The sequence below is a fragment of the Platalea leucorodia genome (assembly GCF_965183815.1).
Source record: "Platalea leucorodia genome assembly, chromosome: 30".
NCBI classification, from domain to species: Eukaryota; Metazoa; Chordata; class Aves; order Pelecaniformes; family Threskiornithidae; genus Platalea; species Platalea leucorodia.
Genome location: NC_138852.1, coordinates 682,717 through 822,750, shown reverse-complemented (window position 1 = coordinate 822,750; position 140,034 = coordinate 682,717). Strand labels below are relative to the sequence as shown.

The 140,034-nt window shown below is 54.3% G+C and overlaps 3 protein-coding genes and 4 pseudogenes across 7 annotated transcripts; 4 read left to right on the top strand and 3 right to left on the bottom strand.

Annotated features, from left to right (window-relative positions):
* The first annotated feature begins 47,938 nt into the window (after window positions 1-47,938).
* Window positions 47,939-48,873, top strand: LOC309601294 (olfactory receptor 14A16-like; annotated as a pseudogene). The gene has a single exon. The product of its transcript is annotated as an olfactory receptor 14A16-like (transcript).
* A 15,472-nt stretch (window positions 48,874-64,345) lies between these two features.
* LOC309601293 (olfactory receptor 14A16-like) lies at window positions 64,346-67,873 on the bottom strand (annotated as a pseudogene). The gene is made up of 2 exons: window positions 67,864-67,873; window positions 64,346-65,282 (listed from the first exon to the last, which is right to left on the bottom strand). The product of its transcript is annotated as an olfactory receptor 14A16-like (transcript).
* A 15,981-nt stretch (window positions 67,874-83,854) lies between these two features.
* On the bottom strand, window positions 83,855-84,820 carry LOC309601292 (olfactory receptor 14A16-like; the record flags this gene model as incomplete). The annotated part of the gene is made up of 1 exon (XM_082334247.1): window positions 83,855-84,820. The coding sequence occupies one exon, from the start codon at window positions 84,818-84,820 to the stop codon at window positions 83,855-83,857; it is 966 nt and encodes a 321-aa protein (XP_082190373.1).
* Window positions 84,821-94,490: 9,670 nt separating this feature from the next.
* On the top strand, window positions 94,491-100,781 carry LOC309601291 (olfactory receptor 14J1-like; annotated as a pseudogene). The gene is made up of 3 exons: window positions 94,491-94,500; window positions 97,154-98,022; window positions 100,777-100,781. The product of its transcript is annotated as an olfactory receptor 14J1-like (transcript).
* Window positions 100,782-101,399: 618 nt separating this feature from the next.
* Window positions 101,400-102,326, top strand: LOC309601259 (olfactory receptor 14J1-like; the record flags this gene model as incomplete). Its single annotated transcript, XM_082334223.1, has 1 exon — window positions 101,400-102,326. Exon 1 carries the CDS (start codon window positions 101,559-101,561, stop codon window positions 102,324-102,326), a length of 768 nt encoding a protein of 255 aa, XP_082190349.1. The 5' UTR covers window positions 101,400-101,558.
* A 372-nt stretch (window positions 102,327-102,698) lies between these two features.
* LOC309601289 (olfactory receptor 14A16-like) lies at window positions 102,699-122,905 on the top strand (annotated as a pseudogene). Its single transcript has 2 exons — window positions 102,699-102,777; window positions 121,897-122,905. The product of its transcript is annotated as an olfactory receptor 14A16-like (transcript).
* Window positions 122,906-127,082: 4,177 nt separating this feature from the next.
* Window positions 127,083-128,009, bottom strand: LOC309601261 (olfactory receptor 14J1-like; the record flags this gene model as incomplete). The annotated part of the gene is made up of 1 exon (XM_082334225.1): window positions 127,083-128,009. The coding sequence occupies exon 1, from the start codon at window positions 127,848-127,850 to the stop codon at window positions 127,083-127,085; it is 768 nt and encodes a 255-aa protein (XP_082190351.1). The 5' UTR covers window positions 127,851-128,009.
* Window positions 128,010-140,034: the final 12,025 nt, after the last annotated feature.

Sequence of the window (140,034 nt, the reverse complement as noted above, 5' to 3'; positions counted from 1 at the left end):
GCCAAGGGAAGAGCAGAGCTCGCTCCTGCTCCAAACCTGCAATGGGCAAAAGAGCCAGGGAGCGCCAGGGCACGAGTGGCGCCTCGCAGGTGCAAGAGCAGCGGGCAAGAACTGAGCCCAAAGGGCCCAGAGGAGCCCTGACAAGGGGCTGCGCTCAGTGCTACGGAGGAGAAGAAGCAACCCCCGGGGGCCACCCTGGGCGTCCGCCCTGGGAGTCTAGAAAGCGTCCTCCCCCCGCATGCGGGGCACGAGGGCCACCTTGGTGGAGCAGGAGCAGCAGGCACCTAGCCAAAAGGGCCCAAAGGAGCCCTGGCAAGGGGCCGTGCTCAATGCTGCAGAGGAAGGCAAAAAACCCCCGGGGACACTTGCTAGCCCACCGCGGGGGGAAACAAGCCTTCCTCCCCGCAGCTGCAGGGCACGAGAGGCCACCTTCGTGGTGCATGAGCAGCAGGCAGTAACCCAGCCAAAATGGCCCAGAGGAGCCCTGACAAGTGCTCATGCTCAATGCTGCAGAGGAAGGCAAAACACCCCCGGGCACCAGAGCCAATCTGCCCCGGGGGAAAATTCCTTCCTGACCGCAGCGTCGCCGGCCATGGGCTATTCCCTGAGCACGTGAGCAAGACCTGCCTCCTCGGCCCGCAGGCTGCTCACGCCTCCCAGGAGATGCCCAACCCCGATTCTCCCTCCACCTGCTGCCACCTCAGGGCCTTCCCAGAGGGGCAAAACGCCCCCGGCCTGATCCATCTGGGGGACAACGATCCTTCCGGCGCCTGGCAAGGCACCAGTGGCTGCTCCAAAGCACCCGCACCCCCGCCAACATCTCTGCATCCCATTCCTCACGGCTGCTGCCACTGGCTCCGCAGGGCATGAGGATGGCGAGCTCTGCAGTGCTCCTCAAGAAGGCATTCCCTTGCTCTTGCCACTGCTAGCCAGCTGAAAAGGCCAGCCAGCCTCACCAACCTCCAGCTGTTGGGGGTTCTTCTCGTCTCCAGCAGCCTCGTCGAGCCCCCTCCGGCCTTCCTCCCTCAGCCCTCGCCAAGTAATTCCACCGCCTCCTCAAGGACTTCCTCTCGCACGTCTTGGGGCTGCCCCCAGGCCAGCTATGGCAGCGCGATGCGGGAGCGTGCTCCCTTTTATGCTGCCCCGGGGCATGGCGACTGCTGCGTTGCCGGGTGCTGTCACTGTGACACGGGGGTGACGGGGCCCCCCCTGCGCGGCCCCGCCCGCCGGCCCTCCGCCCAGCATCCTTCCCAGGAAGGCCTTTGGGCTGCTGGCCCCGAGGCAGCCCCTGGGCCCAGGAGGCTCAGGGGGCTGTCCCTGCCCTTGCTGGCCATGCCCTGGGCACAGCAGCTGGGCGTCCCGCTAAATACATCTGGACATTCAGATTACGTCGTGAAGGCTGTTTGTCCCATCTACATGCATTTGGTTGTGGGGATGCCAGAGGTGAAAGCAAGGCTTTTGGTTCCCTCGGCGTGACCTGGGCAGAGACGGAGAGCACGTGCAGGATGGCCTCGCCGTTCCTGACCCATGCGCCAAGGGACATTTGCTACTCCCCTGCTTATGCTGAGGTCTTCTTCTGGGAAAGAAGTCCCAAATCGTTTTCTCTTCTTGACCATCTTTGTCCTGGCACGCAAGAGCTTTTCTCCTCCCTTGGCCTTCACCCTCAATCCCTTTCCTGAAAGTGACGGCAGCCCTCTCAGCCTTTGCCTTGCTCCTGCTAGTCGTCTCCACCTCAGCTAGAGAGTCCGGAAGGATGGCTGCAGGTCCCTTCCAACTCAAGCCTTCTCTTCTCTTCACTTGTGTTCTATTCCCTGCACTCACGATGAGGCGAATAACAAGGAGACCACTAGTTGCCTGAAATGCCAGGGGGTTTGCAGCTCCAGAAACACTTTCGAGGACACAAATCAAAAAGGATACAAGGAGAAGGAGGATTTGATTTCATTTGATTTGACTTTATTTTACTGTATTTTATTTTCTGTCTTGTTCTGTTGGTTTCTGTTAGCTTACTTTCGTTTCTTTCATGTGATGTTATTGTATTTGATTTGATTATATTTTCTTTGGGGTTATTTCTTATTATTTTATTTTATGTTGGTTCATCTTGTTTTATTTTACCTTGCTTTGGGCGTTTTTATTTTGTTGTGTTATTTTCTTATTTTATCATTTTATTTGATCTTATTTTGGTTTAGGCTCTTTTAGGCTATTTGGCTGAATCTCTTTCAGAGCCGATGCTCACAAGCATTAACACAATGCGCATGTGCAGCCAGGAGCAGGCTGATGTGTTCTTTGGTTTAGTTTGAAACAGCATCCCTTGCAGTCTGGCAAAGGAAAGCTGCAGAAAGGAGCAGCAGGAAGACAGGCCAAGCAGTCCCTCGTTTCTCAACAGTGCAGAAGAACTTGAAGAAGGAGGATGGGTACCGAGCACACACCGAAAAGTAGGAGAAGAGGAGGGGTGTGGTGCCCTGGGCTATTTTCACAAGTAGGACACGTGTCGATGACAAGCACCCCTTTTGCCTTCCCAAAACTTGCTCCGCTGTGCTTCTTGGCCAGGGAGGCATGAAAAGCACTCTCCTGCCTGCCCTGCGCTTGGATGGCATGCAGGGAGAGCTGAAAAGCGGCAGCTCCGCATGGTGCAGCACGCCTGCAGCCCTTCCAAGCACGGGCTGTTTTGCACAAGCAAGGACACCTCGGGAAACGGAGCCAAGGGAAGAGCAGAGCTCGCTCCTGCTCCAAACCTGCAATGGGCAAAAGAGCCAGGGAGTGCCAGGGCACGAGGGGCGCCTCGCAGGTGCAAGAGCAGCGGGCAAGAACTGAGCCCAAAGGGCCCAGAGGAGCCCTGACAAGGGGCTGCGCTCAGTGCTACGGAGGAGAAGAAGCAACCCCCGGGGGCCACCCTGGGCGTCCGCCCTGGGAGTCTAGAAAGCATCCTCCCCCCGCATGCGGGGCACGAGGGCCACCTTGGTGGAGCAGGAGCAGCAGGCACCTAGCCAAAAGGGCCCAAAGGAGCCCTGGCAAGGGGCCGTGCTCAATGCTGCAGAGGAAGGCAAAAAACCCCCGGGGACACTTGCTAGCCCACCGCGGGGGGAAACAAGCCTTCCTCCCCGCAGCTGCAGGGCACGAGAGGCCACCTTCGTGGTGCATGAGCAGCAGGCAGTAACCCAGCCAAAATGGCCCAGAGGAGCCCTGACAAGTGCTCATGCTCAATGCTGCAGAGGAAGGCAAAACACCCCCGGGCACCAGAGCCAATCTGCCCCGGGGGAAAATTCCTTCCTGACCGCAGCGTCGCCGGCCATGGGCTATTCCCTGAGCACGTGAGCAAGACCTGCCTCCTCGGCCCGCAGGCTGCTCACGCCTCCCAGGAGATGCCCAACCCCGATTCTCCCTCCACCTGCTGCCACCTCAGGGCCTTCCCAGAGGGGCAAAACGCCCCCGGCCTGATCCATCTGGGGGACAACGATCCTTCCGGCGCCTGGCAAGGCACCAGTGGCTGCTCCAAAGCACCCGCACCCCCGCCAACATCTCTGCATCCCATTCCTCACGGCTGCTGCCACTGGCTCCGCAGGGCATGAGGATGGCGAGCTCTGCAGTGCTCCTCAAGAAGGCATTCCCTTGCTCTTGCCACTGCTAGCCAGCTGAAAAGGCCAGCCAGCCTCACCAACCTCCAGCTGTTGGGGGTTCTTCTCGTCTCCAGCAGCCTCGTCGAGCCCCCTCCGGCCTTCCTCCCTCAGCCCTCGCCAAGTAATTCCACCGCCTCCTCAAGGACTTCCTCTCGCACGTCTTGGGGCTGCCCCCAGGCCAGCTATGGCAGCGCGATGCGGGAGCGTGCTCCCTTTTATGCTGCCCCGGGGCATGGCGACTGCTGCGTTGCCGGGTGCTGTCACTGTGACACGGGGGTGATGGGGCCCCCCCTGCGCGGCCCCGCCCGCCGGCCCTCCGCCCAGCATCCTTCCCAGGAAGGCCTTTGGGCTGCTGGCCCCGAGGCAGCCCCTGGGCCCAGGAGGCTCAGGGGGCTGTCCCTGCCCTTGCTGGCCATGCCCTGGGCACAGCAGCTGGGCGTCCCGCTAAATACATCTGGACATTCAGATTACGTCGTGAAGGCTGTTTGTCCCATCTACATGCATTTGGTTGTGGGGATGCCAGAGGTGAAAGCAAGGCTTTTGGTTCCCTCGGCGTGACCTGGGCAGAGACGGAGAGCACGTGCAGGATGGCCTCGCCGTTCCTGACCCATGCGCCAAGGGACATTTGCTACTCCCCTGCTTATGGTGAGGTCTTCTTCTGGGAAAGAAGTCCCAAATCGTTTTCTCTTCTTGACCATCTTTGTCCTGGCACGCAAGAGCTTTTCTCCTCCCTTGGCCTTCACCCTCAATCCCTTTCCTGAAAGTGACGGCAGCCCTCTCAGCCTTTGCCTTGCTCCTGCTAGTCGTCTCCACCTCAGCTAGAGAGTCCGGAAGGATGGCTGCAGGTCCCTTCCAACTCAAGCCTTCTCTTCTCTTCACTTGTGTTCTATTCCCTGCACTCACGATGAGGCGAATAACAAGGAGACCACTAGTTGCCTGAAATGCCAGGGGGTTTGCAGCTCCAGAAACACTTTCGAGGACACAAATCAAAAAGGATACAAGGAGAAGGAGGATTTGATTTCATTTGATTTGACTTTATTTTACTGTATTTTATTTTCTGTCTTGTTCTGTTGGTTTCTGTTAGCTTAGTTTCGTTTCTTTCATGTGATGTTATTGTATTTGATTTGATTATATTTTCTTTGGGGTTATTTCTTATTATTTTATTTTATGTTGGTTCATCTTGTTTTATTTTACCTTGCTTTGGGCGTTTTTATTTTGTTGTGTTATTTTCTTATTTTATCATTTTATTTGATCTTATTTTGGTTTAGGCTCTTTTAGGCTATTTGGCTGAATCTCTTTCAGAGCCGATGCTCACAAGCATTAACACAATGCGCATGTGCAGCCAGGAGCAGGCTGATGTGTTCTTTGGTTTAGTTTGAAACAGCATCCCTTGCAGTCTGGCAAAGAAAAGCTGCAGAAAGGAGCAGCAGGAAGACAGGCCAAGCAGTCCCTCGTTTCTCAACAGTGCAGAAGAACTTGAAGAAGGAGGATGGGTACCGAGCACACACCGAAAAGTAGGAGAAGAGGAGGGGTGTGGTGCCCTGGGCTATTTTCACAAGTAGGACACGTGTCGATGACAAGCACCCCTTTTGCCTTCCCAAACTTGCTCCGCTGTGCTTCTTGGCCAGGGAGGCATGAAAAGCGCTCTCCTGCCTGCCCTGCGCTTGGATGGCATGCAGGGAGAGCTGAAAAGCGGCAGCTCCGCAGGGTGCAGCACGCCTGCAGCCCTTCCAAGCACGGGCTGTTTTGCACAAGCAAGGACACCTCGGGAAACGGAGCCAAGGGAAGAGCAGAGCTCGCTCCTGCTCCAAACCTGCAATGGGCAAAAGAGCCAGGGAGCGCCAGGGCACGAGGGGCGCCTCGCAGGTGCAAGAGCAGCGGGCAAGAACTGAGCCCAAAGGGCCCAGAGGAGCCCTGACAAGGGGCTGCGCTCAGTGCTACGGAGGAGAAGCAGCAACCCCCGGGGGCCACCCTGGGCGTCCGCCCTGGGAGTCTAGAAAGCGTCCTCCCCCCGCATGCGGGGCACGAGGGCCACCTTGGTGGAGCAGGAGCAGCAGGCACCTAGCCAAAAGGGCCCAAAGGAGCCCTGGCAAGGGGCCGTGCTCAATGCTGCAGAGGAAGGCAAAAAACCCCCGGGGACACTTGCTAGCCCACCGCGGGGGGAAACAAGCCTTCCTCCCCGCAGCTGCAGGGCACGAGAGGCCACCTTCGTGGTGCATGAGCAGCAGGCAGTAACCCAGCCAAAATGGCCCAGAGGAGCCCTGACAAGTGCTCATGCTCAATGCTGCAGAGGAAGGCAAAAAACCCCCGGGCACCAGAGCCAATCTGCCCCGGGGGAAAATTCCTTCCTGACCGCAGCGTCGCCGGCCATGGGCTATTCCCTGAGCACGTGAGCAAGACCTGCCTCCTCGGCCCGCAGGCTGCTCACGCCTCCCAGGAGATGCCCAACCCCGATTCTCCCTCCACCTGCTGCCACCTCAGGGCCTTCCCAGAGGGGCAAAACGCCCCCGGCCTGATCCATCTGGGGGACAACGATCCTTCCGGCACCTGGCAAGGCACCAGTGGCTGCTCCAAAGCACCCGCACGCCCGCCAACATCTCTGCATCCCATTCCTCACGGCTGCTGCCACTGGCTCCGCAGGGGATGAGGATGGCGAGCTCTGCAGTGCTCCTCAAGAAGGCATTCCCTTGCTCTTGCCACTGCTAGCCAGCTGAAAAGGCCAGCCAGCCTCACCAACCTCCAGCTGTTGGGGGTTCTTCTCGTCTCCAGCAGCCTCGTCGAGCCCCCTCCGGCCTTCCTCCCTCAGCCCTCGCCAAGTAATTCCACCGCCTCCTCAAGGACTTCCTCTCGCACGTCTTGGGGCTGCCCCCAGGCCAGCTATGGCAGCGCGACGCGGGAGCGTGCTCCCTTTTATGCTGCCCCGGGGCATGGCGACTGCTGCGTTGCCGGGTGCTGTCACTGTGACACGGGGGTGACGGGGCCCCCCCTGCGCGGCCCCGCCCGCCGGCCCTCCGCCCAGCATCCTTCCCAGGAAGGCCTTTGGGCTGCTGGCCCCGAGGCAGCCCCTGGGCCCAGGAGGCTCAGGGGGCTGTCCCTGCCCTTGCTGGCCATGCCCTGGGCACAGCAGCTGGGCGTCCCGCTAAATACATCTGGACATTCAGATTACGTCGTGAAGGCTGTTTGTCCCATCTACATGCATTTGGTTGTGGGGATGCCAGAGGTGAAAGCAAGGCTTTTGGTTCCCTCGGCGTGAACTGGGCAGAGACGGAGAGCACGTGCAGGATGGCCTCGCCGTTCCTGACCCATGCGCCAAGGGACATTTGCTACTCCCCTGCTTATGGTGAGGTCTTCTTCTGGGAAAGAAGTCCCAAATCGTTTTCTCTTCTTGACCATCTTTGTCCTGGCACGCAAGAGCTTTTCTCCTCCCTTGGCCTTCACCCTCAATCCCTTTCCTGAAAGTGACGGCAGCCCTCTCAGCCTTTGCCTTGCTCCTGCTAGTCGTCTCCACCTCAGCTAGAGAGTCCTGAAGGATGGCTGCAGGTCCCTTCCAACTCAACCCTTCTCTTCTCTTCACTTGTGTTCTATTCCCTGCACTCACGATGAGGCGAATAACAAGGAGACCACTAGTTGCCTGAAATGCCAGGGGGTTTGCAGCTCCAGAAACACTTTCGAGGACACAAATCAAAAAGGATACAAGGAGAAAGAGGATTTGATTTCATTTGATTTGACTTTATTTTACTGTATTTTATTTTCTGTCTTGTTCTGTTGGTTTCTGTTAGCTTAGTTTCGTTTCTTTCATGTGATGTTATTGGATTTGATTTGATTATATTTTCTTTGGGGTTATTTCTTATTATTTTATTTTATGTTGGTTCATCTTGTTTTATTTTACCTTGCTTTGGGCGTTTTTATTTTGTTGTGTTATTTTCTTATTTTATCATTTTATTTGATCTTATTTTGGTTTAGGCTCTTTTAGGCTATTTGGCTGAATCTCTTTCAGAGCCGATGCTCACAAGCATTAACACAATGCGCATGTGCAGCCAGGAGCAGGCTGATGTGTTCTTTGGTTTAGTTTGAAACAGCATCCCTTGCAGTCTGGCAAAGGAAAGCCGCAGAAAGGAGCAGCAGGAAGACAGGCCAAGCAGTCCCTCGTTTCTCAACAGTGCAGAAGAACTTGAAGAAGGAGGATGGGTACCGAGCACACACCGAAAAGTAGGAGAAGAGGAGGGGTGTGGTGCCCTGGGCTATTTTCACAAGTAGGACACGTGTCGATGACAAGCACCCCTTTTGCCTTCCCAAACTTGCTCCGCTGTGCTTCTTGGCCAGGGAGGCATGAAAAGCGCTCTCCTGCCTGCCCTGCGCTTGGATCGCGTGCAGGGAGAGCTGAAAAGCTGCAGCTCCGGATGGTGCAGCACGCCTGCAGCCCTTCCAAGCACGGGCTGTTCTGCACAAGCAAGGACACCTCGGGAATCGGAGCCAAGGGAAGAGCAGAGCTCGCTCCTGCTCCAAACCTGCAATGGGCAAAAGAGCCAGGGAGCGCCAGGGCACGAGGGGCGCCTCGCAGGTGCAAGAGCAGCGGGCAAGAACTGAGCCCAAAGGGCCCAGAGGAGCCCTGACAAGGGGCTGCGCTCAGTGCTACGGAGGAGAAGCAGCAACCCCCGGGGGCCACCCTGGGCGTCCGCCCTGGGAGTCTAGAAAGCGTCCTCCCCCCGCATGCGGGGCACGAGGGCCACCTTGGTGGAGCAGGAGCAGCAGGCACCTAGCCAAAAGGGCCCAAAGGAGCCCTGGCAAGGGGCCGTGCTCAATGCTGCAGAGGAAGGCAAAAAACCCCCGGGGACACTTGCTAGCCCACCGCGGGGGGAAACAAGCCTTCCTCCCCGCAGCTGCAGGGCACGAGAGGCCACCTTCGTGGTGCATGAGCAGCAGGCAGTAACCCAGCCAAAATGGCCCAGAGGAGCCCTGACAAGTGCTCATGCTCAATGCTGCAGAGGAAGGCAAAAAACCCCCGGGCACCAGAGCCAATCTGCCCCGGGGGAAAATTCCTTCCTGACCGCAGCGTCGCCGGCCATGGGCTATTCCCTGAGCACGTGAGCAAGACCTGCCTCCTCGGCCCGCAGGCTGCTCACGCCTCCCAGGAGATGCCCAACCCCGATTCTCCCTCCACCTGCTGCCACCTCAGGGCCTTCCCAGAGGGGCAAAACGCCCCCGGCCTGATCCATCTGGGGGACAACGATCCTTCCGGCACCTGGCAAGGCACCAGTGGCTGCTCCAAAGCACCCGCACGCCCGCCAACATCTCTGCATCCCATTCCTCACGGCTGCTGCCACTGGCTCCGCAGGGGATGAGGATGGCGAGCTCTGCAGTGCTCCTCAAGAAGGCATTCCCTTGCTCTTGCCACTGCTAGCCAGCTGAAAAGGCCAGCCAGCCTCACCAACCTCCAGCTGTTGGGGGTTCTTCTCGTCTCCAGCAGCCTCGTCGAGCCCCCTCCGGCCTTCCTCCCTCAGCCCTCGCCAAGTAATTCCACCGCCTCCTCAAGGACTTCCTCTCGCACGTCTTGGGGCTGCCCCCAGGCCAGCTATGGCAGCGCGACGCGGGAGCGTGCTCCCTTTTATGCTGCCCCGGGGCATGGCGACTGCTGCGTTGCCGGGTGCTGTCACTGTGACACGGGGGTGACGGGGCCCCCCCTGCGCGGCCCCGCCCGCCGGCCCTCCGCCCAGCATCCTTCCCAGGAAGGCCTTTGGGCTGCTGGCCCCGAGGCAGCCCCTGGGCCCAGGAGGCTCAGGGGGCTGTCCCTGCCCTTGCTGGCCATGCCCTGGGCACAGCAGCTGGGCGTCCCGCTAAATACATCTGGACATTCAGATTACGTCGTGAAGGCTGTTTGTCCCATCTACATGCATTTGGTTGTGGGGATGCCAGAGGTGAAAGCAAGGCTTTTGGTTCCCTCGGCGTGACCTGGGCAGAGACGGAGAGCACGTGCAGGATGGCCTCGCCGTTCCTGACCCATGCGCCAAGGGACATTTGCTACTCCCCTGCTTATGGTGAGGTCTTCTTCTGGGAAAGAAGTCCCAAATCGTTTTCTCTTCTTGACCATCTTTGTCCTGGCACGCAAGAGCTTTTCTCCTCCCTTGGCCTTCACCCTCAATCCCTTTCCTGAAAGTGACGGCAGCCCTCTCAGCCTTTGCCTTGCTCCTGCTAGTCGTCTCCACCTCAGCTAGAGAGTCCTGAAGGATGGCTGCAGGTCCCTTCCAACTCAACCCTTCTCTTCTCTTCACTTGTGTTCTATTCCCTGCACTCACGATGAGGCGAATAACAAGGAGACCACTAGTTGCCTGAAATGCCAGGGGGTTTGCAGCTCCAGAAACACTTTCGAGGACACAAATCAAAAAGGATACAAGGAGAAAGAGGATTTGATTTCATTTGATTTGACTTTATTTTACTGTATTTTATTTTCTGTCTTGTTCTGTTGGTTTCTGTTAGCTTAGTTTCGTTTCTTTCATGTGATGTTATTGTATTTGATTTGATTATATTTTCTTTGGGGTTATTTCTTATTATTTTATTTTATGTTGGTTCATCTTGTTTTATTTTACCTTGCTTTGGGCGTTTTTATTTTGTTGTGTTATTTTCTTATTTTATCATTTTATTTGATCTTATTTTGGTTTAGGCTCTTTTAGGCTATTTGGCTGAATCTCTTTCAGAGCCGATGCTCACAAGCATTAACACAATGCGCATGTGCAGCCAGGAGCAGGCTGATGTGTTCTTTGGTTTAGTTTGAAACAGCATCCCTTGCAGTCTGGCAAAGGAAAGCTGCAGAAAGGAGCAGCAGGAAGACAGGCCAAGCAGTCCCTCGTTTCTCAACAGTGCAGAAGAACTTGAAGAAGGAGGATGGGTACCGAGCACACACCGAAAAGTAGGAGAAGAGGAGGGGTGTGGTGCCCTGGGCTATTTTCACAAGTAGGACACGTGTCGATGACAAGCACCCCTTTTGCCTTCCCAAAACTTGCTCCGCTGTGCTTCTTGGCCAGGGAGGCATGAAAAGCACTCTCCTGCCTGCCCTGCGCTTGGATGGCATGCAGGGAGAGCTGAAAAGCGGCAGCTCCGCAGGGTGCAGCACGCCTGCAGCCCTTCCAAGCACGGGCTGTTTTGCACAAGCAAGGACACCTCGGGAAACGGAGCCAAGGGAAGAGCAGAGCTCGCTCCTGCTCCAAACCTGCAATGGGCAAAAGAGCCAGGGAGCGCCAGGGCACGAGGGGCGCCTCGCAGGTGCAAGAGCAGCGGGCAAGAACTGAGCCCAAAGGGCCCAGAGGAGCCCTGACAAGGGGCTGCGCTCAGTGCTACGGAGGAGAAGAAGCAACCCCCGGGGGCCACCCTGGGCGTCCGCCCTGGGAGTCTAGAAAGCGTCCTCCCCCCGCATGCGGGGCACGAGGGCCACCTTGGTGGAGCAGGAGCAGCAGGCACCTAGCCAAAAGGGCCCAAAGGAGCCCTGGCAAGGGGCCGTGCTCAATGCTGCAGAGGAAGGCAAAAAACCCCCGGGGACACTTGCTAGCCCACCGCGGGGGGAAACAAGCCTTCCTCCCCGCAGCTGCAGGGCACGAGAGGCCACCTTCGTGGTGCATGAGCAGCAGGCAGTAACCCAGCCAAAATGGCCCAGAGGAGCCCTGACAAGTGCTCATGCTCAATGCTGCAGAGGAAGGCAAAACACCCCCGGGCACCAGAGCCAATCTGCCCCGGGGGAAAATTCCTTCCTGACCGCAGCGTCGCCGGCCATGGGCTATTCCCTGAGCACGTGAGCAAGACCTGCCTCCTCGGCCCGCAGGCTGCTCACGCCTCCCAGGAGATGCCCAACCCCGATTCTCCCTCCACCTGCTGCCACCTCAGGGCCTTCCCAGAGGGGCAAAACGCCCCCGGCCTGATCCATCTGGGGGACAACGATCCTTCCGGCGCCTGGCAAGGCACCAGTGGCTGCTCCAAAGCACCCGCACCCCCGCCAACATCTCTGCATCCCATTCCTCACGGCTGCTGCCACTGGCTCCGCAGGGCATGAGGATGGCGAGCTCTGCAGTGCTCCTCAAGAAGGCATTCCCTTGCTCTTGCCACTGCTAGCCAGCTGAAAAGGCCAGCCAGCCTCACCAACCTCCAGCTGTTGGGGGTTCTTCTCGTCTCCAGCAGCCTCGTCGAGCCCCCTCCGGCCTTCCTCCCTCAGCCCTCGCCAAGTAATTCCACCGCCTCCTCAAGGACTTCCTCTCGCACGTCTTGGGGCTGCCCCCAGGCCAGCTATGGCAGCGCGATGCGGGAGCGTGCTCCCTTTTATGCTGCCCCGGGGCATGGCGACTGCTGCGTTGCCGGGTGCTGTCACTGTGACACGGGGGTGACGGGGCCCCCCCTGCGCGGCCCCGCCCGCCGGCCCTCCGCCCAGCATCCTTCCCAGGAAGGCCTTTGGGCTGCTGGCCCCGAGGCAGCCCCTGGGCCCAGGAGGCTCAGGGGGCTGTCCCTGCCCTTGCTGGCCATGCCCTGGGCACAGCAGCTGGGCGTCCCGCTAAATACATCTGGACATTCAGATTACGTCGTGAAGGCTGTTTGTCCCATCTACATGCATTTGGTTGTGGGGATGCCAGAGGTGAAAGCAAGGCTTTTGGTTCCCTCGGCGTGACCTGGGCAGAGACGGAGAGCACGTGCAGGATGGCCTCGCCCTTCCTGACCCATGCGCCAAGGGACATTTGCTACTCCCCTGCTTATGGTGAGGTCTTCTTCTGGGAAAGAAGTCCCAAATCGTTTTCTCTTCTTGACCATCTTTGTCCTGGCACGCAAGAGCTTTTCTCCTCCCTTGGCCTTCACCCTCAATCCCTTTCCTGAAAGTGACGGCAGCCCTCTCAGCCTTTGCCTTGCTCCTGCTAGTCGTCTCCACCTCAGCTAGAGAGTCCGGAAGGATGGCTGCAGGTCCCTTCCAACTCAAGCCTTCTCTTCTCTTCACTTGTGTTCTATTCCCTGCACTCACGATGAGGCGAATAACAAGGAGACCACTAGTTGCCTGAAATGCCAGGGGGTTTGCAGCTCCAGAAACACTTTCGAGGACACAAATCAAAAAGGATACAAGGAGAAGGAGGATTTGATTTCATTTGATTTGACTTTATTTTACTGTATTTTATTTTCTGTCTTGTTCTGTTGGTTTCTGTTAGCTTACTTTCGTTTCTTTCATGTGATGTTATTGTATTTGATTTGATTATATTTTCTTTGGGGTTATTTCTTATTATTTTATTTTATGTTGGTTCATCTTGTTTTATTTTACCTTGCTTTGGGCGTTTTTATTTTGTTGTGTTATTTTCTTATTTTATCATTTTATTTGATCTTATTTTGGTTTAGGCTCTTTTAGGCTATTTGGCTGAATCTCTTTCAGAGCCGATGCTCACAAGCATTAACACAATGCGCATGTGCAGCCAGGAGCAGGCTGATGTGTTCTTTGGTTTAGTTTGAAACAGCATCCCTTGCAGTCTGGCAAAGGAAAGCTGCAGAAAGGAGCAGCAGGAAGACAGGCCAAGCAGTCCCTCGTTTCTCAACAGTGCAGAAGAACTTGAAGAAGGAGGATGGGTACCGAGCACACACCGAAAAGTAGGAGAAGAGGAGGGGTGTGGTGCCCTGGGCTATTTTCACAAGTAGGACACGTGTCGATGACAAGCACCCCTTTTGCCTTCCCAAAACTTGCTCCGCTGTGCTTCTTGGCCAGGGAGGCATGAAAAGCGCTCTCCTGCCTGCCCTGCGCTTGGATGGCATGCAGGGAGAGCTGAAAAGCGGCAGCTCCGCATGGTGCAGCACGCCTGCAGCCCTTCCAAGCACGGGCTGTTTTGCACAAGCAAGGACACCTCGGGAAACGGAGCCAAGGGAAGAGCAGAGCTCGCTCCTGCTCCAAACCTGCAATGGGCAAAAGAGCCAGGGAGCGCCAGGGCACGAGGGGCGCCTCGCAGGTGCAAGAGCAGCGGGCAAGAACTGAGCCCAAAGGGCCCAGAGGAGCCCTGACAAGGGGCTGCGCTCAGTGCTACGGAGGAGAAGCAGCAACCCCCGGGGGCCACCCTGGGCGTCCGCCCTGGGAGTCTAGAAAGCGTCCTCCCCCCGCATGCGGGGCACGAGGGCCACCTTGGTGGAGCAGGAGCAGCAGGCACCTAGCCAAAAGGGCCCAAAGGAGCCCTGGCAAGGGGCCGTGCTCAATGCTGCAGAGGAAGGCAAAAAACCCCCGGGGACACTTGCTAGCCCACCGCGGGGGGAAACAAGCCTTCCTCCCCGCAGCTGCAGGGCACGAGAGGCCACCTTCGTGGTGCATGAGCAGCAGGCAGTAACCCAGCCAAAATGGCCCAGAGGAGCCCTGACAAGTGCTCATGCTCAATGCTGCAGAGGAAGGCAAAACACCCCCGGGCACCAGAGCCAATCTGCCCCGGGGGAAAATTCCTTCCTGACCGCAGCGTCGCCGGCCATGGGCTATTCCCTGAGCACGTGAGCAAGACCTGCCTCCTCGGCCCGCAGGCTGCTCACGCCTCCCAGGAGATGCCCAACCCCGATTCTCCCTCCACCTGCTGCCACCTCAGGGCCTTCCCAGAGGGGCAAAACGCCCCCGGCCTGATCCATCTGGGGGACAACGATCCTTCCGGCGCCTGGCAAGGCACCAGTGGCTGCTCCAAAGCACCCGCACCCCCGCCAACATCTCTGCATCCCATTCCTCACGGCTGCTGCCACTGGCTCCGCAGGGCATGAGGATGGCGAGCTCTGCAGTGCTCCTCAAGAAGGCATTCCCTTGCTCTTGCCACTGCTAGCCAGCTGAAAAGGCCAGCCAGCCTCACCAACCTCCAGCTGTTGGGGGTTCTTCTCGTCTCCAGCAGCCTCGTCGAGCCCCCTCCGGCCTTCCTCCCTCAGCCCTCGCCAAGTAATTCCACCGCCTCCTCAAGGACTTCCTCTCGCACGTCTTGGGGCTGCCCCCAGGCCAGCTATGGCAGCGCGATGCGGGAGCGTGCTCCCTTTTATGCTGCCCCGGGGCATGGCGACTGCTGCGTTGCCGGGTGCTGTCACTGTGACACGGGGGTGACGGGGCCCCCCCTGCGCGGCCCCGCCTGCCGGCCCTCCGCCCAGCATCCTTCCCAGGAAGGCCTTTGGGCTGCTGGCCCCGAGGCAGCCCCTGGGCCCAGGAGGCTCAGGGGGCTGTCCCTGCCCTTGCTGGCCATGCCCTGGGCACAGCAGCTGGGCGTCCCGCTAAATACATCTGGACATTCAGATTACGTCGTGAAGGCTGTTTGTCCCATCTACATGCATTTGGTTGTGGGGATGCCAGAGGTGAAAGCAAGGCTTTTGGTTCCCTCGGCGTGACCTGGGCAGAGACGGAGAGCACGTGCAGGATGGCCTCGCCCTTCCTGACCCATGCGCCAAGGGACATTTGCTACTCCCCTGCTTATGGTGAGGTCTTCTTCTGGGAAAGAAGTCCCAAATCGTTTTCTCTTCTTGACCATCTTTGTCCTGGCACGCAAGAGCTTTTCTCCTCCCTTGGCCTTCACCCTCAATCCCTTTCCTGAAAGTGACGGCAGCCCTCTCAGCCTTTGCCTTGCTCCTGCTAGTCGTCTCCACCTCAGCTAGAGAGTCCGGAAGGATGGCTGCAGGTCCCTTCCAACTCAAGCCTTCTCTTCTCTTCACTTGTGTTCTATTCCCTGCACTCACGATGAGGCGAATAACAAGGAGACCACTAGTTGCCTGAAATGCCAGGGGGTTTGCAGCTCCAGAAACACTTTCGAGGACACAAATCAAAAAGGATACAAGGAGAAAGAGGATTTGATTTCATTTGATTTGACTTTATTTTACTGTATTTTATTTTCTGTCTTGTTCTGTTGGTTTCTGTTAGCTTAGTTTCGTTTCTTTCATGTGATGTTATTGTATTTGATTTGATTATATTTTCTTTGGGGTTATTTCTTATTATTTTATTTTATGTTGGTTCATCTTGTTTTATTTTACCTTGCTTTGGGCGTTTTTATTTTGTTGTGTTATTTTCTTATTTTATCATTTTATTTGATCTTATTTTGGTTTAGGCTCTTTTAGGCTATTTGGCTGAATCTCTTTCAGAGCCGATGCTCACAAGCATTAACACAATGCGCATGTGCAGCCAGGAGCAGGCTGATGTGTTCTTTGGTTTAGTTTGAAACAGCATCCCTTGCAGTCTGGCAAAGGAAAGCCGCAGAAAGGAGCAGCAGGAAGACAGGCCAAGCAGTCCCTCGTTTCTCAACAGTGCAGAAGAACTTGAAGAAGGAGGATGGGTACCGAGCACACACCGAAAAGTAGGAGAAGAGGAGGGGTGTGGTGCCCTGGGCTATTTTCACAAGTAGGACACGTGTCGATGACAAGCACCCCTTTTGCCTTCCCAAACTTGCTCCGCTGTGCTTCTTGGCCAGGGAGGCATGAAAAGCGCTCTCCTGCCTGCCCTGCGCTTGGATCGCGTGCAGGGAGAGCTGAAAAGCTGCAGCTCCGCATGGTGCAGCACGCCTGCAGCCCTTCCAAGCACGGGCTGTTTTGCACAAGCAAGGACACCTCGGGAATCGGAGCCAAGGGAAGAGCAGAGCTCGCTCCTGCTCCAAACCTGCAATGGGCAAAAGAGCCAGGGAGCGCCAGGGCACGAGTGGCGCCTCGCAGGTGCAAGAGCAGCGGGCAAGAACTGAGCCCAAAGGGCCCAGAGGAGCCCTGACAAGGGGCTGCGCTCAGTGCTACGGAGGAGAAGCAGCAACCCCCGGGGGCCACCCTGGGCGTCCGCCCTGGGAGTCTAGAAAGCGTCCTCCCCCCGCATGCGGGGCACGAGGGCCACCTTGGTGGAGCAGGAGCAGCAGGCACCTAGCCAAAAGGGCCCAAAGGAGCCCTGGCAAGGGGCCGTGCTCAATGCTGCAGAGGAAGGCAAAAAACCCCCGGGGACACTTGCTAGCCCACCGCGGGGGGAAACAAGCCTTCCTCCCCGCAGCTGCAGGGCACGAGAGGCCACCTTCGTGGTGCATGAGCAGCAGGCAGTAACCCAGCCAAAATGGCCCAGAGGAGCCCTGACAAGTGCTCATGCTCAATGCTGCAGAGGAAGGCAAAAAACCCCCGGGCACCAGAGCCAATCTGCCCCGGGGGAAAATTCCTTCCTGACCGCAGCGTCGCCGGCCATGGGCTATTCCCTGAGCACGTGAGCAAGACCTGCCTCCTCGGCCCGCAGGCTGCTCACGCCTCCCAGGAGATGCCCAACCCCGATTCTCCCTCCACCTGCTGCCACCTCAGGGCCTTCCCAGAGGGGCAAAACGCCCCCGGCCTGATCCATCTGGGGGACAACGATCCTTCCGGCACCTGGCAAGGCACCAGTGGCTGCTCCAAAGCACCCGCACGCCCGCCAACATCTCTGCATCCCATTCCTCACGGCTGCTGCCACTGGCTCCGCAGGGGATGAGGATGGCGAGCTCTGCAGTGCTCCTCAAGAAGGCATTCCCTTGCTCTTGCCACTGCTAGCCAGCTGAAAAGGCCAGCCAGCCTCACCAACCTCCAGCTGTTGGGGGTTCTTCTCGTCTCCAGCAGCCTCGTCGAGCCCCCTCCGGCCTTCCTCCCTCAGCCCTCGCCAAGTAATTCCACCGCTTCCCCAAGGACTTCCTCTCGCACGTCTTGGGGCTGCCCCCAGGCCAGCTATGGCAGCGCGACGCGGGAGCGTGCTCCCTTTTATGCTGCCCCGGGGCATGGCGACTGCTGCGTTGCCGGGTGCTGTCACTGTGACACGGGGGTGACGGGGCCCCCCCTGCGCGGCCCCGCCCGCCGGCCCTCCGCCCAGCATCCTTCCCAGGAAGGCCTTTGGGCTGCTGGCCCCGAGGCAGCCCCTGGGCCCAGGAGGCTCAGGGGGCTGTCCCTGCCCTTGCTGGCCATGCCCTGGGCACAGCAGCTGGGCGTCCCGCTAAATACATCTGGACATTCAGATTACGTCGTGAAGGCTGTTTGTCCCATCTACATGCATTTGGTTGTGGGGATGCCAGAGGTGAAAGCAAGGCTTTTGGTTCCCTCGGCGTGACCTGGGCAGAGACGGAGAGCACGTGCAGGATGGCCTCGCCGTTCCTGACCCATGCGCCAAGGGACATTTGCTACTCCCCTGCTTATGGTGAGGTCTTCTTCTGGGAAAGAAGTCCCAAATCGTTTTCTCTTCTTGACCATCTTTGTCCTGGCACGCAAGAGCTTTTCTCCTCCCTTGGCCTTCACCCTCAATCCCTTTCCTGAAAGTGACGGCAGCCCTCTCAGCCTTTGCCTTGCTCCTGCTAGTCGTCTCCACCTCAGCTAGAGAGTCCGGAAGGATGGCTGCAGGTCCCTTCCAACTCAACCCTTCTCTTCTCTTCACTTGTGTTCTATTCCCTGCACTCACGATGAGGCGAATAACAAGGAGACCACTAGTTGCCTGAAATGCCAGGGGGTTTGCAGCTCCAGAAACACTTTCGAGGACACAAATCAAAAAGGATACAAGGAGAAAGAGGATTTGATTTCATTTGATTTGACTTTATTTTACTGTATTTTATTTTCTGTCTTGTTCTGTTGGTTTCTGTTAGCTTAGTTTCGTTTCTTTCATGTGATGTTATTGGATTTGATTTGATTATATTTTCTTTGGGGTTATTTCTTATTATTTTATTTTATGTTGGTTCATCTTGTTTTATTTTACCTTGCTTTGGGCGTTTTTATTTTGTTGTGTTATTTTCTTATTTTATCATTTTATTTGATCTTATTTTGGTTTAGGCTCTTTTAGGCTATTTGGCTGAATCTCTTTCAGAGCCGATGCTCACAAGCATTAACACAATGCGCATGTGCAGCCAGGAGCAGGCTGATGTGTTCTTTGGTTTAGTTTGAAACAGCATCCCTTGCAGTCTGGCAAAGGAAAGCTGCAGAAAGGAGCAGCAGGAAGACAGGCCAAGCAGTCCCTCGTTTCTCAACAGTGCAGAAGAACTTGAAGAAGGAGGATGGGTACCGAGCACACACCGAAAAGTAGGAGAAGAGGAGGGGTGTGGTGCCCTGGGCTATTTTCACAAGTAGGACACGTGTCGATGACAAGCACCCCTTTTGCCTTCCCAAAACTTGCTCCGCTGTGCTTCTTGGCCAGGGAGGCATGAAAAGCACTCTCCTGCCTGCCCTGCGCTTGGATGGCATGCAGGGAGAGCTGAAAAGCGGCAGCTCCGCATGGTGCAGCACGCCTGCAGCCCTTCCAAGCACGGGCTGTTTTGCACAAGCAAGGACACCTCGGGAAACGGAGCCAAGGGAAGAGCAGAGCTCGCTCCTGCTCCAAACCTGCAATGGGCAAAAGAGCCAGGGAGCGCCAGGGCACGAGGGGCGCCTCGCAGGTGCAAGAGCAGCGGGCAAGAACTGAGCCCAAAGGGCCCAGAGGAGCCCTGACAAGGGGCTGCGCTCAGTGCTACGGAGGAGAAGAAGCAACCCCCGGGGGCCACCCTGGGCGTCCGCCCTGGGAGTCTAGAAAGCGTCCTCCCCCCGCATGCGGGGCACGAGGGCCACCTTGGTGGAGCAGGAGCAGCAGGCACCTAGCCAAAAGGGCCCAAAGGAGCCCTGGCAAGGGGCCGTGCTCAATGCTGCAGAGGAAGGCAAAAAACCCCCGGGGACACTTGCTAGCCCACCGCGGGGGGAAACAAGCCTTCCTCCCCGCAGCTGCAGGGCACGAGAGGCCACCTTCGTGGTGCATGAGCAGCAGGCAGTAACCCAGCCAAAATGGCCCAGAGGAGCCCTGACAAGTGCTCATGCTCAATGCTGCAGAGGAAGGCAAAACACCCCCGGGCACCAGAGCCAATCTGCCCCGGGGGAAAATTCCTTCCTGACCGCAGCGTCGCCGGCCATGGGCTATTCCCTGAGCACGTGAGCAAGACCTGCCTCCTCGGCCCGCAGGCTGCTCACGCCTCCCAGGAGATGCCCAACCCCGATTCTCCCTCCACCTGCTGCCACCTCAGGGCCTTCCCAGAGGGGCAAAACGCCCCCGGCCTGATCCATCTGGGGGACAACGATCCTTCCGGCGCCTGGCAAGGCACCAGTGGCTGCTCCAAAGCACCCGCACCCCCGCCAACATCTCTGCATCCCATTCCTCACGGCTGCTGCCACTGGCTCCGCAGGGGATGAGGATGGCGAGCTCTGCAGTGCTCCTCAAGAAGGCATTCCCTTGCTCTTGCCACTGCTAGCCAGCTGAAAAGGCCAGCCAGCCTCACCAACCTCCAGCTGTTGGGGGTTCTTCTCGTCTCCAGCAGCCTCGTCGAGCCCCCTCCGGCCTTCCTCCCTCAGCCCTCGCCAAGTAATTCCACCGCCTCCTCAAGGACTTCCTCTCGCACGTCTTGGGGCTGCCCCCAGGCCAGCTATGGCAGCGCGATGCGGGAGCGTGCTCCCTTTTATGCTGCCCCGGGGCATGGCGACTGCTGCGTTGCCGGGTGCTGTCACTGTGACACGGGGGTGACGGGGCCCCCCCTGCGCGGCCCCGCCCGCCGGCCCTCCGCCCAGCATCCTTCCCAGGAAGGCCTTTGGGCTGCTGGCCCCGAGGCAGCCCCTGGGCCCAGGAGGCTCAGGGGGCTGTCCCTGCCCTTGCTGGCCATGCCCTGGGCACAGCAGCTGGGCGTCCCGCTAAATACATCTGGACATTCAGATTACGTCGTGAAGGCTGTTTGTCCCATCTACATGCATTTGGTTGTGGGGATGCCAGAGGTGAAAGCAAGGCTTTTGGTTCCCTCGGCGTGACCTGGGCAGAGACGGAGAGCACGTGCAGGATGGCCTCGCCGTTCCTGACCCATGCGCCAAGGGACATTTGCTACTCCCCTGCTTATGGTGAGGTCTTCTTCTGGGAAAGAAGTCCCAAATCGTTTTCTCTTCTTGACCATCTTTGTCCTGGCACGCAAGAGCTTTTCTCCTCCCTTGGCCTTCACCCTCCATACCTTTCCTGAAAGTGACGGCAGCCCTCTCAGCCTTTGCCTTGCTCCTGCTAGTCGTCTCCACCTCAGCTAGAGAGTCCGGAAGGATGGCTGCAGGTCCCTTCCAACTCAAGCCTTCTCTTCTCTTCACTTGTGTTCTATTCCCTGCACTCACGATGAGGCGAATAACAAGGAGACCACTAGTTGCCTGAAATGCCAGGGGGTTTGCAGCTCCAGAAACACTTTCGAGGACACAAATCAAAAAGGATACAAGGAGAAGGAGGATTTGATTTCATTTGATTTGACTTTATTTTACTGTATTTTATTTTCTGTCTTGTTCTGTTGGTTTCTGTTATCTTACTTTCGTTTCTTTCATGTGATGTTATTGTATTTGATTTGATTATATTTTCTTTGGGGTTATTTCTTATTATTTTATTTTATGTTGGTTCATCTTGTTTTATTTTACCTTGCTTTGGGCGTTTTTATTTTGTTGTGTTATTTTCTTATTTTATCATTTTATTTGATCTTATTTTGGTTTAGGCTCTTTTAGGCTATTTGGCTGAATCTCTTTCAGAGCCGATGCTCACAAGCATTAACACAATGCGCATGTGCAGCCAGGAGCAGGCTGATGTGTTCTTTGGTTTAGTTTGAAACAGCATCCCTTGCAGTCTGGCAAAGGAAAGCTGCAGAAAGGAGCAGCAGGAAGACAGGCCAAGCAGTCCCTCGTTTCTCAACAGTGCAGAAGAACTTGAAGAAGGAGGATGGGTACCGAGCACACACCGAAAAGTAGGAGAAGAGGAGGGGTGTGGTGCCCTGGGCTATTTTCACAAGTAGGACACGTGTCGATGACAAGCACCCCTTTTGCCTTCCCAAAACTTGCTCCGCTGTGCTTCTTGGCCAGGGAGGCATGAAAAGCGCTCTCCTGCCTGCCCTGCGCTTGGATGGCATGCAGGGAGAGCTGAAAAGCGGCAGCTCCGCATGGTGCAGCACGCCTGCAGCCCTTCCAAGCACGGGCTGTTTTGCACAAGCAAGGACACCTCGGGAAACGGAGCCAAGGGAAGAGCAGAGCTCGCTCCTGCTCCAAACCTGCAATGGGCAAAAGAGCCAGGGAGCGCCAGGGCACGAGGGGCGCCTCGCAGGTGCAAGAGCAGCGGGCAAGAACTGAGCCCAAAGGGCCCAGAGGAGCCCTGACAAGGGGCTGCGCTCAGTGCTACGGAGGAGAAGCAGCAACCCCCGGGGGCCACCCTGGGCGTCCGCCCTGGGAGTCTAGAAAGCGTCCTCCCCCCGCATGCGGGGCACGAGGGCCACCTTGGTGGAGCAGGAGCAGCAGGCACCTAGCCAAAAGGGCCCAAAGGAGCCCTGGCAAGGGGCCGTGCTCAATGCTGCAGAGGAAGGCAAAAAACCCCCGGGGACACTTGCTAGCCCACCGCGGGGGGAAACAAGCCTTCCTCCCCGCAGCTGCAGGGCACGAGAGGCCACCTTCGTGGTGCATGAGCAGCAGGCAGTAACCCAGCCAAAATGGCCCAGAGGAGCCCTGACAAGTGCTCATGCTCAATGCTGCAGAGGAAGGCAAAAAACCCCCGGGCACCAGAGCCAATCTGCCCCGGGGGAAAATTCCTTCCTGACCGCAGCGTCGCCGGCCATGGGCTATTCCCTGAGCACGTGAGCAAGACCTGCCTCCTCGGCCCGCAGGCTGCTCACGCCTCCCAGGAGATGCCCAACCCCGATTCTCCCTCCACCTGCTGCCACCTCAGGGCCTTCCCAGAGGGGCAAAATGCCCCCGGCCTGATCCATCTGGGGGACAACGATCCTTCCGGCACCTGGCAAGGCACCAGTGGCTGCTCCAAAGCACCCGCACGCCCGCCAACATCTCTGCATCCCATTCCTCACGGCTGCTGCCACTGGCTCCGCAGGGGATGAGGATGGCGAGCTCTGCAGTGCTCCTCAAGAAGGCATTCCCTTGCTCTTGCCACTGCTAGCCAGCTGAAAAGGCCAGCCAGCCTCACCAACCTCCAGCTGTTGGGGGTTCTTCTCGTCTCCAGCAGCCTCGTCGAGCCCCCTCCGGCCTTCCTCCCTCAGCCCTCGCCAAGTAATTCCACCGCTTCCCCAAGGACTTCCTCTCGCACGTCTTGGGGCTGCCCCCAGGCCAGCTATGGCAGCGCGACGCGGGAGCGTGCTCCCTTTTATGCTGCCCCGGGGCATGGCGACTGCTGCGTTGCCGGGTGCTGTCACTGTGACACGGGGGTGACGGGGCCCCCCCTGCGCGGCCCCGCCCGCCGGCCCTCCGCCCAGCATCCTTCCCAGGAAGGCCTTTGGGCTGCTGGCCCCGAGGCAGCCCCTGGGCCCAGGAGGCTCAGGGGGCTGTCCCTGCCCTTGCTGGCCATGCCCTGGGCACAGCAGCTGGGCGTCCCGCTAAATACATCTGGACATTCAGATTACGTCGTGAAGGCTGTTTGTCCCATCTACATGCATTTGGTTGTGGGGATGCCAGAGGTGAAAGCAAGGCTTTTGGTTCCCTCGGCGTGACCTGGGCAGAGACGGAGAGCACGTGCAGGATGGCCTCGCCGTTCCTGACCCATGCGCCAAGGGACATTTGCTACTCCCCTGCTTATGGTGAGGTCTTCTTCTGGGAAAGAAGTCCCAAATCGTTTTCTCTTCTTGACCATCTTTGTCCTGGCACGCAAGAGCTTTTCTCCTCCCTTGGCCTTCACCCTCAATCCCTTTCCTGAAAGTGACGGCAGCCCTCTCAGCCTTTGCCTTGCTCCTGCTAGTCGTCTCCACCTCAGCTAGAGAGTCCTGAAGGATGGCTGCAGGTCCCTTCCAACTCAACCCTTCTCTTCTCTTCACTTGTGTTCTATTCCCTGCACTCACGATGAGGCGAATAACAAGGAGACCACTAGTTGCCTGAAATGCCAGGGGGTTTGCAGCTCCAGAAACACTTTCGAGGACACAAATCAAAAAGGATACAAGGAGAAAGAGGATTTGATTTCATTTGATTTGACTTTATTTTACTGTATTTTATTTTCTGTCTTGTTCTGTTGGTTTCTGTTAGCTTAGTTTCGTTTCTTTCATGTGATGTTATTGTATTTGATTTGATTATATTTTCTTTGGGGTTATTTCTTATTATTTTATTTTATGTTGGTTCATCTTGTTTTATTTTACCTTGCTTTGGGCGTTTTTATTTTGTTGTGTTATTTTCTTATTTTATCATTTTATTTGATCTTATTTTGGTTTAGGCTCTTTTAGGCTATTTGGCTGAATCTCTTTCAGAGCCGATGCTCACAAGCATTAACACAATGCGCATGTGCAGCCAGGAGCAGGCTGATGTGTTCTTTGGTTTAGTTTGAAACAGCATCCCTTGCAGTCTGGCAAAGGAAAGCTGCAGAAAGGAGCAGCAGGAAGACAGGCCAAGCAGTCCCTCGTTTCTCAACAGTGCAGAAGAACTTGAAGAAGGAGGATGGGTACCGAGCACACACCGAAAAGTAGGAGAAGAGGAGGGGTGTGGTGCCCTGGGCTATTTTCACAAGTAGGACACGTGTCGATGACAAGCACCCCTTTTGCCTTCCCAAAACTTGCTCCGCTGTGCTTCTTGGCCAGGGAGGCATGAAAAGCACTCTCCTGCCTGCCCTGCGCTTGGATGGCATGCAGGGAGAGCTGAAAAGCGGCAGCTCCGCATGGTGCAGCACGCCTGCAGCCCTTCCAAGCACGGGCTGTTTTGCACAAGCAAGGACACCTCGGGAAACGGAGCCAAGGGAAGAGCAGAGCTCGCTCCTGCTCCAAACCTGCAATGGGCAAAAGAGCCAGGGAGCGCCAGGGCACGAGGGGCGCCTCGCAGGTGCAAGAGCAGCGGGCAAGAACTGAGCCCAAAGGGCCCAGAGGAGCCCTGACAAGGGGCTGCGCTCAGTGCTACGGAGGAGAAGAAGCAACCCCCGGGGGCCACCCTGGGCGTCCGCCCTGGGAGTCTAGAAAGCGTCCTCCCCCCGCATGCGGGGCACGAGGGCCACCTTGGTGGAGCAGGAGCAGCAGGCACCTAGCCAAAAGGGCCCAAAGGAGCCCTGGCAAGGGGCCGTGCTCAATGCTGCAGAGGAAGGCAAAAAACCCCCGGGGACACTTGCTAGCCCACCGCGGGGGGAAACAAGCCTTCCTCCCCGCAGCTGCAGGGCACGAGAGGCCACCTTCGTGGTGCATGAGCAGCAGGCAGTAACCCAGCCAAAATGGCCCAGAGGAGCCCTGACAAGTGCTCATGCTCAATGCTGCAGAGGAAGGCAAAACACCCCCGGGCACCAGAGCCAATCTGCCCCGGGGGAAAATTCCTTCCTGACCGCAGCGTCGCCGGCCATGGGCTATTCCCTGAGCACGTGAGCAAGACCTGCCTCCTCGGCCCGCAGGCTGCTCACGCCTCCCAGGAGATGCCCAACCCCGATTCTCCCTCCACCTGCTGCCACCTCAGGGCCTTCCCAGAGGGGCAAAACGCCCCCGGCCTGATCCATCTGGGGGACAACGATCCTTCCGGCGCCTGGCAAGGCACCAGTGGCTGCTCCAAAGCACCCGCACCCCCGCCAACATCTCTGCATCCCATTCCTCACGGCTGCTGCCACTGGCTCCGCAGGGGATGAGGATGGCGAGCTCTGCAGTGCTCCTCAAGAAGGCATTCCCTTGCTCTTGCCACTGCTAGCCAGCTGAAAAGGCCAGCCAGCCTCACCAACCTCCAGCTGTTGGGGGTTCTTCTCGTCTCCAGCAGCCTCGTCGAGCCCCCTCCGGCCTTCCTCCCTCAGCCCTCGCCAAGTAATTCCACCGCCTCCTCAAGGACTTCCTCTCGCACGTCTTGGGGCTGCCCCCAGGCCAGCTATGGCAGCGCGACGCGGGAGCGTGCTCCCTTTTATGCTGCCCCGGGGCATGGCGACTGCTGCGTTGCCGGGTGCTGTCACTGTGACACGGGGGTGACGGGGCCCCCCCTGCGCGGCCCCGCCCGCCGGCCCTCCGCCCAGCATCCTTCCCACGAAGGCCTTTGGGCTGCTGGCCCCGAGGCAGCCCCTGGGCCCAGGAGGCTCAGGGGGCTGTCCCTGCCCTTGCTGGCCATGCCCTGGGCACAGCAGCTGGGCGTCCCGCTAAATACATCTGGACATTCAGATTACGTCGTGAAGGCTGTTTGTCCCATCTACATGCATTTGGTTGTGGGGATGCCAGAGGTGAAAGCAAGGCTTTTGGTTCCCTCGGCGTGACCTGGGCAGAGACGGAGAGCACGTGCAGGATGGCCTCGCCGTTCCTGACCCATGCGCCAAGGGACATTTGCTACTCCCCTGCTTATGGTGAGGTCTTCTTCTGGGAAAGAAGTCCCAAATCGTTTTCTCTTCTTGACCATCTTTGTCCTGGCACGCAAGAGCTTTTCTCCTCCCTTGGCCTTCACCCTCCATACCTTTCCTGAAAGTGACGGCAGCCCTCTCAGCCTTTGCCTTGCTCCTGCTAGTCGTCTCCACCTCAGCTAGAGAGTCCGGAAGGATGGCTGCAGGTCCCTTCCAACTCAAGCCTTCTCTTCTCTTCACTTGTGTTCTATTCCCTGCACTCACGATGAGGCGAATAACAAGGAGACCACTAGTTGCCTGAAATGCCAGGGGGTTTGCAGCTCCAGAAACACTTTCGAGGACACAAATCAAAAAGGATACAAGGAGAAAGAGGATTTGATTTCATTTGATTTGACTTTATTTTACTGTATTTTATTTTCTGTCTTGTTCTGTTGGTTTCTGTTAGCTTACTTTCGTTTCTTTCATGTGATGTTATTGTATTTGATTTGATTATATTTTCTTTGGGGTTATTTCTTATTATTTTATTTTATGTTGGTTCATCTTGTTTTATTTTACCTTGCTTTGGGCGTTTTTATTTTGTTGTGTTATTTTCTTATTTTATCATTTTATTTGATCTTATTTTGGTTTAGGCTCTTTTAGGCTATTTGGCTGAATCTCTTTCAGAGCCGATGCTCACAAGCATTAACACAATGCGCATGTGCAGCCAGGAGCAGGCTGATGTGTTCTTTGGTTTAGTTTGAAACAGCATCCCTTGCAGTCTGGCAAAGGAAAGCTGCAGAAAGGAGCAGCAGGAAGACAGGCCAAGCAGTCCCTCGTTTCTCAACAGTGCAGAAGAACTTGAAGAAGGAGGATGGGTACCGAGCACACACCGAAAAGTAGGAGAAGAGGAGGGGTGTGGTGCCCTGGGCTATTTTCACAAGTAGGACACGTGTCGATGACAAGCACCCCTTTTGCCTTCCCAAAACTTGCTCCGCTGTGCTTCTTGGCCAGGGAGGCATGAAAAGCACTCTCCTGCCTGCCCTGCGCTTGGATGGCATGCAGGGAGAGCTGAAAAGCGGCAGCTCCGCATGGTGCAGCACGCCTGCAGCCCTTCCAAGCACGGGCTGTTTTGCACAAGCAAGGACACCTCGGGAAACGCAGCCAAGGGAAGAGCAGAGCTCGCTCCTGCTCCAAACCTGCAATGGGCAAAAGAGCCAGGGAGCGCCAGGGCACGAGGGGCGCCTCGCAGGTGCAAGAGCAGCGGGCAAGAACTGAGCCCAAAGGGCCCAGAGGAGCCCTGACAAGGGGCTGCGCTCAGTGCTACGGAGGAGAAGAAGCAACCCCCGGGGGCCACCCTGGGCGTCCGCCCTGGGAGTCTAGAAAGCGTCCTCCCCCCGCATGCGGGGCACGAGGGCCACCTTGGTGGAGCAGGAGCAGCAGGCACCTAGCCAAAAGGGCCCAAAGGAGCCCTGGCAAGGGGCCGTGCTCAATGCTGCAGAGGAAGGCAAAAAACCCCCGGGGACACTTGCTAGCCCACCGCGGGGGGAAACAAGCCTTCCTCCCCGCAGCTGCAGGGCACGAGAGGCCACCTTCGTGGTGCATGAGCAGCAGGCAGTAACCCAGCCAAAATGGCCCAGAGGAGCCCTGACAAGTGCTCATGCTCAATGCTGCAGAGGAAGGCAAAACACCCCCGGGCACCAGAGCCAATCTGCCCCGGGGGAAAATTCCTTCCTGACCGCAGCGTCGCCGGCCATGGGCTATTCCCTGAGCACGTGAGCAAGACCTGCCTCCTCGGCCCGCAGGCTGCTCACGCCTCCCAGGAGATGCCCAACCCCGATTCTCCCTCCACCTGCTGCCACCTCAGGGCCTTCCCAGAGGGGCAAAACGCCCCCGGCCTGATCCATCTGGGGGACAACGATCCTTCCGGCGCCTGGCAAGGCACCAGTGGCTGCTCCAAAGCACCCGCACCCCCGCCAACATCTCTGCATCCCATTCCTCACGGCTGCTGCCACTGGCTCCGCAGGGCATGAGGATGGCGAGCTCTGCAGTGCTCCTCAAGAAGGCATTCCCTTGCTCTTGCCACTGCTAGCCAGCTGAAAAGGCCAGCCAGCCTCACCAACCTCCAGCTGTTGGGGGTTCTTCTCGTCTCCAGCAGCCTCGTCGAGCCCCCTCCGGCCTTCCTCCCTCAGCCCTCGCCAAGTAATTCCACCGCCTCCTCAAGGACTTCCTCTCGCACGTCTTGGGGCTGCCCCCAGGCCAGCTATGGCAGCGCGACGCGGGAGCGTGCTCCCTTTTATGCTGCCCCGGGGCATGGCGACTGCTGCGTTGCCGGGTGCTGTCACTGTGACACGGGGGTGACGGGGCCCCCCCTGCGCGGCCCCGCCCGCCGGCCCTCCGCCCAGCATCCTTCCCACGAAGGCCTTTGGGCTGCTGGCCCCGAGGCAGCCCCTGGGCCCAGGAGGCTCAGGGGGCTGTCCCTGCCCTTGCTGGCCATGCCCTGGGCACAGCAGCTGGGCGTCCCGCTAAATACATCTGGACATTCAGATTACGTCGTGAAGGCTGTTTGTCCCATCTACATGCATTTGGTTGTGGGGATGCCAGAGGTGAAAGCAAGGCTTTTGGTTCCCTCGGCGTGACCTGGGCAGAGACGGAGAGCACGTGCAGGATGGCCTCGCCGTTCCTGACCCATGCGCCAAGGGACATTTGCTACTCCCCTGCTTATGGTGAGGTCTTCTTCTGGGAAAGAAGTCCCAAATCGTTTTCTCTTCTTGACCATCTTTGTCCTGGCACGCAAGAGCTTTTCTCCTCCCTTGGCCTTCACCCTCCATACCTTTCCTGAAAGTGACGGCAGCCCTCTCAGCCTTTGCCTTGCTCCTGCTAGTCGTCTCCACCTCAGCTAGAGAGTCCGGAAGGATGGCTGCAGGTCCCTTCCAACTCAAGCCTTCTCTTCTCTTCACTTGTGTTCTATTCCCTGCACTCACGATGAGGCGAATAACAAGGAGACCACTAGTTGCCTGAAATGCCAGGGGGTTTGCAGCTCCAGAAACACTTTCGAGGACACAAATCAAAAAGGATACAAGGAGAAGGAGGATTTGATTTCATTTGATTTGACTTTATTTTACTGTATTTTATTTTCTGTCTTGTTCTGTTGGTTTCTGTTAGCTTACTTTCGTTTCTTTCATGTGATGTTATTGTATTTGATTTGATTATATTTTCTTTGGGGTTATTTCTTATTATTTTATTTTATGTTGGTTCATCTTGTTTTATTTTACCTTGCTTTGGGCGTTTTTATTTTGTTGTGTTATTTTCTTATTTTATCATTTTATTTGATCTTATTTTGGTTTAGGCTCTTTTAGGCTATTTGGCTGAATCTCTTTCAGAGCCGATGCTCACAAGCATTAACACAATGCGCATGTGCAGCCAGGAGCAGGCTGATGTGTTCTTTGGTTTAGTTTGAAACAGCATCCCTTGCAGTCTGGCAAAGGAAAGCTGCAGAAAGGAGCAGCAGGAAGACAGGCCAAGCAGTCCCTCGTTTCTCAACAGTGCAGAAGAACTTGAAGAAGGAGGATGGGTACCGAGCACACACCGAAAAGTAGGAGAAGAGGAGGGGTGTGGTGCCCTGGGCTATTTTCACAAGTAGGACACGTGTCGATGACAAGCGCCCCTTTTGCCTTCCCAAAACTTGCTCCGCTGTGCTTCTTGGCCAGGGAGGCATGAAAAGCGCTCTCCTGCCTGCCCTGCGCTTGGATGGCATGCAGGGAGAGCTGAAAAGCGGCAGCTCCGCATGGTGCAGCACGCCTGCAGCCCTTCCAAGCACGGGCTGTTTTGCACAAGCAAGGACACCTCGGGAAACGGAGCCAAGGGAAGAGCAGAGCTCGCTCCTGCTCCAAACCTGCAATGGGCAAAAGAGCCAGGGAGCGCCAGGGCACGAGGGGCGCCTCGCAGGTGCAAGAGCAGCGGGCAAGAACTGAGCCCAAAGGGCCCAGAGGAGCCCTGACAAGGGGCTGCGCTCAGTGCTACGGAGGAGAAGAAGCAACCCCCGGGGGCCACCCTGGGCGTCCGCCCTGGGAGTCTAGAAAGCGTCCTCCCCCCGCATGCGGGGCACGAGGGCCACCTTGGTGGAGCAGGAGCAGCAGGCACCTAGCCAAAAGGGCCCAAAGGAGCCCTGGCAAGGGGCCGTGCTCAATGCTGCAGAGGAAGGCAAAAAACCCCCGGGGACACTTGCTAGCCCACCGCGGGGGGAAACAAGCCTTCCTCCCCGCAGCTGCAGGGCACGAGAGGCCACCTTCGTGGTGCATGAGCAGCAGGCAGTAACCCAGCCAAAATGGCCCAGAGGAGCCCTGACAAGTGCTCATGCTCAATGCTGCAGAGGAAGGCAAAACACCCCCGGGCACCAGAGCCAATCTGCCCCGGGGGAAAATTCCTTCCTGACCGCAGCGTCGCCGGCCATGGGCTATTCCCTGAGCACGTGAGCAAGACCTGCCTCCTCGGCCCGCAGGCTGCTCACGCCTCCCAGGAGATGCCCAACCCCGATTCTCCCTCCACCTGCTGCCACCTCAGGGCCTTCCCAGAGGGGCAAAACGCCCCCGGCCTGATCCATCTGGGGGACAACGATCCTTCCGGCGCCTGGCAAGGCACCAGTGGCTGCTCCAAAGCACCCGCACCCCCGCCAACATCTCTGCATCCCATTCCTCACGGCTGCTGCCACTGGCTCCGCAGGGGATGAGGATGGCGAGCTCTGCAGTGCTCCTCAAGAAGGCATTCCCTTGCTCTTGCCACTGCTAGCCAGCTGAAAAGGCCAGCCAGCCTCACCAACCTCCAGCTGTTGGGGGTTCTTCTCGTCTCCAGCAGCCTCGTCGAGCCCCCTCCGGCCTTCCTCCCTCAGCCCTCGCCAAGTAATTCCACCGCCTCCTCAAGGACTTCCTCTCGCACGTCTTGGGGCTGCCCCCAGGCCAGCTATGGCAGCGCGATGCGGGAGCGTGCTCCCTTTTATGCTGCCCCGGGGCATGGCGACTGCTGCGTTGCCGGGTGCTGTCACTGTGACACGGGGGTGACGGGGCCCCCCCTGCGCGGCCCCGCCCGCCGGCCCTCCGCCCAGCATCCTTCCCAGGAAGGCCTTTGGGCTGCTGGCCCCGAGGCAGCCCCTGGGCCCAGGAGGCTCAGGGGGCTGTCCCTGCCCTTGCTGGCCATGCCCTGGGCACAGCAGCTGGGCGTCCCGCTAAATACATCTGGACATTCAGATTACGTCGTGAAGGCTGTTTGTCCCATCTACATGCATTTGGTTGTGGGGATGCCAGAGGTGAAAGCAAGGCTTTTGGTTCCCTCGGCGTGACCTGGGCAGAGACGGAGAGCACGTGCAGGATGGCCTCGCCCTTCCTGACCCATGCGCCAAGGGACATTTGCTACTCCCCTGCTTATGGTGAGGTCTTCTTCTGGGAAAGAAGTCCCAAATCGTTTTCTCTTCTTGACCATCTTTGTCCTGGCACGCAAGAGCTTTTCTCCTCCCTTGGCCTTCACCCTCCATACCTTTCCTGAAAGTGACGGCAGCCCTCTCAGCCTTTGCCTTGCTCCTGCTAGTCGTCTCCACCTCAGCTAGAGAGTCCGGAAGGATGGCTGCAGGTCCCTTCCAACTCAAGCCTTCTCTTCTCTTCACTTGTGTTCTATTCCCTGCACTCACGATGAGGCGAATAACAAGGAGACCACTAGTTGCCTGAAATGCCAGGGGGTTTGCAGCTCCAGAAACACTTTCGAGGACACAAATCAAAAAGGATACAAGGAGAAGGAGGATTTGATTTCATTTGATTTGACTTTATTTTACTGTATTTTATTTTCTGTCTTGTTCTGTTGGTTTCTGTTAGCTTACTTTCGTTTCTTTCATGTGATGTTATTGTATTTGATTTGATTATATTTTCTTTGGGGTTATTTCTTATTATTTTATTTTATGTTGGTTCATCTTGTTTTATTTTACCTTGCTTTGGGCGTTTTTATTTTGTTGTGTTATTTTCTTATTTTATCATTTTATTTGATCTTATTTTGGTTTAGGCTCTTTTAGGCTATTTGGCTGAATCTCTTTCAGAGCCGATGCTCACAAGCATTAACACAATGCGCATGTGCAGCCAGGAGCAGGCTGATGTGTTCTTTGGTTTAGTTTGAAACAGCATCCCTTGCAGTCTGGCAAAGAAAAGCTGCAGAAAGGAGCAGCAGGAAGACAGGCCAAGCAGTCCCTCGTTTCTCAACAGTGCAGAAGAACTTGAAGAAGGAGGATGGGTACCGAGCACACACCGAAAAGTAGGAGAAGAGGAGGGGTGTGGTGCCCTGGGCTATTTTCACAAGTAGGACACGTGTCGATGACAAGCACCCCTTTTGCCTTCCCAAACTTGCTCCGCTGTGCTTCTTGGCCAGGGAGGCATGAAAAGCGCTCTCCTGCCTGCCCTGCGCTTGGATCGCGTGCAGGGAGAGCTGAAAAGCGGCAGCTCCGCATGGTGCAGCACGCCTGCAGCCCTTCCAAGCACGGGCTGTTTTGCACAAGCAAGGACACCTCGGGAAACGGAGCCAAGGGAAGAGCAGAGCTCGCTCCTGCTCCAAACCTGCAATGGGCAAAAGAGCCAGGGAGCGCCAGGGCACGAGGGGCGCCTCGCAGGTGCAAGAGCAGCGGGCAAGAACTGAGCCCAAAGGGCCCAGAGGAGCCCTGACAAGGGGCTGCGCTCAGTGCTACGGAGGAGAAGAAGCAACCCCCGGGGGCCACCCTGGGCGTCCGCCCTGGGAGTCTAGAAAGCGTCCTCCCCCCGCATGCGGGGCACGAGGGCCACCTTGGTGGAGCAGGAGCAGCAGGCACCTAGCCAAAAGGGCCCAAAGGAGCCCTGGCAAGGGGCCGTGCTCAATGCTGCAGAGGAAGGCAAAAAACCCCCGGGGACACTTGCTAGCCCACCGCGGGGGGAAACAAGCCTTCCTCCCCGCAGCTGCAGGGCACGAGAGGCCACCTTCGTGGTGCATGAGCAGCAGGCAGTAACCCAGCCAAAATGGCCCAGAGGAGCCCTGACAAGTGCTCATGCTCAATGCTGCAGAGGAAGGCAAAACACCCCCGGGCACCAGAGCCAATCTGCCCCGGGGGAAAATTCCTTCCTGACCGCAGCGTCGCCGGCCATGGGCTATTCCCTGAGCACGTGAGCAAGACCTGCCTCCTCGGCCCGCAGGCTGCTCACGCCTCCCAGGAGATGCCCAACCCCGATTCTCCCTCCACCTGCTGCCACCTCAGGGCCTTCCCAGAGGGGCAAAACGCCCCCGGCCTGATCCATCTGGGGGACAACGATCCTTCCGGCGCCTGGCAAGGCACCAGTGGCTGCTCCAAAGCACCCGCACCCCCGCCAACATCTCTGCATCCCATTCCTCACGGCTGCTGCCACTGGCTCCGCAGGGGATGAGGATGGCGAGCTCTGCAGTGCTCCTCAAGAAGGCATTCCCTTGCTCTTGCCACTGCTAGCCAGCTGAAAAGGCCAGCCAGCCTCACCAACCTCCAGCTGTTGGGGGTTCTTCTCGTCTCCAGCAGCCTCGTCGAGCCCCCTCCGGCCTTCCTCCCTCAGCCCTCGCCAAGTAATTCCACCGCCTCCTCAAGGACTTCCTCTCGCACGTCTTGGGGCTGCCCCCAGGCCAGCTATGGCAGCGCGACGCGGGAGCGTGCTCCCTTTTATGCTGCCCCGGGGCATGGCGACTGCTGCGTTGCCGGGTGCTGTCACTGTGACACGGGGGTGACGGGGCCCCCCCTGCGCGGCCCCGCCCGCCGGCCCTCCGCCCAGCATCCTTCCCAGGAAGGCCTTTGGGCTGCTGGCCCCGAGGCAGCCCCTGGGCCCAGGAGGCTCAGGGGGCTGTCCCTGCCCTTGCTGGCCATGCCCTGGGCACAGCAGCTGGGCGTCCCGCTAAATACATCTGGACATTCAGATTACGTCGTGAAGGCTGTTTGTCCCATCTACATGCATTTGGTTGTGGGGATGCCAGAGGTGAAAGCAAGGCTTTTGGTTCCCTCGGCGTGACCTGGGCAGAGACGGAGAGCACGTGCAGGATGGCCTCGCCGTTCCTGACCCATGCGCCAAGGGACATTTGCTACTCCCCTGCTTATGGTGAGGTCTTCTTCTGGGAAAGAAGTCCCAAATCGTTTTCTCTTCTTGACCATCTTTGTCCTGGCACGCAAGAGCTTTTCTCCTCCCTTGGCCTTCACCCTCAATCCCTTTCCTGAAAGTGACGGCAGCCCTCTCAGCCTTTGCCTTGCTCCTGCTAGTCGTCTCCACCTCAGCTAGAGAGTCCGGAAGGATGGCTGCAGGTCCCTTCCAACTCAAGCCTTCTCTTCTCTTCACTTGTGTTCTATTCCCTGCACTCACGATGAGGCGAATAACAAGGAGACCACTAGTTGCCTGAAATGCCAGGGGGTTTGCAGCTCCAGAAACACTTTCGAGGACACAAATCAAAAAGGATACAAGGAGAAGGAGGATTTGATTTCATTTGATTTGACTTTATTTTACTGTATTTTATTTTCTGTCTTGTTCTGTTGGTTTCTGTTAGCTTACTTTCGTTTCTTTCATGTGATGTTATTGTATTTGATTTGATTATATTTTCTTTGGGGTTATTTCTTATTATTTTATTTTATGTTGGTTCATCTTGTTTTATTTTACCTTGCTTTGGGCGTTTTTATTTTGTTGTGTTATTTTCTTATTTTATCATTTTATTTGATCTTATTTTGGTTTAGGCTCTTTTAGGCTATTTGGCTGAATCTCTTTCAGAGCCGATGCTCACAAGCATTAACACAATGCGCATGTGCAGCCAGGAGCAGGCTGATGTGTTCTTTGGTTTAGTTTGAAACAGCATCCCTTGCAGTCTGGCAAAGGAAAGCTGCAGAAAGGAGCAGCAGGAAGACAGGCCAAGCAGTCCCTCGTTTCTCAACAGTGCAGAAGAACTTGAAGAAGGAGGATGGGTACCGAGCACACACCGAAAAGTAGGAGAAGAGGAGGGGTGTGGTGCCCTGGGCTATTTTCACAAGTAGGACACGTGTCGATGACAAGCACCCCTTTTGCCTTCCCAAAACTTGCTCCGCTGTGCTTCTTGGCCAGGGAGGCATGAAAAGCGCTCTCCTGCCTGCCCTGCGCTTGGATCGCGTGCAGGGAGAGCTGAAAAGCTGCAGCTCCGGATGGTGCAGCACGCCTGCAGCCCTTCCAAGCACGGGCTGTTTTGCACAAGCAAGGACACCTCGGGAATCGGAGCCAAGGGAAGAGCAGAGCTCGCTCCTGCTCCAAACCTGCAATGGGCAAAAGAGCCAGGGAGCGCCAGGGCACGAGTGGCGCCTCGCAGGTGCAAGAGCAGCGGGCAAGAACTGAGCCCAAAGGGCCCAGAGGAGCCCTGACAAGGGGCTGCGCTCAGTGCTACGGAGGAGAAGCAGCAACCCCCGGGGGCCACCCTGGGCGTCCGCCCTGGGAGTCTAGAAAGCGTCCTCCCCCCGCATGCGGGGCACGAGGGCCACCTTGGTGGAGCAGGAGCAGCAGGCACCTAGCCAAAAGGGCCCAAAGGAGCCCTGGCAAGGGGCCGTGCTCAATGCTGCAGAGGAAGGCAAAAAACCCCCGGGGACACTTGCTAGCCCACCGCGGGGGGAAACAAGCCTTCCTCCCCGCAGCTGCAGGGCACGAGAGGCCACCTTCGTGGTGCATGAGCAGCAGGCAGTAACCCAGCCAAAATGGCCCAGAGGAGCCCTGACAAGTGCTCATGCTCAATGCTGCAGAGGAAGGCAAAACACCCCCGGGCACCAGAGCCAATCTGCCCCGGGGGAAAATTCCTTCCTGACCGCAGCGTCGCCGGCCATGGGCTATTCCCTGAGCACGTGAGCAAGACCTGCCTCCTCGGCCCGCAGGCTGCTCACGCCTCCCAGGAGATGCCCAACCCCGATTCTCCCTCCACCTGCTGCCACCTCAGGGCCTTCCCAGAGGGGCAAAACGCCCCCGGCCTGATCCATCTGGGGGACAACGATCCTTCCGGCGCCTGGCAAGGCACCAGTGGCTGCTCCAAAGCACCCGCACCCCCGCCAACATCTCTGCATCCCATTCCTCACGGCTGCTGCCACTGGCTCCGCAGGGCATGAGGATGGCGAGCTCTGCAGTGCTCCTCAAGAAGGCATTCCCTTGCTCTTGCCACTGCTAGCCAGCTGAAAAGGCCAGCCAGCCTCACCAACCTCCAGCTGTTGGGGGTTCTTCTCGTCTCCAGCAGCCTCGTCGAGCCCCCTCCGGCCTTCCTCCCTCAGCCCTCGCCAAGTAATTCCACCGCCTCCTCAAGGACTTCCTCTCGCACGTCTTGGGGCTGCCCCCAGGCCAGCTATGGCAGCGCGATGCGGGAGCGTGCTCCCTTTTATGCTGCCCCGGGGCATGGCGACTGCTGCGTTGCCGGGTGCTGTCACTGTGACACGGGGGTGACGGGGCCCCCCCTGCGCGGCCCCGCCCGCCGGCCCTCCGCCCAGCATCCTTCCCAGGAAGGCCTTTGGGCTGCTGGCCCCGAGGCAGCCCCTGGGCCCAGGAGGCTCAGGGGGCTGTCCCTGCCCTTGCTGGCCATGCCCTGGGCACAGCAGCTGGGCGTCCCGCTAAATACATCTGGACATTCAGATTACGTCGTGAAGGCTGTTTGTCCCATCTACATGCATTTGGTTGTGGGGATGCCAGAGGTGAAAGCAAGGCTTTTGGTTCCCTCGGCGTGACCTGGGCAGAGACGGAGAGCACGTGCAGGATGGCCTCGCCGTTCCTGACCCATGCGCCAAGGGACATTTGCTACTCCCCTGCTTATGGTGAGGTCTTCTTCTGGGAAAGAAGTCCCAAATCGTTTTCTCTTCTTGACCATCTTTGTCCTGGCACGCAAGAGCTTTTCTCCTCCCTTGGCCTTCACCCTCAATCCCTTTCCTGAAAGTGACGGCAGCCCTCTCAGCCTTTGCCTTGCTCCTGCTAGTCGTCTCCACCTCAGCTAGAGAGTCCGGAAGGATGGCTGCAGGTCCCTTCCAACTCAAGCCTTCTCTTCTCTTCACTTGTGTTCTATTCCCTGCACTCACGATGAGGCGAATAACAAGGAGACCACTAGTTGCCTGAAATGCCAGGGGGTTTGCAGCTCCAGAAACACTTTCGAGGACACAAATCAAAAAGGATACAAGGAGAAGGAGGATTTGATTTCATTTGATTTGACTTTATTTTACTGTATTTTATTTTCTGTCTTGTTCTGTTGGTTTCTGTTAGCTTACTTTCGTTTCTTTCATGTGATGTTATTGTATTTGATTTGATTATATTTTCTTTGGGGTTATTTCTTATTATTTTATTTTATGTTGGTTCATCTTGTTTTATTTTACCTTGCTTTGGGCGTTTTTATTTTGTTGTGTTATTTTCTTATTTTATCATTTTATTTGATCTTATTTTGGTTTAGGCTCTTTTAGGCTATTTGGCTGAATCTCTTTCAGAGCCGATGCTCACAAGCATTAACACAATGCGCATGTGCAGCCAGGAGCAGGCTGATGTGTTCTTTGGTTTAGTTTGAAACAGCATCCCTTGCAGTCTGGCAAAGGAAAGCTGCAGAAAGGAGCAGCAGGAAGACAGGCCAAGCAGTCCCTCGTTTCTCAACAGTGCAGAAGAACTTGAAGAAGGAGGATGGGTACCGAGCACACACCGAAAAGTAGGAGAAGAGGAGGGGTGTGGTGCCCTGGGCTATTTTCACAAGTAGGACACGTGTCGATGACAAGCACCCCTTTTGCCTTCCCAAAACTTGCTCCGCTGTGCTTCTTGGCCAGGGAGGCATGAAAAGCACTCTCCTGCCTGCCCTGCGCTTGGATGGCATGCAGGGAGAGCTGAAAAGCGGCAGCTCCGCATGGTGCAGCACGCCTGCAGCCCTTCCAAGCACGGGCTGTTTTGCACAAGCAAGGACACCTCGGGAAACGGAGCCAAGGGAAGAGCAGAGCTCGCTCCTGCTCCAAACCTGCAATGGGCAAAAGAGCCAGGGAGCGCCAGGGCACGAGGGGCGCCTCGCAGGTGCAAGAGCAGCGGGCAAGAACTGAGCCCAAAGGGCCCAGAGGAGCCCTGACAAGGGGCTGCGCTCAGTGCTACGGAGGAGAAGAAGCAACCCCCGGGGGCCACCCTGGGCGTCCGCCCTGGGAGTCTAGAAAGCGTCCTCCCCCCGCATGCGGGGCACGAGGGCCACCTTGGTGGAGCAGGAGCAGCAGGCACCTAGCCAAAAGGGCCCAAAGGAGCCCTGGCAAGGGGCCGTGCTCAATGCTGCAGAGGAAGGCAAAAAACCCCCGGGGACACTTGCTAGCCCACCGCGGGGGGAAACAAGCCTTCCTCCCCGCAGCTGCAGGGCACGAGAGGCCACCTTCGTGGTGCATGAGCAGCAGGCAGTAACCCAGCCAAAATGGCCCAGAGGAGCCCTGACAAGTGCTCATGCTCAATGCTGCAGAGGAAGGCAAAACACCCCCGGGCACCAGAGCCAATCTGCCCCGGGGGAAAATTCCTTCCTGACCGCAGCGTCGCCGGCCATGGGCTATTCCCTGAGCACGTGAGCAAGACCTGCCTCCTCGGCCCGCAGGCTGCTCACGCCTCCCAGGAGATGCCCAACCCCGATTCTCCCTCCACCTGCTGCCACCTCAGGGCCTTCCCAGAGGGGCAAAACGCCCCCGGCCTGATCCATCTGGGGGACAACGATCCTTCCGGCGCCTGGCAAGGCACCAGTGGCTGCTCCAAAGCACCCGCACCCCCGCCAACATCTCTGCATCCCATTCCTCACGGCTGCTGCCACTGGCTCCGCAGGGCATGAGGATGGCGAGCTCTGCAGTGCTCCTCAAGAAGGCATTCCCTTGCTCTTGCCACTGCTAGCCAGCTGAAAAGGCCAGCCAGCCTCACCAACCTCCAGCTGTTGGGGGTTCTTCTCGTCTCCAGCAGCCTCGTCGAGCCCCCTCCGGCCTTCCTCCCTCAGCCCTCGCCAAGTAATTCCACCGCCTCCTCAAGGACTTCCTCTCGCACGTCTTGGGGCTGCCCCCAGGCCAGCTATGGCAGCGCGATGCGGGAGCGTGCTCCCTTTTATGCTGCCCCGGGGCATGGCGACTGCTGCGTTGCCGGGTGCTGTCACTGTGACACGGGGGTGATGGGGCCCCCCCTGCGCGGCCCCGCCCGCCGGCCCTCCGCCCAGCATCCTTCCCAGGAAGGCCTTTGGGCTGCTGGCCCCGAGGCAGCCCCTGGGCCCAGGAGGCTCAGGGGGCTGTCCCTGCCCTTGCTGGCCATGCCCTGGGCACAGCAGCTGGGCGTCCCGCTAAATACATCTGGACATTCAGATTACGTCGTGAAGGCTGTTTGTCCCATCTACATGCATTTGGTTGTGGGGATGCCAGAGGTGAAAGCAAGGCTTTTGGTTCCCTCGGCGTGACCTGGGCAGAGACGGAGAGCACGTGCAGGATGGCCTCGCCGTTCCTGACCCATGCGCCAAGGGACATTTGCTACTCCCCTGCTTATGGTGAGGTCTTCTTCTGGGAAAGAAGTCCCAAATCGTTTTCTCTTCTTGACCATCTTTGTCCTGGCACGCAAGAGCTTTTCTCCTCCCTTGGCCTTCACCCTCAATCCCTTTCCTGAAAGTGACGGCAGCCCTCTCAGCCTTTGCCTTGCTCCTGCTAGTCGTCTCCACCTCAGCTAGAGAGTCCGGAAGGATGGCTGCAGGTCCCTTCCAACTCAAGCCTTCTCTTCTCTTCACTTGTGTTCTATTCCCTGCACTCACGATGAGGCGAATAACAAGGAGACCACTAGTTGCCTGAAATGCCAGGGGGTTTGCAGCTCCAGAAACACTTTCGAGGACACAAATCAAAAAGGATACAAGGAGAAGGAGGATTTGATTTCATTTGATTTGACTTTATTTTACTGTATTTTATTTTCTGTCTTGTTCTGTTGGTTTCTGTTAGCTTAGTTTCGTTTCTTTCATGTGATGTTATTGTATTTGATTTGATTATATTTTCTTTGGGGTTATTTGTTATTATTTTATTTTATGTTGGTTCATCTTGTTTTATTTTACCTTGCTTTGGGCGTTTTTATTTTGTTGTGTTATTTTCTTATTTTATCATTTTATTTGATCTTATTTTGGTTTAGGCTCTTTTAGGCTATTTGGCTGAATCTCTTTCAGAGCCGATGCTCACAAGCATTAACACAATGCGCATGTGCAGCCAGGAGCAGGCTGATGTGTTCTTTGGTTTAGTTTGAAACAGCATCCCTTGCAGTCTGGCAAAGAAAAGCTGCAGAAAGGAGCAGCAGGAAGACAGGCCAAGCAGTCCCTCGTTTCTCAACAGTGCAGAAGAACTTGAAGAAGGAGGATGGGTACCGAGCACACACCGAAAAGTAGGAGAAGAGGAGGGGTGTGGTGCCCTGGGCTATTTTCACAAGTAGGACACGTGTCGATGACAAGCACCCCTTTTGCCTTCCAAAACTTGCTCCGCTGTGCTTCTTGGCCAGGGAGGCATGAAAAGCGCTCTCCTGCCTGCCCTGCGCTTGGATGGCATGCAGGGAGAGCTGAAAAGCGGCAGCTCCGCAGGGTGCAGCACGCCTGCAGCCCTTCCAAGCACGGGCTGTTTTGCACAAGCAAGGACACCTCGGGAAACGGAGCCAAGGGAAGAGCAGAGCTCGCTCCTGCTCCAAACCTGCAATGGGCAAAAGAGCCAGGGAGCGCCAGGGCACGAGGGGCGCCTCGCAGGTGCAAGAGCAGCGGGCAAGAACTGAGCCCAAAGGGCCCAGAGGAGCCCTGACAAGGGGCTGCGCTCAGTGCTACGGAGGAGAAGCAGCAACCCCCGGGGGCCACCCTGGGCGTCCGCCCTGGGAGTCTAGAAAGCGTCCTCCCCCCGCATGCGGGGCACGAGGGCCACCTTGGTGGAGCAGGAGCAGCAGGCACCTAGCCAAAAGGGCCCAAAGGAGCCCTGGCAAGGGGCCGTGCTCAATGCTGCAGAGGAAGGCAAAAAACCCCCGGGGACACTTGCTAGCCCACCGCGGGGGGAAACAAGCCTTCCTCCCCGCAGCTGCAGGGCACGAGAGGCCACCTTCGTGGTGCATGAGCAGCAGGCAGTAACCCAGCCAAAATGGCCCAGAGGAGCCCTGACAAGTGCTCATGCTCAATGCTGCAGAGGAAGGCAAAACACCCCCGGGCACCAGAGCCAATCTGCCCCGGGGGAAAATTCCTTCCTGACTGCAGCGTCGCCGGCCATGGGCTATTCCCTCAGCACGTGAGCAAGACCTGCCTCCTCGGCCCGCAGGCTGCTCACGCCTCCCAGGAGATGCCCAACCCTGATTCTCCCTCCACCTGCTGCCACCTCAGGGCCTTCCCAGAGGGGCAAAACGCCCCCGGCCTGATCCATCTGGGGGACAACGATCCTTCCGGCGCCTGGCAAGGCACCAGTCGCTGCTCCAAAGCACCCGCACGCCCGCCAACATCTCTACATCCCATTCCTCACGGCTGCTGCCACTGGCTCCGCAGGGCATGAGGATGGCGAGCTCTGCAGTGCTCCTCAAGAAGGCATTCCCTTGCTCTTGCCACTGCTAGCCAGCTGAAAAGGCCAGCCAGCCTCACCAACCTCCAGCTGTTGGGGGTTCTTCTCGTCTCCAGCAGCCTCGTCGAGCCCCCTCCGGCCTTCCTCCCTCAGCCCTCGCCAAGTAATTCCACCGCCTCCTCAAGGACTTCCTCTCGCACGTCTTGGGGCTGCCCCCAGGCCAGCTATGGCAGCGCGACGCGGGAGCGTGCTCCCTTTTATGCTGCCCCGGGGCATGGCGACTGCTGCGTTGCCGGGTGCTGTCACTGTGACACGGGGGTGACGGGGCCCCCCCTGCGCGGCCCCGCCCGCCGGCCCTCCGCCCAGCATCCTTCCCAGGAAGGCCTTTGGGCTGCTGGCCCCGAGGCAGCCCCTGGGCCCAGGAGGCTCAGGGGGCTGTCCCTGCCCTTGCTGGCCATGCCCTGGGCACAGCTGCTGGGCGTCCCGCTAAATACATCTGGACATTCAGATTACGTCGTGAAGGCTGTTTGTCCCATCTACATTCCTTTGGTTGTGGGGATGCCAGAGGTGAAAGCAAGGCTTTTGGTTCCCTCGGCGTGAACTGGGCAGAGACGGAGAGCACGTGCAGGATGGCCTCGCCGTTCCTGACCCATGCGCCAAGGGACATTTGCTACTCCCCTGCTTATGGTGAGGTCTTCTTCTGGGAAAGAAGTCCCAAATCGTTTTCTCTTCTTGACCATCTTTGTCCTGGCATGCAAGAGCTTTTCTCCTCCCTTGGCCTTCACCCTCAATCCCTTTCCTGAAAGTGACGGCAGCCCTCTCAGCCTTTGCCTTGCTCCTGCTAGTCGTCTCCACCTCAGCTAGAGAGTCCGGAAGGATGGCTGCAGGTCCCTTCCAACTCAAGCCTTCTCTTCTCTTCACTTGTGTTCTATTCCCTGCACTCACGATGAGGCGAATAACAAGGAGACCACTAGTTGCCTGAAATGCCAGGGGGTTTGCAGCTCCAGAAACACTTTCGAGGACACAAATCAAAAAGGATACAAGGAGAAAGAGGATTTGATTTCATTTGATTTGACTTTACTTTACTGTATTTTATTTTCTGTCTTGTTCTGTTGGTTTATGTTAGTTTAGTTTTGTTTCTTTCATGTGATGTTATTGTATTTGATTTGATTATATTTTCTTTGGGGTTATTTCTTATTACTTTATATTGGTTTATCTTATTTTATTTTGCCTTGCTTTATGCTTTTTTATTTTATTTTGTTATTATATTTTTTTAGTTGATCTTATTTTCTTTTAGGCTATTTTAGGCTATTTTGCTGAATCTTTTTCAGAGACTGTAAGAGACTGAAGTGTTAAGAACAATTGTCTCAAATCTTGCTTGTGTGTTTATCTGATAAGACCGGGCAGTGGACCACTCTTTTGTGTTATAAGACCCGAGGGCGGAGCACTCTTTTGCTTATCAGGTAGCACCATCTGGCAAGGAAACCTGTGCAAAGTTGCTGCTTATCAGGTAGCACCATCTGGCAAGGAAACCTGTGCAAACTTGCTGAAGCATCAGGCCATTCTTTGGCTTATCGGGCACCACCAAGATTAGGACACCAACTGGTATCTGGTCAGGCCGCTTGCCCCACCAGTAGATGTGCATGTGTTGGGTACGTGATGTTGCCCTGGGTAACCAAACGGAAACGAGAGGGCAAACTCCCTCTCCAACACCAGATAAAAGACGGCACAACGAAACCTGAGTGTGGCCATCCACCACCAAAAAACTGAAGACAGGACCAATGGGACGCCGCTGGATCCATGGTGGTGACTATCCTTTACTTCTCTCTCTGAATGCTTGCTTAATTTCCTCCTAATATTTCCTGCCTTTCCTATTGCTTTACTCTTTTATATTTACCCAATAAAACGTCTGATTGGCGGCATATGACCTCGTTTGTGTCTTAATTTCGCCCTTGGGATCATTACCAACCTTCCCTGACCCTGACAATCAGACCGGGACTTAACATGTCCTTAAAGGCCTCTCACCTTTCATAGATTTTTCCCTTTCAGGGCTTCGTCTCCATGGGATCTCCTACTACCAGAGTCCTGAGCAGGGCAATGTCTGCTTCTCTCAGAGAGAGATCCCAAATCTGAGATCTGATGGTCTCCTGCCTTACATTCCTTGGGAACTGGGACGCAACATTTCCATGGTCATCACAGCCAAGGCTGACACTTCAACATCCCTGACCGGCCCTGACTCACCCTCTTGGCCAGCTTGGCAGCTGGGAAAAGAAGTTGACCCCAAGACTCTCCCGGACCCCATGGGACTGTTTGCACCCAAGCACTTTGCCCATCCAGTGAGTGCAAGGGTTGCTGATCTGGAGACTTCCTTGGGCTGCCTACAGAAGACTTTGTCCACTTCCTCACCCTGACTGATGGTTCTAACTCCCACTTTCATGTCACCTTCACTGGTTTCTCCTCTGTTCCTCACCCACAAACACTCACACAACGTGTCTTCTGCCCCACCATACATTCGATCTGCCCCATCCTTCATAGCGGGCATGCCCCGGTCTCGTTTTCCCACCTTCACCAACCACCTCCAGTGTCTCCTAAAGAGCCTGTGTCTATCCATCACAGTACCCAAAGCTGTGCAACCTCTCCCACCACGTCACCGCCGTGGTTCCCTCAGAAGCTCTGTGATGGAATAAGGGGCTCCAGATGCTCCTGCCTGTGTCCCAGGCTGAGGGCATTGGTGCACACTCCGGTTGCAGCAGCTCAGCAAAGGCTTCTCATGGAGAAAACTGGAACCAAGCACCCAGGACCCCGCGTATGCAAAGGCTTTGCTTCAGAGCAAAGATGTGCTGGAAAGGATGGCAGGTGGCAATGTAATGATGAAATGAGATGCTCATGAAGACAACAAACCCTGCAGTCCCCAAGGGAGAGAAATGCAGGCCTGGACCATGATGGCCTTGCAAGAGAGAAGTTTGCTGCCTGAGCTGACTCGGCAGCACCTTGTGCCAATCATCAGGAACACAAGGTACCCCTGAGAAAGTCCCTAGGTGAGGTAAGCCTGCACTCCAGCCTTTATGATGCCATTTAAAACAGAGCCTTGAAATAACGTAGGTGCCTTCACTGCAGGGATGTGCACGTGCCTGAATTTTGCAGTGAGCTGAGCTCTAGGGAGTGCAGTGGATGGTGCTGCAAGACAGGTCTGACCCTCCTTCTCATGCACTCCTCCTCTTGGTCAGCTGAAAGTCCAGCAGCTGCCATGGAAATGTGGGTCTGACATGTTCAGATGCCCTAAACATTGGGTGTAATGTGAGGTGGCCAAGGCACCCTCCCCACCAGCCCCACAGCTGATGCTCAGGCAGGTGTGGGTGTCCCAGGTATGCTCCATTGCAGCTTACAGACACATCCACAAGTCTTGGACCACCCCTGGCACCTCAAATGCCACCAGGAGTTTGTGTGAGAGCAGCTGACTGCCGCCCCCCATCCCCACGCATCCCAGCAGGTGCTCAGGGCAGGGGCTGGTCTGCAGGCACCTATTTTGTGCACCCTGAGCTGAAGCAAGAGGAATCCCAGGTGCTGTGGGTCTGTGGGGTGCATGGGGGAGAGCTGAACCCCACTGCAGTCTCTGGTGAGGAGAAACCTTATGGGCTCTGCTGAATCCCTGTCCTGCACTGGGGGGGAAATGATCTGTTCCTGTCACTGCCGAGGTGTCCCGCCTGGCAATGGGATGGGGAGAGGGGTAAAGGGACGGGAACATTTACACCTCTCGTAGACCACCACGCCATGTTTGGGAAAATGCCACTTCTAAAATGCATCTCTCCAGCATTCAGAGAGGGACAGTCAGTGATGACATCAGTCTGTGTCAGCCCTCGCTCCCCAGGAGAGACCCTGCTGCTTCTCAGGAGCTGTCAGCCCTTAGAGCCCCAGGGACACCTGGAGGGAGCCCAGAGGGGCAGAGAAAGTGGTGCCTTGGGCTGGGCCTCTGCTGCTGAGCTGGGCTGGGCTCCTGGGATGCAGGGAGCTGCTGGCAAGTGGGCAGCACTGCAGAGAGACAGCTCTGCCCAGGAGCAGCTCCTCTGCAAAGGGCAGCAGGGCTGAGGGCACTGCCTGCAGGCACTGAGGGGAGAGGAGCAAGGCAGAGAGAGGTTGAAGGCAGCTTGGGGTGGGAGGATGCTGAGAGCTCACAGTGGGACAAATCTTCACAGCCCTTAACACGGTAAGTCCCTGGTAGCAGGGTAGTGAAGATCATTGTGGGATCTCCAAAAGCTGCTACATCCCACAGCCTGTGGGATCTTTAAGGTGGATTCTCACAGCTTCTCTAGTGCAGAGGACGAAGGCATATTCCAGAGCAGGCTTTCCCTGCTGCACCATCAGAGGAACAGGACATGATGGCTGCCTTCCTCCGGGGATGACTGCAAGGCTGTTAAGCCGAGTGCACAGGCAGGGATGCCCAGGGCTGGCCTTCAGAGCAGGGTCCCTGTGCCCCAGCGGTCTGTATGCCAGGGTCAGTGCTCAGCCTGCCCGGGGAGCTCCCAACAGCGCTGTGGGGAGAATCTGTGGGTGGAAGAAGGGACCCCTGGGAGGGCAGGGTCCTTCTGCTGTCGAGAGGGTGCTGCATGGGTCAGGGCTGCTCACAGCTCCAGTTCAGCCCCAGAATATTTCCTCAGGGATGTTTCAAGGAGAAGGTCCTGGCAGGGATTGCCATAAAGATAATGAAGATTTCCTGAATTTGTGTTTGCAGTTTCCTACTTGGAGTGGGGGGGTAGTGGAAAATGGATGAATGGAAAAGGATCTGTCAACTTTGAAGAAGTCACGGAGACTGCTGAGCGAATGATCACTAAGTCTGATAGGAACCTCCTAAAGTGCCCTCAGCCACCGCTCTGCCTATGGACAGCACCAGCATCACCTCTGCTGGACCCATCAGGGTTCTTCTGACCTGCCCTTTTCCACCTGCAAACAGGAACATGCACCCAGCCAGTGCCCTGCAAACAGGCAGGTTTCTGTGGGGCCAAGGTGAGTGCACAGAGGGTGGGAGGGGGACTGTGAGCACTGACAGGGAAAAGACAGGGGGCAGGGAAACACTTCCCAGCAGGAAAATCTCCAGGCAGCAGGAATATGCTCTGGGAATGAGAGGAAAATAAACCCAGAAATGTTGTGGGAGGGAGAATTCAGAAAACTCTGTGTGATCCCCTCCAGTGCAGACCCCTTCCTCTGAGCAAGCCCCCTTGCCTCCTCTCCCACCCACCAAAGCCTCTGCCCTCAGGGCTGGGGGCTCCAAGGCGTGAACCACCTCCTCTGCAGCCAGAGCTCCAGCAGAGCCGTGGTGCAGCTCTGCAGCCACGGGCCCAGTTCCCTCTGCAGAGCGCAGGGGCTGAGAGCAGCTGCGCGGCAATGGTGGTGTCTGGGAGGTGGCGTGCACAGCTGGGGAAGGGGAACGCTGTCTGAGTGCCCCAATGCCTCTGCCCTGGCCTCTCTCGGCCAGATCCTCACTGTATTTTGCCTTGTTACTCCACTTGTTTGTGTTATTGCTGTTGTTATTCCATTCTTGCTGCCAGGCTCTCTGGGGATGGGCGTTTCAGCTGCAAAGTCACACACTGATTTTGTGGGTCCTTTCATGCAGGTGTGTCCCAGCTTTCATCTCACCTGTGGAGCTGTGGGCGATGAGGTCTATGGGGCTGGAGAACAAGCTGGTTTTCCCTGAATCAGATGCTATCGTTAGGACACTTGGCTGTGTCCTTGGGATTTCCTTCCGGGCTGTGAGTTGCCGTCCAGAATGTGAACCTGTTCCCTAGCACCCTTTTGTTATCTGAAAGCCCCATGCAGAAGCGTAGAGATGCTACAATGGAGGAAATGCTGTTGGGCTGGTGAAATGAGCCATGTGTGTCCTTGGCTAAAAGTGGGGTGCTGAGACCTTGAGAAAGGGTGAGACATTTAGTGGTCTGCACTGGATCCCTCTGCTCTCAGTAGTGTCTGGTTGTTTTTCAGGGTAGCAAAACAGTGTGATCACCCTCCATCTCATGAAGAACAAAGCCATGGCAGCTCAGAACAAGTTGGAGGGACAGACCAGCTCCCCTCACTCTGCACTAAGCCACAGGCACTCCTCTTGCCTCGCAGGACTCGCGCTGATCTTCCTGAGTGCAGCAGAAATGCGGAGGCTTTCTGAAATCCAAGAAAACTTGCCAGGTGAGATGGGGGGAGCTCTAAAACCCCCAAACCTTTCAAACTGCCTTCTGCTCTCCCCATTCCTTAGCACTGAGAGTGCAGATGTTGACAAAGCCTTCTGCACTAGGAGCAGTTTCATCTTACAAAGTCGAACACCAGAACTGACACTTACCAACACTCTTCCCATGAACCCACTGCTGCAGTGCAGGGGTGACTCCTCAGCAGCCAGTGGGCAGAGGCCCTGCTCCTCATGGCATGCTCAGCCAGCGTGAGGCAGAGGCCCTGCTCCCCACACTATGCTCAGCCAGGGCTGCAGCCACTGAGCTGAAGGAAGGTCTCCTGGAAAAGGAGTAGGCGGGGGGGACAGACTGAAGGTGATGAATTAGGAAAAAGGCTTTGATTTTGCTCAGAGAAGTCTCCACTAGGTCTTCATTGACTCTTCCTCTAAGAAAAGGACCCCATGAACAGAGGCAGCAGATGTCCAACATCAGCTCCACCACCGAGTTCCTCCTGCTGGCCTTCACGGACACACGGGAGCTGCAGCTCTTGCACTTCTGGCTCTTCCTGGGCATCTACCTGGCTGCCCTCCTGGGCAACGGCCTCATCATCACTGCCATCGCCTGTGACCACCACCTCCACACCCCCATGTACTTCTTCCTCCTCAACCTCTCCCTCCTTGACCTGGGCTGCATCTCCACCACTGTCCCCAAAGCCATGGCCAATTCCCTCTGGGACACCAGGGACATCTCCTATGCAGGATGTGCTGCCCAGCTCTTTCTGTTTGTCTTCTTGGTAGTAGCAGAGTATTATATTCTCACCATCATGGCCTATGACCGCTATGTTGCCATTTGCAAACCCCTGCACTACGGGACCCTCCTGGGCAGCAGAGCTTGTGTCCACATGGCAGCAGCTGCCTGGGGCAGTGCTTTTCACAATTCCCTCCTGCACACGGCCAATACATTTTCACTCCCCCTCTGCCAAGGCAATGCTGTGGACCAATTCTTCTGTGAAATCCCCCACATCCTCAAGCTCTCCTGCTCAGATGCCTACCTCAGGGAGGCTGGACTTCTTGTGGTTAGTGTGTTTGTGGCCTTTGTGGCCTTTGTTGTCATCGTGCTGTCCAAGTGCAGATTTTCAGGGCCGCACTGAGGATCCCCTCTGAGCAGGGACGCCACAAAGCCTTTTCTACATGCCTCCCTCATTTGGCTGTGGTCTGCCCGTTTATCAGCACTGGCATGTTTGCCTACCTGAGACCCCTCTCCATCTCCTCCCCATCCCTGGATCTGGTGGTGGCAGTGCTGTACTCAGTGGTGCCTCCAGCAGTGAACCCCCTCATCTACAACATGAGGAACCAGGAGCTCAAAGACGCACTGAAGAAGCTCATTCAGTCCGTAGTCTTTCAGCAGCAATAAGCTGCCCGTGTCTCTTCACAAGTGATTTCCGATGTATCTGGGGAATCTCCTGTGCTTAGGGCATTTTATCTGTGATAATTCTGCTTCTCTAGGAATGTCTGCATGCAGTCCGCTTCTCCAGAGGCACGAACCCAGTCTGTCTTTGCGCGCATGTCTGTCCTGATGGTACAGTGGCCTCCCATGTCACATCTCTGTTATAAAAGGGGATTTCCTCAGTGCTGGTGTCTGGAGGTTGGGCTCTTCTTCCAAAGCTGAGCTCAGGAACAGGCTGAGGAAGTTGTCCCCCACAAGGCCGTGCTGCTGTGCTGGTGTTCTCCATGGGCTGAGGGGAGGAGGGCATGGGGCGATGTCGTAGGAATGGGACTGGAGGGAGCTTTCACTTGTGCCCTCCCTATTCGGCCACTTGCAGCACTCTCCACTCTCCACAGGTTTATGGGTGAATTTGGCTGCATGGCCATTTTTGCCTCCTCCTGCTGGGCTCAGGGCCTGCACTGGGGGAATGACCAGCCCTGCTCGACCTCTCTCCTTGTCCAGACCCTGGCAGACCCCACAGCAGGGTTGTCTGCAAAGTCTTACATGGGATGCGCATACGGCTGGGTAGGTTCCAGGACCTGGGGGAGGCTGTCTCAAGTAGGAGGAACAGAAGGGGGACAGGGCACAAAGGGATGTCATGGAGATCATGCAAGAGAAACTGTTCCTCGCACCAAATACACCCTTTGCCCCCCAGTGCCAACAGGGCACTGACAGGGGCCACGAAGCAGCTGCCAGGGGGTGACCACCTGGAGTTGGGGGCTGCAAGAGAAGTCAAGAGCAAAGAGAAGAGCATCAATTGCTGTGTTAGAGACCAAGGCTGAACAAGGCAAATGCAGGGCTGCTGCTGAACAACAACAGTGATCTAATAATCAGGAGACAGCAATGGGGCTGAGGGACTCAAGGCCTTCTTTGCCTGAGTCGTTAGTGAAAAGGTCTCCCAGGCCTCTGTGCTCAATGAAGAGGTTCAAGGAGGAGAGCGCGTATTGGCAGGAACCTCATGAAATCCCAGAAGGACAAATGCCAGTTTCTGCCCCTGCAGGGGACTCACCCTGGCAATGGCACAGTCTGGGGGCTGCCTGGCTGGGAGCAGCCCTGTGGGAAAGGTCTTGGTGGTCAGCGAGCTGGACAGGAGGCGGTCATGAGCCCTGGCAGCAAGGGAGGCAGCCAGCATCCTGGGCTGTGTGATCAGGAACATGGCCAGGAGATGGAGGGAAGGGATTCTCTGGAATATTCCGTCCAGAGTTCAGATCCTCAATTCTGGGATGATATTGGCAAGCTGTAGTGGGTTTAACAAAGGGCCTGCACGACAGGCAGGGATTGAAGCACTTTGCCAGTGAGGAGAGGCTGAGGGAGCTGGGCTTGTCCAGCCTTGAGAAGGGAAGGCTGAGGGGCACCTCATTCCAGCCTGCTAGTGTCTACAAGGAGGTCATGGAGAATACAGAGCCAGGGTGTTAATGATGGTGCATATTGGGAGGAAAATACCACTGAGCATTCAGCCTGGAGATAAGGAAAATGTTTTTCACCATGAAGCTAAGCTCCTCACTCCTGGGCTCTTCTTCCCAAGTGAAACCCCTCCAAGGTGATGTGCCAAGTGTGGATCTGAGGCTAATTTGGCCTGAGGTATCCTCCTGATAGTAAGGGACACAAATCAAAACAAGATTCAATTACTTGGACCTCCAGTGCTGTCCAAAAAGGCCTTGCACAGGCATGGAAGAGGCTGAGGATCTCATTGCCTCATTTCCCCACCCCTTGCCTGGTAAGATCTGCCCCCAAGTCTCCCTGGTCCTTGAGTCCCCCAGCAGCCTCTGGGGTAGCAAAGCTTCAGCCATGTGAGAGCAAGCTGCAGCTGGGGAGCACTAGTGCCAGCTGGACACAGGCAAGTGCCTGGGAGCAGAGGGGATGCACCCAAGGGGGCTGGGGGAAATGGCTGCTGTCATTGCAAGGCTGCTGCCCTTTGGCTTTGAAATGTCATGGCAGCTGGGGGGAACATAAGGATCCTTGTTAGAAAGTCCAACTGATGGCCAGTTTCTAGAGGCGTCCCTCCCAGAGAAGTGCTGGGGCCAATGCTGTCTGACATCTTTAGTGGTGGCCTGGTCTCCTGGTTTCAGCTGGGATAGAGTTAGTTTTGTTCTTAGTAGCTGGTAGAGCGCTGTGTTTTGGATTTAGGATGAGAATAATGTTGATAACGCACTGATGTTTTGGTTCTTGCTGAGCAGAGTTTACAGTAGTCAAGGACTTTTCAGCTTCCCATGCTCTGCCAGGTGCACAAGAAGCTGGGAGGGGGCACAGCCAGGACAGCTGACCCAGACTGGCCAAAGGGCTATTCCATACCATATGACATCATGCTCAGTATACAAGCTGGGGGAAGAAGAAGGAAGGTGGGGACGTTCGGAGTGATGGCGTTTGTCTTCCCAAGTAACCGTTATGCGTGATGGAGCCCTGCTTTCCTGAGGATGGCTGAACACCTGCCTGCCGCTGGGAAGTAGTGAATGAATTCCTTGCTTTGCTTTGCTTGTGCGGGTGGCTTTTGCTTTACCTATTAAACTGTCTTCATCTCAACCCGTGAGTTTTCTCACTTTTACTCTTCTGATTCTCTCCCCCATCCGACCGGGGGGGAGTGAGCGAGCGGCTGTGTGGTGCTTAGTTGCTGGTTGGGGTTAAACCATGACACCTGGACAATGGGACAGAGTTCACCCTCGAGGTGTTTGTGGACGACATATAACTGGGGGGAGCCCTCCATTGAGTCGGGGGCAGGGAGGGGAACTGGATGGTGCCCAGAAATATCTCCCACATTGAATTACTCAGTCAATCTTCACCTGGAGTTCTCTGTAAAGACAAACTAGGTAGAGGAAGGAGAAAGGGCAGAGGGGCTGAAGAAGAGATGGGAAATCAGTCGCTATAGATAGAGTAGTTTTTCAGAAGAAAATTTCACCACTGAGAGCACTGGTAGGAAATGTATTTTGATGAACAGCTGCATATAAATATGCTGGCAGAGGGGAAGTAATGCACTGTGCTCATGTGGTCCTCCCAAATACAAAAATAGAAAGAGGAAAACAGTATTAGCACTCAGCCAAAATACCTGACATTCTGCAAATGAAGATTGTTTTGAGTTGTTGCCTAGAATAAGTTTTAAGTAGGTTTCAACTCAAGACTAAGACCTACGTTCAGGTCTGGATTCATTTGCCCACATGCAGAGGCTGTTGCTGTCTGAGCTGCCCCGGGGTTACAGATGTACCCATAAGGTGCTTGGAAATGTGACCCAGGGCTCCCTTCTGCAGCATTGGTTGGTCACCAGGAAATCCCCAGGCATCTCGGTTGAGACATCTTCTGTTTCTCCATTTACTGCAAAGGGAAGCCTAGGCAACTCGATTAGAGGTAGACATCTGCGTTGAGGTGTTTGGTGTTGGGTAAGGACAATCTTGTCCCTTTCTGCACTTAAAATAGAGTGACAATTCACGCACCACGGAGGGAATGTGAAGGGAGTGTGTCTTGCTGATTTAGGGACTCCTTCCAGAAGTGCTGGTAACACAAATATGTTGGCCATGCAGAAACAGAGCGTTTCCCTGAAGACGGTCACCCTTCTTCTCTGGAACGGTTGAGAGAGCTCAGCCCCTCAGAGTGTGACCGGCTGTGTGAAAGGGCGAGCAGTGGCAAGGCCAGTCCTGGGCAGGGAGTGTTTGAGGGCACTGAACTCCATGTGAGACACAAGCATACTCTCTTTAATGTTATAGGCCTGATTACGACAGAACAATTCAGAAAATGTCAAAAAAAAAAAATGAAGCCACTAAGAAATTAAGGAAACAATTTAAAGGGAAGGCAATGTTCTACTTCTGTGGTGGGTTGACGCTGGTTGGATGCCAGGTGCCCACCAAGCCACTCTATCACTCCCCCTCCTCAGCTGGACAGGGGGAGAAAAATATGACAAAAGGCTCGTGGGTCGAGATAAGGACAGGGAGATCACTCAGGAATTACCATCATGAGCAAAACAGACCCAACTCGAGGAAATTAATTTCATTTATTGCCAATCAAAAGTCAGAGTAAGATAATGAGACATAAGAACAATCTTAAAACGCTTTCCCTCCCCACCCCTTCCTTCTTCCTGGGCTCAGCTTCCCTCCCGATTTTCTCTACCTCCTCCCCTGCGAGCAGTGCAGGGGGACAGGGAATGGGGGTTGTGGTCAGTTCACCACACGTTGTCTCTGCTGCTCCTTCATCCTCAGGGGGAGGACTCCTCACACTCTTCCCCTGCTCCAGCGTGGGGTCCCTCCCATGGGAGACAGTTCTCCACGAACTGGTCACACAGCTCAGCTAACATTGGTGGTGTCCTCTCCTGGGCACTTTCCAGACCAGACCAGCCCAGACCTTTCCTGGCTCTTCCCATCTCCCCTGCCCTCTCCCCAGCCCAGCCCCACAGAGCAGCCCAGCCTGGGCCGGCCCCACGGCAGTGCCCCCCACAGCCCACAGCCCCAGCCCCTCTGAAGGGAGCAGAGAAGGGTCAGCCTCCCCATCAGCCCCAGGGCTGGAGGCTCACCCTGGCATGAGGAAATGGAGGTTAGGGAAACTGCAGGAAGCATGGTCTCTGGTCCAGGAGATTCCACAGACTGACCATGGCCCATCATTGCCAGTCCCCCTCCCCAAGCCAGCACAAGAGTCCTGGCCAGGGCACAGAGCAGCGTGCCCCAAGCGGATGCCTGCAGAAAGAGGTTTCTCTTTCTCATGGATTCCTCCCTGCAGGCACAGAAATGCTCCCTTGCTCTTTTCCCTGGCCATCCCTTTCCCCTGGCCAACTTGCCTTGGTTCCCACCCCGTGCTCTCCACAGGCCCCTGAGCTGGCAGTGCTGCTCTGAAGAGACCAGGTCCTGCTGTTGTCCACAGCCATGGCTCCAGGGAAGCAGCAGCCCCAACGTGAAGGTGGAAGAAAGGCTCTGCCCACTGAGGCAGTGCGGGGCAGCCCCGAGGTCCACAAGTGCCTGCTCCTCCATGTGGCAGCTGGGCTCGTGGCTCCTTGACCCCTCCTGTATGCTGGGGCTGCACCCCCAGCGCCAGAGGAGTTGTACGAGATGGGAGCAGAGTCAAAGAATTTTCTGCTGGATTCTTTATTGTGTTTCCCTAGACAGGGAGCCTGGCTCCATATCTATGTGAAGTTTTTCGGGTCAGGAAACACTGGTAGGGCCGAAAGAATCATATTATTTAAGCGGAAATAATATACGAAGTACATTAAACAAAGAGAAAACCAAGACAAATATGATCCAAAGAGCATGCGAGCTTTTCCTGAGGATGCTGGCCACCTTACTGATGCTGCAGTAGTCCGTGTTCAAAGAGTTTCCTCAGGGCCTCTTTGATGTCTGTGTTCCTCATGCTGTAGATGAGGGCGTTCACTGCTGGAGGCACCACTGAGTACAGAACTGCCACCACCAGATCCAGGGATGGGGAGGAGATAGAAAGGGGGTTCAGGGAGGGAAATGTGGCAGTGCTGACAAACAGGGAGACCACGGCCAGGTGAGGGAGGCACGTGGAAAAGGCTTTGTGGCGTCCCTGCTCGGAGGGGATCCTCAGCACAGCCCTGAAGATCTGCACTTGGACAGCACAATGAAAACAAAACAAGCAAAAAAGAAGAAGGTGCTAAATATGACAAGCCCACCTTCCCTGAGGTAGTCATTGGAGCAAGAAAGCTTGAGGATGTGGGGGATTTCACTGAGGAACTGGTCAACAGCATTGCCTTGGCAGAGGGGGAGTGAAAATGTATTGGCCGTGTGCAGGAGAGCATTGAGAAATGCACTGCCCCAGGGAGCTGCTGCCATGTGGACACAAGCTCTGCTGCCCAGGAGGGTCCCATAGTGCAGGGGTTTGCAAACAGCAACATAACGGTTATAGGCCATGATGGTGAGAAGGCAATACTCTGCACCAAACAAAAAGAATACAAAGAAGACCTGGGCAGCACATCCTATGTAGGAGATGTCCCTGGTGTCCCAGAGCAAACTGGCCATGGATTTGGGGAGAGTGGTGGAGATGGACCCCAAGTCAACAACAGAAATGTTGAGAAGGAAGAAGTACATGGGGGTGTGGAGGCGGTGGTCACAGGCGATGGCAGTGATGATGAGGCCGTTGCCCAGGAGGGCAGCCAGGTAGATGCCCAGGAAGAGCCAGAAGTGCAAGAGCTGCAGCTCCCATGTGTCTGTGAATGCCAGGAGAAGGAACTCGTTCATGGAGCTGCCATTGGACACCTGCTACTTCTGGGCATGGAAACTGCCAAAGGAGATAAAACCAGAATAATTCAGAGAAGCTTCTCTGAGCAAAATTTGAGTCCTTCATTGTGAAATACCTAAGGGAGCTTTTCTCTCCTGGGGGACTGTTATGCAGCTCCGAGGCTTCAGCTCTGCTTTGTGCTGGCTGAGTGTGCTGTGCAGAGCCGTGCCCTCTCCCCAGGGGCTCCTGGAGGGTCAGCCCTGCTTTACAGCAATGACCTATGGAGGCAGCAAGAGCCCAGTGTGTTTGGAGGGAGGGTTCTTGGGGAGGAGTTCCCTGTGCTGCACTAGAGAGGAGGGTGAAGGCTCCGAAGGATGCTTTCTTCCACAGACAAGGTGGGAGATGAGGTGCAGCAAATGCGTCTCATTACACTGTGGTTTAGTATTCAGACACCCCCATCCCACTTGGGAAATGTTCTTGGAAAACGTGAAATTCCCGCGTTGCCCTGTTGCTCTCAGTGTAAACCTGTGTCAGTGCTCCCATCCAGGAGGGCTGCTCTGTCCATCAGCCTGGTGCCCAGCTGCTCTGTGCTTGCACTGCTCCCAGCTGGAGGAGGGCTGCACCCAGAGGTTGCTCCAGAAAAGCCACTGGACTGTCCTGGGAGCAGAGGGGTCCTGTTCAAGGTGCAGATTTCAAAACACCTCTCCTTTCCAGCACAGTTCTGCATAGTATGATGAGAGGACAGGACAAGGATGCTGCTTTGTTTGAGTAGATCAGTCACTCTCAGACATCACCAAGGTCCTACAGGAGAGCTGTGCCCTTCTGGAGTGATGCTCACAGCCCCGCAGGACTCCCTCTCCAGCATGATCAGGTGTCTGAAGGTGATGTCTGCTAAGGGAAGCAGTGTCTCAAGCCTGGAAAATGAAGAGAGGGCTTGGGCACCTTGGTCCCATGGAAACACCTCCAGGGCAGCGCCCTCCAGGTCAGGGCCAGAGCAGGCACTCAGCACCCCCACCCCTTGCCCCACACCACCACTGTTACTGCCAGGGACCCCAAGAGCAGGAAGAAGAGCAGCACAAGCACATCGAGAAACAAAGAAGAACTCTGTGACTCTCCTCCTAAGGGAAGCAAGGAGAGGAGAGGCAGCCGGGCACTCAGGAAAGCCTTCTCCTCACCCAGCAGAGCACAGCACCTCCCGGTTAGCAAAAGCCCCGGGCAGTCGCTCTCAGCCCCTTTGCCCTGCAGAGGGAAGCGGCCCCGTGTCAGGGGAGATGCCCCTCTGCTGTGCCAGAGCTCTGGCTGCAGAGGAGGCACCTCCTGCCCTGGACCACACAGCCTTGAGGGCAGCGGCTCTGCTGGGTGGGAGACGAGAGCAGGGGTCTTGCTCAGAGGAAGGTGTCTGCATTGGAGGGGATGACAGGGAGCTTCCCAAAGTCTCCCTCCCATGACATTGCTGGTTGGAGTTTCCTACAACACTCTGCCCATGTGTTTGCAGCCTGGAGCTATCCCTGGTGGGAACTGTTTTCTCCCTCCACGTTTTCCCTGTCAGGGATCACAGACCCCGTCACCAACTCCCGTCTGCTCAGCTCTGACCTGAAGAAACCTCCCCGTTCCAGGCACTCTCTAGAGGTACTCCCCGTTTGCAGGCAGTGAGGAGCAGGTCAGACAAACCCTGCTGAGGACAACAAAGGTGATGCTGGTGCTCTCTGGAGGTAGAGGAGGGGATGGAAGCAGTTGACTTGCCTCCCACCAGACCTACTGATCTCTCAGTGTAGCAGCTCAGGACTCTCAGTCTCCCTCTTCAAAGGTAGCAGAACCTTTTCCCTTTTTCCTGAAACAGCAGGAAATGGAAAGCATAGACTCAGGAAAGCTCTTTACCTTCAAGGGATCCCCTGCCTTGCTCTTCCTCTGGAAAAGCCCCCTCTGAAATGCCCTGGGCAGCTCTGGCTGCACACCCTGCCCTCACCCCTTCCCCCTTGTCTAACATGAGCCCCTGGGCTGGGAGGCCTTCTGACAGATCCTGTAGGCTGGAGGCTATGAACGCTTTAGGAGATCCTTCCAGGAACGGCAGCTGCATTGCCCTGCACCAAGAGACTTACCGTGACAAGGGCTGGAAAGATTTCTTCCCTTGCAGCTCTCCTCTCTCCTCCCAGTCCAGGCTGCCTTTAATCTCTCTCTGCCCTACTCCTTTTCCCAGAGCCCTGCAGCGCTTGGCAGAGGAGTTGCTCCTTGGCAGAGCTGTCTCACTGCACTGCTGCCTGCTTCCCATGAGCTCCCTCCACCCCAGGAGCCCGTCTCAGCCCAGGAGGAGAGGACCTGCCCAAGACGTCACTTGCTCTGCCCCCCACCCCACTCGGCGCTCCCTCCAGGTGTCCCCGGGGCTCTCCAGGAACCTCCTTGGGAAGAGACTGAAGGAATCACCGATGCTGCCTGTCTCACCTCCGCAGAGACGTTTCTTTGCAGCAGTGGCCTTTCTCCTCTCCGAGACACAGTTAGGTCTGAGAATGCCCCTTCCTTGGCCCATCATGAGACAGGACACCTGGACACTGGCAGGGATGCATCTCCTTTACCCATGCTGAGAGAAGGCAATCAGCTGAGGCAATGGAGGCATCTCCTCCTGGATTTGTAGTCCTGGGGCAGGAAGGGACCTCAGCTCCCTCCCATGCCTGCCACAAACCCCCAGGAGGTGGGATTCCTCTTGCTTCAGTCATGGTGTCTGCTAAAAATCGGCACCTGCACTCCTTTTCTGTGGTCCCATGGTCACTGATGGCATCATCCTGCAGCCTGGTGAGGATGCCAGCTGAAATGACGGCAGATGCCCACATTTAGGACATCACCCCCTGTCCCTAATCACGCTGTTCAGGGCCGCCTAGAGAGGTGTCCAGCTGACCAAATGGAGTTCTGTGCCCGAGGGAGAGGGGAGTCTTTCTCTTTCTCCAGTCCTTTACCTGTACTGACTAGCTGTCCGTTGCCTGCAACAAGAGTTGTCTCACACAGCCCCACATAGCCTAACCTAATTCAGGGCAGCTGCTCATTGAATGGCCAAACACAGGCTTGTAGGGCTCTGTGAGATGCCAAGGCTCTCCACCAAAACTGCGTGTGGCTGGCAGGGACAGCACAGGACCTGCAGGAAAGCCATGTCCCCTCCGAGCGGGTGCGTGACAGACACCCCAGGCACCATCTCAGATTCATTCGGTGCTTGTGTGCAAGTGACCGAAGAGGAATACTTTCTGTGTGAAGGAGTTGCTTGGATGTCGGGAGCTCCTTGCTGGGAAAGTCAACAGGTTGGGTGAGTCCTTGTGGGTGAGGATTGGAGGAGAGGCCAGTTAGGGTGACATCGTGATGGGAGATAAGGAACTGGTGATCAAGGGGAGGAGGTGGACAAGCTCTTACTTAAGCAACTCAAGGAAGCCTCCACATCAGTGACATGGGGCTCTTTGAGGGGACTTTAATGACCCTGACATTCATTGGAGGGGGAACACAGCACTGTGAAAACAGACCAATAGGTTTCTGGAGGGTGTTGGAGCAATTTCTTTGCAAAGCCACCAGCTGGACCAACATAGGTGATGGTCACCTGGATCAGGTCCTTGCAAACCATGAAGAGTGGTCAGGGACCTGAAAACCAGGGTCATCCTTGACTGTAGAGGCCATGAAATAGAGGGGTCCCAGCTCTTGAGCAGCCTGAGGAGGGAGAGGAGCAGAGTGCAGGTGTCAGACCTGAGAGGGGAAGACTTTGGCCTGTTCAGGGGGCTTTTAGTGGGGATCCCATGGGCAGCAGTGAAGGGCAGCACGACTCAGTACAGCTGGTCTTTAACGAGAGAATCACCCACAAAGAGCAGCAGTGAGTACACAGCTGACAAGACCAGCTTGGGTGAAGAGGGAACTCATGAGGAAGCTCCATAGGTAATGGAAGCAGAGAGGAGGTGGGTGCAGAGACTCACTTCAGATGGAAGCATTTAGAAATAGGAGTGACTTTTTTTTTTTTTTTTTTAAAAACAATTTTGGAAGCCAGGGTGGGTTGAGTTGCAGGAGCACAGATGCCTGGTGTCACCCTCCATCTGCAGTTTCCACTGGAGGGTCCAGGTCTCCTACGGCCCCTTGTCGTCACTCCCAGTCCCAGGTGAGTGTATCAGGCACACCAGGACCTCCTGAAGTGGCACTAGAGGCTTGTGGTCAGGAACTGAGATCGGTCTGCAAAGATGAGGCAACTTTCTCAACATTTATGTAGTATGGGAACATTTTCATCAGCTGAAATGTTTGAATACTTTTCAGAGAGAGAGAATGTTTTCCTGTGCTGCCATCATGAAACTCTCCAGGATGTGTACTGCTCTCGGGAGAAGAAACCTTGATCTTCCCAGCACTTGCTTGACCACTGCTCTGTACAGTATGGAGTGTACAGAATCTCACTAATCTTCTAGGTATTCCCACATGTCCTGATTCAACTGACCCTTTCTCAAGTCATCTTCTCCAGCAGACTGTCTGCACAGATGCCTTTTTGAGTGTCCCTCTGGTTTTCCTCCTCCCATTAGTCTCCATTCCCTCAGACCCCTCCCAAGTACCCAGGTGCTGCTTGGAGCTACAGGCAGTTGAAAGCTTGCTGCTCCTGTCTCCTGACTGTCTCTGTAGCCAGCTCCTTCATTGCCTTTCTCTCTTTCCTTTCCTACTAATCTCACTGAAGATTTTCCCCTCAAAAGTACAAGTGGGATTTACTGGAGGCAACTTGGACTTCATGGACAGCTGAGGAATGTTTTCTATTCTTTACTGAACAACTCTTCCTTTTTTTGTTTTTGTTCTTAACTAAGAGAAATGCTGTGTCTCTGTGCAGCCACTTCTCCAAGGAAAGCAGAAGGAAATTAATGCTGAGACATTCAGCTCCAGCCTGAGTGGGAACAGCTTTGAATTTTAATGTGAGTGATGTGAGTTTCAGGTGCCCGGTGAGAGAAATGGCAAGTTGGGTAGGGGTGGGCGGGATGAAGAATGTCTCTAGGGTGTCTGACAGAAAGGGTCTCGCTTTTCCCGCATGTTCATACTTCATCATGAGACCCTCTGGATCAATATGACTTGGAGAATGTCTATACCGTTTATTCTGTAAGCAGGAAAATAATGAAAATGCATAAATCTTTTTAAAATGTTATTTGGTTTTGACATCTTCTCATTTAGACTATACTCCTGAACTCTCTCTAATGAACCACACAAGAAGGGAGGCATTAAAGAAAACTGCAGAGGGCCATGGCATGTTAGGGTATCTGCATTTCCGTGAGCCCTCTGCTGCCAAGTTCTCGAACTGCAGCTACCGAAAGGAGATTGAACAAGCCACGGAAGAAGCCTTTAAAATGTGATTCAAATCTCCAGGACTCTGAGGGTGTCAGTGGGCCCCCTGAGGGCCATCACAGGTGAAGCCATGAAGGAAAGCATGGCTGGAGGTACCCCTCCCTGGGGGCTGCCTTAAACTGGCAAGAGGTCAGCACTGGTTCCAGGTGACCAAGGCAATGTGCAGGTGGCTCTGCTGCCACGTCAGCCCTTGATGGGTTTCATCCAGAAGGATGGGCAAGCTCTGATCCCTGGCACCTGGGAAGGGAGATCCTTTTCCTCATGCGTTGCTCAGGGCTCTTCATGGAGCAGTGTGATGTGGGGGTGTGTGATGATGAGTGCAGGACAACTCTAGGACTGCCTGGACTCTAGGGGGGGGATGAGGAGGCACCAAGGCCATGGGACTGTAAGGAAATGGTGTCCCCTCGTGGCTCTTGGTGGCAGTGACAATATTGATAGCTGAGAGGAGAGAGACCTTGGTTGTGTTGGGCAAGTCCCAGCCCCACCAAGGCCCTCAGTCATCTCCACCACAGGCTCTCCCATGCTGTCCCATGCCTGCAGCAGTTCTCCTGCAGACTTTGGCCACCCCCCAGATTCCCCACCTCGCTGTGTACCTAGGCCTTTTTGTGCTCCCTGCCTTTTGCTTCTAACACAAAGCTGTGATTTTCTGGGGATTTGCCAAAGCTGTGAATCCCCAAGCAACACATCCAGCTGCTTTCAAAGCTAATGCTCCTCAATCGCCTAAGATATCCCAGCACCGTACTTACCTATCATAAAATCACAGAAAGAATCATGGAATCATAGAATGGTTTGGGTTGGAAGAGACCTTTAATGTTCGTTTAGTCCAACCCCCTTGCAGTGAGGAGGGCCATCTTCAACTAGATCAGGTTGCTCAGAGCCCCCTCCAACCTGACCTTGAATGGTTCCAGGGATGGGGCATCTACCACCTCTCTGGGCAAACTGTGCCAGTGTTTCACCACCCTCATCATAAAAAAGCTCTTCCTTATATCTAGTCTCAATCTCCCCTCCTTTAGTTTGAAACCATTTCCCCTTGTCCTATCACTACAGGCCCTGCTAAAAAGTCTGTCCCCATCTTGCTTCTAAGCCCCCTTTAATTACTGAAAGGCACCAATAAGGCCTTCCCAGAGCCTTTGCTTCTCCAGGCTGAACAACCCCAACTCTCTCAGCCTTTCCTGACAGCAGAGGTGTTCCATCCCTCTGATCATTTTCGTGGCCCTCCCTAGACCCACTCCAACAGGTCCATGTCTATCCTATATGGAGCGCTCCAGAGAAAAATTAGGAAAAAAAAAAAAGTTTCACTAATTTTCCAGGAGAAAGCATTGCTTGGGGGGTATTATGAATGTGCATAAATATCTGATGGGAAGGAATGAAGACAAGGGAGCCAAAATCTTCTCAGTAGTTCCCACTGACAAGACAAGGGGTGATGGACACAGATAAAAACACATGACATTCCCTCTGAACCCAAGAAAACATTTTTCCACTGTGAGGTGGTCAAACACTGGAACAGGTTGCCCAGAGAGGCTGAGGAGTCTCCATCCATGGAGGTTATCCAGACCCACCTAGACAAGGTCCTGAGCAACCTGCTCTAGCTGACCGTGTCTCAGCTGGGGAGTTGCACTTGATGAACTCCAGAGGTGCCTTCCAATCTCAACATCTCTGTCATTCTGTGAGTGTGAAGGGGAAAAGTAAGACGGAAAGAAATGAACAACACATAGCCTTGACGGCAAACACAGTGGGATCCTGTGGAGAGGACCCACGCTGGAGCAGGGGAGAAGTGTGAGGAGGAAGGAGTGGCAGAGATGTTCTGTGCTGACCATAAGCCCCATTCACCATGCCCCCTGCTCCTCTTGGGGTTGGGGTGGGTAGAAGAATTGGGAGCAATGGAGTAATTTGAGCCTGGGAAGAAGGAGTGGGGTGGGGAAATGGTCTTGAATATGTTTCCAATGCTTTCTCTCTATCCGAATGTCTTCTAATTGGCAATAAATTCAATTGATCTTCCCCAAGTCAACTCTTCTTTGCCCATGACAGTAATGAGTAAGTGATCTCCCTGTCTTTATCTTGACGCATGAGCTAGTCCACCTTATCTTCTGCCTTTGTCCTTTTGAGCCGGGTGTGTGAGTGAGCAGCTGGGTGGGTGTCTGGCTGCTGGCCAAGGCTAACGCACTACAGGACCAGCACAGCAGGACTGCTGTGTCCAGCCTGGGGCTCGGCAGCACAAGGAAGATCCTGACAGACTGAAGCAAGTCCTGCAGAGGCCGGAAGGATGGCTGGGGCCTGGAGCACATAATGGAGAAGGAGAGGCTGAGAGAGCTGTGTTTATCAGAAATCCCTCAGAGCCAAACACCAGAGCAAGGACCCAGGCCAGCTGGGGAGATCTCAGTCAATGGAGATTTTCAAAATTCGTTGAGACAAGCACCTGACTGAGCTGGAGCTGTCTTAGAAGAGGCTTGGCTGAGAGTCCAGCTGTGGCAAGAGCTGTGGGACTTGGTGTGTAATGGCTGTCAGTAGGAAACGAGTTTCCTTTTGATTAATAATGGCAGTGGAGTTGGGTATCACTAAGCCCCAGAGGAGGATGGGGGTGACCATGCAGCAAAGGTCCTTCCTCAGAGCTGGGGTGTATGGCCAGAGATGGAAATGGCCAGTGGGTGGGACTGGTCTGGGACAAATTCCTGCAGCAGCTTCCCCAGGGTGTCCTGGAAACATGGCACAGACCAGGCCCCTCTCTTCTGCACCATTGGTGCCTTGCTTCCTTCACCATGACACCTGGCTCTGCACTGGGAGTGCTGGCTGCCCCTACCCTGCACACTCACACACCTTAGCTCTATGCTGTTTTTTTTCTCTCCCGGGCTGTTTCCAGCCCAGCCCAGACCCTCCCCACCTCTCCCCGCCTCCCCTGCCCTCTCCCCAGCCCAGCCCAGACCAGCAGAGCAGCCCAGCCTGGGCTGGCTGCATGGCACTGCCCAGCACAGGCTGCTGCAGAGCTCTGGGCACTCACCCCACAGCCCCAGCCCCTCTGAAGGCCACAGCAGCTGCGGGGGAGCAGGCAGCGGGGTTCAGGCTCCCCATCAGCCCCACGGCTGGTGCTGGCCCCGAGAGCATGAGGAAGCAGAGGCTAGGCTCTCCCTGGCTCTCCTGAATTCATCTTGTAGGTGATCCCCAACCCCGACTGAATTTGCCCCCTCCTCTGCTGCCACCAGCCCCACTCCCCAGGACAGCACCAGAGTCCTGGCCCTGGGGGTCCTCAGGCAGCTCCTGCAGCTCTCCACTCTCCCTTCCCTGTGCCTGCTGGGTTTCTATTCACTCCCATGGCACTGCAGAGTCCTTTTTCGTGGATACCTCCATTTAGTGCTTTACTTTTGGGGAACTTCACATTTGAGGGTGTTTCAGCTTCTGAGTCTCCATTCATTCCAACCCCAGGGCACGTGGGAAGTCCCCATCCTCTCCTGACCCATCCAAATTCATTTCCAGAGTGTCTGGTACATGCCATGAGTCCTGTCATACATGAAGCAACCTGAGGAGATAATGGGGAGCTCATGGACCATCTCCCCTGCCATTGGACACCAAGAAGAGAGCCTTTAAAAGCAGAACTTTTGATCCAATGGAACTCAACATTATCATGAGCTTAGCCCCAAAACCACTGAGAACATAACGAGAACAGAAACGAATTCCTTGGACATTTTCTTGGCACTGCACCCAAGAGATCTCCTTTAATCGAAGAGCTGCTATCTGACAGGCCACATGTGACACAGTGTTGTGCAAGGGTCAGGCACAACAGGATCAAACCTCCATAGAAGCAGCAGAAACCCAGAAAATTATCTCTAAGTAGAATTATCACAGGAGAAAAAAGCAGAATTGTGGCCTAAGATAAACTCTGGGAAACATGCAGAGGAGGGGAGGCAGGTTATTGTCAGGGAAACATGATTTATTGGGACCGTTTCCATAGGACATTTTTTATTTCCTTGTTCCTCATGCTGTAGATGAGGGGGTTCACTGCTGGAGGCACCACTGAGTACAGCACTGCCACCACCAGGTCCAGGGAGGGGAGGAGATGGAGGGGGGCTTCAAGTAGGCAAAAATGACAGTGATCAAAAACAGGGAGACGACAGCCATGTGAGGGATGCACGTGAAAAAGGCTTTGTGTCATCCCTGCTGTGAGGGAATCCTCACCACAGCCCTGAAGATCTGCACATAGGACAGCACAATGAAAACAAAACACCCAAAGTCCACAAAAAGACTAAACATAATAAGCCCAACCTCCCTGAGGTAGGAGTGTGAGCAGGAGAGCTTGAGGATGTGGGGGATTTCACAGAAGAACTGGTCCACAGCATTGTTGTGGCAGATGGGTATGGAAAATGTATTGGCCGTGTGCAGGAGAGCATTGAGAAAAGCACTGCCCCAGGCAGCTGCTGCCATGTAGACACAAGCTCTGCTGCCCAGGAGGGTCCCGTAGTGCAGGGGTTTGCAAACGGCAACATAGCGGTCGTAGGCCATGATGGTGAGAATATAATACTCTGCACCAAACAAAAAGAATACAAAGAAGACCTGGGCAGCACATCCTATGTAGGAGATGTCCCTGGTGTCCCAGAGCAAACTGGCCATGGATTTGGGGAGAGTGGTGGAGATGGACCCCAAGTCAACAACAGAAATGTTGAGAAGGAAGAAGTACATGGGGGTGTGGAGGCGGTGGTCGCAGGCGATGGCAGTGATGATGAGGCCGTTGCCCAGGAGGGCAGCCAGGTAGATGCCCAGGAAGAGCCAGAAGTGCAAGAGCTGCAGCTCCCGTGTGTCTGTGAATGCCAGGAGGAGGAACCGGGTGATGGAGCTGCTGTTGGACATTTTATCCCTCTGGGCATGGAGATCTGTTCGAGGAGGTAAAAGAAGTGAAAAGTTGGGGCAGACTGCTTTCAGAAAAATCTATTCAGTTTCTTATAGGATCCCCCCAAAGAGCCTTTCACTTTTCAGGAAGAGCTTTGGTGAGCTCTGGTTGGTGCTGGCTGAGGGTGCCCCAGGGAGCAGGAGGCTCTGCTGGGGGCTCTGCAGGATTCAGTCCTGCCCTACAGCAACAGGTAAACAGGAACTCAGGGTGATCTCAGATTAAATCCACTTGTGATGTCAAAGAGCTTTTCATCATTGTCACTCCCAATTCACCTGACTGCAGAGCAGAGCAAAAGCAAATTTTGTATTGTGCCTTCTGTTGTACTTGCCCCAGCACAGCTGAGGAGTGGTCTGAATGCAGCAATGCCTGGCATTTCTGCTGCACTGCCAGGGAAACCTTGTGGGTCCTGAGACTGGGCACAGGGACTGTCCCTTAGTGCAGAGTGAGGACAGCCGCTCTGTCCATCAGCCCTGCTCTCAGCTGCCCTGTGCTGGCAGCTCTTCCACCTGGAAGACTATCGCACTCGGGTGTTCCCCCCAAAAGAAAGAGGCCACTGCTGGGAGCAGGGGAATCCAGTTTCCAAGTGCAGATCTCCAAACCCCTCACCCCATCTCATCGTACCTGAGGAGGATCTCAGCTCTGCCCTCCCAACCAGGGACACAGAGGGCTCATTACAGGTGCCCACATGCAGCCACCCAGCAGCATTTCAATGGCCTTAGCACCGAGGTGTCTTCTCCATGGGGCTCCTGCAAAACACAGAGATGCCCTGGGAGAGCTGTGCCCTACGGGAGGGCAGCCTGCAGCCCAGCAGGACCTCCCAAGGACAGAGTCAACTCTCCTGAATTTGTTATGTCCTGAAGGGAGGGTGAGATCCCTGCCAGCCACACACACTGCAGTACCCAGAGCCCCACAGGTGAACAGGGTGCGAGCTGGATGCTTTTCCCCCATGGCCATATGTGCATGACAGCACACGCAGTGTTGGTGTCTGAGCTGTACTTGAATCCTCACCTCCCCACAGCAGTGAGTGTACCAGTAAGAAGAAGGGCGGCAGGGAGAAGAGGAGAACATGCCAAAGGAGCCCTGTCAAGGGAGGCAGGAGAGGGAGACAGAGAGAGACCCTTGAGCTTTAACTCTCTTTGGTGGTCAGGCTGCTTGGGAAGGCAACCCATGTCCAAGTCTCCATGACATTAAGGGCAGAGGCTCTGCTGTGTGAGTGAGAAGACCAGGGGGTTGCTCCAGGAAAGCACCTGCACTGCGGGGGATGGCAGGGAGATGTCTGATTCTCCACTCCCACAGCATTTCTGGCAGCAGGTCTCTCTTCCTTCCTGCCCATGTCTCTGCTGCCTGCAGATCTTCTTGGCCATGACTTCTTTCTGTGTCCCCACATCTCCTCCCTCTTCATGCTCACAGACCCCATCCCACCTGCTGTGTGCTCAGCTCTGCCCTGCAGGCACCTCCTGGCAGCAGGGCACTGCCCAGGGGCATCTCTGTGTGTGCAGGGGCTAAGGAGCAGCTCAGAGAGGTCCTAAAGAGAACTGGGGTGTCACTGCCTACTCCAGAGCAGCGAAATAAATGCCCATCTCTCACTGCCCACCCAGCCAACCAGGAATGGAAAAGCCCAAAGCAGGGGTTTCTTCCCTTTCAGGCAATCCCCTTCCTTGACATCCCTCTTTAGAATGACCCTCTGCAAATATCCTCCTGGTGATGTAGAAGTCTGAGCAGCCCTGACCCACGCTGCACCCTCTGAACAGTGGAGGGATCCTGCCCTGCTTCCACCCACAGGTTCTCCCCGCAGCTTTGAAGGGTGCTCCCTGGGTGGGCTGAGTGCTGACCCGGTCAGACGGCAGAGTCCCTGCCCTGGTGCACAGCCCCCTGCGGCGTGGTGACCCTGCTCTGATGGACAGCCCTGGGCACCCACAGGTGCACACCGACCTTCAAAACCCCAGAAGGCAACAGCTGTATTGCCTTTTCCTTCTGACGGTGCAGCAGGGAAGTCCTCCTCTGCAGTATGTCCTCCTCCTCTACATTGTGAACTGTGAGAGTCCTCCTGAAAATCCCATAGGCTGTGCGATGTAGCAGCCTTTGGATATCCCTCCAGGAACACCAGTTACATTGGCCTGCAACCAGGGACTTACCATGTAGAGGGCTGTGAAGATCTCTCCCATGCGGTGAGCTCTCACCATCCTCCCACTCCACACTGCCTTACAGTCTCTCTGCCTCACTCCTCTCCTCTCAGCACTTGCAGGCAGTGCCCTCAGCCCTGCTGCCCTTTGCAGAGGAGCTGCTCCTGGGCAGAGCTGTCTCTCTGCAGTGCTGCCCACTTGCCAGCAGCTCCCTCCATGCCAGGAGCCCAGCCCAGCTCAGCAGCAGAGGCCCAGCCCAAGGCACCACTTTCTCTGCCCCTCTGGGCTCCCTCCAGGGGTCCCTGGGGCTCCAGGGGAACCTGCTGTGAAACAGGCTGTAGAAAACACTTCTTTTCCATCCCTCAGCTGGGGAGACACAATTATTCCTAGCACTGTCATTTCTCCTATCAGGAAAAGATTTGGGCAGGAGAGACAGCTTACCTTGTCCCATCATGAGAGAGGACAAGCAGACAGTGAGAAGGAGGAATCTCCATTACCCCTGCTGAGGGAAGGGATGGAGATGAGTCAATAGACACATCTCATCTGTGGGTTTGCAGTCCTGGGGCTAGAAGGGGACTTAGCTCCCTCCCACGCACAACACAAACCAACAGGAGGTGGGATTCCTCTCTCATCAGGTGTTCAGGTGGGCACAGAATAGGCACCTGCATGGGAGCTCCTTGTCTCAGTTCCCATGCCTGTTAATGGGGATGGAGGGCAGGATTGGGCTGTTCAGACACAACGCCTGGTGACATTGAAGGTGTCAGGGGTGGTCGAAGATCTGTGCAGGCAACTGCAAGCTCTAATGGAGCCATTCGTAGAGACAGGCCAACACCTGGGGGAATCCTCTTAGAGGCTGCTGGGAATTTTCTTTGGCCAACTGAAATGACAGCTGATGCCCAAATGAGGTCAAGTGAACCTGCCCCCACTCATTATGTTCAGGGCAGCCTTGAGAGTTATTCGTCTGAACGACTGGAGCCATGTGCCACAGGGAGAGCTCAGGCTCTCCCTCTTCTCCATCAGCCGTATTTACTAGGTCACCACTCACTCTACTGGCAGTTGTCTCATGTTCATCCCCACATTGCCTTACAGAGATCCAGGTGTCTACTCAATGTAATGTTTAAATCCAGGCCCAGAGAGCTCCATGAGATGCCAAGGCTTGCAGAGACAGCACAGGACCAGTGACGAGTGGTGCTCTTCAGGGGTCAGTCTTGGGACTGGCGCTGCTCAGCATCTTTGTCGGTGACTTGGACAGAGGGATTGGGTGCACCCTCAGCAAGTTTGCTGATGACACCAAGCTGTGTGGTGCGGTCGACACGCTGGTGGGAAGGGATGCCATCCAGAGGGACCTTGACAGGCTGGAGAGGTGGGCCCATGCGAACCTCATGAAGTTCAACAAGGCCAAGTGCAAGGTCCTGCACGTGGGTCAGGGCAATCCCAAGCACAAATACAGGTTGTGCCGAGAATGGATTGAGAGCAGCCCTGAGGAGAAGGACTTGGGGGTGTTGGTTAATCAGAAACTCAACGTGACCCGGCAAATGCAGCCCAGAAGGCCAACCATATCTTGGGCTGCATCAAAAGAAGCATGACCAGCAGGGCGAGGGAGGTGATTCTGCCCCTATACTCCACTCTCGTCAGGCCTCGCCTCAAGTACTGCATTCTGGTCTGGGGTCCCCAACAGGTGATTCTCCCCCTCTACTTCACTCTCATGAGGCCCCACCCAGAGTGCTGTGTTCAGGTCTGGGGCTCCCAATAGAAGACGGATATGGAGCTGTTGGAGTGAGTCCAGAGGAGGGCCATGAAGGTGATCAGAGGGCTGGAGCAGCTCTCCTATGAAGACAGGCTGAGAGAGTTGGGGTTGTTCAGCCTGGAGAAGAGAAGGCTCTGGGGGTAGCTTCTAGCAGCCTTCCAGTACCTGAAGGGGGCCTGTAAGAAAGCTGGAGAGGGACTTTTTATAAGGGCATTGTAGTGCTAGGACAAGGGGTAATGGTTTTAAAGTGAAAGAAGGTAGGTTTAGATTAGATACAAGGAAGAAATTCTTCTCTATGAGGGTGATGAGGCACTGGAAGAGATTGCCCAGGGAAGCTGTGGATGTCTCCTCCCTGGAAGTGTTCAAGGACAGCTTGGATGGGGCTTTGAGCAACCTGGTCTAGTGGAAGGTGTCCCTGCCCATGGCAGGGGGGTTGGAACCAAATGTTCTTTAAGGTCCCTTCCAACCCAAACAATTCTGTGATTCTGTGATGATTCTATGACCAACAGGAAAGCAATTCCCATTCAGCGTGAGTGTGTGACAGACACCCCAGAAGACATTGCAAGCAGTGCGATTTGGTGCCTGTGTGCCATTGACTGATACCATCAGTCAGAGGCATCAGTCATCAGATGCCATCAGAGAGGCAAGGTCTTTCCCTTCTCTTCCCAAGAGCTCCAGGCATTGCCTGAACACAAAGCACATCACACTGGGGTCTTTACTCACACCCTGGATGGTACAGCCAAGGAAGAGATGAACCATTTTCACCATGTGCCTGGATACGTCTTGTCTTCAAAGAAAGTATCCCCCAAGCACAGCAATGGGTCCTACCAAAACTCAACTGAAACTGAAAAGGGCATGCAAGGGCACCAAGATGAGCTGTTTCTACTTCAGGAACAGAAGCTACAGAAGAATCAGAAATACTGTGGGACCACTGCTAAATGTAGTAAGAGTAGGTGCAGGTAGGCTGAGATACTCTACGCACTCTTTGCCTCATTTGCCACCAGCAAGATCTCCCAGACCTTTCCGCTTTGAGGCAGAACTCTGGAGGAGAGCAACCAGCAGTGGATGAGGATCAAGGCAGGGGTTACTTGAGCAAACTACACCCTTACCAGTCCATGGGACCAGAGGGGCTGCACCCAAGGGTGCTGAGAGAGTGTTTTTCACCAGGAGGCACTGGTCCATTCTAATTCCAGTAAGAAAGGCACTCAGACACTGTGAGTGATCTTTTAAAATACTGCTCATTAGCACTAACCCTGTAAGGAGAGAATCATGCAGATCATCTTAGGTGTCTTTAGATGGTGGGACCCCCAAGTGGGGGGTTGATTCAAGAGGTATTGAACAGGCCTCTGACCCCCACACAGCATGCCGTGCAGACCCACCCATAGAAGACAGTCTCCTGGATTGGTCATTCAAGCTGCTCTTAGCTTTGCTTACAAGAAAACAACTCTGTTTCTCATTTCAACAGTGAAAGATCAAGGATGTTCTCATTACAACTCCTTGCTGCACTGTTAGGTACAGGCAAGGCCACGCAGAAGGCGTAAGGGCTGGTACTGAGTGGGAACTGCCTGCAGGCGCCTTGGGACAATGAGCTGCTGAGGTTGTCCTGCGGCCAAGGGATCTGTGCAGCACAGCACAGGCGTGAAGGCCAGGCTGTACGTGCAGTGCAACCCAGCTGGCTGTACCGTGGTCTTCTGGTCAGGATCACTGCTCACATTTCCCTGTGAGAAGTCTGCGCTCCACCCAGGTGCCACAGCTGAGCTGCTGCGGCCAAACCGTGCACAGCCAGGAGGAGGTGGATCGCAGGCAGGAGGAGCTGGACCCCCGTGGCTTGTCACACAACTGTGACGGTTTGGGATGAAATGAGATGTGGTGGGACAGCTTGCTCGTGTGGGGTTCTGCAATGGAGGAAAACAGGCTCTGCTGGAGAGACTGGCAGAGAGGATGAGTATGGGGGATGCTCGCTGTGTTGAGCAGATGCCCCCTGTGTTCTCCTCCTGTGGAGGAGGACAGCCAGCGGTGGATGGGGATCGACTCAAGGGTTCCTTGAGCAAACTCAAGCACCATTACAGACATGGAGATGGGTCAGTTGACCAGATCCTTGAACACAAGTTTTGGCATGCCATGACCCCTGAAATTCCACTTTTTGGTCCAGAGGAATATGATGGCCCTTGAGAAGTCCTGGAATATCTCCTGACTCATGTGGTGGTTTAGACTGTGAGGGAAATCCAAACAGCACCTCTGACTGGAGCAATTTCACCTTCAGTGCTGACGTACAGGGCAGATGGAGGCACTCCCGACCTTCCAGGCACTCTGTGCAAGGGTTAGGTCTTCAGAGATGCAAAATGAAGATAATGGTGTTGTGTCAGTGTCCATCACAGAAAAATTTGGTCTGCTTTGTGCTTTTGCCCCGTTTGGGATCTGCCCCTTGCCATTTTTTGGTAAAACAATGAACTCCTCTCACACACACACACTTGAAAGAAGGATGAAAGACAGACAGCAGAAATGAATTTGAGGCAACATTGTCTGACAGGTATTACCATGAAATGGTAAGAAAGGGTTAGCAATGAGAGAAAAAGCACTGTTCTAAACACTTAATGCCAGAATCTAAATACTCTTAAGTTATAGCTATCTTGTGAATTCAGAATGAATGACAAAAATGAAATTAACGAAATTAAATTTATCATCATGAAGAAGAAGAGGAAATTTTAGAGCATTGTACTGTTACTGCTTTTAATGAAAACAGAAATAAGTCCGTAATGTGGCCGCTAAGCCCCCATCCAGCCACTCACTCACTCTCCTCTTCTGAGGGGTTGGGAGAGAATCGGAATGGCAAAGTGAGGAAGAACTCATGGGTCAAGATTATGAGACTTGAATAGGTAAAGCAAAAGCCGTGCCCACAAGCAAAGCAAAATCACAAATACATTCGCTCCTTCCCATCGGCAGGCAGGTGTTTAGTCATTTCCAGGAAAGCAGGGCTCCATCGTGAGTAACAATTACCTGGGAAGAGAAATGCCAAAACTCCAAATGTCTTCCTCCTTCTTTCCCCAGCTTTTATTGCTGAGCATGATGCCATACGGTGTGGGACATCCCTTTGGTCAGTTGGGGTCAGCTGTCCTGGTTGTTTCCCCTCCTAACTTCTAGCCAAAACCCCAGCCCACTCATTGGAAGGGCAGCGTGAGAAACAGAGAAGGCCTTCCTGTTGTTTAAGCACTGTTCAGCAATAGCTAAAAGAGTTTTGGTCAGAAATCTGAAACATGGAACCCTACGGGCTTCTATGAAGACAATGCACTCCATCCCAGCCAGCCAGGGCAGGCTGGCCTTTTTGGAAGGTGTGAGAATGAGAACAGTGAAGAATTTGAGAGGAGGGAAAAGGGAAGCAGTAAATTAAAAATGAGGCCAGGGATGGCAACGGGACTGTTTGGGGTGCCTGTGCTGCTGCCTTGTACCTGATGTGAATTATTTCCACAGTCAGAGGGAACCTGAGTGTTTTCCGTAGTGTTGAGGATGTGAAGGGTGAGGAATGAGAGTGTCATTCAGTTTGGAAGGGACCGTGCTAGATATCTGTAGAAAACATCCTGGTCAAAGCAGGGTCACACCAGGTTGCTCATGGTTTTATCCAGATGAGTCTGACAAACTTCCAGGGATGGAGGCAGCGCACACGCTCTGGGAAACAGCTTCCCATTTCTGGCTGTCCTCACGTTGAAAAAGTTTCTCCCTGTATGGAGCCTGACCCCCTTGTGTTTCAGCTCATTGCCTCCTGTGCTTCTGCCTTGCACCACAATGTCTTCTTGGGAACCTCACCGTAGGCAATGCAAGTCTCTTCCATCCTCCCCACAAAGCCCTCCATTCTCCAGGGTGAACAAGCCCAGCTCCCTCAGCCTCTCCTAACAGGACAAGTGCTCCAACCTTGACCATCTCTGTGGCCCTCCACTGAAATTTGTGGATCCTCCAGCTTGCCAATGTCTCTCTGGCATTGTGGGCAACCAAAACCTGGGCAAGTATTCTGGATGTGGTGCCACAAGTGCTGAGCAGAGGGAGAGAATCACTTGCCCTGGCTGTGCTCCTGCTCACACAGCCCAGGATGGTGTTGGCCATCTTTGCTGATGGCTCATCTTTTGCCTAATGGAACCCAAAGACCAGCAGACCCTTTCCTGTGGAGCTGCCACCTGCCTAGCCAGTCCCTGTCCTAGGACATTTCACAGCCTACATCCACTTCAGGAGCGGGACTTTGGTTGAATCTTTACTGGATATCATGAGGTTTCTATGTCCTTTGGGATGGCAGCCCTGCCCTCCAGCCCTGCCCTGCTCTTCTCACTGTGATGTCTTCTACAAATGTTATCAAAAAGTACTCCCTCCTGTCCTCCAGGTCACTCAAAAGATGTGAAACAGGGCAGGTGGCAAGCTAGACCCCTGCAGGACCCTACTAGCTAGATGCTTCCAGGCAGAGCACCACGCATGTACCACACTCCTCCAAGCCCAACTACTCTCCAGCTGGTTTTTCCTCAACGACTTATCCACCCAGGCAGCCCATACTGTCCTAACTTGGACACAAGAAATTTCTGGAGGGATGATGCTGAAAGCCTTGATGACCTCCAGGTAAAAGACCATCTCTGCTCTCCCCGCATCCAGCAATCCTGTCCTTTCATCACAGAAAGCAAAGAGGATGGTGAGAGACAAGCTCCCCTGGGTAAACCCAGTCCCCTTCTCTTTCAGACACCCAGAAATGGGATTCGAGTGGACATGAGCTGGGGCACAGCCTTTCATTCCCTTGCTCACCATTTGGGAGTTTTTGAAAGGTGCATGCAATATGTGGGTGCTGCCTGTCATCAGGAGTCCCCAGCGTCTCCTTTCAAAGATGATGGAGAGTGGCCTGGCTGTGCCATTGGCCAGCTCACTCAGCTCCCTGAGATGCCACTGCTCCAGTCCCATGCACTGGTAAAAGATGGTTTGCTCAATTGATCCCTCACTTGATCCCCATCCACCCCTGGCTGTTCTCCTCCGGAGTCCTGCCTCAAGGCACAAAGGCCTGGGAGACCTTGCTGGGGAAGACTGAGGCAAAGAGGACACTGAGAATCTCACATCTATCTACACCTGCTCTTATTAAATTCAGCACTGGCCACACAGGATCTTTGTTTTTCCTTTAATTGTTCCTGAAGCAGAAAACACTCCTTATGGTGCCCTTCAATTGCCTTTCAAGTTTAGACTGAGTTTTGATCTGGACCCTTGCTGTGCTTGGAGGATGCTGTCCTTGAAGATCACCTGTCCTGAGCTCTTCCACCACACCTTGTCGGTTTATTCCATCAGTATCACAGCTCTGTCTCTGACATTAACGGCTCCCACTCATCCTGTCTGTGCCCCTGGCTGAGGGCACTGGCACACATTTGGACTGAAGCAACACTACTGTGGAACCAGGCAAGCTCATATTTGCTATAAAGAAACATGGTACCAAGTGTCCAAGACCCCGTGTGTGCAAAAGCAGAGATACGGCATGGGCAAAAGAGAGCTGCATGTCTTACTAGCCCCAGGTCTAAGGACCCAGGATGAAACGCATAAATTCACTCAACAGAACACATCCTCCCAGCTTGGAGAAATTAGATCCTTCCCTGGCACCTTCCTGGGTGTCCTGTCTAATGATGGGACAAAAAAGTGATTCTTACGCCCAACTATTTTTCTAATAGGAGTAATGACTCTGCTGGAGATTAAGTCTCCCTCCCCCCAGCTGTGGAAGGGAACATGAGTGATGCCTTCAGCCTGTTTCACAGCAGGTTCCCCGGGAGCCCCAGGGACACCTGGAGGGAGCCCAGAGGGGCAGAGAAAGTGGTGCCTTGGGCTGGGCCTCTGCTGCTGAGCTGGGCTTGGCTCCTGGGATGGAGGGAGCTGTTGGCAAGTGGGCAGCGCTGCAGAGAGACAGCTCTGCCCAGGAGCAGCTCCTCTGCAAAGGGCAGCAGGGCTGAGGGCACTGCCTGCAGGCACTGAGGGGAGAGGAGTGAGAGAGAGAGTGGTTAAAGGCCGTCTGCGGTGAGAGGATGCTGAGAGTTCACTGCATGGGAGGGATCTTCACATCCCTCTACATGGTAAGTCCCTGGTTTCAGGATAATGTAGCTGGTGTTCCTGGAGGGATATCCAAAAGCTGGTACATCCGACAGCACACAGGATCTTTCAGGAGGACTCTCACACTGTCTCTAATGTAGGGGAGGAGGATGTATGCAGAGCAGGTTTTCCCTGCTGCACCATCAGGACAGGGCAGAATGCCTGCCTTCTTCTGGGTACCACTCCAGGGTTTTGAAGATAGGGGTGCAGCCAAGGGTGCCCAGGGCTGTCCTTCAGAGGAGTTGGGAGAAGTTGTGTGTGGAAGCAGTGACCCCTGGCAGGGCAGGGTCATTCTGCTGTCCAGAGGGTGCAGCGTGTGTCAGGGCAGCTCAGAATTCTACATCACCCAGAGGACATTTGCAGAGGGTCATTTTAAAGATGGATGTCATGGGAGGGGATTGCCTGAAAGGGAGGTGTTTGTGCATGAGTTTGTGCATGAGGTGTTTGAGTTTTCTCCTGTTGGTTGGCTGGGTGGGCAGTGGGAGATGGGAATTTATTTCTCTGCCCTGGAGTAGGCAATGAGACCCCAGTTCTCTTTAGGACCTCTCTGAGCTGCTCCTTGGCCCCTGCACACACAGAGATGCCCCTGGGCAGTGCCCCTGCTGCCAGGAGGTGTCCGCAGATCAGAGCTGAGCACGCAGCAGGTGGGATGGGCTCTGTGAGCATGTAGAGGGAGGACCCGAGGAGCCGTGAGGACAGAGAAAGAGGTCATGGCCAAGAAGAGCTCCAGGCAGCAGAGACATGGGCAGGAAGGGAGACAGATGTGAGGGGTGAGGATTCAAGTGCAGCTCAGACACCAACGCTGTGTGTGCTGTCATGCACATATAGCCATGGAGGAAAAGCATCCAGCTTGCACCCTGTTCACCTGTGGGGCTCTGGGTACTGCAGTGTGTGCGGCTGGCAGGGATCTCAGCCTCCCTTCAGGACATAACAAATTCAGGAGAGTTGACTCTGTCCTCGGGAGGTCCTGCTGGGCTGCAGGCTGCCTTCCCATAGGGCACATCTCTCCCAGGGCATCTCTGTGTTTTGCAGGAGCCCCATGGAGAAGACACCTCGGTGCTAAGGCCATTGAAATGCTGCTGGGTGGCTGCATGTGGGCACCTGTAATGAGCCCTCTGTGTCCCTGGTTGGGAGGGCAGAGCTGAGATCCTTCCTCAGGTACGATGAGATGAGGTGAGGGGTTTGGAGATCTGCACTGGGAAACGGGATTCCTCTGCTCCCAGCAGTGGCCTCTTTCTTTTGGGGGAACACCCGAGTGCAATAGTCCTCCAGGTGGAAGAGCTGCCAGCACAGGGCAGCTGAGAGCAGGGCTGATGGACAGAGTGGCTGTCCTCACTAAGGGACAGTCCCTGTGCCCAATCTCAGCACCCACAAGGTTTCCCTGGCAGTGCAGCAGAAATGCCGGGCATTGCTGCATTCAGACCACTCCTCAGCTGTGCTGGGGCAAGTACAACAGAAGGCACAACCCAAACTCCCCACAGCTCTGCTCTGCAGTCAGGTGAATTGCGAACCACAATGCTGAAAATCTCTTTGATATCACGATATCTGAGATCACCCCAAGTTCCTATTTCCTTATGGCTGTAGGGCAGGACTGACCCTGCAGAGCCCCCAGCAGAGCCTCCTGCTCCCTGGGGCACCCTCAGCCAGCACCATCCAGAGCTCACCAAAGCTCTTCCTGAAAAGTGAAAGGCAGGTTGGGGGCTTTCTATGAGAAATGGAAAAGATTTTTCACAAAGCAGTCAGCCCTAACATCTCCGTTCCTTTACCTCCTTGAACAGATCCCCATGCCCAGAGCGACAAAATGTCGAACGGCAGCTCCATCACATGGTTCCTCCTCCTGGCATTCACAGACACACGGGAGCTGCAGCTCTTGCACTTCTGGCTCTTCCTGGCCATCTACCTGGCTGCCCTCCTGGGCAACGGCCTCATCATCACTGCTGTAACCTGCGACCACCACCTCCACACCCCCATGTACTTTTTCCTCCTCAACCTTTCTGTTCTCGACCTGGGCTCCATCTCCACCACTGTCCCCAAAACCATGGCCAATTCCCTCTGGGGCACCAGAGACATCTCCTACACGGGATGTGCCGCCCAGCTCTTTCTGTTTATCTTTTTCATTTCAGCAGAGTATTGCCTTCTCACTGTCATGGCCTATGACCGCCTCGTTGCCATCTGCAAACCCCTGCACTACGGGACCCTCCTGGGCAGCAGAGCTTGTGTCCACATGGCAGCAGCTGCCTGGGGCACTGGTTTCTCAGTGCTGTGCTGCATTCTTCCAATACTTTTTCACTACCCCTCTGCCGAGGCAATGCTGTGGACCAGTTCTTCTGTGAAATCCCCCAGATCCTCAAGCTCTCCTGCGCGCACTCCTACCTCAGGGAAGTGTGGCTTATTGCTGACCAGGGTAGGAATTCCCATGGCGACAAGCTCAGAAACACCAAATGAGGGTACAAAGGAAGGCAAACTAGGGCCAAGGAGGAAAGGGAAAACAGACATGGGCTGTTTGCATGGGAGGGTACAAGGACGGTCAAGGGGAAGAAATTGTGAGTGGGAAGAGGGAAAAAGGAAAGAAAAGGTGAAGCAAAGGAACCAACCAGGGCTGTCTGGGGATACCTGCCAAGCAGCCCTACATGGGAGCAACAATGCCTGGAGCGAGACAAGAACACCACAGATCATCCGACCCAACTTCTTTCTGGCTGACTTCAGTGGTCACTGGGAACCTGAGTGCTTTGCCACCCATCAGGAAGGCGTGATGTGTGGTGGAAGGAAACGCCGACTCATTTCTGCTGGAAGGGATCTCATGAGGTGTCTAAGCCCACCTCCTGCTCAGAGCAGGGTCAGCTCTGGGCTCAGACCCGGTTGCTTAGGTCTTGAAAAGCTAAAAACCCGGTTGCTTTGGGGCTTGAAAAGCTCCAAGGATGGAGATGACACAAGCTCTCTGGGAAATCTGCTTCAGTGCTTGACTGTCTTGATGGGAAGGAAGTTTCTCCTCCCTTGTTTCAGCTGATGCCCATTGGCCCTCATCCTCCCATCATGCACAACAGTGAAGAACCCGGCTCCATTTCCTTACTGACATCCAAGATGGTATGGGGAGGCTGTTAGGAGGTCTCCCCAAAGCCTTCTCTTCTCCAGGCTTTGCACCTTTGCAGCAAAGGCAGACAACGGCACCCTGGGCTGCATGAGGAAGAGCACTGCCAGCAGGTGGGGGAGGGTCATCCTTCCTCTCTCCTCAGCACCGCTACAATTTGTCTTGCTCACTTCCCACAGGGTTTTCTACTCTACCACCTCACTCGCGCTGCAGCCAAAGCTGCCCTCCTTACCTTCCACCAGTCCTGCCTTGTCTTCTTGTGAAAAGCATATCCAGGAGAACATTCCCACCATGTTGGGTCAGGGATCACCTTCCATCTTCCTTTCAGCCGTGGTTTTCTAGCAGAGGTCCATGGCCTTCCAAGTTCTCAGGGACTACCAGGTCCTAAAATTGTGTCCGTATCTCCAGCTGCCTTAGAGGACAACTCATCCTCTTCCCAACCTTCCTCAGGCAGTTCAGGCATCCTGACCACAAGACCATTGTACATCAAGACGTTAATGATCCATACAACAGGAAACCTGAGTACGCCCAGGCCTGTGCTGTGCTCCACGTACAGCTGAGCCTTCAGGCTGTGTTGTGCTGAGCATATTCCTGGGTTGCAGACTAAATTTGATTGTAATGAGAAGTATGCAGGCAGCTCCCACCTGGTACCAGTGATTAGGTCACCTTCATGTCCTTCCCTATATCTAAGACTGCAACAATGAAATCACAGGTGAACAGCCTCTTTTGGGGGCAGTAGAAATAATGACTTGGATTTTTTTCCTTCTAAGAAAACACTGAAAGTGATCCCAGCAGCAAAATGGGATAACCCTTCTACAGACGGGATCTGCAAGACTCACTGCACCAGCTGACCAGACAGAAATAACCTCACCATGATCTTCCAAGCCACGTGCCTGCTGCCGGCCTTTCAGCTTCTCGGATAAACACAACCAAACCTCGTGCCTGCTTCTGTCCCAGCACGTACTCGGGCAGAAAGGACATGACAGCCATATCCAAGCCCTCTTCCTGGATGGGCCTACCAGTTACTTAGGGAAAGGGAGTCCCACAATCAACTTGCCAACCATGTGCCTTCTGCTGGCCTATCAGAGACACTGGCAGGTGGGAGCCTAACAGCATATACCCCAACCATGATTCAATGGCTGACCTGTCAGCTGTTTCAGGAAGAAGGGACCTGACAGTCCCTTTCCCAGACACATTGCTGCTGCTGGCCTATCAACTCCAGAGAGAGACATGAAATCACAGCCCCCTTCACAGCCTTGTGCCTGCTGCTGGCCCATGAGATCCTGTGGCACAGCTGACTTCATCATAGCATTCCCACCCATCTCTTCCTGGTGGCCTGTGAGCTGATCAGATGCAAGTAACCTCACATTCTTCTTCCAATGCCATGCGACTGCTCTTGGAACTCACAATCCCCTTCCTGTCCCAAGGGGCCAAAAAGTTTAAGTTAGGGTTAGGAATGGGGCTGAAGGTAAGGGGGTGTAGAGCATGGGAAAAAGGCCCTTGAGGGTGAGGTGTTCAGGTTAGGGTTTAGGGACTAGATCTTGCCTTCAATGGTTGGGGATTAGGCAAAGTTTGATAAGGTAGGTTTGGTGTTGTGCTGAGGGTGGCTGGTTAGTGTTAGGGCATGGGCTAGCTTTGTGGATTAGGGTTTTGATTAGGGCTGGAGTGAAGGCTAGGGTTAAGGCCAACATTTCAATGTCAGGGATATGGGCAAGGGATTAGGGTGATCAATAAGGTAAGCGTAAGGGCAAGGAGTTACGTGTTTCAACTTTGGTTTAGAGGTAAACTTTGAGATGAGGGATTAGAGTAGTGGATTGCCTTCAGGGTGAGGGGTAGCATTTAGGGGTAGGGCTAGGACTTAAGGTTACTGGTTAGAAATAGGGTAAAGGTTTAACGTGAGTGTTTTCACAGTCAGTGTCACAGTGGCATCAACATTACCTGAACGGATCTTACCTCTTCCAAATCTTTCATTTCTTTTGGCCAAGCCCTTCTTTCCTCCCCCAAAGCTCCCATCTGCCTTGTCCCAGCTTCCCCTGACCTCCCCAAATCTTTCAGCTTGTTGGGGGCTGTATTGTAATGGCTTTGAAGACCTCCAAGCACCTGTGTCCCCACTGCTGGCCAGTCAGAAGGGACCTCACAGCCAACATACAAGCACACTGGTTCTTCAGCTGCCCCAGGGCAGTTGCACCCTCTGCGTGCATAACTGAATCCAACTGTGAATGCAGATTTTAGGAAAAAACTTGAAACTTCTGCAGAAAAGAACCCAGTGTAATAGCTGGAAAAGTCTTCCTCTCCAGCATTGCTAGGATTTTTATGAATTTTCATTCATTTTTTCATAATTATTTTATTAAGAGAACCAAGGGTACATACTGGCAAGCTAATTATGCTCTCTCATGCTATGGGAAGAGTTTTATGAAGCCACTATTTTCTTACCATTGGTTCAAATGGAGAAACATTGCTCAGAAGATCTACTGTATTTATATTGGAATATTTTCTCTCTCGACTTCTGCCTCTGTCTTTTCTCCTTCCTCTGCCTATCCTGTCTAAAAAGAGCTCTCTAAGGAGAAGATTCACTGAATCATCAAATAACTCAGGTTAGAAGAGACCTGAATGTCGTCTTGTCCGACTCTCCTGCTCAAGGCAGGGTGAACGTAGTGCTGGTCACTGAGAGACGCTGCAAGGAGGACTCTGTACCACTGATGGCATCTGAGCCCGATCGTCCAGCCAATCTCCCGCCCACCTCATCGTCTGCTTCTTCAGTCCAGATATCACCAATCTGGCTCTAAGGGAGACCATGTTAAGGCCTTGCTAAAGTCCACGTACGCAATCTCTCTGAGGGCTCTGGCCTTTACAAGGTGTTTGAGAGAGGTCTCACAAGGAAACCAGCCAGCCCTGCCAGCACCTCACTGCCCGTTCCCACACCAAACCCCTCCATCTCTCACAGTTCCAGGAGAGGGCCCAGGACACGGCACGCCTCTGTCCAGGTTTTCTGGGCCTGTTTAGAAGAGAACCAGAAGCTGTTTCTTCCAGCAGGCCAACAACTCTGATGGGCTCTCTGGGCAGCTCACAGCTTTCCTGAGTGTTTTTCTCAGTGTCTCCCTCCCCTCAACCTTTCTGCTCCTCAGGCTGTAGATGAGGGAATTGAGCAGGGGCCTGAGGATGGTGTGGAAAAGGGGCTTTGTCAAACTATCTCAGGACTGCAGTTCTGGGCATCACACAGACGAGGATGAGGATGCTGTCAAAAACAGTGGCATGAGTGAGGTGAGAGGAGCAGGTGGAGAAGGCTTTTGGCCTGCCCACGCTGGGCAGGACAGCTGCCCCAGGGTGGCAGCTCTGAGGCACACACAGGATGACCGTGTGAAGAGGAAGGGGAGGACTGGATCTCAAAAGCAGGTTATGAAAGCAAAGGACAAGAGTGTCATGGTATCACTGCAGGAGAGCTCCAGTGAAATCCCAGAAGTAGTGCAGTACCTTGGGACCACAGGTCTGTTTCTGGGACAAGAATGAAGTGATTACTGTAGATGACAGAAATCTCCCCAGCCAAGGTGCAGCTGCCTCCTCAAAACAGACCTTGCACTCCATGAGTCTTGCAGAGAGAAGCAGGTGGCACACAGCCCAGCACTGAGCATAGGATGTGGCCACCTGTCATGGTTTAACCCCAGCAGGCAACTCAGCAGCACACAGCCACTCCCTCACTGCCCCCGGCGGGACGGGGGAGAGAACCGGAGTGCATCGCAGCAGTGGTAGTGTCTCTCTGGCCTCCTGTTGCCACCCCCAGAGCTGGACGCAGGGCTCCAGGTGGGGTCTCACAAGAGCGGAATAGAGGGGAGAATCACTTCCCTCGACCTGCTGGATGTCAGGTTTTTTGGCAGCCCAGGATATGGTTGGCTTTCTGGGCTGCAAGCACACATTGCCAGCCCATGTCCAAGTTTTTACCCACCACTATCCCCAAGCATTTCTCTGCAGGGCTTCTCTCAATCCATTCATCTCCCAGTCTTTACTGAGAGGGGGGATTGCCCTGACCCAGGTGCAGGACCTTGCACTTGGCTTTGTTGAACTTCACGAGGTTTGCATGGACCTACTGCTCAAGCCTGTCACAGTCCCTCAGGATGTCATCCCTCCCCTCAAGCGAATCAACCGCCCCACTCAGCTTGATGTCATCTGCAAGCTTGCTGAGGGTGCACTCAATCCCACTATGTCATTGATGAAGATGTTAAACAGTACTGGTCCCAGTACGGACCCTTGAGGGACACCACTCGGTACTGGTTTCCACTCAGACATGGATCCATTGCCTGTAACTCTTTGGATGCACCCATCCAGCCAGTTCCTTATCCATCTAAGAATTCATTTGTCACATCTGTATCTCTCCAACTTAGCACCAGCAAGAACGTTGTGGGGGACCATATCAGAGGACTTACAGAAGGCTAGACAGGTGACATCTGTAGCTCTTCCGTTGTACATTAATGCAGTTACTCCATGTAAGGCCACTAGAGTAGTCAGGCACAAGTTGGCCTTTGTGAAGCCATATTGGCTTTCTCTAATCACCTCCCTCTCTTCAATATGTTTTGACATGTCTTCCAGGAATATCTCCTCCGTGATCTTACCTCTGTACAACACAAACATGGACTTCTGACCTAGTCATTTGGTGAGCCAGTGTGGAGGGATAAACAGCCTGTATGAGGTGGGGTGACAGTCCAGTACTGGAAACAGTGATTGTTATTGGGTGCTCTGTGAGAGTTGCCTTGGGGCAGCTTCCCTGGGGTGTCCAGCGACCATGGCCTCAGCCCAGAGCCTGCTCTGCTGGTCCTTCCTATCTCCCCCAGGAGGCCTGGCTGTGCGAGGACACTGCCACGTGCTCCCACACCGAATACTCAAACACTTTGGCTGTGTTTTCCTCTTGAGGGCACTTTCCTGGGCTTGCTCTTGAGAGAAAAGTTAGAAGACCTTAGCTTTCAGGCACTGCCATCAGGAGATCCCCTTGTATGATGGAAACTCTGTTCTGGAGGTCAGCTCTGTCACAGAAGTGCCCATTGCCTGTCCCTGCCTGCAGTCACAGGACTGCCACACAAAAGGCCTGTGACCAAGATGCCAGAGCAATCCTTCCTTACACCAAGAGAGGGGCTCAGAAAGAGAGTGCGGAATTTAAAAGAGAGCAGCTCGGGAAAGACCAAGCGCTGGTGCTGCCTGGCCGTGCTGCTGTGCCGAGACTCTTTTCCCCTCCACCTCCGCACACAGGCAGTGCCGTGCAGCTCCACAGAAAGTCTCAGGAAAAGGAAAGTCTCAGATACAAAGTCGCTGCAAGGTCCTTCATTTTTTTAAATGCACAGAGAACATGGCTCTCCTTTCAAGCCTCTGAGTAACACTGGAAAGGTAGATAGTGAATTAGACATGGTATGAATAATGACAGTTCTTTGTGCACAACATTATCACAAGTAAAACCAAGCAAAAAGACAGCCACCACGACCACCGAACCTCCAGAAGACAGGCTGACCCTGTAATGAGATACATTATAAGTGATATGCATAAGAAAATGGACAGTTTATTGCTTCAGAAAAACATCCAATCATCATTTTGCACACTGCATCTTTGAGCTCCTTGTTCCTCAGGCTGTAGATGAGGGGGTTCACTGCTGAAGGCACCACTGAGTACAGAACTGAAATCAAAATGTCCAGCAATGGGGAGGAGATGGAAGGAGGCTTCAATTGAGCAAACATGCCAGTGCCGAGAAACAGGGAGACCACGGCCAGGTGAGGGAGGCACGTGGAAAAGGCTTTGTGGCGTCCCTGCTTGGAGGGGATCTTCAGCACGGACCTGAAGATCTGCACATAGGACAGCACAATGAAAACAAAACACACAAAAGCTAACAAAGAAATTAAAATAAGAAGCCCAACTTCCCTGAGGTAGGTGTCTGAGCAGGAGAGCTTGAGGATGTGGGGGATTTCACAGAAGAACTGGTCCACAGCATTGCCTCGGCAGAGGGGGAGTGAAAACGTATTGGCAGTGTGCAGGAGAGAATAGAGGAAAGCACTGCCCCAGGGAGCTGCTGCCATGTGGACACAAGCTCTGCTGCCCAGGAGGGTCCTGTAGTGCAAGGGTTTGCAGATGGCAATGTAGCGGTCATAGGCCATGATGGTGAGAAGCCAATACTCTGCTGACACCAAAAATACAAACAGAAAGACTTGGACAGCACATTCTGCGTAAGAGATAGCCCTGGTGTCCCAGAGGGAACTGGCCATGGTTTTGGGGACAGTGGTGGAGATGGAGCCCAGGTCGACAACAGAAAGGTTGAGGAGGAAGAAGTACATGGGGGTGTGGAGGTGGTGGTCGCAGGCTACGGTGGTGATGATGAGGCCGTTGCCCAGGAGGGCAGCCAGGTAGATGGCCAGAAAGAGCCAGAAGTGCAAGAGCTGCAGCTCCCGCCTGTCTGTGAATGCCAGGAGGAGGAACTCTGTGATGGAGTTGCTGTTGCACATGTCCTTCCTCTGGGCATGGGACACTGTCCAAGGAAGAAAATGGAGTGGGAAGTTAGGATAGACTTCTCTGAGCAAAATCAAGTCCATTTTCCCTGGACCCTCTCCCTGACACACGCACCCACCCTCTTCCTTTTTGAAGAACTTCCTTCAGCTCTGTGCGTGGAGCTCTGATTGACGCTGCCTGAGTGTGCCATGAGGAGCAGGGGCTCTTCCCGCTGGCTGCCAAGGAGTCAGCCCTGCTCTGCAGGAAACAGTTCATGAGAACGGTGGGTCCAGGGTCCAGTGCTGGTGTTGGACTTTGTCAGATGAAACTGCTCCCACCCCAGAAGGGCCTGTCAGCTTCTGCACTCCTGCTAAGGAACGGGGATGGCAGAAGGCAGTTGGAGAGGTTAGTTTTACAGCTTCCCTCCATCTCCCCTGGGGAGTGTGTTTGGATGTCAGAAAGCCTCAGCATTTCTGCTGCCCTTAGGGAGAACAGAGGGAGTCCTGCAAGGCAAGAGGGTTGCCTGTGGCTTAGTGCAGAGGGAGGAGAGCCAGTCTGTTTCTCCATCTAGTTCCCAGCTGCCCTGGGCATGCATCTTTCTGAGGTGGAGGGCAATCACACTCCCACATTACCCTGAAAAGCCACCAAACACTGCTAAGAGCAGAGGGATCCAGTGCAGACCACTAAATGTCTCCATTTCTCAATTTCTCAGCACCCCACATTTAGCCTAGGACACACATGGCTCATTTCACAAACCCAACAGTATTTTCTCTGTTGTAGCATCTCTGCACTTCTCCATAGGACCTTCAGAAAACATAAAGTGCTATAGGGCACGTTTGCATCCTGGAAGGCAGCTCACAGCTTGGAAGGACACCCCAAGGAGATAGCCAGCTGTGCTAATGATGGCATCTGGTTAAGGGAGGGTCAGCTCATTCCCGAGCCTCACAGACTGCTTTGCCCAGAGCATCACAGGTTAGAGGAAAGCTGGGACACCTCATTGCCATAAACACACCTGAATGGGAGGACCCACAAGATCAATGCCTGACTCTGCAGCTGAAACTCCCATTCCCAGAGAGCCTGACATCAAGACCAAGAGCAGCTGAGGAAGGCAAGGAGAGAGACAGAGGGGCACTCAGGAAAGCCTTTTGCTTACCCAGCACTGCACACCACCTCCCGGACGGTGACAGTGCAGGGCAGTCACCCTCAGCCCCAGGTCAGCGGGAAAGGGGCACATGGCAGGAGAGATGCACTTTGTCTCTCCTGCTGGCAGATGGACGAGGAGGTGACCAACACCCTAGACCCCACGGGCTGGCTGGGGGCTTTGCTAGGCGGAACAGGAGACAAGAGGGGTGTTGCTCAGGGAAGGCATTGGTACTGCAGGGGTGGCCAGGAGGTGCCCATATCTCCCCTGCAACACGGTTTCCCTTAGCATTTCCCTCCCTCCCTGCCCTTGTCCCTGCTGCCTGGAGCTGTCCCAGCCGGGAGCTGTTTCTCTGGCCCCACGTCTCTTCCCTGCCAGTGCTCACAGACCCTAGCCCTGCCCCTGTGCGCAGCGCTGCACTGCCCTGCTCTGTGTGTGCAGGTGTTAAAGAACAGGTCACGCAAACCCTGATGAACCTGGAAAGGCGATGCTGGTGTTATCTGTGGGCTGGTGGGGGTGAAGGCACTTGCTGAAGCTCCTAGTAAAGCTCAGTGTGATGGTTTACGAGTCTCAGCCCTTTCTCTAATGCACACAACTTTGTTTCCATTCCCACCAAGCCGAGCCAGAGAAAAGTGGAAGCACAAATTGAGGAAAGCAGAGACTCAAGCAGGAAAGCCCGGCCCTGAATGGACTCATGAAAAGTCCCCTTGGAAATGACCTGGGCACAAGCTCAATCTGTAAGCCGCACTCTCCCATGCAGCACCCTCCCAGCATCATAAAGACCCTGCCCTGCCCTGCCAGCACTCCCTCCTTCCACCCACAGCTTCTTCTCATAGAGCTGTGCGGAGCTCCCTGGGAGGGCTGAGTGCTGACCCTGGCAGGTGGCAGAGTCCCTGCCCAGCACACAGCCCCCTGGGGTGCAGGGACCCTGCTCGGAAGGGCAGCCCTGGGCACCCCTGGCTTCATACGCATTTTTACACCCCTGCAGCCATCCCTTGGGAGAAGGCAGCTGTCATGCCCTGTCCCTCTGATGGTGCAGCAGGGAGTCCCTGCTCTGGAGCATGTCCTCCTCTACATTACAGAAACTGAGAAAGTCCTCCTGAAAGATCCCATAGGCTGTGGGATGTGCCAGCTTCTGGAGATTCCTCCAGGAACACCAGCTACATGGCCCTGCATCCAGAGGCTTACCATGTAGACAGCTGTGAAGATCTCTCCCAGAGTGAGCTCTCAGATCAAAGCCTTCCCACGCCAGGCTGCCTTTAACCTCTCTCTGTCTCACTCCTCTCCCTTTGGTGCCTGCAGGCAGTGCCCTCAGCCCTGCTGCCCTTTGCAGAGGAGCTGCTCCTGGGCAGAGCTGTCTCTCTGCAGTGCTGCCCACTTGCCAGCAGCTCCCTTCATGCCAGGAGCCCAGCCCAGCTCAGCAGCAGAGGCCCAGCCCAAGGCACCACTTTCTCTGCCCCTCTGGGCTCCCTCCAGGGGTCCCTGGGGCTCCAGGGGAACCTGCTGTGCAACAGGCTGAAGGCATCTCTGATGTTCCATCCCTCAACTTCTCTCCTGCACTGTCATTACTCCTATTAGAAAAATAGTTGAGCATAAGAATCACTTTTTTTGTCCCCTCATTAGAGAGGACACCCAGGAAGGTGCCAGGGAAGGATCTAATTTCTCCAAGCTGGGAGGATGTGTTCTGTTGAGTGAATTTATGCGTTTCATCCTGGGTCCTTAGACCTGGGGCTAGTAAGACATGCAGCTCTCTTTTGCCCATGCCGTATCTCTGCTTTTGCACACACGGGGTCTTGGACACTTGGTACCATGTTTCTTTATAGCAAATATGAGCTTGCCTGGTTCCACAGTAGTGTTGCTTCAGTCCAAATGTGTGCCAGTGCCCTCAGCCAGGGGCACAGACAGGATGAGTGGGAGCCGTTAATGTCAGAGACAGAGCTGTGATACTGATGGAATAAACCGACAAGGTGTGGTGGAAGAGCTCAGGACAGGTGATCTTCAAGGACAGCATCCTCCAAGCACAGCAAGGGTCCAGATCAAAACTCAGTCTAAACTTGAAAGGCAATTGAAGGGCACCATAAGGAGTGTTTTCTGCTTCAGGAACAATTAAAGGAAAAACAAAGATCCTGTGTGGCCAGTGCTGAATTTAATAAGAGCAGGTGTAGATAGATGTGAGATTCTCAGTGTCCTCTTTGCCTCAGTCTTCCCCAGCAAGGTCTCCCAGGCCTTTGTGCCTTGAGGCAGGACTCCGGAGGAGAACAGCCAGGGGTGGATGGGGATCAAGTGAGGGATCAATTGAGCAAACCATCTTTTACCAGTGCATGGGACTGGAGCAGTGGCATCTCAGGGAGCTGAGTGAGCTGGCCAATGGCACAGCCAGGCCACTCTCCATCATCTTTGAAAGGAGACGCTGGGGACTCCTGATGACAGGCAGCACCCACATATTGCATGCACCTTTCAAAAACTCCCAAATGGTGAGCAAGGGAATGAAAGGCTGTGCCCCAGCTCATGTCCACTCGAATCCCATTTCTGGGTGTCTGAAAGAGAAGGGGACTGGGTTTACCCAGGGGAGCTTGTCTCTCACCATCCTCTTTGCTTTCTGTGATGAAAGGACAGGATTGCTGGATGCGGGGAGAGCAGAGATGGTCTTTTACCTGGAGGTCATCAAGGCTTTCAGCATCATCCCTCCAGAAATTTCTTGTGTCCAAGTTAGGACAGTATGGGCTGCCTGGGTGGATAAGTCGTTGAGGAAAAACCAGCTGGAGAGTAGTTGGGCTTGGAGGAGTGTGGTACATGCGTGGTGCTCTGCCTGGAAGCATCTAGCTAGTAGGGTCCTGCAGGGGTCTAGCTTGCCACCTGCCCTGTTTCACATCTTTTGAGTGACCTGGAGGACAGGAGGGAGTACTTTTTGATAACATTTGTAGAAGACATCACAGTGAGAAGAGCAGGGCAGGGCTGGAGGGCAGGGCTGCCATCCCAAAGGACATAGAAACCTCATGATATCCAGTAAAGATTCAACCAAAGTCCCGCTCCTGAAGTGGATGTAGGCTGTGAAATGTCCTAGGACAGGGACTGGCTAGGCAGGTAGCAGCTCCACAGGAAAGGGTCTGCTGGTCTTTGGGTTCCATTAGGCAAAAGATGAGCCATCAGCAAAGATGGCCAACACCATCCTGGGCTGTGTGAGCAGGAGCACAGCCAGGGCAAGTGATTCTCTCCCTCTGCTCAGCACTTGTGGCACCACATCCAGAATACTTGCCCAGGTTTTGGTTGCCCACAATGCCAGAGAGACATTGGCAAGCTGGAGGATCCACAAATTTCAGTGGAGGGCCACAGAGATGGTCAAGGTTGGAGCACTTGTCCTGTTAGGAGAGGCTGAGGGAGCTGGGCTTGTTCACCCTGGAGAATGGAGGGCTTTGTGGGGAGGATGGAAGAGACTTGCATTGCCTACGGTGAGGTTCCCAAGAAGACATTGTGGTGCAAGGCAGGAGCACAGGAGGCAATGAGCTGAAACACAAGGGGGTCAGGCTCCATACAGGGAGAAACTTTTTCAACGTGAGGACAGCCAGAAATGGGAAGCTGTTTCCCAGAGCGTGTGCGCTGCCTCCATCCCTGGAAGTTTGTCAGACTCATCTGGATAAAACCATGAGCAACCTGGTGTGACCCTGCTTTGACCAGGATGTTTTCTACAGATATCTAGCACGGTCCCTTCCAAACTGAATGACACTCTCATTCCTCACCCTTCACATCCTCAACACTACGGAAAACACTCAGGTTCCCTCTGACTGTGGAAATAATTCACATCAGGTACAAGGCAGCAGCACAGGCACCCCAAACAGTCCCGTTGCCATCCCTGGCCTCATTTTTAATTTACTGCTTCCCTTTTCCCTCCTCTCAAATTCTTCACTGTTCTCATTCTCACACCTTCCAAAAAGGCCAGCCTGCCCTGGCTGGCTGGGATGGAGTGCATTGTCTTCATAGAAGCCCGTAGGGTTCCATGTTTCAGATTTCTGACCAAAACTCTTTTAGCTATTGCTGAACAGTGCTTAAACAACAGGAAGGCCTTCTCTGTTTCTCACGCTGCCCTTCCAATGAGTGGGCTGGGGTTTTGGCTAGAAGTTAGGAGGGGAAACAACCAGGACAGCTGACCCCAACTGACCAAAGGGATGTCCCACACCGTATGGCATCATGCTCAGCAATAAAAGCTGGGGAAAGAAGGAGGAAGACATTTGGAGTTTTGGCATTTCTCTTCCCAGGTAATTGTTACTCACGATGGAGCCCTGCTTTCCTGGAAATGACTAAACACCTGCCTGCCGATGGGAAGGAGCGAATGTATTTGTGATTTTGCTTTGCTTGTGGGCACGGCTTTTGCTTTACCTATTCAAGTCTCATAATCTTGACCCATGAGTTCTTCCTCACTTTGCCATTCCGATTCTCTCCCAACCCCTCAGAAGAGGAGAGTGAGTGAGTGGCTGGATGGGGGCTTAGCGGCCACATTACGGACTTATTTCTGTTTTCATTAAAAGCAGTAACAGTACAATGCTCTAAAATTTCCTCTTCTTCTTCATGATGATAAATTTAATTTCGTTAATTTCATTTTTGTCATTCATTCTGAATTCACAAGATAGCTATAACTTAAGAGTATTTAGATTCTGGCATTAAGTGTTTAGAACAGTGCTTTTTCTCTCATTGCTAACCCTTTCTTACCATTTCATGGTAATACCTGTCAGACAATGTTGCCTCAAATTCATTTCTGCTGTCTGTCTTTCATCCTTCTTTCAAGTGTGTGTGTGTGAGAGGAGTTCATTGTTTTACCAAAAAATGGCAAGGGGCAGATCCCAAACGGGGCAAAAGCACAAAGCAGACCAAATTTTTCTGTGATGGACACTGACACAACACCATTATCTTCATTTTGCATCTCTGAAGACCTAACCCTTGCACAGAGTGCCTGGAAGGTCGGGAGTGCCTCCATCTGCCCTGTACGTCAGCACTGAAGGTGAAATTGCTCCAGTCAGAGGTGCTGTTTGGATTTCCCTCACAGTCTAAACCACCACATGAGTCAGGAGATATTCCAGGACTTCTCAAGGGCCATCATATTCCTCTGGACCAAAAAGTGGAATTTCAGGGGTCATGGCATGCCAAAACTTGTGTTCAAGGATCTGGTCAACTGACCCATCTCCATGTCTGTAATGGTGCTTGAGTTTGCTCAAGGAACCCTTGAGTCGATCCCCATCCACCGCTGGCTGTCCTCCTCCACAGGAGGAGAACACAGGGGGCATCTGCTCAACACAGCGAGCATCCCCCATACTCATCCTCTCTGCCAGTCTCTCCAGCAGAGCCTGTTTTCCTCCATTGCAGAACCCCACACGAGCAAGCTGTCCCACCACATCTCATTTCATCCCAAACCGTCACAGTTGTGTGACAAGCCACGGGGGTCCAGCTCCTCCTGCCTGCGATCCACCTCCTCCTGGCTGTGCACGGTTTGGCCGCAGCAGCTCAGCTGTGGCACCTGGGTGGAGCGCAGACTTCTCACAGGGAAATGTGAGCAGTGATCCTGACCAGAAGACCACGGTACAGCCAGCTGGGTTGCACTGCACGTACAGCCTGGCCTTCACGCCTGTGCTGTGCTGCACAGATCCCTTGGCCGCAGGACAACCTCAGCAGCTCATTGTCCCAAGGCGCCTGCAGGCAGTTCCCACTCAGTACCAGCCCTTACGCCTTCTGCGTGGCCTTGCCTGTACCTAACAGTGCAGCAAGGAGTTGTAATGAGAACATCCTTGATCTTTCACTGTTGAAATGAGAAACAGAGTTGTTTTCTTGTAAGCAAAGCAAAGAGCAGCTTGAATGACCAAACCAGGAGACTGTCTTCTATGGGTGGGTCTGCACGGCATGCTGTGTGGGGGTCAGAGGCCTGTTCAATACCTCTTGAATCAACCCCCCACTTGGGGGTCCCACCATCTAAAGACACCTAAGATGATCTGCATGATTCTCTCCTTACAGGGTTAGTGCTAATGAGCAGTATTTTAAAAGATCACTCACAGTGTCTGAGTGCCTTTCTTACTGGAATTAGAATGGACCAGTGCCTCCTGGTGAAAAACACTCTCTCAGCACCCTTGGGTGCAGCCCCTCTGGTCCCATGGACTGGTAAGGGTGTAGTTTGCTCAAGTAACCCCTGCCTTGATCCTCATCCACTGCTGGTTGCTCTCCTCCAGAGTTCTGCCTCAAAGCGGAAAGGTCTGGGAGATCTTGCTGGTGGCAAATGAGGCAAAGAGTGCGTAGAGTATCTCAGCCTACCTGCACCTACTCTTACTACATTTAGCAGTGGTCCCACAGTATTTCTGATTCTTCTGTAGCTTCTGTTCCTGAAGTAGAAACAGCTCATCTTGGTGCCCTTGCATGCCCTTTTCAGTTTCAGTTGAGTTTTGGTAGGACCCATTGCTGTGCTTGGGGGATACTTTCTTTGAAGACAAGACGTATCCAGGCACATGGTGAAAATGGTTCATCTCTTCCTTGGCTGTACCATCCAGGGTGTGAGTAAAGACCCCAGTGTGATGTGCTTTGTGTTCAGGCAATGCCTGGAGCTCTTGGGAAGAGAAGGGAAAGACCTTGCCTCTCTGATGGCATCTGATGACTGATGCCTCTGACTGATGGTATCAGTCAATGGCACACAGGCACCAAATCGCACTGCTTGCAATGTCTTCTGGGGTGTCTGTCACACACTCACGCTGAATGGGAATTGCTTTCCTGTTGGTCATAGAATCATCACAGAATCACAGAATTGTTTGGGTTGGAAGGGACCTTAAAGAACATTTGGTTCCAACCCCCCTGCCATGGGCAGGGACACCTTCCACTAGACCAGGTTGCTCAAAGCCCCATCCAAGCTGTCCTTGAACACTTCCAGGGAGGAGACATCCACAGCTTCCCTGGGCAATCTCTTCCAGTGCCTCATCACCCTCATAGAGAAGAATTTCTTCCTTGTATCTAATCTAAACCTACCTTCTTTCACTTTAAAACCATTACCCCTTGTCCTAGCACTACAATGCCCTTATAAAAAGTCCCTCTCCAGCTTTCTTACAGGCCCCCTTCAGGTACTGGAAGGCTGCTAGAAGCTACCCCCAGAGCCTTCTCTTCTCCAGGCTGAACAACCCCAACTCTCTCAGCCTGTCTTCATAGGAGAGCTGCTCCAGCCCTCTGATCACCTTCATGGCCCTCCTCTGGACTCACTCCAACAGCTCCATATCCGTCTTCTATTGGGAGCCCCAGACCTGAACACAGCACTCTGGGTGGGGCCTCATGAGAGTGAAGTAGAGGGGGAGAATCACCTGTTGGGGACCCCAGACCAGAATGCAGTACTTGAGGCGAGGCCTGACGAGAGTGGAGTATAGGGGCAGAATCACCTCCCTCGCCCTGCTGGTCATGCTTCTTTTGATGCAGCCCAAGATATGGTTGGCCTTCTGGGCTGCATTTGCCGGGTCACGTTGAGTTTCTGATTAACCAACACCCCCAAGTCCTTCTCCTCAGGGCTGCTCTCAATCCATTCTCGGCACAACCTGTATTTGTGCTTGGGATTGCCCTGACCCACGTGCAGGACCTTGCACTTGGCCTTGTTGAACTTCATGAGGTTCGCATGGGCCCACCTCTCCAGCCTGTCAAGGTCCCTCTGGATGGCATCCCTTCCCACCAGCGTGTCGACCGCACCACACAGCTTGGTGTCATCAGCAAACTTGCTGAGGGTGCACCCAATCCCTCTGTCCAAGTCACCGACAAAGATGCTGAGCAGCGCCAGTCCCAAGACTGACCCCTGAAGAGCACCACTCGTCACTGGTCCTGTGCTGTCTCTGCAAGCCTTGGCATCTCATGGAGCTCTCTGGGCCTGGATTTAAACATTACATTGAGTAGACACCTGGATCTCTGTAAGGCAATGTGGGGATGAACATGAGACAACTGCCAGTAGAGTGAGTGGTGACCTAGTAAATACGGCTGATGGAGAAGAGGGAGAGCCTGAGCTCTCCCTGTGGCACATGGCTCCAGTCGTTCAGACGAATAACTCTCAAGGCTGCCCTGAACATAATGAGTGGGGGCAGGTTCACTTGACCTCATTTGGGCATCAGCTGTCATTTCAGTTGGCCAAAGAAAATTCCCAGCAGCCTCTAAGAGGATTCCCCCAGGTGTTGGCCTGTCTCTACGAATGGCTCCATTAGAGCTTGCAGTTGCCTGCACAGATCTTCGACCACCCCTGACACCTTCAATGTCACCAGGCGTTGTGTCTGAACAGCCCAATCCTGCCCTCCATCCCCATTAACAGGCATGGGAACTGAGACAAGGAGCTCCCATGCAGGTGCCTATTCTGTGCCCACCTGAACACCTGATGAGAGAGGAATCCCACCTCCTGTTGGTTTGTGTTGTGCGTGGGAGGGAGCTAAGTCCCCTTCTAGCCCCAGGACTGCAAACCCACAGATGAGATGTGTCTATTGACTCATCTCCATCCCTTCCCTCAGCAGGGGTAATGGAGATTCCTCCTTCTCACTGTCTGCTTGTCCTCTCTTATGATGGGACAAGGTAAGCTGTCTCTCCTGCCCAAATCTTTTCCTGATAGGAGAAATGACAGTGCTAGGAATAATTGTGTCTCCCCAGCTGAGGGATGGAAAAGAAGTGTTTTCTACAGCCTGTTTCACAGCAGGTTCCCCTGGAGCCCCAGGGACCCCTGGAGGGAGCCCAGAGGGGCAGAGAAAGTGGTGCCTTGGGCTGGGCCTCTGCTGCTGAGCTGGGCTGGGCTCCTGGCATGGAGGGAGCTGCTGGCAAGTGGGCAGCACTGCAGAGAGACAGCTCTGCCCAGGAGCAGCTCCTCTGCAAAGGGCAGCAGGGCTGAGGGCACTGCCTGCAAGTGCTGAGAGGAGAGGAGTGAGGCAGAGAGACTGTAAGGCAGTGTGGAGTGGGAGGATGGTGAGAGCTCACCGCATGGGAGAGATCTTCACAGCCCTCTACATGGTAAGTCCCTGGTTGCAGGCCAATGTAACTGGTGTTCCTGGAGGGATATCCAAAGGCTGCTACATCGCACAGCCTATGGGATTTTCAGGAGGACTCTCACAGTTCACAATGTAGAGGAGGAGGACATACTGCAGAGGAGGACTTCCCTGCTGCACCGTCAGAAGGAAAAGGCAATACAGCTGTTGCCTTCTGGGGTTTTGAAGGTCGGTGTGCACCTGTGGGTGCCCAGGGCTGTCCATCAGAGCAGGGTCACCACGCCGCAGGGGGCTGTGCACCAGGGCAGGGACTCTGCCGTCTGACCGGGTCAGCACTCAGCCCACCCAGGGAGCACCCTTCAAAGCTGCGGGGAGAACCTGTGGGTGGAAGCAGGGCAGGATCCCTCCACTGTTCAGAGGGTGCAGCGTGGGTCAGGGCTGCTCAGACTTCTACATCACCAGGAGGATATTTGCAGAGGGTCATTCTAAAGAGGGATGTCAAGGAAGGGGATTGCCTGAAAGGGAAGAAACCCCTGCTTTGGGCTTTTCCATTCCTGGTTGGCTGGGTGGGCAGTGAGAGATGGGCATTTATTTCGCTGCTCTGGAGTAGGCAGTGACACCCCAGTTCTCTTTAGGACCTCTCTGAGCTGCTCCTTAGCCCCTGCACACACAGAGATGCCCCTGGGCAGTGCCCTGCTGCCAGGAGGTGCCTGCAGGGCAGAGCTGAGCACACAGCAGGTGGGATGGGGTCTGTGAGCATGAAGAGGGAGGAGATGTGGGGACACAGAAAGAAGTCATGGCCAAGAAGATCTGCAGGCAGCAGAGACATGGGCAGGAAGGAAGAGAGACCTGCTGCCAGAAATGCTGTGGGAGTGGAGAATCAGACATCTCCCTGCCATCCCCCGCAGTGCAGGTGCTTTCCTGGAGCAACCCCCTGGTCTTCTCACTCACACAGCAGAGCCTCTGCCCTTAATGTCATGGAGACTTGGACATGGGTTGCCTTCCCAAGCAGCCTGACCACCAAAGAGAGTTAAAGCTCAAGGGTCTCTCTCTGTCTCCCTCTCCTGCCTCCCTTGACAGGGCTCCTTTGGCATGTTCTCCTCTTCTCCCTGCCGCCCTTCTTCTTACTGGTACACTCACTGCTGTGGGGAGGTGAGGATTCAAGTACAGCTCAGACACCAACACTGCGTGTGCTGTCATGCACATATGGCCATGGGGGAAAAGCATCCAGCTCGCACCCTGTTCACCTGTGGGGCTCTGGGTACTGCAGTGTGTGCAGCTGGCAAGGATCTCACCCTCCCTTCAGGACATAACAAATTCAGGAGAGTTGACTCTGTCCTTGGGAGGTCCTGCTGGGCTACAGGCTGCCCTCCCGTAGGGCACAGCTCTCCCAGGGCATCTCTGAGTTTTGCAGGAGCCCCATGGAGAAGACACCTCGGTGCTAAGGCCATTGAAATGCTGCTGGGTGGCTGCATGTGGGCACCTGTAATGAGCCCTCTGTGTCCCTGGTTGGGAGGGCAGAGCTGAGATCCTCCTCAGGTACGATGAGATGGGGTGAGGGGTTTGGAGATCTGCACTTGGAAACTGGATTCCCCTGCTCCCAGCAGTGACCTCTTTCTTTTGGGAGGAACACCCGAGTGCAATAGTCCTCCAGGTGGAAGAGCTGCCAGCACAGGGCAGCTGAGAGCAGGGCTGATGGACAGAGTGGCTGTCCTCACTCTGCACTAAGGGACAGTCCCTGTGCCCAGTCTCAGGACCCACAAGGTTTCCCTGGCAGTGCAGCAGAAATGCCAGGCATTGCTGCATTCAGACCACTCCTCAGCTGTGCTGGGGCAAGTACAACAGAAGGCACAATACAAAATTTGCTTTTGCTCTGCTCTGCAGTCAGGTGAATTGGGAGTGACAATGATGAAAAGCTCTTTGACATCACAAGTGGATTTAATCTGAGATCACCCTGAGTTCCTGTTTACCTGTTGCTGTAGGGCAGGACTGAATCCTGCAGAGCCCCCAGCAGAGCCTCCTGCTCCCTGGGGCACCCTCAGCCAGCACCAACCAGAGCTCACCAAAGCTCTTCCTGAAAAGTGAAAGGCTCTTTGGGGGGATCCTATAAGAAACTGAATAGATTTTTCTGAAAGCAGTCTGCCCCAACTTTTCACTTCTTTTACCTCCTCGAACAGATCTCCATGCCCAGAGGGATAAAATGTCCAACAGCAGCTCCATCACCCGGTTCCTCCTCCTGGCATTCACAGACACACGGGAGCTGCAGCTCTTGCACTTCTGGCTCTTCCTGGGCATCTACCTGGCTGCCCTCCTGGGCAACGGCCTCATCATCACTGCCATCGCCTGCGACCACCGCCTCCACACCCCCATGTACTTCTTCCTTCTCAACATTTCTGTTGTTGACTTGGGGTCCATCTCCACCACTCTCCCCAAATCCATGGCCAGTTTGCTCTGGGACACCAGGGACATCTCCTACATAGGATGTGCTGCCCAGGTCTTCTTTGTATTCTTTTTGTTTGGTGCAGAGTATTATATTCTCACCATCATGGCCTACGACCGCTATGTTGCCGTTTGCAAACCCCTGCACTACGGGACCCTCCTGGGCAGCAGAGCTTGTGTCTACATGGCAGCAGCTGCCTGGGGCAGTGCTTTTCTCAATGCTCTCCTGCACACGGCCAATACATTTTCCATACCCATCTGCCACAACAATGCTGTGGACCAGTTCTTCTGTGAAATCCCCCACATCCTCAAGCTCTCCTGCTCACACTCCTACCTCAGGGAGGTTGGGCTTATTATGTTTAGTCTTTTTGTGGACTTTGGGTGTTTTGTTTTCATTGTGCTGTCCTATGTGCAGATCTTCAGGGCTGTGGTGAGGATTCCCTCACAGCAGGGATGACACAAAGCCTTTTTCACGTGCATCCCTCACATGGCTGTCGTCTCCCTGTTTTTGATCACTGTCATTTTTGCCTACTTGAAGCCCCCCTCCATCTCCTCCCCTCCCTGGACCTGGTGGTGGCAGTGCTGTACTCGGTGGTGCCTCCAGCAGTGAACCCCCTCACCTACAGCATGAGGAACAAGGAAAGAAGACAAGACGTATCCAGGCACACGGTTGCAAATGGTTCGTCTGTTCCTTGGCTGTATCATCCAGGGTGTGAGTAAAGACCCCAGTGTGATGTGCTTTGTGTTCAGGCAATGCCTGGAGCTCTTGGGAAGAGAAGGGACCTTGCCTCTCTGATGGCATCTGATGACTGATGCCCCTGACTGATGGCATCAGTCAATGGCACACAGGCACCAAATCGCACTGCTTGCAATGTCTTCTGGGGTGTCTGTCACACACCCACCCTGAATGGGAATTGCTTTCCTGTAGATAGATTCACAGAATGGTTTGGGTTGGAAGGGACCTTAAAGAACATTTGGTTCCAACCCCCCTGCCATGGGCAGGGACACCTTCCACTAGACCAGGTTGCTCAAAGCCCCATCCAAGCTGTCCTTGAACACTTCCAGGGAGGGGGCATCCACAACTTCTCTGGGTGCAAACTTGCTGAGGGTGCACTCAATCCCTCTGTACATGCCGCCAACAAAAATGTTAAACAAAATGATGGGACAAAAAAGGGATTCTCATGCCCAACTATTTTTCTAATAGGAGTAATGACTCTGCTGGAGATTAAGTGTCTCTCCCCCCAGCTGAGGGAGGGAACATGAGTGATGCCTTCAGCCTGTTTCACAGCAGGTTCCCCGGGAGCCCCAGGGACACCTGGAGGGAGCCCAGAGGGGCAGAGAAAGTGGTGCCTTGGGCTGGGCCTCTGCTGCTGAGCTGGGCTGGGCTCCTGGCATGGAGGGAGCTGCTGGCAAGTGGGCAGCACTGCAGAGAGACAGCTCTGCCCAGGAGCAGCTCCTCTGCAAAGGGCAGCAGGGCTGAGGGCACTGCCTGCAGGCACTGAGGGGAGAGGAGTGAGGCAGAGAGAGGTTAAAGGCAGCCTGGAGTGGGAGGATGCTGAGAGCTCACTGGGGGAGAAATATTCACAGCCCTTGACAAGGTAAGTGCTTGGAAGCTGGGCAGTGAAGCTGCACTTGCGGGAGGGATCTCCAAAAGCTGCTACATCCCACAGCCTGTGGGATCTTTAAGTATTATTCTCACAGCTTCTCAAGTGTAGAGGAGGAAGGCACATTCCAGAGCAGGTTTTCCCTGCTGCACCATCAGAGGAACAGGACATGATGGCTGCCTTCCTCCGGGGATGACTGCAAGGCTGTTAAGCCGAGTGCACAGCCAGGGATGCCCAGGGCTGGCCTTCAGAGCAGAGTCCCTGTGCCCCAGCGGTCTGTGTGCCAGGGTCAGTGCTCAGCCTGCCCGGGGAGCTCCCAACGGCGCTGTGGGGAGAATCTGTGGGTGGAAGAAGGGACCCCTGGGAGGGCAGGGTCCTTCTGCTGTCCAGAGAGAGCTGCATGGGTCAGGGCTGCTCACAGCTCCAGTTCAGCCCCAGAATATTTCCTCAGGGATGTTTCAAGGAGAAGGTCCTGGCAGGGATTACCATAAAGATCATGAAGATCTCCTCAGTTTGTGTTTTCAGTTTCTTCTGGGGGGGCGGGGGGGGTAGTGGAAAATGGATGAATGGAAAAGGATCTGTCAACTTTGAAGAAGTCACGGAGACTGCTGAGCGAGTGATCAGTAACTCTGATAGGAGCCTGCTAAAGTGCCCTCAGCCACTGCTCTGCCTAAAAGTGCCTTCTGTCCACTGCTCTGGACAACACCAGCATCACCTCTGCTGGACCATCAGGGTTCTTCTGACCTGCCCTTTTCCACCTGCAAACAGGAACATGCACCCAGCCAGTGCCCTGCAAACAGGCAGGTTTCGGTGGGGCCAAGATGAGAGCACAGAGGGTGGGATGGGGACTGTGAGCACTGAGAGGGAAAAGACATGGGACAGGGAAACACCTCCCAGCAGGAAAATCTCCAGGCTGCAGGGAGATGATCAGAGAATGAGAGGAAACTAAAACCAGAAATGTTGTGCGAGGGGGAATTCAGAAACCTCTGTATGATCCCCTCCAGTGCAGACCCCTTCCTCTGAGCAAGTCCCCTTGCCTCCTCTCCCACCCACCACAGCCTCTGCCCTCAGGGCTGGGGGCTCCAAGGCGTGAACCACCTCCTCTGCAGCCAGAGCTCCAGCAGAGCCGTGGTGCAGCTCTGCAGCCACGGGCCCAGTTCCCTCTGCAGAGCGCAGGGGCTGAGAGCAGCTGCCCGGCAATGGTGGTGTCTGGGAGGTGGCGTGCACAGCTGGGGAAGGGGAACGCTGTCTGAGTGCCCCAGTGCCTCTGCCCTGGCCTCTCTCAGCCACACCCTCACTGTGTCTTTCCTTGTTCCTCCACTTGTCTGTGTTATTGCTATTGTTATTCCATTCTGGCTGCAAGGCTCTCTGGGGATGGGAGTTTCAGCTGCAGAGTCACACACTGGTCTTGTGGGTCCTTACATGCAGCTGTGTCCATGGGAACAAGTGTCCCAGCTTTCATCTCATGTGTGGGGCTGTGGGCAATATGGTCTATGGGGCTGGAGAATAAGCTGTTTTTTCCTTATTCAGATGGTATCGTTAGGACACTTGGCTGTGTCCTTGAGAAGCTGTGCTTGAGAAGCTTTGTCTTTTCAAGCTGTGAGATGTCCTTCCAGAATGCAAACCTGTCCCCTAGCACCCTTTTGTTATCTGAAAGCCCCATGCAGAAGTGTAGAGATGCTACAATGGAGGAAATGCTGTTGGGTTGGTGAAATGAGCCCTGTGTGTCCTGGGCTAGAAATGGGGTGCTGAGACCTTGAGAAAGGGTGAGACATTTAACGGTCTCTGGGGGATACTTCTGTTCTCAGCAATCTCTGGTTGGTTTTCAGGGTAGCAAAACAGCGTGATCACCCTCCATCTCATGGAGAACAAGCCCACGGCAACTCAGAACAAGACGGAGAGACAGACCAGCTCCTTCTACACTAAGCCCCAGGCAATCCTTTTGCTTCCCAGGACTCCCTCTGTTCTCCCTGAGTGCAGCAGAAATGCTGAAGTTTTCTGAAATCCATGAAAACTGCCCAGGTGAGATGGGGGTGGAGCATTAAAATCCCCAAACCTCCCAAAGTGCCTTCTGTTATCCCCGTTCCTTAGCATGGGAGTGCAGATGCTGACAGGCCCTTCTGCATTAGGACCAGTTTCATCTGAGAAAGTTGAACAGCAGGACTGTCCTCTGCCCCCACCGTTCTCATGATCTCACTGCTGCAGAGCAGGGCTGACTCCTCAGCAGCCAGCGGGCAGAGGCCCTGCTCCTCACAGCACACTCAGCCAGGGCTGCAGCCACAGAGCTGAAGGAAGGTCTCCTGGAAAAGGAAGGGGGTGGGTGGGGGATGGGGCAGAGTGTGTCAGAGTGAGGGTCTAAAAGAAAGCTTTGATTTTGCTCGGAGAAATGTCCCCATCATTGACTCTTCCTGTAGGAACAGGACCACATGCCCAGAGGCAGCAACCATCCAACAGCAGCTCCATCACCCAGTTCCTCCTCCTGCAATTTACAGACAGGCGGGAGCTGCAGCTTTTGCACTTCTGGCTCTTCCTGGGCATCTACCTGGCTGCCCTCCTGGGCAATGGCCTCATCATCACCACCATAGCCTGCAACCACCGCCTCCACACCCCCATGTACTTCTTCCTCCTCAACCTTTCTGTTGTCGACCTGGGCTCCATCTCCACCACTGTCCCCAAAACCATGGCCAATTCCCTCTGGGGCACCAGAGACATCTCCTACACGGGATGTGCCGCCCAGCTCTTTCTCTTTGCCTTCTTGGTAGTAGCGGAGTATTATCTTCTCACCATCATGGCCTATGACCGCTATGTTGCCATCTGCAAACCCTTGCACTACGGGACCCTCCTGGGCAGCAGAGCTTGTGTCCACATGGCAGCAGCTGCCTGGGGCAGTGCATTTCTCAATGCTCTCCTGCACACGGCCAATACATTTTCACTCCCCCTCTGCCAAGGCAATGCTGTGGACCAGTTCTTCTGTGAAATCCCCCACATCCTCAAGCTCTCCTGCTCACACTCCTACCTCAGGGAAGTTGGGCTTCTTGTGGTTAGTTTTTCTTTAGCCTTTGGGTGTTTTGTTTTCATTGTGCTGTCCTATGTGCAGATCTTCAGGGCCGTGCTGAGGATCCCCTCACAGCAGGGACGACACAAAGCCTTTTTCACGTGCCTCCCTCACCTGGCCGTGGTCTCCCTGTTTATCAGCACTGCCATGTTTGCCTACCTGAAGCCCCTCTCCATCTCCTCCCCATCCCTGAACTTGGTGGTGGCAGTTCTGTACTCGGTGGTACCTCCAGCAGTGAACCCCCTCATCTACAGCATGAGGAACCAGGAGCTCAAAGACGCACTGAAGAAGCTCATTCAATCCATAGCCTTTCAGCAGCAATGAGCTGCCCGTGTCTCTTTCCAAGTGATCTCCAGTGTATCTGGGGAACCTCTTGTGCTTTGGGCATTTAATCTGTGATAACTGTGCTTCTCCAGGAATGTCTGCATGCACTCCACTTCTCCAGAGGCATGAACCCAGTCTGTCTGACTCAAAGGTCTTTGCACATTTGTCTTGCCTGGTGGCACAGCTGGCCTCCCATGTCACATCTCTGTAATAAAAGGGGGTTTCCTCAGTGCTGGTGTCTGGAGGTTGGGCTCTTCTTCCAAAGCTGAGCTCAGGAACAGGCTGAGGAAGTTGTCCCCCACGAGGCCGTGCTGCTGTGCTGGTGTTCTCCATGGGCTGAGGGGAGGAGGGCATGGGGCAATGTGTTCGGGAATGGGACTGGAGGGAGCTTTCACTGGTGCCCTCCCTATTCAGCCACTTCCAGCACTCTCTACTCTGCACAGGTTTATGGGTGAGTTTTGCTGCATGGCCATTTTTGACCTCTCTCCTTGTCCAGACCCTGGAAGACGCTGGGTCAGGGATGTCTGCGAAACCCCACATGGGGTGTGGATAGGTCTGGGTAGGTTCCAGGACGTGGGGGAGGCTGTCTCAAGTAGGAGGAAAAGAAGGGGGACAGGGCACAAAGTGATGTTGTCCTGGTTTCAGCTGGGATAGAGTTAATTTTCTTCTTAGTAGCTGGTATAGTGCTGTGGTTTGGGTTTAGGATGAGAACAATGTTGAGAACACACTGATGTTTTGGTTCGGGCTAAGTAGTGCTAAGTTGTTGCTAAGTAGTTGCTAAGTAGTGCTCACACTGGTCAAGGACTTTTCAGATTCCCATGCTCTGCCAGGTGTACAAGAAGCTGGGAGGGGGCACAGCCAGGACAGCTGACCCAGACTGGCCAAAGGGCTATTCCTTACCCCATGACGTCATGCTCAGTATATAAGCTGGGGAAGAAGAAGGAAGGGGGGGACGTTCTGTGTGATGGTGTTTGTCTTCCCAAGTAACCGCTACGCATGATGGAGCCCTGCTTTCCTGGGGATGGCTGAACACCTGCCTGCCCATGGGAAGGAGACAATGAATTCCTTGCTTTGCTCTGCTTGTGCACGCGGCTTTTGCTTTACCTATTAAACTGTTCTGTTTTATTGTACTTCAATTATTAAACTGTTCTTATCTCAACCCATGAGTTTTCTCACTTTTACCCTTCTGATTCTCTCCCCCATCCCATTGGGGGGGAGCGAGCGAGAGGCTGTGTGGTGCTTAGTTGCTAACTGGGGTTAAACCACGACAGTCCTTTTTGGCACCCAACGTGGGGCACAAACCCACAACCCTGGGATTTAGAGTCCCGTGCTCTACTGATTGAGCTCACGGAGATCACGCAAGAGAATCTATTCCTCACTCCAGATACATCCTTTGCCGTTGATACCACACCAGGGTTCTGGCTATTGCTGAACACTGCTCGCAGAGCATCAAGGCTTTCTCTCTCAAACACGTCCCACAGAAGACAGTAGGCTTGTGGGGTGGGGGGGGGCAAGAAAATGGGAGTGAAGACAGCCAGGACAGCAGACCTGAACGGACCCAAGGGCTGTTCCATACCAAAGGATGTTGTGCTCAGCAATAAAACCTTGGCAAAAGCAGGAGGGAGGAGTGTTGTTCGTTGTTATGGTGTTTGTCTTCCCAAACCAGTGTTATGTGTGCTGAGGGTCTGCCCCCCAGCAAGTGGCTAAACATCTGCCTGCCCCCGGGAACTGGTGCATGAATTCCTCTTTTTGCTTTGCTTGCACACATAGCTGTTTCTTTTCTTATTAAGGTGTCATTCTCTTGACCCATGAGACTTTTCTCCTTCCTCTGTTTTCTCTCCATCCTCTAGGAGAGGGCAGTGAGTGAAAACCAGGGTGGGTCTGGCTGAGGTCAACCCACCACAACAATCATAACCTACGCTCCAAGCGGGGCCTCACCAGGGTTCCCTGGGGCTGTGCAGCCAGGATGTGGGATGCACTGGGGTCCCTGCATGGGCTCAGGGGAGGGCCCGTGCAGACACCCAACACCCAGCGCAGAGGGACTGAGGTGGTGCCTGTGGGCTGACAGTGGGGCAGAGTGTGACAGATGCGCTCGACCCCTTGACCGGACTGCTTCGGTTTCCCAAGTAACCGTTACGCATGATGGAGCCCTGGTTTCCTGGGAATGGCTGAACACCTGCCTGCCGATGGGAGGTAGTGAATGAATTCCTTGCTTTGCTTTGCTTGTGTGCACGGCTTTGGCTTTACCTATTAAACTGTCTTTATCTCAAGCCACAAGTTTTTTCACTTTTACTCTTCCAATTCTCTCCCCCATCCCTCCGGGGGGGAGGGAGTGAGCGGCTGTGTGGTGCTTAGTTGCTGGCTGGGGTTAAACCACGACACCGCCACAGGCTGCTGCAGAGCTCTGGGCACTCACCCCACAGCCCCAGCCCCTCTGAAGGGCACAGCAGCTCCTGTTGGGCAGGGAGGAGTCTCAGCCTCCCCATCAGCCCCAGGGCTGGAGGCTCACCATGGCATGAGGAAATGGAGGTTAGGGAAACGGCAGGAAGCATGGCCTCTGGTCCAGGAGATGCCCACCACAGACTGACCATGCCCCATCATTGTCAGCCCTCTCCCCACACCAGCACAGGAGTCCTGGCCAGGGGACAAAGCAGCCTGCCCCGAGTGGGTGCCTGCAGAAAGAGGTTTCTCTTTCTCATGGATTCCCCCCTGCAGCCACAGAAATGCTCCCTTCCTCTTCTCCACAGTCATCCCTGCTCTCCAGAGACCCTTTCCCCAGGTGAGCATGTCTGTGCTGGCCTAGCTGGATATTTCTGGCTCCCTGTCTGTGCTACCTCAAGGCCCCATGCTGGTGGTGCTGCTCTGCAGAGGGAGGGGGCTGTGGTGCCCTGGGGCCATGGGGTGACCCTGCACTGGCCATGCTGGTCAGGGTCAGAAGCAGACCCAGCTGGAGCAGGATCACTGCTGCTGAGCCCTTTTCCATCATCCCTGATTGCTCAGGAGCCAAGGACAGGGCTGGGCAGGACCATGGGGTGTCTCTAATGGCACACAGGGCAGGGGATGGCTGCACTGGATCCAGCCCATGGGGTTTCCAAGAGGTTGCCCTGAAACACTCTCCAGTCTTATGGCCCTTTGCCTGCTGTCTCCTCACAGCCTCTCCTGGCATTGCAGGACCCTTGTTAGCCTGTGGGCTCCTCAGATTCACCTTTTCCTCCTTGGATGGTCACTCATTTTATGAGGTGCCACTCACTGCCCACCCAGACTCACACACTGTCCCTGGAGATCCCCTGAGCTCTCCTGGCAGCTCTCAGTTCCTCTTCAGGATGGCATCTGCCATCAGCCCCACTGCAGGTGGGACAGCACCAGGCAGATAAGTCAAAGACCGGTTGCTCGTTCAGTGGACGTATGCAACCAAGAAGGGAGGTCTTCATCCACACCTTGGTCCCTAACACATCACCGTGGGACTCTCAGATTGTCACCCTGAATCCATCAAGAACCCCAGAAGAGCAAAAGTCCTTCTGAGGGAGAACCCTATTGGGTGTATTCCTGACACCAGCTTTGGAAGAGGTGCCCAGCCTTCTGGCCCTGTCCTGAGGAGCCCCTTTGGTTATGATGGTGTTTGCATGGAGACCAGCTCTGATAGAGTGGTTCACGTGGCCTGCTCCCGCCCTCAGCCACAGGGATGCCACCGTACAGATAACAGGACTGTCACAAGTTGCACGAGACCTTAGGGGCAGCACAAATAAAAGGGCACAGCAGAACAGTGTGGAATTGAGGAGAGACCAGCACTGAAAAAGCCACGTCCTGCTGCTGCCCTTGGCCATGGCTCCAGGAAGGCAGCAGCCCCAACGCGCAGGCTGTAGAGGGATAGTCCCCACCAGGGCTGCGCCTCTGTGAGGCAGCTGGGCATTTGTCCCCTGAACCCCTCCTGCAGGCTGGGGCTGTTCCCCCAGCTCCAGAGGAGATGTGAAGAGACGGGAACTGAGACAAATAATTTTCTGCTGGTTTCTTTATTGAGTTTATCTAAACGGGGAGCCTGGATCCATATGTACATGAGGACTTTGGGTCAAGAAAAGGCAGGTAGGAGGCCAAGAATAATATTATCACAGGTATAAACAAAAAAAACAACCCCCCAAATATCCCACAAAGGAAAAATAAAGACACGTATGAAGAAAAGTTAGTCCAGGCTATTCCTGTGATACTGTGGGAGCCCGAGTGGGACAATGGACACCTTCTTAATATGAAGTAGCTTGTAATCGAATAGTTTCCACACTGCATCCTTCATTTCCTTGTTCCTCATGCTGTAGGTGAGGGCGTTCACTGCTGGAGACACCACTGAGTATAGCACTGCCACCACCAGATCCAGGGATGGGGAGGAGATGGAAGGGGGCTTCAGGTAGGCACACATGCCAGTGCTGACAAACAGGGAGACCACGGCCAGGTGAGGGAGGCACGTGGAAAAGGCTTTGTGGCGTCCCTGCTCAGAGGGGATCCTCAGCACAGCCCTGAAGATCTGCACATAGGACAGCATAATGAAAACAAAACAGCCAAATGCTAACAAAGAACTTAAAATAAGGAGCCCGGTTTCCCTGAGGTAGGATTATGAGCAGGAGAGTTTGACGATCTGTGGAGGTTCACAGAAGAACCATTCCACAGCATTGCCTTGGAAGAGGGAGGAAAATGTATTGGCCGTGTGCAGGAGAGAATTGAGAAACCCAGTGCCCCAGGCAGCTGCTGCCATGTGGACACAAGCTCTGCTGCCCAGGAGGGTCCCGCAGTGCAGGGGTTTGCAGATGGCAACGTAGCGGTCATAGGCCATGACAGTGACAAGGGCACACTCTGCTCCAAGGAAGAAGAAAAGCAGAAAGACTTGGGCAGCACATCCAAGTACGAGATGTCCCTGGTGTCCCAGAGGGAATTGGCCATGGTTTTGGGGACAGTGGTGGAGATGCAGCCCATGTCAAGGAGGGAGAGATTGAGGAGGAAGAAGTACATGGGGGTGTGAAGGCGGTGGTCACAGGCGATGGCAGTGATGATGAGGCTGTTGCCCAGGAGGGCAGCCAGGTAGATGCCCAGGAAGAGCCAGAAGTGCAAGAGCTGCAGCTCCCGTGTGTCCGTGAATGCCAGGAGGTGGAACTGGGTGATGGAGCTGCTGTTGGACATTTGCTGTTTCTTGACATGGGGGCACTACTCAAAAAATGAAGGGATAGGTTAAAATCAGGATAGAATCCTCTGAGCAAAACCACTCCATTTTTCATCGCAATACCCTCCAAGTGAAATGCATTTCCTTTCTCTGGTCTGTGCTGGCTGAGTGTGCTGTACCGAGCAGGACCTCTGCTCATGTGCTGCCGAGAGGTCAGCTTTGCTCTGCTGCAGTGGCTACATGGGAGCTGGTTTGTGACAGCTGCAGAAAAGAGGCCTAGCAAGTCTTTATAATAATTTTGTTTGTGGTTTTTATTTTCCACCGTCACAACCGGTGGTATCCTATTTAGGGATAGAAATCCTCATTTTTATGACTGAAAATGTAAGAGTCTTGGGACAGGACATACAAAAGGGCTCAGATATTTGTAGCTTAGTGCAGAGTCAGGAGAGCTGCAGTGTTACAGAATCATGGAATCATAGAATCACTTAAGTTGCAAAAGATCTTTAAGATCATCGAGTCCAACCGTTAACCTATCACTGCCAAGTCCACCACTAAACCATGTTCCTAAGCACCACGTCCACATGTCGTTTAAATACTTCCAGGGATGGGGACTCAACCACTTCCCTGGGCAGCCTGTTCCACTGCTTAACAACCCTTTTGGTGAAGAAATCTTTCCTAATATCCAATCATCTGAACCATTTCCTCTTGTCCTATTGCTTGTTACTTGGGAGAAGAGACCAACTCCCACCTCACTACAGCCTCCTTTCAGGTAGTTGTAGAGAGCAATAAGGTCTCCCCTCAACCTCCTCTTCTCCAGGCTAAACAACCCCAGCTCCCTCAGCCGCTCCTCATAAGACTTGTGCTCCAGACCCTTCACCAGCTTCAGTGCCCTTCTCTGGCCAAGCTCCAGCACCTCAATGTCCTTCTTGTAGTGAGGGACCCAAAACTGAACACAGGATTTCAGGTGTGGCCTCACCAGTGCCCAGTACAGGGGAACCATCATTTCCCTAGTCCTGCTGGCCACACTATTGCTGATACAGGCCAGGATGCCATTGGCCCTCTTGGCCACCTGGGCACACTGCCAGCTCATATTCAGTCAGCTGTCAACCAACACCCCCAGGTCCTTTTCTGCCAGGCAGGTCTCCAGCCACTCCTCCCCAAGCCTGTAGCGTTGCATGGGGTTGTTGTGACACAAGTGCAGGACCTGGCCCTGAGCCTTGTTGAATCTCATACAGTTGGCCTCGGCCCATTGATCCAGCCTGGCCAGATCCCTCTGTAGGGCCTTCCTGCCCTCCAGCAGATCAACACTCCTGGCCAACTTGGTGTCGTTGGCAAACTTACTGAGGGTGCACTCGATCCCCTCATCCAGATCATTGATAAAGATATTAAGCAGAAGTAGGCCCAATACTGAGCCCTGGGGAACACCGCTTGAGGCCGGCCACCAACTGGATTGAACTCTGTTCACCACCACTCTTTGGGCCTCATCAAGCCATGAGCAGCCAGTTTCTCCAGGAGAATGCTGTGGGAAAAGGTGTCAAAGGCTTTACTGAAGTCCAAGTAGACAACATCCGCAGCCTTTCCCTCATCCACTAGGCAGGTCATCTTGTCATAGAAGGAGATCAGGTTGATCAAGCAGGACCTGCCTTTCATAAACCCCTGCTGACTGGGCCTGATCCCCTGGTTGTCCTGTACGTGCCGTGTGAGGGCACTCAGGATGATCTGGTCTGTTACTTTCCCTGGCACCACAGTCAGGCTGACAGACCTGTAGTTCCCCAGGTCCTCCTTCCAGCCCTTCTTGTAGATGGGCGTCATATTTGCCAACCTCCAGTCGACTGGCACCTCCCCACTTAGCCAGCACTGCTCATAAATGATTGGAAGTGGCTTTGTGAGCACTTCTGCCAGCTCCCTCAGTACCCTTGGGTGGATCCCATCTGGCCCCATAGACTTTGTGTGTGTCTACATGGTGTAGCAGGTCGCTGACCATTTCCCCTTCCGTTATGGAGGCTTCATTCTGCTCCCCATCCCTGTCTTCCAGCTCAGGGGGCTGGGTACCCTGAGAACAACTGGTCTGACTATTAAAGACTGAGGCAAAGAAGGCATTAAGTACCTCAGCCTTTTCCTCATCCTTTGTCACCATCCAATAAAGGATGAAGATTCTCCTTAGCCCTCCTTTTGTTGCTAATGTATTTATAGGAACTTTTTTTTACTGCCTTTTACGGCAGTAGCCAGATTAAGTTCTAGTTGGGCTTTGGCCCTTCTAATTTTCTCCCTGTGTAACCTCACAACATCCTTGTAGTCCTCCTGAGTTGCCTGCTCCTTCTTCCACAGATCATAACTCTCCTTCTATTCCTGAGTCCCAGCCAAATCTCTCTGAGCTCTGAGCTCTCTCTGCCCACCAGTCTTTTTTCCCATCTGTGCTGCCCTTTCGCTTGTGCTGCCTTGAAGATGACTTCACCCACAAATTTCTCTTTAAAAACCCCAAACAACTGAACTCGTATGGCAGCAGGGAAGCACTGGTTCAATGGGCAGATCTGTAATCTCTGTCCCAGCCCAGAGATGGGGTTGCGGTGAAGAGAGCAGGACAGGACCCCTCACAGAGCAAAGCAAAGGACCCTGAGAGGAGAGTGCCAGCCCCCAAGGAAAGGCTCAGCACTCCCTAGGATCCTACAGGAGAGCTGTGCCTTTCTGGGGGCAGCTCGCAAGCCCAGCAGGACAGGCAAAGCAGAGTGTCAGGGGTCCCAAAGATGACATGTTCCAAAGAGAGAGCCCGACCACTGCCCAGCAGACAATGCCCAGAAGACATCTACAGTGAAAGACAACAAGAGAGCTGCCAGAGAGCACCTTCCCCCACTGCTTGTTTGCAGTTTCCCCCCACCCCTTGCCCCTGTCTCTGCTGCCTGGAGCTTTCCCTGCCAGGAGCTGTTTCTCTGGCCCCAAGCCTCCTCCCTGTCAGTGCTCACAGAGCCCATCCCACCCGCTGTGTGCTCAGCTCTGCCCTGCAGTGTGGGAATAAATGAGAGTTTGTGAAACTTAGAGGCAGAAAAATAAGGATGAGTTTGGATACATCCCTGAAAGAGGAATTCACGTGCACCAGCTTGAAGAACCAATGGGTAATGCTGAAGAGACGCGTGGATGCAAGACAGTAGCCAATGAAATGGGTTTTGCTTGCTCATGAACACTAGATCACATTATAAAAGGGATAGATTGTAAAAATAAAGTGTCATCGTCATCGTTATTATCATCGCCATTGCCATTGTTGTCGTCGTCTTCGCTTGTCTTACTGCCTAAACTCATATGCGGAGTCTGTGTTTAATTGCCACACATGACTGGATAAGTCATTGGGTAAGAAGCCAGCTGGAGAGCAGTTGGGCTTGGAGGAGTGTGGTACATGCGTGGTGCTCTGTCTGGAGGCATCTAGCTAGTAGGGTCCTGCAGGGGTCTAGCTTGCAACCTGCCCTGTTTCACATCTTTTGAGTGACCTGGAGGATAGGAGAGAGTACTTTTTCATACCATTTGGAGAAGACATCCCAGTGAGGAGAGCAGGGCAGGGCTGGAGGGCAGGGCTGCCAACCCAAACTCCCCTTGGGCACGAGCTCAATCTGTGAGCTGCAATGTCCCATGTAGCAGCCTCTCAACATCATAAGGATCCTACACTGCCCTGCCAGTGGTCCCTCCTTCCACCCACAGCTTCTTCTCATAGAGCTGTGCGGAGCTCCCTGGGAGGGCTGAGTGCTGACCCTGGCAGGTGGCAGAGTCCCTGCCCCAGCACATAGACACCGGGGTGCAGGGACCCTGCTCTGAAGGACAACCCTGGCCACCCTTGGATGCACACCCTTGCAGCAATCCTTTGGAGAAGGCAGCCATCATGTTCTGTCCTCTGGCAGGGTGGCAGGAGAGAGCATGTCCTTCTCCACAGTAAAGAAACCCTGAGAACCATCCTGCCAATTCCTGTCTGCAGCATGATGTGCCATGTCTAGGAGACCCCTCCAAGACAAAGATGTGCATTGCCCCGCTGCCAGAGACTTACCGTGTCAAGGGCTGTGAAGATTTCTCCCACAGTGCGCTCTCAGCATCCTCCCACTCCCAACCGCCTTTAAGCTCTCTGAGCCTTGGAGATCTCCCCTCGGTGCCTGCAGGCAGTGCCCTCAGCCCTGCTGCCCTTTGCAGAGGAGCTGCTCCTGGGCAGAGCTGTCTCTCTGCAGTGCTGCCCACTTGCCAGCAGCTCCCTCCATGCCAGGAGCCCAGCCCAGCTCAGCAGCAGAGGCCCAGCCCAAGGCACCACTTTCTCTGCCCCTCTGGGCTCCCTCCAGGGGTCCCTGGGGCTCCAGGGGAACCTGCTGTGAAACAGGCTGAAGGCATCTCTGATGTTCCCTCCCTCAGCTGCGGGGAGAGAGACTTACTTCCAGCAGAGTCATTACTCCTATTAGAAAAACAGTTGGGCATGAGAATCACTTTTTTGTCCCATCCTTAGGACACCCAGGAAGGTGCCAGGGAAGGATCTAATTTCTCCAAGCTGGGAGGATATGTTCCGTTGAGTGAATTGAGGCATTTCATCCTGGGTCCTTAGACCTGGGGCTAGAAAGACACGCAGCTCTCTTTTGTCCATGCCTTGTCTCTGCTCTGAAGCAAAGCCTTTGCACACACGGGTTTTGGTCACTTGGTACCAGGGTTCCTTATGGCAAATACGAGCTTGCCTGGTTCCACAGCTGTGTTGCTTCAGTCAAAATGCGCAGCAGTGCTTTCAGTGAGGGGCACAGACAGGATGAGTGGAATGTTAATGTTGGAGACGGAGGTGTTATGCTGATGGAATAAACTGCCAAGGCATGGTGGCAGAGCTCAGGACAGCTGCTCTTCAAGGACAGCATCCTAAAAGACTAGCAATAGTCCAAATTAAAACTGAGTCTAAACTTGAAAGGCAATGGAAGGGAACCATAAGGAGTGTTTTCTGCTTCAGGAACAGTTAAAGGAAAAACAAAGATCCTGTGTGGCCACTGCTGAATTCAGGAAGAGCAGGTGTAGATAGATGTGAGATTCTCAGTGTCCTCTTTGCCTCAGACTTCCCCAGCAAGGTCTCCCAGGCCTCTGTGACTCAGGGCAGGACTCTGGAGGAGATCAACCAGCAGTGGATGGGGACCAAGTCAGGGGTCACTTGAACAAACAATCTCTTACCAGTGCATGGGACTGGAGGAGTTGGAACCCAGGGAGCTGAGTGAGCAGGCCACTGGCACAGCCAGGCCACTCTCCATAGGTCACGAAGACTCTGGGAACTCCCTGATCACTGGCAGCACCTCTACAATGCATACACCTTTGCAGAATGCCCAAATGATGAGCAGGGAAATGAAAGGCTGTGCCCCAGCTCATGTCCACTCGAATCCCATTTCTGGGTGTCTGAAAGAGAAGGGGACTGGGTTTACCCAGGGGAGATTGTCTCTCACCATCCTCTTTGCTTTCTGTGATGAAAGGACAGGATTGCTGGATGCGGGGAGAGCAGAGATGGTCTTTTACCTGGAGGTCATCAAGGCTTTCAGTATCATCCCTCCAGAAATTTCTTGTGTCCAAGTTAGGACAGTATGGGCTGCATGGGTGGACAAATAGCTGAGTAAAATACCCGCTGGAGAGCAGTTGGGCTTGGAGGAGTGTGGTACATGCGTGGTGCTCTGCCTGGAAGCATCTAGCTAGTAGGGTCCTGCAGGGGTCTAGCTTGCCACCTGCCCTGTTTCACATCTTTTGAGTGACCTGGAGCATATGGGCATACTTTCTCATACCATTTGTAGAAGACATCACAGTGAGAAGAGCAGGGCAGGGCTGGAGGGCAGGGCTGCCATCCCAAAGGACATAGAAACCTCATGATATCCAGTAAAGATTCAACCAAAGTCCCGCTCCTGAAGTGGATGTAGTTCCTGAAATGTCCTAGGACAGGGGCTGGCTAGGCAGGTAGCAGCTCCACAGGAAAGGGTCTGCTGGTCTTTGGGTTCCATTAAGCAAAAGATGAGCCATCAGCAAAGATGGCCAACACCATCCTGGGCTGTGTGAGCAGGAGCACAGCCAGGGCAAGTGATTCTCTCCCTCTGCTCAGCACTTGTGGCACCACATCCAGAATACTTGCCCAGGTTTTGGTTGCCCACAATGCCAGAGAGACATTGGCAAGCTGGAGGATCCGCAGAAGTTCAGTGGAGGGCCACAGAGATGGTCAAGGTTGGAGCACTTGTCCTGTTAGGAGAGGCTGAGGGAGCTGGGCTTGTTCACCCTGGAGAATGGAGGGCTTTGCGGGGAGGAAGGAACAGACTTGCATTGCCTACGGTGAGGTTCCCAAGAAGACATTGTGGTGCAAGGCAGGAGCACAGGAGGCAATGAGCTGAAACACGAGGGGGTCAGGTTCAATATAGGGAGAAACTTTTTCAATGTGAGGACAGCCAGACATGGGAAGCTGTTTCCCAGAGAGTGTGCACTCTCCATCCCTGGAAGTTTGTCAGACCCATCTGGATAAAACCATGAGCAACCTGGTGTGACTCTGCTTTGAGGAGGATGTTTTCTACAGATATCTAGCACGGTCCCTTCCAAACTGAATGACACTCTCATTCCTCACCGCTCTGTGTCCTCAACATGAGGGAAAGCCCTCAGGTTCCCTCTGACTGTGGAAATAATTCACGTCAGGTACAAGGCAGCAGCACAGGCACCCCAAACAGTCCCGAGGCCATCCCTGGACTCATTTTTAATTTACTGCTTCCCTTTTCCCCCTCTCAAATTCTTCACTGTTCTCATTCTCACACCTTCCAAAAAGGCCAGCCTGCCCTGGCTGGCTGGGAATGAGTTCATTGTCTTCATAGCAACCCGGAGGGCTTTTTGTGACCAAAACTCTTTTAGCTATTGCTGAACAGTGCTTAAACAACAGGAAGGCCTTCTCATGCTGTTTCTCACGCTGCCCTTCCAATGAGTGGGCTGGGGTTGGGCAAGAAGTTGGGAGGGGATGCAGCCAGGACAGCTGACCTCAAATGACCAAAGGGATATTCCATTCCAGAGGGTATCATGCTCAGCAATAAAAGCCCAAGGAAAGGAGCAGCAATGGGGGACATTTGTGGTTATGACATTTGCCTTCCCAAGTCACTGTTAGACGTGATGAAGGCCTGGAAGGTTTCCTGGAAATGGCTGAACATTTCCCTGCCAATGGCATGGAGGGAATGAATTCCTTTTTTGCTTTGCTTGTGAATGCAGCTTTGCTTCACTTATGAACCATTCTTAATTCCAACCCATGAGTTGTTCTCACTTTTACCTTTCCAATTCTCTTCCCCATGCTGCTGTTGTGGGAGTGAGCAAGTGACTGGGTGGCAGATTTGTTACTGGCTGGGGTCAACCCACCACACTTGTTAATCCTTTTCACATTGGCCATGCTTGTCTTCTTTTAGATCCTCCTGTGGTGTTTCTGAGATGGTTGCTGTGCTACTTTCTACCTTGGGCAGCTGTCCTGGTTTCAGCTGGGATAGAGTTAATTTTTGTCTTGGTAGCCTGTATGGGGCTGTGTTTTGGGTTTAGGATGAGAACAATGTCGATGATACACTGATGCTTTGGTTCTTGCTAAGTAGTGCTAAGCTGTTGCTAAATAGGTGCTAAGTGGCGCTCACACTGGTCAAGCACTTTTCAGCTTCCCCTGCTCTGCCGGGTGCACAAGAAGCTGGGAGGGGGCACAGCCAGGGGGAGGGCTGACCCAGACTGGCCCAAGGGCTATTCCATACCATATGACGTCATGCTCAGTATATAAGCTGGGGGAAGAAGAAGGAAGGGGGGGACATTGGGCATGATGGCGTTTGTCTTCCCAAGTAACCGTTACCCGTGATGGAGCCCTGCTTTCCTGGAGATGGCTGAACACCTGCCTGCTGATGGGAAGTAGTGAATGAATTCCTTGTTTTGTTTTGTTTGCATGCACCGTTTTTGCTTTGCCTATTTAACTGTTCTAATTTATTTTACTTCAGTTATTAAACTGTTCTTATCTCAACCCACGAGTTTTCTCCCTTTTACCCTTCTGATTCTCTCCCCCATCCCACTGGTGGGGAGTGAGCGAGCGGCTGCGTGGTGCTTAGTTGCTGGCTGGGGTTAAACCACGACAGCAGCAAATCCATGAAACAGGTCACCCCTTACCTTACCTGTAGTGTCCTGCAATTGCTCACGGTGTTAGCTTGTCGGAGTGTCGGCCATCTGCACACATACCATGACATCGGAGCCACTGCCTTGCAGTGTTCCCAAAGCAAAGAGATTCAGCTGAAGCTGACGGTCTCAACATCAGGCACTCATGGGAGCAGAATTCAATCACTGGCACCCAGGAATGTCACTTTTATTCATTTCTTCTCCTCCCAAGACCTGAGCAAGTGATGGGGAGAAAGGAAGAAAGGAGAGGGTTCCTCACTGCTTTTGCAGTCCACACACAGCTGAATTTTGTCCTACTATCAAAGGTTTAGTTCAGGTTAATGTTGCTACCAAGCACGATTTTTTGAAAGTGTTCAGATACTGTGTGCTTCTCTTTTTAAGGAAGAGGGAGTCTAGAAAAGCATCATCCAACATAAACAGCTGTCCTACAGACATCTGTGGAGAAGAGGGGAATTTTACTCATGAAGATTATTAACTAAGGAGTGCAAACCCTCAAATGAACATAAGCAGACTGAGGCACCTACATGCTGTTATGGATGTCATAGATCCACATGACACAGGATGAGTGAGGCCACCTAAATGAGGCATCTGGAGGGCTGGCTGGTGCTGTCTATGAAGAAAACTAAACAGTATTGGAGAGCAATGAGGAAAGTCAATGTTCTGAATCAAGAGCTTGCTGGAAAGAGCCAAAAGGCTGGGTCTGGGTGAAAGCAACCCCATGCTCTGGGGGTAAGGTACGCGGTTCAGACAGCTTCCCTGGCGGCTGATTGTCTGGACCTGCACCACGCAGCAGCCAGGTTTCTCAGCAGGGCTTTCCATTTCCACTTCCAGATATGATCATGTCTCTCCAACATTCATGGACCTCTGCCTACAACTTGAGAAAGTGCATTTTCTTGAGAGGAAGACCTCCCTGAGGCACATCTGTCCTTGAGGTCCATGGGCTTGTGCAAGGCTTGGGGTGGAGCTCCTTTGGTGCCAATATTTCTATTGCAGAGCACCTTCTGAGCACCACTATCTGGACAGGTGAGGTACGATCATCAACATTTAAAGAAAACATGAGCACAGTTTCCATCAGCTGAAATGCACTGAACAGTTTTCATCCATAGACAATACTTTCCCATGATGCCAACATGGACATTTCCAGCCCGTGTACTACACTCGGGAGAAGAAATACTCGTCTCCCCTGTTACACCCCTGAGCCTGCTCTGCCCAGCGTACTGTGTATTGACTCCAGCACTCTTTCACATCTTTCCACACGTCCTGCTTGAACTGACCACTTCTAAAGGCACCTTTTCAGCAGGCTGCCTGGGCGTACGCATTTCCCAGTGTCCATCCAGCTTTCCTCCTCCCATTGGTCTCTACCCATTCCCACACCTCTCAGCTCCCCAGGTGCTGCCCTGAGCTTCAGGCAGTTTGGAGCTTGCCTTGTCTTTCAGCAGGCTGCCTGATGGCCTCTTGAGCCATCTCCTCGCTTGTGTTTCTACCTGTTGTCCCATGTATCTCACTGAAAATGTTCCACTAAGGTTACCGACAGTGGGAAGTGGACTTCAGTGGAGGAAACTTGTACGGCATCTATTATTTTTTACTGAGCTATTCTCTTCTTTTTCTTTTTTCTTTTTTCCTTTTTTCTTTTTTTTTTTTTTTTTTAATTGGGACGTAAGAAACATTCTTCTGTGACTGTGTGCAGCTGGTTCTCCAAAGAAAGCAGGTGAGAATGTGTGCAAATGAGCTGAAGCATTCAGCTACAGTCTTTAGTGGAAAGAGCTTAGAGTTGAGAAATCCTGATGCAAGTCCCAGGTGGCCACTGAGAAAAATGACCAGTAGAGGGGGTGACAGGGGGACCAAGGATGATGATGGGACACAGGACAAAGTTGGGCTGTACAGTGTCTGACAGAAATGATCTTAGCTTTCGTACATCTGCAGACTTCATCAGGAGATGCTCTGGGTCAATCTGAATTGGAGAAGGCTGGTCTCACTTGTTCTGTAAGCAGAAGAATAAAGAGAACTGGAAAAGGAAGAAAAACTGATTTATTGTTCCTTATTATTTAAATCATCTCTCCTTGGCTACTCTCCTGGAAGTTTTCAAAGTAGCCACAGAAGACTTGAAGAATTTGGGAAAATGATGCACAGAGACATGGCTTGTTAGGGTGTTTTGCATGTTAATGAGCCCTCTGGTGCCAAGTTCCTGAACTGCAAAGACTGAAAGAATGAGCAAGCCCCTAAAGAAGTGGAAGGCACAAGCAAGAACCAAGTTTCTGAGAGCGTTGGGGGCCTCACTGAGGGCCAACACTGACAAAGCCATGAAGGCAATGACCAGTCAATGTGTTGGTCCCTGGGGGCTCATTAAGCAAAAACTGGGAGACACTGGTTGCAGGTGGCAAAGGCCGTGTGCTGGTGGCTCTGATACCATGTAAGCCCTTGGTGTTTGTTTATGATCAGAGTGCCCAAGCCCTGACCCCCAGGACCTGGTAAAGGAGGTTCTTCATGCCTTGCTCAGGACTCTGCCTAGGGTCAGTGTGAGTGGGGAGTGTGGCTCTATGTACGCCTACTCTTACTAAATTCAGCAGTGGTCCCACATTCTCTCTGTTTCTTCTTTAAGCGTTGCTGATGTAGCAACAGCTCATCTTGGTTCCCGTTGCATTCCCTTTCCATTTTCAATTGAGTTTTTTTAAGGATCGTTGCTGCACTTGAAGGATGCTGTCACTGAAGACAAGATGTATCCAGACACATTGTAAAAATGAGCGGTCTGTTCCTTGGCTGTACCATCATGGGTGTGATGTGCTTCGTGTTCACACAATGCCTGCAGCTGTTGGGTAGAGGAGGAGCAGACTTTGCCTCTCTGATGGCATCTGAAGGCTGATACCTCTGATGGATGGCATCAGCCAATGGCACACAGGCACCAAATCACACTCCCTGCGATGCCATCTGGGCTGTCTGTCACACACACGCCCTGAATGGGAATTGTTTTCCTGGAGGTCCTCTGCTCTTCCTGCAAGCCCTGGCATCTCCTGTAGCTCTGTGGGCCTGGATTTGAACATTAAATTGCGTTGCTGCCCTAAATTCTGTTAGGCAATGTGGGGCTGAGACAACAGGCAATGTAGTTAGTGGAGACCTAGTAAATAGAGCAGAAGGAGAGGAAAGAGGCTGAGCTCTCCCTATGGCACATCACTCCAGTTGTTCAGATGAATAACTCTGTAAGCTGCCCTGAACATAATAAGTTCAACTGCCCTTCTTTTAGGCATCAGCTCTCATTTCAGAAGGCCAAAGGAAATTCTCAACAGCCTCCAAGAGGATGCCCCCAGATCCTGCCCTGTCTGTATGAGCTGCTCCATTTCAGTTTACAGTTCCCTGCCCATGTCTTGGACCACCCCTGGCACCTCAAATGTCACCAGACATTTGCATCTCACTCCTCGCATCCCTCTCCAATGATGAGCGTGGGAGCTGAGACAGGCCACTCGCATGCAGGTGCCTATGTTCTGCACAGCTGAAATGAGGCAAGAGGAATCCCACCTCCTCTGGGTTTGTGGCAGGCATGGGAGGGAGCTGAGTCCCTTTCCACCACCAGGACTACAGACCCTGATTGAGATGCCTCGATTGACTCTGTGAATCCCTTCTTTCAGAAAGTATAAATTTTGGTGTCACTGTGTAGGTGTCCCGTCTAATGATGGGACAAGGAAAGGTGATTCTCATGCCGAAATCTTCTCTTCATAGGAGAAATGACAGTGCTAGGAGTAATTGTCTCCCCTCATCTGAGAGAGGGAACATCAGAGTTGACTTCAGCCTGTTTCACAGCAGGTTCCCCTGGAGCCCCAGGGACCCCTGGAGGGAGCCCAGAGGGGCAGAGAAAGTGGTGCCTTGGGCTGGGCCTCTGCTGCTGAGCTGGGCTGGGCTCCTGGGATGGAGGGAGCTGCTGGCAAGTGGGCAGCACTGCAGAGAGACAGCTCTGCCCAGGAGCAGCTCCTCTGCAAAGGGCAGCAGGGCTGGGGACACTGCCTGCAGGCAGCGAGGGGAGAGAAGCCAGGCAGAGAGAGGTTAAAGGCAGCCTGGAGTGGGAGGATGCTGAGAGCTAACTGGAGGAGAATCATTCACAGCCCTTGCCTTGGTAAGTATCTGGGTGCAGGGCAATGCATGTTCAGTTCCTGGTGGGATCTCCTAAAGCTGGAACATCCCACAGCTGCACCTGCCAGGGTCAGCACTCAGCATGTCTGGGGAATTCACCATGGTGCTGTGGGGAGAAGCTGTGGGTGCAAGGAGCAGTCCCTAGCAAGGCAGGGTCCTTCTGCTGTCGAGAGGGGTGCTGCATGGTTCAGGGCTGCTCACAGCTCCAGTTCAGCCTGAGAATATTTCCAAGGGGATGTCTCAAGGGGAAGATCAAGGCAGGATTTACTAGAAAGATAAGGAGATTTCCTGAGTCTGTGTTTTCAGTTTCCTACTCCAGAGGGGCTGGGAGGGGGAGAGAAAAGGATAAATGGAGAAGGAGCTCTGAAGTTTGAACAAGTCACTGAGACTGCTGAACTGCAATACTCAGTGATAAGTAGGTCTTCCAGGAGGCTGGTAAAGTGCCTTCAGCTGCTCCTCTGCCTATGGACAGCACCAGCATCACCTCTGCTGGACCCATCAGGGTTCTTCTGACTTGCCCTTTTCCACCTGCAAACAGGAACATGCACCCAGCCAGTGCCCTGCAAACAGGCAGGTTTCTGTGGGGCCAAGATGAGAGCACAGAGGGTGGGATGGGGACTGTGAGCACTGAGAGGGAAAAGACATGGGACAGGGAAACACCTCCCAGCAGGAAAATCTCCAGGCTGCAGGGAGATGATCAGAGAATGAGAGGAAACTAAAACCAGAAATGTTGTGCGAGGGGGAATTCAGAAACCTCTGTATGATCCCCTCCAGTGCAGACCCCTTCCTCTGAGCAAGCCCCCTTGCCTCCTCTCCCACCCACCAAAGCCTCTGCCCTCAGGGCTGGGGGCTCCAAGGCGTGAACCACCTCCTCTGCAGCCAGAGCTCCAGCAGAGCCGTGGTGCAGCTCTGCAGCCACGGGCCCAGTTCCCTCTGCAGAGCGCAGGGGCTGAGAGCAGCTGCCCGGCAATGGTGGTGTCTGGGAGGTGGCGTGCACAGCTGGGGAAGGGGAACGCTGTCTGAGTGCCCCAGTGCCTCTGCCCTGGCCTCTCTCAGCCACACCCTCACTGTGTCTTTCCTTGTTTCTCCACTTGTCTGTGTTATTGCTGTTGTTATTTCCTTCTTGCTGTCAGGCTCTCCGGGGATGGGAATTTTTAGCTCCAGAGTCACACACTGATCTTGTGGGTCCTTTCATGCAGCTGTGTCCATAGGAACACGTCCCAGCTTTCATCCAACCTGTGTGGCTGTGGGCAATGCAGTCTGCGGGTCTGGGGTATGAGCTGAATCTCCCTTACTCTAATGCCATCATTGGGACACTTGGCCATCTCCTTGAGGATTCCTTCCAAGCTGTGAGCTTCCCTCCAGGATGCAAACCTGGCCTATAGCACCTCTGTGTTACCTGAAAGCCCTATACAGAAGTGTAGAGATGCTACATTGGAGGAAATGCTGATGCGTTGGTGAAATGAGCCCTGTGTGTCCTTGGCTAGAAGTGGGGTGGTGAGATGTTGAGAAAGGGTGAGATATTTAATGGTCTGAGGTAGATCCCTCTGTTCTCAGCAGTGCCTGGTGGCTTTTCAAGGTAATATGGGATTGTGATCACCCTCCACCTCTGAAAGGGGCAAACCCATGGCAGCTGGGAGCCAGACGGAGGGACAGACCAGCTCCCCTCCCTCTGCACTAAGCCACAGGCACTCCTCTTGCCTCGCAGGACTCCCTCTGTTCTCCCTGAGTGCAGCACAAATGCTGAGGCTTTCTGACATCCAAGAACACTCCCCAGGGTGGGAGGTCAGGAGGAGCTGTAAAAAAAAAAAACCCTCTCTTCTGCCACCTCAGTTCCTTATCACTGGGAGTGCAGATGCTGACAGCCCCTTCTGCACTAGGAGCGGTTTCATGAGAGAAGGTCGAACACCAGGACTGGCGCCTGCCACCACTCTTCCCATGAACCCACTGCTGCAGAGCAGGGCTGACCTCTCGGCAGCCAGTGGGCACAGGTCCTGCTCATCATGGCACATTCAGCCAGCACCAACCAGCGCTCCAGCCACAGAGCTGAAGGAAGGTCTCCTAGAAAAGGAAAAGAGTGAGTGTAGCAGAGGGAGGGTCTATGGAAAATGGCTTTGATATTGCTCAAAGTCTCCCCTGTCTTGTCACTTTCTTTTCCTTCTATTACAGTGCCCCATGCCCAGAGGCAGCAGAAGTCCAACAGCAGCTCCGTCACCCAGTTCCTCCTCCTGGCATTCGCGGACACACGGGAGCTGCAGCTCTTGCACTTCTGGCTCTTCCTGGGCATCTACCTGGCTGCCCTCCTGGGCAACGGCCTCATCATCACTGCCATCGCCTGTGACCACCGCCTTCACACCCCCATGTACTTCTTCCTCCTCAATCTCTCCCTCCTTGACATGGGCTGCATCTCCACCACTGTCCCCAAAACCATGGCCAATTCCCTCTGGGACACCAGGGACATCTCGTACTTGGATGTGCTGCCCAAGTCTTTCTGCTTTTCTTCTTCCTTGGAGCAGAGTGTGCCCTTGTCACTGTCATGGCCTATGACCGCTACGTTGCCATCTGCAAACCCCTGCACTGCGGGACCCTCCTGGGCAGCAGAGCTTGTGTCCACATGGCAGCAGCTGCCTGGGGCACTGGGTTTCTCAATTCTCTCCTGCACACGGCCAATACATTTTCCTCCCTCTTCCAAGGCAATGCTGTGGAATGGTTCTTCTGTGAACCTCCACAGATCGTCAAACTCTCCTGCTCACAATCCTTCCTCAGGGAAACCGGGCTCCTTATTTTAAGTTCTTTGTTAGCATTTGGCTGTTTTGTTTTCATTATGCTGTCCTATGTGCAGATCTTCAGGGCTGTGCTGAGGATCCCCTCTGAGCAGGGACGCCACAAAGCCTTTTCCACGTGCCTCCCTCACCTGGCCGTGGTCTCCCTGTTTGTCAGCACTGGCATGTGTGCCTACCTGAAGCCCCCTTCCATCTCCTCCCCATCCCTGGATCTGGTGGTGGCAGTGCTATACTCAGTGGTGTCTCCAGCAGTGAACGCCCTCACCTACAGCATGAGGAACAAGGAAATGAAGGATGCAGTGTGGAAACTATTCGATTACAAGCTACTTCATATTAAGAAGGTGTCCATTGTCCCACTCGGGCTCCCACAGTATCACAGGAATAGCCTGGACTAACTTTTCTTCATACGTGTCTTTATTTTTCCTTTGTGGGATATTTGGGGGGTTGTTTTTTTTGTTTATACCTGTGATAATATTATTCTTGGCCTCCTACCTGCCTTTTCTTGACCCAAAGTCCTCATGTACATATGGATCCAGGCTCCCCGTTTAGATAAACTCAATAAAGAAACCAGCAGAAAATTATTTGTCTCAGTTCCCGTCTCTTCACATCTCCTCTGGAGCTGGGGGAACAGCCCCAGCCTGCAGGAGGGGTTCAGGGGACAAATGCCCAGCTGCCTCACAGAGGCGCAGCCCTGGTGGGGACTATCCCTCTACAGCCTGCGCGTTGGGGCTGCTGCCTTCCTGGAGCCATGGCCAAGGGCAGCAGCAGGACGTGGCTTTTTCAGTGCTGGTCTCTCCTCAATTCCACACTGTTCTGCTGTGCCCTTTTATTTGTGCTGCCCCTAAGGTCTCGTGCAACTTGTGACAGTCCTGTTATCTGTACGGTGGCATCCCTGTGGCTGAGGGCGGGAGCAGGCCACGTGAACCACTCTATCAGAGCTGGTCTCCATGCAAACACCATCATAACCAAAGGGGCTCCTCAGGACAGGGCCAGAAGGCTGGGCACCTCTTCCAAAGCTGGTGTCAGGAATACACCCAATAGGGTTCTCCCTCAGAAGGACTTTTGCTCTTCTGGGGTTCTTGATGGATTCAGGGTGACAATCTGAGAGTCCCACGGTGATGTGTTAGGGACCAAGGTGTGGATGAAGACCTCCCTTCTTGGTTGCATACGTCCACTGAACGAGCAACCGGTCTTTGACTTATCTGCCTGGTGCTGTCCCACCTGCAGTGGGGCTGATGGCAGATGCCATCCTGAAGAGGAACTGAGAGCTGCCAGGAGAGCTCAGGGGATCTCCAGGGACAGTGTGTGAGTCTGGGTGGGCAGTGAGTGGCACCTCATAAAATGAGTGACCATCCAAGGAGGAAAAGGTGAATCTGAGGAGCCCACAGGCTAACAAGGGTCCTGCAATGCCAGGAGAGGCTGTGAGGAGACAGCAGGCAAAGGGCCATAAGACTGGAGAGTGTTTCAGGGCAACCTCTTGGAAACCCCATGGGCTGGATCCAGTGCAGCCATCCCCTGCCCTGTGTGCCATTAGAGACACCCCATGGTCCTGCCCAGCCCTGTCCTTGGCTCCTGAGCAATCAGGGATGATGGAAAAGGGCTCAGCAGCAGTGATCCTGCTCCAGCTGGGTCTGCTTCTGACCCTGACCAGCATGGCCAGTGCAGGGTCACCCCATGGCCCCAGGGCACCACAGCCCCCTCCCTCTGCAGAGCAGCACCACCAGCATGGGGCCTTGAGGTAGCACAGACAGGGAGCCAGAAATATCCAGCTAGGCCAGCACAGACATGCTCACCTGGGGAAAGGGTCTCTGGAGAGCAGGGATGACTGTGGAGAAGAGGAAGGGAGCATTTCTGTGGCTGCAGGGGGGAATCCATGAGAAAGAGAAACCTCTTTCTGCAGGCACCCACTCGGGGCAGGCTGCTTTGTCCCCTGGCCAGGACTCCTGTGCTGGTGTGGGGAGAGGGCTGACAATGATGGGGCATGGTCAGTCTGTGGTGGGCATCTCCTGGACCAGAGGCCATGCTTCCTGCCGTTTCCCTAACCTCCATTTCCTCATGCCATGGTGAGCCTCCAGCCCTGGGGCTGATGGGGAGGCTGAGACTCCTCCCTGCCCAACAGGAGCTGCTGTGCCCTTCAGAGGGGCTGGGGCTGTGGGGTGAGTGCCCAGAGCTCTGCAGCAGCCTGTGGCGGTGTCGTGGTTTAACCCCAGCCAGCAACTAAGCACCACACAGCCGCTCACTCCCTCCCCCCCGGAGGGATGGGGGAGAGAATTGGAAGAGTAAAAGTGAAAAAACTTGTGGCTTGAGATAAAGACAGTTTAATAGGTAAAGCCAAAGCCGTGCACACAAGCAAAGCAAAGCAAGGAATTCATTCACTACCTCCCATCGGCAGGCAGGTGTTCAGCCATTCCCAGGAAACCAGGGCTCCATCATGCGTAACGGTTACTTGGGAAACCGAAGCAGTCCGGTCAAGGGGTCGAGCGCATCTGTCACACTCTGCCCCACTGTCAGCCCACAGGCACCACCTCAGTCCCTCTGCGCTGGGTGTTGGGTGTCTGCACGGGCCCTCCCCTGAGCCCATGCAGGGACCCCAGTGCATCCCACATCCTGGCTGCACAGCCCCAGGGAACCCTGGTGAGGCCCCGCTTGGAGCGTAGGTTATGATTGTTGTGGTGGGTTGACCTCAGCCAGACCCACCCTGGTTTTCACTCACTGCCCTCTCCTAGAGGATGGAGAGAAAACAGAGGAAGGAGAAAAGTCTCATGGGTCAAGAGAATGACACCTTAATAAGAAAAGAAACAGCTATGTGTGCAAGCAAAGCAAAAAGAGGAATTCATGCACCAGTTCCCGGGGGCAGGCAGATGTTTAGCCACTTGCTGGGGGGCAGACCCTCAGCACACATAACACTGGTTTGGGAAGACAAACACCATAACAACGAACAACACTCCTCCCTCCTGCTTTTGCCAAGGTTTTATTGCTGAGCACAACATCCTTTGGTATGGAACAGCCCTTGGGTCCGTTCAGGTCTGCTGTCCTGGCTGTCTTCACTCCCATTTTCTTGCCCCCCCCCACCCCACAAGCCTACTGTCTTCTGTGGGACGTGTTTGAGAGAGAAAGCCTTGATGCTCTGCGAGCAGTGTTCAGCAATAGCCAGAACCCTGGTGTGGTATCAACGGCAAAGGATGTATCTGGAGTGAGGAATAGATTCTCTTGCGTGATCTCCATGAGCTCAATCAGTAGAGCACGGGACTCTAAATCCCAGGGTTGTGGGTTTGTGCCCCACGTTGGGTGCCAAAAAGGACTGTCGTGGTTTAACCCCAGTTAGCAACTAAGCACCACACAGCCTCTCGCTCGCTCCCCCCCAATGGGATGGGGGAGAGAATCAGAAGGGTAAAAGTGAGAAAACTCATGGGTTGAGATAAGAACAGTTTAATAATTGAAGTACAATAAAACAGAACAGTTTAATAGGTAAAGCAAAAGCCGCGTGCACAAGCAGAGCAAAGCAAGGAATTCATTGTCTCCTTCCCATGGGCAGGCAGGTGTTCAGCCATCCCCAGGAAAGCAGGGCTCCATCATGCGTAGCGGTTACTTGGGAAGACAAACACCATCACACAGAACGTCCCCCCCTTCCTTCTTCTTCCCCAGCTTATATACTGAGCATGACGTCATGGGGTAAGGAATAGCCCTTTGGCCAGTCTGGGTCAGCTGTCCTGGCTGTGCCCCCTCCCAGCTTCTTGTACACCTGGCAGAGCATGGGAATCTGAAAAGTCCTTGACCAGTGTGAGCACTACTTAGCAACTACTTAGCAACAACTTAGCACTACTTAGCCCGAACCAAAACATCAGTGTGTTCTCAACATTGTTCTCATCCTAAACCCAAACCACAGCACTATACCAGCTACTAAGAAGAAAATTAACTCTATCCCAGCTGAAACCAGGACAACATCACTTTGTGCCCTGTCCCCCTTCTTTTCCTCCTACTTGAGACAGCCTCCCCCACGTCCTGGAACCTACCCAGACCTATCCACACCCCATGTGGGGTTTCGCAGACATCCCTGACCCAGCGTCTTCCAGGGTCTGGACAAGGAGAGAGGTCAAAAATGGCCATGCAGCAAAACTCACCCATAAACCTGTGCAGAGTAGAGAGTGCTGGAAGTGGCTGAATAGGGAGGGCACCAGTGAAAGCTCCCTCCAGTCCCATTCCCGAACACATTGCCCCATGCCCTCCTCCCCTCAGCCCATGGAGAACACCAGCACAGCAGCACGGCCTCGTGGGGGACAACTTCCTCAGCCTGTTCCTGAGCTCAGCTTTGGAAGAAGAGCCCAACCTCCAGACACCAGCACTGAGGAAACCCCCTTTTATTACAGAGATGTGACATGGGAGGCCAGCTGTGCCACCAGGCAAGACAAATGTGCAAAGACCTTTGAGTCAGACAGACTGGGTTCATGCCTCTGGAGAAGTGGAGTGCATGCAGACATTCCTGGAGAAGCACAGTTATCACAGATTAAATGCCCAAAGCACAAGAGGTTCCCCAGATACACTGGAGATCACTTGGAAAGAGACACGGGCAGCTCATTGCTGCTGAAAGGCTATGGATTGAATGAGCTTCTTCAGTGCGTCTTTGAGCTCCTGGTTCCTCATGCTGTAGATGAGGGGGTTCACTGCTGGAGGTACCACCGAGTACAGAACTGCCACCACCAAGTTCAGGGATGGGGAGGAGATGGAGAGGGGCTTCAGGTAGGCAAACATGGCAGTGCTGATAAACAGGGAGACCACGGCCAGGTGAGGGAGGCACGTGAAAAAGGCTTTGTGTCGTCCCTGCTGTGAGGTGATCCTCAGCACGGCCCTGAAGATCTGCACATAGGACAGCACAATGAAAACAAAACACCCAAAGGCTAAAGAAAAACTAACCACAAGAAGCCCAACTTCCCTGAGGTAGGAGTGTGAGCAGGAGAGCTTGAGGATGTGGGGGATTTCACAGAAGAACTGGTCCACAGCATTGCCTTGGCAGAGGGGGAGTGAAAATGTATTGGCCGTGTGCAGGAGAGCATTGAGAAATGCACTGCCCCAGGCAGCTGCTGCCATGTGGACACAAGCTCTGCTGCCCAGGAGGGTCCCGTAGTGCAAGGGTTTGCAGATGGCAACATAGCGGTCATAGGCCATGATGGTGAGAAGATAATACTCCGCTACTACCAAGAAGGCAAAGAGAAAGAGCTGGGCGGCACATCCCGTGTAGGAGATGTCTCTGGTGCCCCAGAGGGAATTGGCCATGGTTTTGGGGACAGTGGTGGAGATGGAGCCCAGGTCGACAACAGAAAGGTTGAGGAGGAAGAAGTACATGGGGGTGTGGAGGCGGTGGTTGCAGGCTATGGTGGTGATGATGAGGCCATTGCCCAGGAGGGCAGCCAGGTAGATGCCCAGGAAGAGCCAGAAGTGCAAAAGCTGCAGCTCCCGCCTGTCTGTAAATTGCAGGAGGAGGAACTGGGTGATGGAGCTGCTGTTGGATGGTTGCTGCCTCTGGGCATGTGGTCCTGTTCCTACAGGAAGAGTCAATGATGGGGACATTTCTCCGAGCAAAATCAAAGCTTTCTTTTAGACCCTCACTCTGACACACTCTGCCCCATCCCCCACCCACCCCCTTCCTTTTCCAGGAGACCTTCCTTCAGCTCTGTGGCTGCAGCCCTGGCTGAGTGTGCTGTGAGGAGCAGGGCCTCTGCCCGCTGGCTGCTGAGGAGTCAGCCCTGCTCTGCAGCAGTGAGATCATGAGAACGGTGGGGGCAGAGGACAGTCCTGCTGTTCAACTTTCTCAGATGAAACTGGTCCTAATGCAGAAGGGCCTGTCAGCATCTGCACTCCCATGCTAAGGAACGGGGATAACAGAAGGCACTTTGGGAGGTTTGGGGATTTTAATGCTCCACCCCCATCTCACCTGGGCAGTTTTCATGGATTTCAGAAAACTTCAGCATTTCTGCTGCACTCAGGGAGAACAGAGGGAGTCCTGGGAAGCAAAAGGATTGCCTGGGGCTTAGTGTAGAAGGAGCTGGTCTGTCTCTCCGTCTTGTTCTGAGTTGCCGTGGGCTTGTTCTCCATGAGATGGAGGGTGATCACGCTGTTTTGCTACCCTGAAAACCAACCAGAGATTGCTGAGAACAGAAGTATCCCCCAGAGACCGTTAAATGTCTCACCCTTTCTCAAGGTCTCAGCACCCCATTTCTAGCCCAGGACACACAGGGCTCATTTCACCAACCCAACAGCATTTCCTCCATTGTAGCATCTCTACACTTCTGCATGGGGCTTTCAGATAACAAAAGGGTGCTAGGGGACAGGTTTGCATTCTGGAAGGACATCTCACAGCTTGAAAAGACAAAGCTTCTCAAGCACAGCTTCTCAAGGACACAGCCAAGTGTCCTAACGATACCATCTGAATAAGGAAAAAACAGCTTATTCTCCAGCCCCATAGACCATATTGCCCACAGCCCCACACATGAGATGAAAGCTGGGACACTTGTTCCCATGGACACAGCTGCATGTAAGGACCCACAAGACCAGTGTGTGACTCTGCAGCTGAAACTCCCATCCCCAGAGAGCCTTGCAGCCAGAATGGAATAACAATAGCAATAACACAGACAAGTGGAGGAACAAGGAAAGACACAGTGAGGGTGTGGCTGAGAGAGGCCAGGGCAGAGGCACTGGGGCACTCAGACAGCGTTCCCCTTCCCCAGCTGTGCACGCCACCTCCCAGACACCACCATTGCCGGGCAGCTGCTCTCAGCCCCTGCGCTCTGCAGAGGGAACTGGGCCCGTGGCTGCAGAGCTGCACCACGGCTCTGCTGGAGCTCTGGCTGCAGAGGAGGTGGTTCACGCCTTGGAGCCCCCAGCCCTGAGGGCAGAGGCTTTGGTGGGTGGGAGAGGAGGCAAGGGGGCTTGCTCAGAGGAAGGGGTCTGCACTGGAGGGGATCATACAGAGGTTTCTGAATTCCCCCTCGCACAACATTTCTGGTTTTAGTTTCCTCTCATTCTCTGATCATCTCCCTGCAGCCTGGAGATTTTCCTGCTGGGAGGTGTTTCCCTGTCCCATGTCTTTTCCCTCTCAGTGCTCACAGTCCCCATCCCACCCTCTGTGCTCTCATCTTGGCCCCACAGAAACCTGCCTGTTTGCAGGGCACTGGCTGGGTGCATGTTCCTGTTTGCAGGTGGAAAAGGGCAAGTCAGAAGAACCCTGATGGGTCCAGCAGAGGTGATGCTGGTGCTGTCCATAGGCAGAGGAGCAGCTGAAGGCACTTTACCAGCCTCCTGGAAGACCTACTTATCACTGAGTATTGCAGTTCAGCAGTCTCAGTGACTTGTTCAAACTTCAGAGCTCCTTCTCCATTTATCCTTTTCTCTCCCCCTCCCAGCCCCTCTGGAGTAGGAAACTGAAAACACAAACTGAGGAGATCTTCATGATCTTTATGGTAATCCCTGCCAGGACCTTCTCCTTGAAACATCCCTGAGGAAATATTCTGGGGCTGAACTGGAGCTGTGAGCAGCCCTGACCCATGCAGCTCTCTCTGGACAGCAGAAGGACCCTGCCCTCCCAGGGGTCCCTTCTTCCACCCACAGATTCTCCCCACAGCGCTGTTGGGAGCTCCCCGGGCAGGCTGAGCACTGACCCTGGCACACAGAGTGCTGGGGCACAGGGACCCTGCTCTGAAGGACAGCCCTGGGCATCCCTGGCTGTGCACCCGGCTTAACATCCTTGCAGTCATCCCCAGAGGAAGGCAGCCATCATGCCCTGTTCCTCTGATGGTGCAGCAAGAAAAACCTGCTCTGGAATGTGCCTTCCTCCTCTGCACTAGAGAAGCTGTGAGAATCCACCTTAAAGATCCCACAGGCTGTGGGATGTAGCAGCTTTTGGAGATCCCACCATGATCTGCAGATGCAATGCCCTGCTACCAGGGACTTACCGTGTCAAGGGCTGGGAAGATTTGTCTCACAATGAGCTCTCGGCATCCTCCCACTCCTGATTTCCTTTAACCTCTCTCTGCCTTGCTCCTCTCCCCTCAGTGCCTGCAGGCAGTGCCCTCAGCCCTGCTGCCCTTTGCAGAGGAGCTGCTCCTGGGCAGAGCTGTCTCTCTGCAGTGCTGCCCACTTGCCAGCAGCTCCCTCCATGCCAGGAGCCCAGCCCAGCTCAGCAGCAGAGGCCCAGCCCAAGGCACCACTTTCTCTGCCCCTCTGGGCTCCCTCCAGGTGTCCCTGGGGCTCTAAGGGCTGACAGCGCCTGAGAGGCAGCAGGGTCTCTCCTGGGGAGCGGGGGCTGACACAGACTGATGTCATCACTGCCTGTCCCTCTCTGAATGCTGGAGAGATGCATTTTAGAAGTGGCATTTTCCCAAACATGGCGTGGTGGTCTATGAGAAGTGTAAATGTTCCCATCCCTTTACCCCTCTCCCCATCCCATTGCCAGGCGGGACACCTCGGCAGTGACAGGCAGAGATCACTTCCCCCCAGCGCAGGGCAGGGATTCAGCGGAGCCCATAAAGTTTCTCCTCTCTGGTGAGGAGGCCAGAGACTGCAGTGGGGTTCAGCTCTCCCCCATGCACCCCACAGACCCACAGCACCTGGGATTCCTCTTGCTTCAGCTCAGGGTGCACAAAATAGGTGCCTGCAGACCAGCCCCTGCCCTGAGCACCTGCTGGGATGCGTGGGGATGGGGGGCGGCAGTCAGCTGCTCTCACACAAACTCCTGGTGGCATTTGAGGTGCCAGGGGTGGTCCAAGACTTGTGGATGTGTCTGCAGGCTCTGATGGAGCATACCTGGGACACCCACACCTGCCTGAGCATCAGCTATGGGGCTGGTGGGGAGGGTGCCTTGGCCACCTCACATTACACCCAATGTTTAGGGCATCTGAATGTCTGTCAGACCCACATTTCCATGGCAGCTGCTGGACTTTCAGCTGACCAAGAGCAGGAGTGCACGAGAAGGAGGGTCAGACCTGTCTTGCAGCACCATCCACTGCACTCCCTAGAGCTCAGCTCACTGCAAAATTCAGGCACGTGCACATCCCTGCAGTGAAGGCACCCACGTTGTTTCAAGGCTCTGTTTTAAATGGCATCAGAAAGGCCTCTAGTGCCATGCCAGGGGAGGCTGGGGTGCCCAGTGAAACTGCCTGTGGCTGCCAAACATGGCACAGGACCTCCAGGAAAGCCATGTCCCACTGGAGGGGGGTCTGGGCAGACACAGCAGGGCCTCCCAAAGGAGTCCGGTGCCTTTGTGCCAGCACCTGAATGCCAACACCCCGGCAAGGAGGCAAGGTCCATCTTGTCTACACCCACATGTGCTGCAAGACTGGGAGGCACATCACACCAGGGTGTCCACTCATGTCCCTGTACTCTCAACCCCTGACAGTTCTCTTCTCCCCTCTCCTCTACCCGCCTACCTGATGATACTGAAAAAACCCCATGCCACTGATGACCACAGACTGGCTGGAGTGCAGGCTTACCTCACCTAGGGACTTTCTCAGGGGTACCTTGTGTTCCTGATGATTGGCACAAGGTGCTGCCGAGTCAGCTCAGGCAGCAAACTTCTCTCTTGCAAGGCCATCATGGCCCAGGCCTGCGTTTCTCTGCCTCGGGGACTGCAGGGCTTGTTGTCTTCATGAGCATCTCATTTCATCATTACATTACCACCTGCCATCCTTTCCAGCACATCTTTGCTCTGAAGGAAAGCCTTTGCATACGCGGGGTCCTGGGTGCTTGGTTCCAGTTTTCTCCATGAGAAGCCTTTGCTGAGCTGCTGCAACCAGAGTGTGCACCAATGCCCTCATCCTGGGACACAGGCAGGAGCATCTGGAGCCCCTTATTCCATCATGGAGCTTCTGAGGGAACCATGGCGGTGACGTGGTGGGAGAGGTTGCACAGCGTTGGTACTGTCATGGCTAGATACAGGCTCTTTAGGAGACACTGAGGGTGATTGATGAAGGTGGGAGAATGAGACCGGGGCACGCCCTCTATGAAGGATGGGGCAGGTCGAATGTATGGTGGGGCAGAAGACAGGCTGCGTGAGCGTTTGTGGGTGAGGAACAGAGGAGAAACCAGTGAAGGTGACATGAAAGTGGGAGTTAGAATCATCAGTCAGGGTGAGGAAGTGGACAAAGTCTTCTGTAGGCAGCCCGAGGAAGTCTCCAGATCAGCAACCCTTGCACTCACTGGACGGGCAAAGTGCTTGGGTGCAAACAGTCCCATGGGGTCCGGGAGAGTCTTGGGGTCAACTTCTTTTCCCAGCTGCCAAGCTGGCCAAGAGGGTGAGTCAGGGCCGGTCAGGGATGTTGAAGTGTCAGCCTTGGCTGTGATGACCATGAAAATGTTGCGTCCCAGTTCCCAAGGGATGTAAGGCAAGAGACCAGCAGAGCTCAGGTTTGGGATCTCTCTCTGAGAGAAGCAGACATTGTCCTGCTCAGGGCTCTGGTAGCAGGAGATCCCATGTAGAGGAAGCCCTGAAAGGGAAAAATCTACGAAAGCTGAGAGGCCTTTAAGGACATCTTCCTCCGGGCACAGGAAGGGTCTGTCCTCATACGCAGGGAAACAACCCTTCACCTCAGGAAACCCACTGAGCTAAACAGGAACCTCACAGCTGAGCTCCAGTGCCACCAGGAATTGGAAGCAGGGAGAGGCTCCAAAGGAGGAGCTTAGAAACGTTGTCTGGAGAAATAAGGATTGTGTTAGGAGAGTCTAAGCTCCCCAAAAGGTCAAGCTTGCAAGGGATGTCAAAGGGCAACGAGGTAAGCTGCTACATCTTCCTTAACCATGACAAAACCAAAGAAAGGTGAAGTGGGCCACTGCTGAATTTAGGAAGAGCAGATGCAGCTCGGTCTGAAGTACACGATGTCTTCTTTTCCTCTGTCTTCACCAGCAAGCTCTCCCAGGTCTTTGTGCCCTCAGGCAGGACTCAAGGAGGAGGAGAACAACCAGCAGTGGACGAGGATCAAGTCAGGGGCTCCTTAAGCAAGCTCACCCCTTCGGAGTCTACTGAGCACATGGGCTGCATCCAAGGGTGCTCTTTCTCTGCAGTCCCAGGATGGGCTGTTAGCAAGCAGAAGGCCAAGGGACATGACACTGGAGAGTGATCCATGACACCCTAGCTGAAACACCCCATGTCAGGTTTAGTGCAGCAGCCAAACGCAGAGGCATATGGAAATGTGTCAGGGTCCTACTGAGCACCTTCCTTGGTCCTAGGCCAGTTGGGAAGTGGAAGAGGGAAAGGGGCTGAGCAGCAGTGATCCCTGCCTGGCTGGGTCTGCTTCTCACCCTGACCAGCACGGCCAGTGCAGGGCCACCCCATGGCCCCAGGGCACCACAGCCCCCTTGCTCTGCAGAGCAGCACCGCCAGCTCAGGGCCCTGTGGGGAACGTGGCCAGGGGTGCAGGAACGGCCGGCGAGGCCAGCACGGACACACTCCCCTGGGGAAAGGCTCTCTGGGGAGAAGGGGTGTCCAGGGAGAAGAGCAGGGCACCATGGCTGTGGAGGGGAGAAATACAAAGAGCACCCCGTTCCTGTGCTCAGAGCTCTGCAGCACCCTGTGGCTGGCATTGCCATGGGGCCAGCCCAGACTGGGCTGCTCTACTGGGATGGGCTGGGGAGCGGGCAGAGGAGGTGGGGAGAGCTGGGGAGGGGCTGGGCTGGAAAGTTCCCAGGAAACGAAAACACCAGCGTACAGCTCAGCTGTGTGAGTGTGGAGGGTGGGGGCACGCAGCAGTGTCCTCACACAGCCAGGCCTGGCAGAGACCTGAAGGGCCAGCAGAGCAGGACCCGGTCTGTGCCATAGTCCCTGCACACCGCGAGCAAGCTGCCCCAGGGCGATCATCACAGACCTCCACCTATTCTCTCTTCAAAAACCTCTCCAAGGGAAAGATTCACTGAGCCATAGAATGAATCGTGTCTGAAGAGAGCCCTGAACATCATCTTGCCTCACTCTCCTGCTCAAGGCAGGGTGAACTAGATGAGGTTGTTCAAGGCCTCCGCCCAGCTTTGCATCATCCAGAAAGGAGCTGAAAGTGTGCTCCATCACATCATACAGGCGGATAATAAAGACATTCAAGAGTGTTGGCCCAAGTGCTGGTCACTGAGGGATGCCATCAGCAGCTGGCTGCCCAGAGGACTTTGTACCACTGGTGACATTTGGCCTTGCTTATCCTGCCAACTTCCCACCCAATGTCTGCTTCTTCAGCCCGGATAGCACTAATCTGGCTATAAGGACACCACAGGAGTCCAAGGCCTTGCAAAATTCCATGTACACAATATGCCTTTCTTTCCCCTGCCCTTTTTGGTTCAGCAATCCCTTTCTTGTCCTTCAAGTGCCTGGAAACCGCTGCAGGAGGACGTGTCCCATCCCCTTCCCAGGGACAGAGGTAGGCTGACCAGCCTGTAATTCTCCCAGTTCCCATTCCTGTCCTTCCTGAAGATGGGATTGACCTCTGACTTTTCCAGGGACCTCAGAACCTTTCTGATTGCTCTGGCACTTTTGAGAGCACAATCCAGAATCACGGGCAAGGGTGACTTGGCAGACAGGAGCCCTTGCAATGAGACTGTCCCAGGCAGCTGAGATGAATCTTGCTGGTCCAGTGGGGTTTGTTCCTGGAGTCACACACAGAAAGGGCAGGGTTCTTTCGGGCGTCCACATCTGAGCTGGCCTCGTGGACTCCTTATGCACCTAGGGGTGTTCAGAGACAGAGTCTTTCCCTCTTACACACAGAGGCAGGGCACTGCAGGAGTCATAGGGACTCTCTGGCCTCCTGCTGCCACTGCCAGAGGCTGACAGACACCTCAGCTCTGTGGTGTATCACTCTGAACTGCACTCACCTGAGATGCCCCTCGTCATGAGGAATGGGCACGGGGACCTCGGCTCAAGGAAGCACATCCCAGTGCTACATTCAGGTAGTTTCCCATGGGATGTTACTCCCAACGTGAAGTGACCTCAAGACACTGTCTGTCCCACAGGCCTTCATGGCACCCCAAGGAATAGCTGATGGCATTTGTGCTCACTTGGGCTCCTGAAGGCCAGGAGGAGGAAGTGGGTGATGGAGCTGCCGTTGGACATTGTGTCCCTCTGCCCATGGGGATCTGTTCAAGGAGGTAAAAAGTGAGAAGTTAGGGCTGACTGCTTTGTGAAAAATCTACTCACTTTCTTAAAGAAAGTGCCCAAACAGCCTTTCACTTTTCAGGAAGAGCTTTGGTGAGCTCTGGTTGGTGCTGGCTGAGGGTGCCCCAGGGAGCAGGAGGCTCTGCTGGGGGCTCTGCAGGGGTCAGTCCTCCCCTACAGCAATAGGTAAACAGGAACTCTCAGATTAAATCCGCTTGTGATATAAGAAAATTTCTCAGCATTGTGGCTCTCGATTCACCTGAGTGCAGAGCAGAGCTGTGGGGAGTTTGGGTTGTGCCTTCTGTTCTGGTTGCCCCAGCACAGCTGAGGAGTAGTTTGAATGCAGCAATGCCTGGCATTTCTGCTGCACTGCAAGGGAAACCTTGTGGGTCCTGAGACTGCGCACAGGGACTGTCCCTTAGTGCAGAGTGAGGACAGCCACTCTGTCCATCAGCCCTGCTCTCAGCTGCCCTGTGCTGGCAGCTCTTCCACCTGGAGGACTATCGCACTCGGGTGTTCCCCCAAAAGAAAGAGGCCACTGCTGGGAGCAGAGGAATCCAGTTTCCCAGTGCAGATCTCCAACCCCCTCACCCCATCCCATCGTACCTGAGGAGGATCTCAGCTCTGCCCTCCCAACCAGGGACACAGAGGGCTCATTACAGGTGCCCACATGCAGCCACCCAGCAGCATCTCAATGGCCTTAGCACCGAGGTGTCTTCTCCACGGGGCTCCTGCAAAACTCAGAGATGCCCTGGGAGAGCTGTGCCCTACGGGAGGGCAGCCTGCAGCCCAGCAGGACCTCCCAAGGACAGAGTCAACTCTCCTGAATTTGTTATGTCCTGAAGGGAGGCTGAGATCCCTGCCAGCCGCACACACTGCAGTCCCCAGAGCCCCACAGGTGAACAGGGTGCGATCTGGATGCTTTTCCTCCATGGCCATATGTGCATGACAGCACACGCAGCATTGGTGTCTGAGCTGCATTTGAATCCTCACTCCCGCACACCAGTGAGTGTACCAGTAAGAAGAAGAGCATCAGGGAGAAGAGGAGAACATGCCAAAGGAGCCCTGCCAGGGGAGGCAGGAGAGGGAGACACAGTCACACACTTGAGTTTCTCTCCTCTCTGGTGGTCAGGCTGCTGGGAAGGCAACTCATGGCCGTGTCCCCATGACATTAAGGGCAGAGGCTCTGCTCTGTGAATGAGGAGACCAGGGGGTTGATCCAGGGAAAGCACCTGCACTGCAGGGGATGGCAGGGAGATGCCTGAATCCCTCCTCCCACAGCATTGCTGGCAGCAGGTCTCTCTTCCTTCCTGCCCATGGCTCTGCTGCCTGCAGCTCTTCTTGGCCACAACCTCTTTTTCTGTCCCCACGTCTCCTCCCTCTCCATGCTCACAGAGCCCATCCCTCCTGCTATGTGCTCAGCTCTGCCCTGCAGGCACCTCCTGGCAGCAGGGCACTGCCCAGGGGCATCTCTGTGTGTGCAGGGGCTAAGGAGCAGCTCAGACTAGTCCTGATGAGAACTGGGGTCTCATTGCCTATTCCAGAGCAGAGAAATAAATTCCCATCTCCCACTGCCCACCCAGCCAAAGAAGAAAGGAAAAACTCAAAGAACAGGCTCCTTCCCTTTCCTGTAATCCCGTATCTTGACATCCATCTTTAAAATGAAATCTCTGCAAATGTTCTTTGGGTGATGCAGAAGTCTGAGCAGCCCTGACCCATCCTGCACCCTCTGAACAGCAGAAGGATCCTGCCTGGCCAGGGGTTACTTCTTCAACCCACGTCTCCTCTCCACAGTGTCGTGTGGAGATCCCCAGGAAGGCTGAGTGCTGACCCTGGCAGGTTGTGGAGTCTCTGCCCCAGCACTCAGCGCCCTGGGGTGCAGGGACCCTGCTCTGATGCACAGCCCTGGGCACCCCTGGATGCACACCCCTGCAGCCATCCCCAGGAGAAGGCAGCGTCATGTTCTGTCCTCTGACAGTGTGGCAGGGTATCCCTGTTTTGGAGCACGTCCTTCTCCACAGTAAAGAGAACCGGAGCGCCATCCAGCCATTTCCTATCTGCAGCACGATGTGCCACGTCTATGAGACACCTCAAAGGCTCTCATGTGCATTGCCCTGCTGCCAGAGACTTACTGTGTTCAAGGCCATGAAGATTTCTCCTCCAGTGAGCTCTCAGCATCCTCCCACCCCGCACAGCCTTTAAGACCACTCTTACTTCTCTCATCTCCCCTCGCTGCCTGCAGGCAGTGTCCCCAGCCCTGCTGCCCTTTGCAGAGGAGCTGCTCCTGGGCAGAGCTGTCTCTCTGCAGTGCTGCCCACTTGCCAGCAGCTCCCTCCATCCCAGGAGCCCAGCCCAGCTCAGCAGTAGAGGCCCAGCCCAAGGCACCACTTTCTCTGCCCCTCTGGGCTCCCTCCAGGTGTCCCTGGGGCTCCAGGGGAACCTGCTGGGAAACAGGCTGAACTCATCTCTGATGTTCCCTCCCTCAGCTGGGGGGAGAGACACTTAGTTCTGCTATCAGAAAAACACTTGGGCATGGGAATCCACTTTTTTGTCCCATTATTAGATAGGACACTCGGGAAGAAGACAAGGAAGGAGACAAGGAAAGATCTAATTTCTCCAAGCTGGGAGGATATACTCAATTAAAAGGCAATTGAAGGGCACCATAAGGAGTGTTTACTGCTTCAGGAACAGTTAAAGGGAAAACAAAGGTCCTGTGTGGCCACTGCTGAATTTAGGAAGAGCAGGTGTAGATAGATGTGAGATTCTCAGTGTCCTCTTTGCCTCAGACTTCCCCAGCAAGGTCTCCCAGGCCTCTGAGACTCAGGGCAGGACTCTGGAGGAGATCAACCAGCAGCAGATGGGAAATGAAGTCAGGGATCACTTGAGCAAATGCTTCCCAGTGTATGGGACAGGAGGAGCAGCATCCCAGGGAGCTGAGTAAGCAGGCCAATGGCACAGTGAAGCCACTCTCCAGCATCTTTCAGAGGTCAGGGAGTCTGTGGGAACTCCCTGACAATGGGGAAAATGCAAACATTGCAGGCACCTTTCAAAAATGCCCAAAGGTTGTGCAGAGGAGCGAAAGGCTGTGCCCCAGATCGTGTTCACTCAGATCCCATTTCTGGGTGTCTGAATGAGAAGGGGACTGGGTTTACCCAGGGGAGTTTGTCTCTCACCATCCTCTCTGCTTTCTCTGCTGAAAGGACAGGATTGCTGGACCCAGGGAGAGCAGTGGTTGTCTTTTGACCTGGAAGTCAGTGAGGTTTTCAACATCCCCCCCCCCCCCCCGCAGTATTCTCATGCCCAAGTTAGAATATTCTGGTCTCTGTGGGTGGATAAGTTGATAGGTAAATAACCAGATGGATGGTCAGGCTCAGAGGGACGTAGTCAGTGCGTGGTACTCTGCCTGGAGGCATCTAGCTAGCAGGGTCCTGCAGGGGTCTGTCCTTCCACTGGCTGTGTTTAACGTGTTTTTAATGACTCAGTGGACATGAGAGAGTGCTTTTTGATAACATTTATGGAAGACAACACATTGAGGAGAGCAGACACTACACTGGAGGGCAGGGTTGTCATCCCAAAGGACAATGACAAGCTGGAGTAATGGGCCAATAGGAACCTCAGGATAGCCATTAAGTTGTGCCCTTGAGGTCGACTAAGCCCATGACACAACATAGGCCAGGGACTGCCCAGGTGGGCAGCAGCTCTGTGGAAAGGCTTTGGTGGTCCTTGGGTTGCATTAGGCAAAAGAGGAGCAATCAGGAAAGAAGGCCAACAGCATCCTGGGCTGTAGGAGCTGGAGCACAGCCAGTCTGCTGAGCAGTTTTGACACCATAGCCAGAATATTTTCCTAGGTTTTGACATCCCACAATGCCAGAGAGACCTGGACAAACTGGGGCCAGGAAAGTGGAGGGCCACCAAGGTGAGTAGGGTGGGAGAACTTGTACTGTGAAGAAAGGCTTAGAGAGCTGGGCTTGTTCAGACAGGAGTAGAGAAGATCTTGTGGGAAACATGCAGCAGCATTGCACAGTTCCCAGGAAGATGGAGTCAGGCTCATGTCCATGACACTAGGACAAGAGGCAATGGGCTGAAACAGGAGAGGGTCAGGCTAGATAGAGGGAGAAACTTTCCCAGCATGAGGATAGTCAAGCGCTGGAAGCTGTTTCCCAGGGAGCGTGCACTGGCTCTGTCCTGGAATGGGATCAAGATGTGTTTGGATAAAGGCCTGAGTACTCTGTCTGAGCCTGCTTTGAGCAGGAGGTTGGTCCAGACACCTCCCGAGGTCCCCTCCAGCCTGAATGATGCTGTCCTTCCTTCCCCTTCATGTTTTCCAATTCGGGAGAGCTCTCAGGTTCTCCCTAACCCCAGGAGTCATTCACATCAGGTTCAGGGCTGCTTCACAGGTGTCCCCAA